The sequence below is a fragment of the Heloderma suspectum genome, chromosome 17, assembly GCF_057233095.1.
Source record: "Heloderma suspectum isolate Gila_16-S chromosome 17, 16-S_ref, whole genome shotgun sequence".
NCBI lineage: Eukaryota > Metazoa > Chordata > Lepidosauria > Squamata > Helodermatidae > Heloderma > Heloderma suspectum.
The window spans coordinates 19,940,019-20,084,197 of NC_139474.1; positions in this window are offsets into that span (position 1 = coordinate 19,940,019).

The following is a 144,179-nucleotide window of genomic DNA, read 5'->3' on the forward strand; positions in this document are numbered from 1 at the left end:
TTGAGAAGAGATCCTGGCCTTCCTCTCTGGGACAACCTTTTAAGTACTTGAAGAGTGCTATCAGATCTCCTCTCAGTCTTCTCTTTTCAAGGCTAAATATACCCAGTTCTTTCAGTCAAATGCAGCTTTTTATCTGAGTGTTGAAATCACAAATCAAACTGTACACTGAGCTGATCACAAACAAACACATAATCTACAACAACGGGAGTTTAAGGCTATGACAAGCCTCACAGTACTTTTTACGGCAAGTCTTTAACTGGCCAAAGTTCCAGTCCATGTGCAGAGTGCCTCTAACAAAGAAGGCTTTGGGCCATAAAGAAGGGATGCGTTTTAACAAAAGCTCTGTGTCTCTTCATCAGTTCGAATGGGGAAGCTGTAACCTTACACCTCTTCTAGATTCCTCCACAGATAAGAACAGAGCAGTGCTGCTCAGCTTTCCAGCTGTGATGCTTTTTTTTTTTTTTTTTGCAAATCTCACTCTTTTGTCAGGTCCTCACAGACACCTTCCAGCCTCTCTGCTTGCTAAGGCTAAACCAGCCGCGGCGAAGGGGGGTTAGGCAAGTCCCCCTTGGCTCTGCTCTGAGCAGGCTGACAGAGATAAGCTTACACAGACCCTGATATTTTAAGAACTTGCTCTGTCTTTGTTTCTTGATTTTGCCACAGTCTTTAAGTCGTCAAACAAATCTCTTTCTTCAGAAGTTGCAACTTTTTCAACTGCTTTTGTTTCTTCTAACAAACTTGGATACGGTGGCAGACAAACTGTCTCTGGAGGGCCCCCTCCCTCCCCCCAACAACCTCTCCTCCCAACCTAACAGGCCGAATCAGACCGGGGGGAGCTCAGGGCACCTTGGGCAGGGTCTCCCAGTCTTCAAGCTCCTTCCGTGGGGCTTGAATCGGGGGGAACAGGGGCTTTGGGCTTCACCTCGGAGCATACCATCATGACTTTACAATATTGAACTTTATATTCAACCTTTTCTCACCTTCAGTGGATTTTGGTTGGCACTCATCCAAATGCTGATAACCTCACCTTCCCTGAGGCAAATTTATCTCTTACTACTTGATTCAGACACCACCCGGGGTCTCTTGCCCCTGTGGTCCTTTGCCAGTAACACATTTACACATTTACACTTCTGTAACTAAGGGGGATTCTTTCCGCACCAATTCAACCACCCATCAATACAGGCGAATTGATCCCATTGCCCATTATTCACCACATTTTTATATACAGCATTTACAAGATTTACACCAAAGGATCCTATGTCTGGCCAACTAATTCCAAATGCTGGCCAGTCCAATTGACAGTGTAACCAGCTTGCCTTTCGACATCTTAGTACACGGAGTCTGACAAACCTCAGACGCTTGACTTTGCTAAAGTTCTTTAGCATGCATCCCAAGGGAATGGCAGAGCTTTCTAAACGGGAGCTACCCGCCTCCATTGTGCCTACCTCTATTTGAAACCATACACGGAGCCTGACAAACCTCCGACACTGACACGGAGTCTGACAAACCTCAGACGTTTACACAGAGTCTGACAAACCTCAGACGTTTACACAGAGTCTGACAAACCTCAGACGCTCCGAAGGCAACTCAAACAGAAAGACAGAAGGGAAATCAAGTACTTACTCTGCCCAACACCCTAGTGCCGTCTCTTCAGACCCATTCAGCCTGGTTGACTCAATCAATGGAGTCCATGCCTTTAACCTCCTGGGTGTCCCGACCCCCGTTCTCTGGTGCCGTGGCAGACCTCAAAGGCGGTCCGGCGCGCCCCACAGGCACCTTCGCCGGTTCTGTCGTTTGACCCCAGGGTGGTCCAAGGGACTCCTGCCTGGCTCGCCAGTTTGTTGCACAAAATGCTAGTTTCGCCCCCTGGAGGCTAGTCCAATTTGCCCCAAAGAGGAGAGTCAACTTCAGGCTGGGTCCAACTCGATTTTATTGTTTGCAAACAGTTCGACAAAGGAGCTCACGCTCAAAGCAGAGTCGACCCTGGGCAACCTCCGCGCTACAGTTTTATCACTTAGCTTGCATTCCTCAGCCAGCGTGTTACTTTTGATTGGTTGCCAGCGGTTTGCTTAGCAACCTTATCTTAGGGTTACTGTCTGCTCATTCCAGGCATGCGCAGCTCTTACAGTACTATGTGCTGCTTAAGACACATACAATGGCTTTTAGGTTACATTTTTACTACACGGGAGGAGAGCCATTGAGTGATTTCCGCAGCACTGTGGCCCATGCCCCTGGAGGGACGAGGCACCCGGCGATTTTAGAAGCACGGCTCCCCACCGCTGGGAAGCGGGGGACTTGGACTGCCCCAGCCTGCGGCCTCTTGTGCAGTCCAGAGAGAGGCAGTGACATCCCCACTCTGATGAGCCAGACACTGCTCAGGGGCGCCGGAAATGGGGCTACTTGCTCTGGGGGAAGGATGGAGTTGGCCTTCCTTCCCGTCTAACAGAAGAGGGTGCCTGGGGACAAAAGAGGGGGCTTGGGGGCGATGGCTGCACTTGCCGGAAACAAAAGTCCGACTTGCTATCTCTGATTCGCTTAACAAAAGATGAGCTTGCATCTCAACGACTGTCTTAAAGACAGGTGTCAAGGTGTCAAGGGTGGAGTTGAGGAACGGGAGGATATTGCGGGTGGTCGGCTGGGTACCTCGCCAGGTAGCACTCCTGCTATCCAGCGCATTCAGGTTCTGCTAAATTTGACCCCCACCTTTGCCTTTGGGGAATGCGTTGGAAGACGACCGTCACCAACTGAATCGCTTGATCTCGCCCTGCAGGTTGCTCTCAGCCCCGTTCCTGTGCCTTTCTCCCGCCTTTGCGGAGGCCGGGGAGGAAGACGCTGGGCTTTGTGGCTGTCTCAAAATGGAGGCAGGACCATTCACTCGAAAGAGAGCTACTTCGTAACCATCCCATGCATCCTTTCAGACAGCTCCATCGTGTCTGCCTTTCTCCTCCCTTCTAAACGCCTGAAATGCCTCTCCTAAGGCTGAGTTATGGACAGGAAGAGCTTTAAACCAGAATATGCTGTTGGGGGGGGGGGGGCTTACCCACCTTTTTCCAAGCTAAACCATCTCAGATGTTGTAACCTTCTCTCATAGGGGAGATGCTCCAGCCCCTCGATGGTTTTAGTTGCCCTTTTCTGGCCTTTTCCAGCTCTACTGTATGTTTTTTACGTGCGGTGACCAGAAGAAATGTCACAGTGGCCCGTAAGAAGTCCAGATTCACAAATTGAGGGACTGACATACCCAGCACTGAACTGAATGCTGATTTAGATGTCAGTCTTTGCCATGTAAACTGGTTTGCTGCTAAAGGTGAGTCGAACTGCTGGGGTGTTCCTGTCATTGTATTTTTCACTGAGTTGCTTATGATCTTAAACTGAGATTTGGTTATTAATCTGTGTTTTATTACGGTGAGCTGTCTTGAGGGCCATTTGCAGTGGAAAGGCAAGAGACACATGAAATAAAGGAATACGTTTAATACATTACAAGATGATAAAATACACAGGCATTAAAACCATGCTCCAGCACTTGGGGGCTAATGACATCACAGGTGGCCGCCAATAATCCCCCTCCAGAAGCAGATCTTCCAGATTCATGCTCCATTGTGTTTGGGGTGGTTTGTTTGTTTTTTAAGCTCACTCTGGCTTTATTTTATTTTATGAGCTCGACGTGGAGCGCAGGAAGGAGTCCATTTCACAAACCCTTACCTGCTCCAAATGCCTTGGCGTAGCAGTATCGTCTTGGTCTTCTGGTCTACTTTCCTGGGGGTGGGATGTTGGGGCGTTGTGATTCAACAGAAGCATGCTGGATTTAGCTTAAGGCAGCGATCAGCAAGAACCTTCCACATAAAGCTACCACAGTAAGAATGAATCAACACCGTTAGGGGGCGGGGGGAGGCTTAGTGGCAGTCCCTGGATTGTAAACGGGTGTTAAGAGCATCCGAAGAGCCCGGCTGGATCAGAACAAGGCTCCACCTAGGCCAGCATTCTGTTCACACAGTGGCTGACCAGCTGTCAACTGGGAACCCACACGCAGGGCATGAGCACAACAGCCCTATGGATGGACAAAGTCGTCGATGTCGCTTTCTGCCACGCTCAGACTTTTTTTAAGATTTCAAGTTCGTTCCAATGAACATGACGACGGAACATGCTCAGTGAGCACAGAATGGTGCCTGATTCTGGTGTTGGGGCAGGTCCTGTAGCGGACCAGCTTTTTCGGAGTTCTGTGGATTCCATGGACTTGCAGAGCATATTCTGTTCCTTGGAGGTCGCACAAATGTGCACTTGTGCAAATCTGCCTTCGTGCAAGTGCGTACATGCACCTGTGTGCATTGGCACAAACGTGCATTTGTGGCAATGCGCAACAGCACGGATGCGCACTCGCACGAATGCACACTGGTGCAAGTGGAACAAAACTCTTCTTCTTCTTCATCCTTAAAAGTATCAGATTCCGTCAATGAGCGGACAAGAGAACCAAAGACGCCTAACAATCCACAAACCGCAGGCGGAACCGATTTAACTACCTCTGTGCATCCCTTCCATCCCTAGTTGCAGGCCCTGCTGGTTACCCTCGATTCCAGCCTTCCGTGACTCCGGCAGCTGTGATGCGTCTCCTGTGATCCATTCTCCATGCTTCTGCACGCGACCCAGTTCAACTGGGGGGAGACATGGCCTGGGGAGAACCCTCTGTCTGTGGATGGTTGCAATGCCAAGAAGCCATCCAACCTCCTTACCTCTTTGTTTGAATAGAAAGCACACTCTGCACATGCTGAGAGAATGGACGAAATGAGGACACAGCTGTTCCCTGGAAAGCCCCCCCCCCCATTCACCCAAGGGTCTTCTGAGATAACTAACAGGAGGTTTGATAATGAGCTGGATGTGGAAATACAAAGCTGAGCAGAGAGGAGAACCAACTCTGTGCATGTCTACTCAGAAGTAAGTCTTACTGAGTTCAATGCAACTTACTCCTACACTTGTCAGCACCCCACTTGCCCCCAGCTCAGCTTTGTATTTCCACATCCAGCTCATTATCAAACCTCCTGTTCGTTATCTCAGAAGACCCTTGGGTGAATGGAGGGGGGGGTCCGGAGAACAGCTGGATTGAGGGAGATTACACACACACACACACACACACACACACACACTGGAAGAATATAGTTCTTCATATTCCCTGGTAGGTTTATTCCTCATTTTGTCCATTCCTGAGCATGTGCAGAGTGTGCTTTTCATTCAAACAAAGAGAAGGTTGCTGATCTTTCTCTTCATGCTGCATTTGTACAAGTGAAGTGTGACTGCTTCAGACAGAACTTTCCGTTATACTGTCTCCTTTTCTTCATGTGTTTCGCATAACAGAAGTATGGTGTAGTGGTTAGAGTCCAGCCCAAAGTCACCCAGTGAGATAACTAACAGTAGGTTTGATAATGAGCTGGATGTGGAAATACAAAGCTGATTGTGAGCTGGGGGCAATTGGGGTGCTGACATGTGTAGGAGTACGTTGCATTGAACTCAGTAAGACTTACTTCTGAGTAGTCATGCACAGAGTTGGTTCTCCTCTCCATTTTGGCCTCACAACGTCAACAACAACAACGCTGGATGTGGAAGTAGAAAGCCTAGCAGGGGGAATGATACCTCGCGCAGGGCTCAAGACCGGCGGGGTCATTGTAAAAGGTTCTTTCTTTCTTTCTTTCTTTCTTTCTTTCTTTCAGACAGCGCTGCTCGAAACGCAGAGTGCATCGCTCAGGCACCCCTGGGGCAGCCTTGTTTTGGGAAGCCCCGAGGAGGAGGCCGAAAGTAATTACTGCACGTCTCAGGCAGGGGGAAAAATACATAAATATCTACGAAAAATAGCCTTTCTTACGGAAGCTAGGCAGACTCACGGAGATGGCTGGGCACCGGAGTTCTGGCTGTCGGTACGGATTTACCTCCGTAATTCTTGGAGTGGAAAAAAAGAGGAGAATTGCGGGGGCTTGCGAACGACGGGACCGAGCGCTGGCCGCAAACTGCGGAAGTCAAGCGGCGCGGAAGGTGCACAATTCGCACATCCCCATGCCAAGCACTGCTAAGAGCCCACTGTCTCCTTTCGTCCCCTGACGTCCGACACAGTTACAACGAAATTCCAACATCCCTGAGCAATCTTGGAAGGACTTGTTTTGTTTTCTTTAGCTTGCTTCTTCCGGAAAGGCACAGGCACAGACTAGTCGAGAGCCGTCAGAAAGCCGGACACAACAAGGGGAAGGCGGCCATGGCAGGACAAGGCTCTCCAGTGGTGGGGACCTGCAAGGCGTGTGCCGCGCTTGTTGTCTTGCCTGAGGACAACATGGCCCACACCTGCCACAAGCGCCAGTGGATCACGCTGCTGGAAGGAAAAGAAAGAGGACTGGAGCGGCGACTGCCGACCCTCCGGGGAATAAGAGAACACGAAGAGTCCTTGGACAGAACCGGGGAACCACAGCAGCAAAGGGAAGAGCAGAAGCTTGCAGAGCAAGAGCAAACTGAGGCAGAAGGGGGAAATGGTGAGGGAGAAAGAATGCCACAGAGGATAGTCCTGGGGAAAGGGTGACAGTTAGGAGGAGAAGAACGAGATGCCACTCTGCACCAGTGGAAGCAGTGGAGCTCTGGATCCGCTTCCGGGTACTTGAGGATGGGAGTGGAGGACAGGCTGCAGGGGAAGAACCACAGGGGACCCTGCATGAGAGCGAGCAAGCGGCTGAAGGTCAGCCAAGCAGAGGCCATGAAACCCAGGCCTACAACAAGAAGAAGAGAAGAGGAGGAGGAGTGGGAGACTCCTTGCTGCGTGGGATCGAGACCCAAGTATGTCGCGAAGACCCGTGGACTCGCCAGGTATCCCCGGGAGGACGGACCAGAGACGTGACTGAAGGGTTGCCTGCACTCTAAAGCCCACTGACAGGTATCCCTTCCTTCTCATCCACGTGGGAACAAATGATCGTGCCAAGCAGAGCTACGGAGAAGTCAAGTCAGACTTCGAAGCTTTGGGAAGGAAACTCATGGGGCAATTGTCATACATTGGAATGCCTTTAATTATCCTTTAAATTAATGATAATTAAAAAACCCACACTTGCTACTGAGAGGGGCATGCATGCATCTGCCACAATCATCTCAGGGGCAGAGTAGAAACGGGGTAAAAGCCCACTGTTGATATGGGGCCTGGGACAACAGGCAGGGGTGGGATTACAGGTCTTTCCGAAGAAGACTCGTAAGAGTCTTCTCCAGCGCCACAGCACCCTCCACTTGAATTCCTCCTAAATAGCTGTAGGACTCCAATAATCCCAAAGGGAATGTTAGGACTATGTGGCGTCACGATCGAGAAACTGCTGGGGCTTTGAATAGAAGTATACAATAGTTAAAAATAGAATTAAATCAATAATATTAAAATTGTATCAAATATCACAACGTGAAAAGACAACAAGACATACAGTATCCATCCGTCCTGTTCTCACAGGTCCGGACTAGCGATCCCCACAGGAGGACCGGAACAAAAAGGGTTTTACATGCCTGCGAAAACAGATCAAGGAGGGTGCCCCTCTGGCCTCCCTGGGAAGGGAGGCCCAGAGCCCTGGCGTAGCCACCGAGAAGGCCCTCTCCCGCGTTCCCCCCAGACGTGCCTGTGATGGTGGCGTGATGGTGAGAAGGGCCTTGGGGGGGTGCATGAATGCTAGCTTCAGTGGAGAGGGAAGGGCACTTCGTACATGCTCAGAGTTTCTCCGTAATTTAGCCCTAGTTTTGAAAACAGACTCATTGGCTGAAGCCTGGTGAAATGAAGTTATGGGGAGGAAGCTGCAATGAGAGCTGGTGCATAACAAGGAGGAGGGAGAGGAGAGTTGCACAAGCCAAGACATCTCTTTTGATGAAGAGTTGCCGGAGGACGGTAGGATGAGGCGGGATGGTTGCATGGAGGGCAATAGAATTGGTCGGGGGAGAATGCAAGAGCTCAGTGGTGAAAGAAAAGCATTCTGCATACGCTCAGAGGCACTCTCCATTGAAGAACATACCAAGAGCTGTGCTGCATCAGACCGAGGTCCATCTAGTCCAGCATTCTGCTCACACAGTGGCCAACCAGATGCCACGGGAAACCCACAAGCAGGACGTGAGCGCAACAGTACCTCCCCATCCAGGTTCCCCTGCTGCTAATATTGGTGACATGTGAATAAGTTCCAGTCATTCTAACTTTGCATGCATGTCTAACCTTCAGAACCTTTGCAGATTTCTTGGCTGGAGGACACCGCCAATGACCTGTGCGTTTCCATACAAATTTACCCAAAAACTATTGGGGAAGGGGGGGCGGGATCTGTGTGGGTCAGGCCAGCTCGTCGACTCCCACTTTAATTTTCTTCTGTAAAAATGGCAAGATATGCCGATTGTCACCGCGATTTGCATTACTTGGGCAAATTACAGCCATAATTACCACAATTTCCACAACTTGCGGCCATGAAATGCTTAGTTCCGTGCAAATTATGCCTAGACCTCTCACATCTAAGTGGCTGTTCCGGGGACGGTGGCAGGCTGGCCGTGCATTCAAACTCCGGTCCATGACCAGCAAATCAATCCTGACCAGCGTCGGAATGAGCAACGCCCTGAACATTCTCCTCGGAGAAGACTTGGTTCCAGCGTGGTGTGCGGCCGGGGTCAGTGCAGCACCGGGGCTGAAGGCCGTTCAAGAAGACACCCCCCGTTGCCCCTTCCCCCAGGGACTTTTCCTTCTCACCGCCATTGCCCCAGGCAGGCACGTTCCTCACCCGTTTCCTCTTCATATCCCCCACTGGAAAGGGGGATATCCATATCCTGATTTCTTCCCCCCGGAAATCGTCTGCAAGGGAGTAGGGGAGTCAACGATCGCACCCCCATGTGGAAACAAGGTTCACACAAGCCACGCCGCTGCCGCCACCCGCTACGAACCATCCCCATTATTCTTATCCTTCGCTCAGTCCCTGCCGGTCGGAGCGGCTGGTGTGTGGATGGTTCCTGCACGGGAGGGGACAGGGACAGGAGGACAGGAATGCGCCATGACGCAGATGCACATTCTGCGCGGGGTGGAGGCAAGGGCTGCAATGCAGGCTCTGCTCCAGCCTCGGCCTGTTTCGTCTCCGAGCGCCAGCAAGGGCTGCCGCTGGAACTCCAAGAGGCGGTTTGGAGCACGTGTGCGCAGGGAAGGCCTGGGCTGCTTTGGGCAGCTCGAAAGGATGTTGCAGAGCTGGGAAGACTGCAGAAAAGGGCAACTGAAACGATGAAGGGGCTGGAGCATCCTGCCTCCCATCACGGAGGCGGCACGCAGCGGCCACTGGTAGCCTCGTCCTCCACGAACTTGTCCAATCCCCTTTTACACCCCTCCAGCAGTGGCAACCTGAGTTTGCTATTTTATTGGGCTGGGAGAGAAAAATAAGCAAATTGCTGCACATTCAGGCTCGCTCAGAGTGCTTCAGCAATCCAGATGCAGGTTGGCTGGCTTTTCATGCCAAACTTTTTTGAGATCCACTTCCTTTCTTGTATTGGAACGCCCCGCGCTCCTAGTCCTTCCAAAGAGCTTGAAGTGGCATTTCCATTATGGCTCCACTTGAGACGCCAGACTGTTCCGCAGGACGAAGATGATTAAAGGTCTGTGCATCGCTTGCACGCCGGCCTGCCGCCCTGGTCTCGCCTCCTCTGCAGTCAGGACTGGTGCGTTCGGCGCCAAAGGCCTGTGTAGCTGGGAGGGTGGTGAGAACGTGGTTTCAGAAGGGAGGGAAGGAAAACAACATCCCAGACCAAAGGGCAGGGAGAGGGGGACTTTCTTAATAATCTAAAATGAAAGGGTGAGACCCGGAATATAGAGCATGGGAGTTCACAGCGCTCGACATTAAAAACAGCTTAATGAGCACACAGGGCACCTTCAGCCTTGGCTCCCCTAATCGCTTTCAGCCCACAGGGCTCCTGACTCAAGACGGGATGCTGCAAAGGAGACGGATCAAAGGGACTCAGCATTGGCATCTCTGCCAGCAACTTCTTGGAACAGGCCTTGCCTTACGTTCCGTCTCTGTCCTTGGCAACACGGCATTTCCCAAAGAGACATGCCCAGAAGGGATTCAGGGAACCAGAGCCGCGTCTTGGGCACTGGAGAGCCTGCTTTCACAGCTACGTTGTGACTTGTGACACTTCGTTGGCTCGCATGTTACAGACACGCGCGTGAGACCGGCAGCAAAACATCCTCTTCCCGTGTGGTCAATTCAGGGGTGCAGTTTAGAGTTGCAACTTTGCAACCCAGGGGGTCAGGGGGGAAATGGTGACCAGGGTAAATGACCACAGACTCAAGATTTTGATTGAATCACATCACATGCTTTACGAATATATACAGTGCCTGAAAATGCTATGACCATCGGTTGGGAATGACTCTGTTAAATGTTGCTCTCTAGTAGCCCTTTGGCCATCACAGCATGAGAAGATAAAACTTGCCATTTGTCGTTGTTGTGGTTGTTGTTGGTAATGGTGATGGTGCTGAATGGCAAAAGAAAGCGATCAGTAAAATCGCCAAACAGCACCACAGGGTTAAGAACGGCGTCAGACATTCATTGACAAAGCACTCAGAGCAATTTGAGTAAGAATCCTAGGCCTGGCTGTCCTTCCGAAGAGTGCCTCCAGCTCATGCCATCAGCTTCCTAGCTAATTGAGACAATTCCATTATGAAAAGCAACATTCCTACCTAAAAGTCCAACTCAGTCGATCACGGATCCGTCCATTTCCATCAGCGTCTGTCACTGCCGCAACATCATAATTTCAGTGATCTCCGGTCAAGTCATTCCCAGGGCTGAGGCAGCAGGGGGAGGAAGAGGAATATCTCCAAAACATCCCCATGAAGAAGGGAGAAGATGAAGCCATGGATGAAGACATTTCAGGTGCCCATCTTGATATGTTGACCAGAGTCCGGATCAACATGACCCGGTTTTCCAGCTCTTGTGCAGTTTTCCCCCTTCTACAAGGTGGTCCCACCTCCCCGAAGGCACGGAGGGTTTTAAGCCCTGCCCACCACTGCAATATGGCCCCTGAGAGCATCTCAAAATGGAATTCAGCCCTTCAGCTGAACGAATGAATGAATGAATGAATGAATGAATGTTAAACATGTTTAGTTTATAAATAAAGGTTGTTCCCAACCATGTAATGGTGTGATCCCGTCACATTGTTCATGATTATCCCTCATTTTTCCCTTGAGATGTCAGCTGATGAATCATGGTTTCTCGACCTGATCGGATCCTGTTCATTGATCTTGAATCCTCTGTAGTCATTCAGGAAGTTCATGCTGGCGGCATCCAGATTCCACTTTTGATAGAAAGCAAGCTTTGGTCAAGTTACTATGCCGAAGAAAGTGCTGATCTTTTAGATCAGTCTAAAATCTGCCAGGTGAAGACAGATGCTTTGCTTGTTTAGGGGAAGAACATAAGAACATAAGAAGAGCCCTGCTGGATCAGACCAGCGTCCATCTAGTCCAGCATTCTGTTCACACAGTGACCAGCCAGCTGTCGACCAGGAACGCACAAGCAGGTTATGAGTGCAACAGCACCCTTCCGCCCACATTCCCCAGCAACTGGTGTGCATGGGCTCACTGCCTCTGGGACTGCTGGTAGCACGGAGCCATCAGAACTAGCGGCCATTGACAGCCTTCTCCTCCAGCAATTTGTCTAGCCCCCCTTTGAAGCCACCCAGGTTGGTGGCCATCACTTCCTCCTGTGGTAACGAATTCCACAGTTTAACTCTGCGCTGCCAGAAGACCTCCTTCCTTTGATCTCCCCTGAATCTCCCACCCAGCTTCATGGGATGACCCCATTGGGTTCTAGTCTTTTGAGAGAGGGAGGAAAAGGCCTCCCTATCCACATTCTCCACACTATTAGGTGACGTGCTCTAGCTAGACCCGTGTACAGCCTTGCACACGTTCTAAGGAGACACACACACCCGCTGAGAAGGACTCTTTCGACACTGGCAATAGAGCGTCTGTGGTGAAGAAGGCGATTCCCACCCCAAGAGATGGCCACCCAGGCACTGTTGCAGAGGATCACGCCACAGTGGCACATTTATTGGGGTTTACAAAGACTCGAAGGCACAAGCTATTTGGGGGGAATTAGCTGAGCAAAGGGATTTAACACTTCAGCACGTTACGCTTTGCTGGGGAAATTAGCTGCATTCCTGGTGAAGCTGAGCTCCCTTTTTTCTCAGCTCCAAGAGCCACCCAGGGGATTAGCGAGCCAAAGCAGAAGCTGTTTAGGGGACCATTAGGAGGTCGCTATCCCTCATCTGTGGTGTAGCCTTTTCTGAGGCACCAAAACCTCTCTCCCCCCCCCCTTTTCTGCTCTTCCAGGTGCACTGTTGGGAGCTTGCCTGCAATGATATTTTGCAGAGGGAGCAGGAAGGGAAGAAAGAGCTCCATGGGAAAACCTGGTATTTCACACAGCGTCTGATTTTACTGGCCCAACCGGAGCCTTTGGCTTCTGCAGAAGTTGAGTAGCTCCACTTCAGCAAAGGATGCAATCCGCCTCCACAAGCGTCTTTCTCCCCCTCCGCTTTAATTTCTCCGAAGTAGCTGTCGGACATTTCGAAGACATTTCAGGTGCCCATCTTGATATGTTGACCAGAGTCCGGATCAACATGACCCGGTTTTCCAGCTCTTGTGCAGTTTTCCCCCTTCTACAAGGTGGTCCTACCTCCCCGAAGGTACGGAGAGTTTTAAGCCCTGCCCACCACTGCTATGTGGCCCCTGAGAGCTTCTCAAAATGGAATTCAGCCCTTCAGCTGAAAGAATGAATGAGTGAATGAACGAACGAACGAACAAACGAATGAATGTGAAACATGTTTAGTTTATAAATAAAGGTGGTTCGTTCGTTCGTTCGTTCATTCATTCATTCAGCCTATCACGGGTGTGTGTTGTTCTTGTTTTTTTTATATTCAGTTTGTAATGGCGGCGGCGGCAGCCGGTCAGAAGACCTGCCGCTGCCCCCGTCCCCGCCGAAACGCCGCCGAAACGCCGCCGGGATCCGCCGCTGAGAGGGATATTCGAGGGAGGTAAGTCCCATCCCGGGGGGGGCGGAGAATTTCACCAACAATTTCGGGGGGCCAAATGCGTTGGCATTCGGCCTCCCCGAGATTCGTGGAGAAATTCACCGCCATCCCTATCCCCAGCAACTGGTGTGCACAGGGCTAGTGGCCACTGACAGGCTTCTCCTCCAGGAATTTGTATAGCCTCCCTCTAAAGCCATCCAAATTGGTGGCCATCACTACCTCCTGTGGTATCAGCACGGATGTCTCAACTGGGCTATGGAGATGGGCAGGCCGCAGTGCTCCATGGTGGCCACAAGAGGGCGGCCCAGTATCAGCGCTGAAGTCTCAACTGGCCGTAGGGATGTACGAAAGTCACTTACCTTTCCACGGATTATGTTGTTGGTGGGGGGGAGGCGTTCCATTCCTCCCCCCGGAATCCTCGACGGGGGGGGGGATCCGTTCCTCCCCCCCGGAATCCTCCATGGCTGGCTGTGCTCCGCAGCAGCTCTGTGGAGCAGCCGGCCAGGCCCAGCCCAGCCCAGAGCCGTGCGCAGTGGATTTCCAGCCACGGAGCGCTCGGGGGGGGGGGAGCGTGTACGCAAATGGCGGCAGCTATGGCCGCCGCCATTTGCGTTCCTTATTTTTGGCCGTCTTAATCTACGTACATTTTTACGTAGACTATGACGGCGAAAATAAAGGGGAACGCAAATAGCGTAGCGGGCGCTATTTGTGTTCCTTTCTGATTCACCGTTTTAGCCTATGTAAAGATTTGCATCTCCTGTTGTCTGCTTGCATCACCTTTGTGCAAGCTTCTGCTCCCTTTTGTTTTCCTCACTTGGGCAAGACTTCCATTTTCTGGAGGAAGCTCTCTGTTCTCGAATAGCCCCCTTAACACTGCTCATTAACCATGCCGGAGACCTCTTGGACTTGGTGCTACCTTTCCTAACCTGTGGTACACATTTTAGCTGGGCTTCTATTAATGTGGTTTTGATAATCCCCAAGCAGTTTGAAGGGATTTCATCCCCTTGACTCCCCCTTTTAACTTCCTTTTCACCAGTTCCCTCATTTGAGAGACGTTTCCTCTTTTGAAGTCAAATGCGACTGTGTTGGACTTCCTGGGCAATTTTCCACTTAAATCCATATTAAATCTGATAGCACTGTGATCACTCTTTCCAAGCGTTTCAAGAACATTTACATCTCATACTAGGTCCTGGGCGACACCACTTAGCATTAAATCCAAGCTTGCCTCCCCTCTGGTCAGTTCCATGACCAACTGTTCTAGGGCACAATCATTTAGGGCATCGAGAAATTTACCCTCTTTCTCGTGGTTGGAACATGCATTTATCCAATCAATGTGGGGTAATTGAAGTCGCCCATTATTGCAACACGTCCTTGTTTGGAGGGCTGCCTGATTTCATTTTCCATCTCATGGTCACTCTGAGCATTCTGGTCTGGGGGACAATAGCATGTTCCTAGCACTACCTTAGGTTTGGAGCCTGGTATTGTCATCCACAGAGCTTCTCTGGAAGAGCCTACACCTTTTAGGTGTTCTGGTCTGCTGGACACTGTCCTCTTTGATGTACAGGACAACACCTCCCCCAGTACACCCTTCCCTGTCCTTCCTCTAGAGTTCATATCCAGAGATGACCATCTCCCACTGGTTCTTTGCGCTCCACCAGGTTTCTGTAATGCCCAGTGTATCCAGGTTTTCCTTTAAAACCAAGCACTCCAACTCTCCCATTTTGGTGAGGAGGCTTCTAGCGTTTGCATAGGAACACCTGTACACAGTATCCTTCCCAGTTGCCTCTGGCGTGTGCATCTTTTGCTATGGGACGTTGACCCCTTGGATTGGCTATGATGTTGTACCAGGTGCTCCTGGCCTATTTCCTCCCCTTCTACATTTGCACAATCAAAAACATTCTCATCTTCATCCCTTTGGGATGATTGAACCCGAACTGGATGCTACCCAGCTCCTGTCAGCTTCCCCCCAGGGTTTAGTTTAGAAGCTGCTCTGCCAGCCTTTGTATGTTTCGCGCCAGTGTAAATTTGGTCCGGTTTAACCTCAGAACCTGCACCAAATGGGTCCGAAGCACCCCAGTGGGTAACCAGGCTAATCCCAACAGATAAACATCACCACCGAACATCACTGCAGACGAGACTGTAACTTGAAACCATATTGTTGTTTATTCGCTCAGTCGCTTCCGACCCTTCGTGACTTCCTGGACCAGCCCGCGCCAGAGCTTCCTGTTGGCCGTCGCCACCCCCAGCTCCCCCAAGGTCGAGTCCGTCACCTGCAGAATAGCATCCATCCACCTTGCCCTTGGTCGGCCCCTCGTCCTTTGGCCTTCCGCTTTCCCGAGCATCAGCATCTTCTCCGGGGTGTCCTGTCTTCTCATGATGTGGCCAAAGTACTTCAGTTTTGCCTTTCATATCATCCCTCAAGTGAGCAGTCTGGCTTGATTTCCTGGAGTATGGACTGGTTTGATCTTCTTGCAGTCCAAGGCACTCTCAGAATTTTCCTCCAGCACCACAGTTCAAAAGCATCTATATTCCTTCGCCCAGCCTTCCTTATGGTCCAGCTCTCGCAGCCGTAGGTTACCACAGGGAATACCATCGCTTTAAGTTTGTGGACCTTTGTCCGCATAGTTAAAGCAATGACACCATATTTATGAAACCATATTTATGGCTTTATTGCTGAACATTCAGGAGAAATACAAAACAAAGAAAATAGCATGGCGGTGAGATGAGCGTTAGACATTCTCTCTCCAATTACAGGGAAAGCGAATGCAACAAAAACAGAAGATAAATCAAAAGAATTGCAGTTGCCAAAGCTGGGACTATGAACTTGGCCAATAAGATAACGGCTTGAGCGTCTAACCTTGTCATGACTCCTCTTTCCATCTTACTCTGTTACTACTTGCAGTTCAAAGCTAAATGAAAACCATTCAGCCTGAATGTTAACCCTCCCGTGGCCTCCTCCTGCTTCTTCCTTGAATTCCAAACTTATGCTGAAGCATTACGAAGTTCCTCTAGGCACACAAAGAGTAGGGGAAGGAGCTGGAGTGAACAGGAAACTCAAGACGTGGGAATAATTCCAGTTGTCACTTCGGAAGGTGGGATTCCAAATTCCCTCCTCAGATATAACCTCCAAGTCCCAAGTTTAGGAAACACTCCCAGTCCCAAAGCCAGAAATCACTCCAAGTCCCAAAGCCAGAAATCACATGGTCTTGTACGCCCCTTCCAACCCTAGGACTCTATGATTCTGTGACTCTTAACAGTAGTGAATGGGAGACGTATTGAGGGGAGATCCTCTGTTGAATGGGTCATTGGAGGTGCAGCAACCGAAGGGTAGGTGATTTAGGAAGGCTGCGGCTTGCAAGGTCCGGATCCTTTTTCTGTGTGTTTTTTACAACTTGCATGATACGCTGAGCCCTTCAATTTGCTATATTTAGTGAGCTGCTCTGTGAGGCCTAAAGCCTGAGCCTCAACTGAGCCCAGTCTGAAGCTATTTCCCGGTTCTGAACACAAGGGAAGGGACTCAGGGTTCCTGGCATACCTAACCCAGGCCATCCATACGTGGTGTTCCAACCCCAGCCCTGTCCTCCGTGCTCACAAGAGGAGTGCAGAGCCGCCGGAAAGGGGCGTGGCTGGGGGCGTTCCGGGGCGGGGAGGGCAGAAATGCTAGTACAACCCATCCTATGCGTCGTACAGCAGCCTCCTCCCCCTCTCCATCCTCTAGCTGAAAATGCAGGGCAGGAGAAGCACGGAGGGAGTGATCCCCTCCGTGTGCCTCCTGCCCTGCTTTGGATAGGCAAAGCGGCCGCCTATCTGGATAGGATTGCACCCTAAGGGTGCTGTTTCTTCAGTCGTTCACAATTGTGTGGCATCATTGGTGGCATATATGTCACACCACCCATAAATGCAGGTGTTGGTTACAAGATGTCGACCAGAAGCCTAGATGCGTGCAATGTATTGATTGACTGATTACATTTATATCCTGCCTTTTCTCTGAAGAGTCCAAGGTGGCGTTCATGTGCCTTCTCCTCTCTATGTCGTCCTCACGACGTCCCTGTGAGGTGGGTTAGGCTGAGAGGCAGTGACTGGCCAAAAGACCCCCAGTGAGCTTCATGGCAAAATGGAACTAGAACCTGAGACTAGAGAACTAAAAATGGGGACTAGAACCTGAGACTCCCCAGTCCAGCATCCAGTGCCGGTGTTAGCACTGGGAAGAGGCAGCACCAGTCAGAAAACTGATTAAAATAGGAATTGAATGGATTTCTTCCCCATCCCTCCCTCCCAGTGGGCGTTTGCATCTGGTCCTGCTGATGGGGATGTGGAAGGTGAGCACGTATTCTCCACGCATGATGCTTCGGAAGCAGGACGATGAAGAGAAGCACCGCAGCTCAAGACCAGGAACATGAACAAACAGCCAAAGCGAGGCACAGTCACAATGCAGCGAAACACTCGACCAAGGTCTGTAACAGTCTAACACCAAAAGGACATCTTGGAACTAATTACTAGAGAATATTAACACCTGCCTGGCTGAACCATTACCTTGAATCGCCAGAAGAAATCACGTCAAACCTCTCTTCATCTCTATATAGAAATAATTGCTAGAATTCATTAGGGATGGCGGAGAATTTCTCCCCGAAACATCGGGGGGCCGAGCGCCAACGTGTTCGGCCCCCCAAACAAGTTTCGGGGAGAAATCCTCCGCACCCCCCCCCCGCACCTCACACCCCCCCCCCAGGACGGGACTTACCTTCACCGAATGTCCCTCCCGGTGGCTGGTCCGGCCGGCGGTTCGGCGGCTGTTCGAGCGAGGCGGGAGCGGCAGCCGGTCTTTTGACCGGCTGCCGCCGCCACCATTGCAATGAAAGAAAAAAAAAACGCCCCCTGATAGGCTACGTGACGATTCACGTAGACTATCACGGTGCGTTGCCCTTATTTTCGCCGTAGTCTACGTAAATCTTTACATAGACTACAGCGACTAAATAAGGAACGCGGATGGCGGCTCCCTATGGGGGCCGCCATTATCCGTACACACTTTTTTTTTTTTTAAAGTCACCCGTGATAGGCTACGTGACGATTGACGTAGCCTATCACGGCTGACTTTGCAAATCTAGCCGTGATAGGCTACGTGAATCGTCACGTAGCCTATCAGGGGGCGTTTTTTTGGTTTTTTTTAACTTTTGCGTTTGCGGCCGGGCGAGGCGGGAAGCCTCCCCCCCCCGGCCTGAACTTCACGGGGGGACCAGCGAAGCGCCTCCCCCCCACCGCGAACGTCCTTCGAGGACAGGTAAGTGACTTTCGTCCACCCCTAGAATTCATGTAAATGCCACACACACTGAAGATATTAATTCCCTTCCCAAATCTGCCTGAGTAAAATACGCCTCAATTTCTTTGCATTCCACTCCGTAGAAGGAGTGGCTGCTTCTGTTTTCTAACCAATCTCCCTTGATATAGTTGGTTTGAGGAGTCATTAGACTGTGTCAGTTTGGGGCATGTGAAAGCCGTAAGTGGTGATTGATTAAGGAAAGGAAAAAGAAAGGAAAGGAATACCACGAAAAGGAAAGGAGGAGACCGGCCCAGAGCACACTGGATATACCAGTCTGACAGGTAAGAAAGGAGACATCTGGCCAGGCTGCTCTGATATTGAGGGCTCCATCTCCCAGTATTGCCCAGCCTTACTGGGTAGGAAATGCTGGGAGTAGTGGGATTTTTTTCTGTCTAAACCTGTATAGGATTGTACCCTAATTTTCTTGGTTAAAAAAAGAATAAAGATTGGATCATGTGTGCCATTGAATGAAATGCTTCACCAGAAATGCTTGGAAACAAAGGTTTTGTTTGTTTTTCTAAGTTTCTATATGGAGGGAGCAATCTTATGGCCACTAGTCAGCAGCTAGACGGCCATAAGATATGTGGTTTTCCAGGAACCAACCTCTGGTTTCCCAGAGAACCGACCTTCCCCCCATCCTGTGCTGCCTGACAGGCAGCGTGGAAGGCTCACATTCTGCGCTTGGAAGAGGAGCGTGGAGTGGCCAAAACAGGTATTCCGGGGGGCATTCTGGGGCGGGGAAGGCGGAAATGCTGGCACAACACATCCTACGTGTCATCCAGCAGCCTCCTCCCCCGCTCCACCTTCCTGCGGCTAGACAGCTGAAATCAGCTGTATAGCCACAAATGCAGGGCAGGAGAAGCTCTGGGGGAACAATCCCCTCTGTGCTTCTCCTGCCCTGCATCGGATAGGTGGTCGCCTCCGAGTTTGGAGGCGGCCGCCTATCCCCATAGGATTGCACCCTTAATCACACAAGCCAAATGAGTTTCAAATGTTAAAATACAAAAATAGGATAGATAATTACATTCCTTAAAACCATACCAGTTTACCAAAAATGTCCATCCCCAAGATCATCTCAACTGCCCCCGCCCATCCAGCACAGGAATGAAATACAAGCCCTTGCTGAGAACTCGCCAAGACCAGCCCCTTACACTATCCAAATATACGTGAGAGAAGAGAAAAATCTTTGTCAGCCGCTGAAAGGAAGACAAAGTTAGTGCCAGGTGAGTTTCCCTGTGGAGATGTCTTTTCTGGTTCACAGTTCCTACAGGGCCATGTTTCCACGACAACGGAAGGAGAAGCTAAGGGGTGAGTACCGGGTTTTCTTTACAAGGAATCGGCTTTGCTGTGTGCAGGGCTCCATGAGCAGATTCTCTGCAGCGGTAAAAGTCGCTTCACAGAACATACTTCCTGGGGGGGGGGGGTTGGAGTGAACGTCATCTGACTGGCGGGGGCTGCTCAACCAGTCAGAGAGGCTTCCCCCCTCTCCCCACCTTTCTCCTTTCCCCTGAAAGTCCAGATGCACCTGCATTTTAGGAGCAAGCCTCATTGAGCACAATGGGAGTTACTTCTGAGTAGACACACATGCGCTTGTACTGGGAAAGAGGGGGGAGAACACAAGGAGGGAAACCAGCCCCCATTTTAACCCAGAGGACCTCATTGACCACAGTGGCAGTTACTTCTGAGGAGACAGTAATGGGTTTGTTCTGGGAAAGAGAGCAGTAAACACAAAGACAGAAACCAGCCCCCATTATTCGACTATCTATAAACAAGCTGTGAAGTAGTTACTTCCTAAGGCAATGACTTGGAGCCTCGAGATCCCGCTTAATCACTGAATCGCACTTCAGGAATTGGACTCTAAAGTGTGCCATTTAAATTGAGGGGGAATCTCTGTACGTTCTGATGTGGGCGTTCCAAGCAAGCCTCATCGACCGCAATGGGAGTTCCTTCTGAAGAGACACTGATGGGTTTGTTGTGGGAAAGCGACCAAAACCAGCCCCCATTTTAACGCACAGGATCTCTATAAGGAAGCTGTGAAGTAGTTCCTTCCTTAAGGCACTGAATCAGAGCCTCGAGATCGCGCTTAAGGAATTGGGCTTCACAGTGTGCCCTGTCAGTTGAGGGGCTTCTCTGTAATTTCTGTGGGCATTCAGAGGGCAAGCCTCATTCAGCACAATGGGAGGAAACACCCCTTGCGCAGGATCAGGGTGAAATGCACACCCCTGGGCAGGGCCAGCATCCCCGGGGTCAATGAGGGGGTTGGGGCACGCAGCAACTATACTTGGGAGAACCCGACATAAGGAAAAGAATCGGACTTTAAGCAGTCTCAAGAAATCCATTCTTCCCCTGATAAGCTCCGGCGTGGCTGCCGGATGGCCAGGACGTCATGTATCCCTAATAACCTCAACACGCAGCCAGCTCAGGGAAAATCGCTGGTGGAAACACCCCCCCCCCAAAGTTCGTTACTTTTTTGCTTATTTCATTTACACCCCACCCTCCTGCAAGAAAATGATGTTTAAGGTGACTAACTACAGTAACAACAAAGCTGAATTTGGACAGAAATTTATACTGTTCCTGATACAGTGAATGCGATACATGAAGCAGCTAAAAAACATTCTAGGGAAATGACTTCAAGCAGTGGGGCCAGTCACAGCCCTCTGAGTATGGGACCCAGGAATACACTTCACTCAGTGGGAATCCTAGGGGGTTGTTTGACCAAGAAGCGATGGCAAGATTTTGCCCATTTTCAGCAACATATATCGATCCAAAGGCAGAGATGGCAGGTCACGGCGTAAGCAGCAGGGCCCTTTACTCGACTGCTGGTTGACAAATAGGAAAGATGCTTCTAGATCCGTTCCCTTCCATTGCTGAGGGCAAAACAGGGAGAAAGCAGGATGACAATAAAGGAAACCAGGAGAACGGAGTCGACAGCAAAGACTGACATGTCTAGGCCTTCCGGTATGGCTCACTTTCGCATTTTCCCAACCTTACACTTGTTTTGCCCCGTTTGTGGAGGTTTCGGGGGGCATAAGTCTGCAGGAAATATCTCATGGGTGTCAAGCGCATGTCTCCTAATCTACACAGGTCTCACTCCCCTTTTCCTGATCTATGCGCTTCCTTTTAACAAGTGCTGTGTCCTGAGAGAAGGCTTGTTTGATGTCATCTTTCCCTCTGCATTGTTCACGGCAGATTGGTTTGGAGAATGCAGGTCAGGTATGTTCACATTAAAATGTGAACCAAATGAATTTCTACCGCAACCCTGAACATCAGGGGGGAAACCAATTTCTAATATGGTATTTTCTTTCTTTCTTTCTTTCTTTCTTTCTTTCTTTCTTTCTTTCTTCCTTCCTTCCTTCCTTCCTTCCTTCTCTTCTTTATTCCACCCAGAGCATATCTTGGGCAATTCTTGAAGAGAATTCTCTTCGGTGGGTAAGAGGAGCTCTGAACCGTAGTTGACTTTGGACAAGCAGACAGGCGGGCCGGTCTTCCCCCTCCTCTGCACTCGAGTCTTTGCAAAGAGGGGGTTCACGTGGCTGCCGAGAAGCGGGTCTGGGGCTGCCTTGTTTGCCAGTTGCCATCATCCAGCAACAGGAATAGCTGCAGCTCAGTGGCGGAGCACATGCTTGGCCTGCAGAAGTCCCGGGCTCGATCCCCAGCATCTCCAGGCAGGGCTAGGCAAGAATCCCGCCTGAAACTCCGGAGAGCCGCTGCTGCCATGGGATGACCCTGTTGTCCCTGAGCAAAGGGACGTAACACTTCAGCACGTTATGCTTTGCTGGGGAAATTAGCTGCATTCCTGGTGAAGCTGAGCTCCAGGCCTAAAGGTAGTTTTCAAGACTGTGGGAAGGAGAGGGAAAGAGACCGGGGGGGGGGGGAGAGGGAAAGAGGGATTGGAGGCTACAATCCCTACCAAGAACTTCTAAAATTAATATGCCTTTCGTCGGGCCGAAGCCTTTTCTTGCAGACAGGCCCTGGCACACGTCCAATTCCTGGCCTCATGTGAAGAGGAAGGAGAGCAGAGAGCTTTGGCAGGGGAGGCTAAGCGCCCACTGCGGGCACCTTGCTCTGCCAAGCGAGGAGCGCCGTGATTTCAGCGTGGAGCCTTTCCTCCGGGAGGAGAGACTCTGAGTGATTCCCACAGCAGTGTGGCACCATGCCCCTGGAGGGACGAGGCACCCGGCGATTTTAGAAGCACGGCTCCCCACCGCTGGGAAGCGGGGGACTTGGACTGCCCCAGCCTGCGGCCTCTTGTGCAGTCCAGAGAGAGGCAGTGACATCCCCACTCTGATGAGCCAGACACTGCTCAGGGGCGCCGGAAATGGGGCTACTTGCTCTGGGGGAAGGATGGAGTTGGCCTTCCTTCCCGTCTAACAGAAGAGGGTGCCTGGGGACAAAAGAGGGGGCTTGGGGGCGATGGCTGCACTTGCCGGAAACAAAAGTCCGACTTGCTATCTCTGATTCGCTTAACAAAAGATGAGCTTGCATCTCAACGACTGTCTTAAAGACAGGTGTCAAGGTGTCAAGGGTGGAGTTGAGGAACGGGAGGATATTGCGGGTGGTCGGCTGGGTACCTCGCCAGGTAGCACTCCTGCTATCCAGCGCATTCAGGTTCTGCTAAATTTGACCCCCACCTTTGCCTTTGGGGAATGCGTTGGAAGACGTCCGTCACCAACTGAATCGCTTGATCTCGCCCTGCAGGTTGCTCTCAGCCCCGTTCCTGTGCCTTTCTCCCGCCTTTGCGGAGGCCGGGGAGGAAGACGCTGGGCTTTGTGGCTGTCTCAAAATGGAGGCAGGACCATTCACTCGAAAGAGAGCTACTTCGTAACCATCCCATGCATCCTTTCAGACAGCTCCATCGTGTCTGCCTTTCTCCTCCCTTCTAAACGCCTGAAATGCCTCTCCTAAGGCTGAGTTATGGACAGGAAGAGCTTTAAACCAGAATATGCTGTTGGGGGGGGGGGGGCTTACCCACCTTTTTCCAATCTAAACCATCTCAGATGTTGTAACCTTCTCTCATAGGGGAGATGCTCCAGCCCCTCGATGGTTTTAGTTGCCCTTTTCTGGCCTTTTCCAGCTCTACTGTATGTTTTTTACGTGCGGTGACCAGAAGAAATGTCACAGTGGCCCGTAAGAAGTCCAGATTCACAAATTGAGGGACTGACATACCCAGCACTGAACTGAATGCTGATTTAGTCTTTACAGTCTTTGCCATGTAAACTGGTTTGCTGCTAAAGGTGAGTCGAACTGCTGGGGTGTTCCTGTCATTGTATTTTTCACTGAGTTGCTTATGATCTTAAACTGAGATTTGGTTATTAATCTGTGTTCTATTATGGTTAGCTGTCTTGAGGGCCATTTGCAGTGGAAAGGCAAGAGACACATGAAATAAAGGAATACGTTTAATACATTACAAGATGATAAAATACACAGGCATTAAAACCATGCTCCAGCACTTGGGGGCTAATGACATCACAGGTGGCCGCCAATAATCCCCCTCCAGAAGCAGATCTTCCAGATTCATGCTCCATTGTGTTTGGGGTGGTTTGTTTGTTTTTTAATCTCACTCTGGCTTTATTTTAGTTTATGAGCTCGACGTGGAGCGCAGGAAGGAGTCCATTTCACAAACCCTTACCTGCTCCAAATGCCTTGGCGTAGCAGTATCGTCTTGGTCTTCTGGTCTACTTTCCGGGGGGTGGCATGTTGGGGCGTTGTGATTCAACAGAAGCATGCTGGATTTAGCTTAAGGCAGCGATCAGCAAGAACCTTCCACATAAAGCCACCACAGTAAGAATGAATCAACACCGTTAGGGGGCGGGGGGAGGCTTAGTGGCAGTCCCTGGATTGTAAACGGGTGTTAAGAGCATCCGAAGAGCCCGGCTGGATCAGAACAAGGCTCCACCTAGGCCAGCATTCTGTTCACACAGTGGCTGACCAGCTGTCAACTGGGAACCCACACGCAGGGCATGAGCACAACAGCCCTATGGATGGACAAAGTCGTCGATGTCGCTTTCTGCCACGCTCAGACTTTTTTTAAGATTTCAAGTTCGTTCCAATGAACATGACGACGGAACATGCTCAGTGAGCACAGAATGGTGCCTGATTCTGGTGTTGGGGCAGGTCCTGTAGCGGACCAGCTTTTTCGGAGTTCTGTGGATTCCATGGACTTGCAGAGCATATTCTGTTCCTTGGAGGTCGCACAAATGTGCACTTGTGCAAATCTGCCTTCGTGCAAGTGCGTACATGCACCTGTGTGCATTGGCACAAACGTGCATTTGTGGCAATGCGCAACAGCACGGATGCGCACTCGCACGAATGCACACTGGTGCTAGTGGAACAAAACTCTTCTTCTTCTTCATCCTTAAAAGTATCAGATTCCGTCAATGAGCGGACAAGAGAACCAAAGACGCCTAACAATCCACAAACCGCAGGCGGAACCGATTTAACTACCTCTGTGCATCCCTTCCATCCCTAGTTGCAGGCCCTGCTGGTTACCCTCGATTCCAGCCTTCCGTGACTCCGGCAGCTGTGATGCGTCTCCTGTGATCCATTCTCCATGCTTCTGCATGCGACCCAGTTCAACTGGGGGGAGACATGGCCTGGGGAGAACCCTCTGTCTGTGGATGGTTGCAATGCCAAGAAGCCATCCAACCTCCTTACCTCTTTGTTTGAATAGAAAGCACACTCTGCACATGCTGAGAGAATGGACGAAATGAGGACACAGCTGTTCCCTGGAAAGCCCCCCCCCCATTCACCCAAGGGTCTTCTGAGATAACTAACAGGAGGTTTGATAATGAGCTGGATGTGGAAATACAAAGCTGAGCAGAGAGGAGAACCAACTCTGTGCATGTCTACTCAGAAGTAAGTCTTACTGAGTTCAATGCAACTTACTCCTACACTTGTCAGCACCCCACTTGCCCCCAGCTCAGCTTTGTATTTCCACATCCAGCTCATTATCAAACCTCCTGTTCGTTATCTCAGAAGACCCTTGGGTGAATGGAGGGGGGGGTCCGGAGAACAGCTGGATTGAGGGAGATTACACACACACACACACACACACACACACACACTGGAAGAATATAGTTCTTCATATTCCCTGGTAGGTTTATTCCTCATTTTGTCCATTCCTGAGCATGTGCAGAGTGTGCTTTTCATTCAAACAAAGAGAAGGTTGCTGATCTTTCTCTTCATGCTGCATTTGTACAAGTGAAGTGTGACTGCTTCAGACAGAACTTTCCGTTATACTGTCTCCTTTTCTTCATGTGTTTCGCATAACAGAAGTATGGTGTAGTGGTTAGAGTCCAGCCCAAAGTCACCCAGTGAGATAACTAACAGTAGGTTTGATAATGAGCTGGATGTGGAAATACAAAGCTGATTGTGAGCTGGGGGCAATTGGGGTGCTGACATGTGTAGGAGTACGTTGCATTGAACTCAGTAAGACTTACTTCTGAGTAGTCATGCACAGAGTTGGTTCTCCTCTCCATTTTGGCCTCACAACGTCAACAACAACAACGCTGGATGTGGAAGTAGAAAGCCTAGCAGGGGGAATGATACCTCGCGCAGGGCTCAAGACCGGCGGGGTCATTGTAAAAGGTTCTTTCTTTCTTTCTTTCTTTCTTTCTTTCTTTCTTTCAGACAGCGCTGCTCGAAACGCAGAGTGCATCGCTCAGGCACCCCTGGGGCAGCCTTGTTTTGGGAAGCCCCGAGGAGGAGGCCGAAAGTAATTACTGCACGTCTCAGGCAGGGGGAAAAATACATAAATATCTACGAAAAATAGCCTTTGTTACGGAAGCTAGGCAGACTCACGGAGATGGCTGGGCACCGGAGTTCTGGCTGTCGGTACGGATTTACCTCCGTAATTCTTGGAGTGGAAAAAAAGAGGAGAATTGCGGGGGCTTGCGAACGACGGGACCGAGCGCTGGCCGCAAACTGCGGAAGTCAAGCGGCGCGGAAGGTGCACAATTCGCACATCCCCATGCCAAGCACCGCTAAGAGCCCACTGTCTCCTTTCGTCCCCTGACGTCCGACACAGTTACAACGAAATTCCAACATCCCTGAGCAATCTTGGAAGGACTTGTTTTGTTTTCTTTAGCTTGCTTCTTCCGGAAAGGCACAGGCACAGACTAGTCGAGAGCCGTCAGAAAGCCGGACACAACAAGGGGAAGGCGGCCATGGCAGGACAAGGCTCTCCAGTGGTGGGGACCTGCAAGGCGTGTGCTGCGCTTGTTGTCTTGCCTGAGGACAACATGGCCCACACCTGCCACAAGCGCCAGTGGATCACGCTGCTGGAAGGAAAAGAAAGAGGACTGGAGCGGCGACTGCCGACCCTCCGGGGAATAAGAGAACACGAAGAGTCCTTGGACAGAACCGGGGAACCACAGCAGCAAAGGGAAGAGCAGAAGCTTGCAGAGCAAGAGCAAACTGAGGCAGAAGGGGGAAATGGTGAGGGAGAAAGAATGCCACAGAGGATAGTCCTGGGGAAAGGGTGACAGTTAGGAGGAGAAGAACGAGATGCCACTCTGCACCAGTGGAAGCAGTGGAGCTCTGGATCCGCTTCCGGGTACTTGAGGATGGGAGTGGAGGACAGGCTGCAGGGGAAGAACCACAGGGGACCCTGCATGAGAGCGAGCAAGCGGCTGAAGGTCAGCCAAGCAGAGGCCATGAAACCCAGGCCTACAACAAGAAGAAGAGAAGAGGAGGAGGAGTGGGAGACTCCTTGCTGCGTGGGATCGAGACCCAAGTATGTCGCGAAGACCCGTGGACTCGCCAGGTATCCCCGGGAGGACGGACCAGAGACGTGACTGAAGGGTTGCCTGCACTCTAAAGCCCACTGACAGGTATCCCTTCCTTCTCATCCACGTGGGAACAAATGATCGTGCCAAGCAGAGCTACGGAGAAGTCAAGTCAGACTTCGAAGCTTTGGGAAGGAAACTCATGGGGCAATTGTCATACATTGGAATGCCTTTAATTATCCTTTAAATTAATGATAATTAAAGAACCCACACTTGCTACTGAGAGGGGCATGCATGCATCTGCCACAATCATCTCAGGGGCAGAGTAGAAAGGGGGTAAAAGCCCACTGTTGATATGGGGCCTGGGACAACAGGCAGGGGTGGGATTACAGGTCTTTCCGAAGAAGACTCGTAAGAGTCTTCTCCAGCGCCACAGCACCCTCCACTTGAATTCCTCCTAAATAGCTGTAGGACTCCAATAATCCCAAAGGGAATGTTAGGACTATGTGGCGTCACGATCGAGAAACTGCTGGGGCTTTGAATAGAAGTATACAATAGTTAAAAATAGAATTAAATCAATAATATTAAAATTGTATCAAATATCACAACGTGAAAAGACAACAAGACATACAGTATCCATCCGTCCTGTTCTCACAGGTCCGGACTAGCGATCCCCACAGGAGGACCGGAACAAAAAGGGTTTTACATGCCTGCGAAAACAGATCAAGGAGGGTGCCCCTCTGGCCTCCCTGGGAAGGGAGGCCCAGAGCCCTGGCGTAGCCACCGAGAAGGCCCTCTCCCGCGTTCCCCCCAGACGTGCCTGTGATGGTGGCGTGATGGTGAGAAGGGCCTTGGGGGGGTGCATGAATGCTAGCTTCAGTGGAGAGGGAAGGGCACTTGGTACATGCTCAGAGTTTCTCCGTAACTTAGCCCTAGTTTTGAAAACAGACTCATTGGCTGAAGCCTGGTGAAGCCTTGGCACAAATGAAGTTATGGGGAGGAAGCTGCAATGAGAGCTGGTGCATAACAAGGAGGAGGGAGAGGAGAGTTGCACAAGCCAAGACATCTCTTTTGATGAAGAGTTGCCGGAGGACGGTAGGATGAGGCGGGATGGTTGCATGGAGGGCAATAGAATTGGTCGGGGGAGAATGCAAGAGCTCAGTGGTGAAAGAAAAGCATTCTGCATATGCTCAGAGGCACTCTCCATTGAAGAACATACCAAGAGCCGTGCTGCATCAGACCGAGGTCCATCTAGTCCAGCATTCTGCTCACACAGTGGCCAACCAGATGCCACGGGAAACCCACAAGCAGGACGTGAGCGCAACAGCACCTCCCCATCCAGGTTCCCCTGCTGCTAATATTGGTGACATGTGAATAAGTTCCAGTCATTCTAACTTTGCATGCATGTCTAACCTTCAGAACCTTTGCAGATTTCTTGGCTGGAGGACACCGCCAATGACCTGTGCGTTTCCATACAAATTTACCCAAAAACTATTGGGGAAGGGGGGGCGGGATCTGTGTGGGTCAGGCCAGGTCGTCGACTCCCACTTTAATTTTCTTCTGTAAAAATGGCAAGATATGCCGATTGTCACCGCGATTTGCATTACTTGGGCAAATTACAGCCATAATTACCACAATTTCCACAACTTGAGGCCATGAAATGCTTAGTTCCGTGCAAATTACGCCTAGACCTCTCACATCTAAGTGGCTGTTCCGGGGACGGTGGCAGGCTGGCCGTGCATTCAAACTCCGGTCCATGCCCAGCAAATCAATCCTGACCAGCGTCGGAATGAGCAACGCCCTGAACATTCTCCTCGGAGAAGACTTGGTTCCAGCGTGGTGTGCTGCCGGGGTCAGTGCAGCACCGGGGCTGAAGGCCGTTCAAGAAGACGCCCCCCGTTGCCCCTTCCCCCAGGGACTTTTCCTTCTCACCGCCATTGCCCCAGGCAGGCACGTTCCTCACCTGTTTCCTCTTCATATCCCCCACTGGAAAGGGGGATATCCATATCCTGATTTCTTCCCCCCAGAAATCGTCTGCAAGGGAGTAGGGGAGTCAACGATCGCACCCCCACGTGGAAACAAGGTTCACACAAGCCACACCGCCGCCGCCACCTGCTACGAACCATCCCCATTATTCTTATCCTTCGCTCAGTCCCTGCCGGTCGGAGCGGCTGGTGTGTGGATGGTTCCTGCGCGGGAGGGGACGGGGACAGGAGGACGGGAATGCGCCATGACGCAGATGCACAGCCTGCGCGGGGTGGAGGCAAGGGCTGCAATGCAGGCTCTGCTCCAGCCTCGGCCTGTTTCGTCTCCGAGTGCCAGCAAGGGCTGCCGCTGGAACTCCGAGAGGCGGTTTGGAGCACGTGTGCGCAGGGAAGGCCTGGGCTGCTTTGGGCAGCTCAAGAGGATGTTGCAGAGCTGGGAAGACTGCAGAAAAGGGCAACTGAAACGATGAAGGGGCTGGAGCATCCTGCCTCCCATCACGGAGGCGGCACGCAGCGGCCACTGGTAGCCTCGTCCTCCACGAACTTGTCCAATCCCCTTTTATACCCCTCCAGCAGTGGCAACCTGAGTTTGCTATTTTATTGGGCTGGGAGAGAAAAATAAGCAAATTGCTGCACATTTAGGCTCGCTCAGAGTGCTTCAGCAATCCAGATGCAGGTTGGCTGGCTTTTCATGCCAAACTTTTTTGAGATCCACTTCCTTTCTTGCATTGGAACGCCCCGCGCTCCTAGTCCTTCCAAAGAGCTTGAAGTGGCGTTTCCATTATGGCTCCACTTGAGAGGCCAGACTGTTCCGCAGGACGAAGATAATTAAAGGTCTGTGCATCGCTTGCGCGCCGGCCTGCCGCCCCGGTCTCGCCTCCTCTGCAGTCAGGACTGGTGCGTTCGGCGCCAAAGGCCTGTGGAGCTGGGAGGGTGGTGAGAACGTTGTTTCAGAAGGGAGGGAAGGAAAACAACATCCCAGACCAAAGGGCAGGGAGAGGGGGATTTTCTTAATTATCTAAAATGAAGGGGTGAGACTTGGAATATAGAGCATGGGAGTTCACAGCGCTCGACATCAAAAACAGCATAATGGGCACACAGGGCACCTTCAGCCTTGGCTCCCCTAATCGCTTTCAGCCCACAGGGCTCCTGACTCAAGACGGGATGCTGCAGAGGAGACGGATCAAAGGGACTCAGCATTGGCATCTCTGCCAGCAACGTCTTGGAACAGGCCTTGCCGTACGTTCCGTGTCTGTCCTTGGCAACACGGCACTTCCCAAACAGACGTGCCCAGGAGGGATTCAGGGAACCAGAGCTGCGTCTTGGGTACTGGAGAGCCTTCTTTACAGCTACGTTGTGACTTCTGACACTTCGTTGGCTCGCATGTTACAGACAAACTGTGAGACCGGCAGCAAAACATCCCCTTCCCATGTGGTCAATTCAGGGGTGCAGTTTAAAGTTGCAACTTTGCAACCCAGGGGGTCAGGGGGAAAATGGGGACCAGGGTAAATGACCACAGACTCAAGATTTTGACTGAATCACATCACATGCTTTACGAATATATACAGTGCCTGAAAATGCTATGTCCATCGGTTGGGAATGACTCTGTTAAATGTTGCTCTCTAGTAGCCCTTTGGCCATCACAGCATGAGAAGATAAAACTTGCCATTTGTCGTCGTTGTGGTTGTTGTTGGTAATGGTGCTGAATGGCAAAGGAAGCGATCAGTAAAATCGCCAAACAACACCAAAGCGTTAAGAATGGCGTCAGACATTCATTGACAAAGCACTCAGAGCAATTTGAGTAAGAATCCTAGGCCTGGCTGTCCTTCCGAAGAGTGCCTCCAGCTCATGCCATCAGCTTTCTAGCTATTTTAGACAATTCCATTATGAAAAGCAACATTCCTACCTAAAAGTCCAACTCAGTCGATCACGGATCCGTCCATTTCCATTAGCGTCTGTCACTGCCGCAACATCACAATTTCAGTGATCTCCGGTCAAGTCATACCCAGGGCTGAGGCAGCCGGGGGAGGAAAGGGAATATCTCCGAAACATCCCAATGAAGAAGGGAGAAGATGAAGCCATGGAAGAAGACATTTCAGGTGCCCATCTTGATATGTTGACCAGAGTCCGGATCAACATGACCTGGTTTTTCAGCTCTTGTGCAGTTTTCCCCCTTCTACAAGGTGGTCCTACCTCCCCGAAGGCACGGAGGGTTTTAAGCCCTGCCCACCACCGCAGTGTGGCCCCTGAGAGCTTCTCAAAATGGAATTCAGCCCTTCAGCTGAAAGAATGAATGAATGAATGAATGAATGTTAAACATGTTTAGTTTATAAATAAAGGTGGTTCCCAACCATGTAATGGTGTGATCCCGTCACATTGTTCATGATTCTCCCTCATTTTTCCCTTGAGATGTCAGCTGATGAATCGTGGTTTCTCGACCTGATCGGATCCTGTTCATTGATCTTGAATCCTCTGTACTCATTCAGGAAGTTCATGCTGGCGGCATCCAGATTCCACTTTTGATAGAAAGCAAGCTTTGGTCAAGTTACTATGCCGAAGAAAGTGCTGATCTTTTAGATCAGTCTAAAATCTGCCAGGTGAAGACAGATGCTTTGCTTGTTTAGGGGAAGAACATAAGAAGAACCCTGCTGGATCAGACCAGGGTCCATCTAGTCCAGCATTCTGTTCACACAGTGACCAGCCAGCTGTCGACCAGGAACGCACAAGCAGGTTATGAGTGTGACAGCACCCTCCCGCCCACATTCCCCAGCAACTGGTGTGCACGGGCTCACTGCCTCTGGGACTGCTGGTAGCACGGAGCCATCAGAACTAGCGGCCATTGACAGCCTTCTCCTCCAGCAATTTGTCTAGCCCCCCTTTGAAGCCACCCAGGTTGGTGGCCATCACTTCCTCCTGTGGTAACGAATTCCACAGTTTAACTCTGCGCTGCCAGAAGATGTCCTTCCTTTGATCTCCCCTGAATCTCCCACCCAGCTTCATGGGATGACCCCGTTGGGTTCTAGTCTTTTGAGAGAGGGAGGAAAAGGCCTCCCTATCCACATTCTCCACACTATTATGTGACGTGCTCTAGCTAGACCCATGTACAGCCTTGCACACATTCTAAGGAGACACACACACCTGCTGAGAAGGACTCTTTCGACACTGGCAATAGAGCGTCTGTGGTGAAGAAGGCGATTCCCACCCCAAGAGATGGCCACCCAGGCACTGTTGCAGAGGATCACGCCACAGTGGCACATTTATTGGGGTTTACAAAGACTCGAAGGCACAAGCTATTTGGGGGGAATAAGCTGAGCAAAGGGATTTAACACTTCAGCACGTTACGCTTTGCTGGGGAAATTAGCTGCATTCCTGGTGAAGCTGAGCTCCCTTTTTTCTCAGCTCCAAGAGCCACCCAGGGGATTAGCGAGCCTAAGCAGAAGCTGTTTAGGGGACCATTAGGAGGTCGCTATCCCTCATCTGTGGTGTAGCCTTTTCTGAGGTGCCAAAACCTCTCCCCCCCCCTTTTCTGCTCTTCCAGGCCCACTGTTGGGAGCTTGCCTGCAATGATATTTTGCAGAGGGAGCAGGAAGGGAAGAAAGAGCTCCATGGGAAAACCTGGTATTTCACACAGCGTCTGATTTTACTGGCCCAACCGGAGCCTTTGGCTTCTGCAGAAGTTGAGTAGCTCCACTTCAGCAAAGGATGCAACCCGCCTCCACAAGCGTCTTTCTCCCCCTCCGCTTTAATTTCTCCGAAGTAGCTGTCGGACTCCAATTGTTGCAAAAGGAGGGCTAGGACTATGTGGCGTCACGATCAGGGAACTGGGGAGGCATTGAAATGGGATCTACAGTGTACAAAAGGTAGAAAAAGCCCTCAGCCACCTCACCGCATGAATCTCATTTAAGTACGTGCAATCTTACAAACGCTCCACAGTCTCCTACATTCCTCTGAGGTACCACCTCTCTGAAAGGAGCCACTTGGCTTAGGGAATTCTCTCCACCCGCCCAACCCCACGCACATTTCCAGGCACCATTCTACCTTTCTTCTTCCCTGTCCTTCCTTCCTTCCTTCCTTCCTTCCTTCCTTCCTTCCTTCCGTCCTTGCTTCCTTCCTTCCTTCCTTCCGTCCTTCCTTCCTTGCTTCCTTGCTTCCGTCCTTCCCTCCTTCCTTCCTTCCGTCCTTCCTTCCTCAGATTCCCTCAGATTTAGATTTAGACCCGGTTTTCCAGCTCTTGTGCAGTTTTCCCCCTTCTACAAGGTGGTCCTACCTCCCCGAAGGCACGGAGAGTTTTAAGCCCTGCCCACCACTGCTATGTGGCCCCTGAGAGCTTCTCAAATTGGAATTCAGCCCTTCAGCTGAAAGAATGAATGAATGAACAAACGAACGAACGAACGAACAAATGTGAAACATGTTTAGTTTATAAATAAAGGTGGTTCCCAACCATTTAATGGTGTGATCCTGCAACATTTTTCATGATTCTCCCTCATTTTTCCCTTGAGCTGTCGGCTGATGAATCGTGGTCTCTCGACCTGATCGGATCCTATTAATTGATCTTGAGTCCTCTGTGGTCATTCAGGAAGTTCATGCTGGCGGCATCCAGATTCCACTTTATGAGTGCGACATCACCCTCCTGCCCACATTCCCCAGCTAGTGATGTACGAAAGTCACTTACCGGGTCCCGCAGCTTGCTTCGCGGTGGGGGGGAGGTGCTTCGGTTCTCCCCCTGAAGTTCAGGCCGGGGGGGGAGGCGCCCCGCCTCGCCCGGCCGAAATTCAGGCCGGGGAGAAGCACCCCGTCTCCCCGGCCGCGAAATACTTAATGTAAAACAACAAAAAACTTAATGTAAAACAACAACAACACACACCCATGATAGTCTACGTAACGATTAACGTAGCCTATCACGGCTAGATTTCCAAAGTCAGCCGTGATAGGCTACGTAAATCGTTACGTAGCCTATCACAGGTGACTTTGGAAAGAAAAAAAAAGCGTGTACGCAAATGGCGGCGCCCATGGGCGCCGCCATTTGCATTCCTTTTTTGGCCCCGGGTAGTCTACGTAAAGATTTACGCAGACTACGGCGAAAATAAGGGCAACGCAAATAGCTGGGCCCAAACTACCTGGGCCCAAATAAGGAATGCAAATGGCGGCGCCCATGGGCGCCGCCATTTGCGTACGGGTTTGTTTGTTTTTTTCAAAGTCACCCGTGATAGGCTACGTAACGATTTACGTAGCCTATCATGGCTGACTTTGGAAATCTAGCCATGATAGGCTCCGTTAATCGTTACGTAGCCTATCACGGGTGTGTGTTGTTGTTGTTTTTACATTCAGTTTGTAATGGCGGCGGCGGCAGCCGGTCGGAAGACCGGCCGCCGCCCCTGTCCCCGCCGAAACGCTGCCAAAACGCCGCCGGGACCCGCCGCTGAGAGGGATGTTCGAGGGAGGTAAGTCCCATCCCGGTGGGGGGGGCGGAGAATTTCACCAACAATTTCGGGGGGCTGAATGCGTTGACATTCGGCCTCCCTGAGATTCGTGGAGAAATTCACCGCTATCCCTATCCCCAGCAACTGGTGTGCACAGGGCTAGTGGCCACTGACAGGCTTCTCCTCCAGGAATTTGTATAGCCTCCCTCTAAAGCCATCCAAATTGGTGGCCATCACTACCTCCTGTGGTATCAGCACGGATGTCTCAACTGGGCTATGGAGATGGGCAGGCCGCAGTGCTCAGTGGTGGCCACAAGAGGGCGGCCCAGTATCAGCGCTGAAGTCTCAACTGGGCTGTAGAGAAGGGCAGGCTGCAGTGCTCAGTGGTGGCCACAAGAGGGCGGCCCAGTATCAGCGCTGAAGTCTCAACTGGGCTGTAGAGAAGGGCAGGCCGCAGTGCTCTGTGTTGGCCACAAGAGGGCAGCCCAGTATCAGCACGGAAGTCTCAACTGGCCGTAGGGATGTACGAAAGTCACTTACCTTTCCACGGATTATGTTGATGGTGCGGGGGAGGCGTTCCATTCCTCCCCCCGGAATCCTCGACAGGGGGGGAGGCAATCCGTTCCTCCCCCCCGGAATCCTCCACGGCTGGCTGTGCTCCGCGGCAGCTCCGCGGAGCAGCTGGCCAGGCCCAGCCCAGCCCAGAGCCGTCCGCAGCAGATTTCCGGCCGCGGAGGGCTCTGGGGGGGTGGAGCGTGTACACAAATGGCGGCAGCTACGGCCGCCGCCATTTGCGTTCCTTATTTTTGGCCGTCTTAATCTACGTAAATTTTTACATAGAAAATAAAGGGGAACGCAAATAGCGCAGCGGGCGCTATTTGCGTCCCTTTCTGATTCACCGTTTTAGCCTACGTAAAGATTTGCATCTCCTGTTGTCTGCTTGCATCACCTTTGTGCAAGCTTCTGCTCCCTTTTGTTTTCCTCACTTGGGCAAGACTTCCATTTTCTGGAGGAAGCTCTCTGTTCTCTAATAGCCCCCTTTACACTGCTCATTAACCATGCCGGAGACCTCTTGGACTTGGTGCTACCTTTCCTAACCTGTGGTACACATTTTAACTGGGCTTCTATTAATGTGATTTTGAGTAATCCCCAAGCAGTTTGAAGGGATTTAATCCCCTTGACTCCCCCTTTTAACTTCCTTTTCACCAGTTCCCTCATTTGAGAGACGTTTCCTCTTTTGAAGTCAAATGCGACTGTGTTGGACTTCCTGGGCAATTTTCCACTTAAATCCATATTAAATCTGATAGCACTGTGATCACTCTTTCCAAGCGGCTCAAGAACATTTACATCTCATACTAGGTCCTGGACGACACCACTTAGCATTAAATCCAAGCTTGCCTCCCCTCTGGTCGGTTCCATGACCAACTGTTCTAGGGCACAACCATTTAGGGCATCGAGAAATTTACCCTCTTTCTCGTGGTTGGAACATGCATTTATCCAGTCAATGTGGGGTAATTGAAGTCACCCATTATTGCAACACGTCCTTGTTTGGAGGGCTGCCTGATTTCATTTTCCATCTCATGGTCACTCTGAGCATTCTGGTCTGGGGGACAATAGCATGTTCCTAGCACTACCTTAGGTTTGGAGCCTGCTATTGTCATCCACAGAGCTTCTCTGGAAGAGCCTACACCTTTTAGGTGTTCTGGTCTGCTGGACACTGTCCTCTTTGACGTACAGGACAACACCTCCCCCAGTACACCCTTCCCTGTCCTTCCTCTAGAGTTCATATCCAGAGATGACCATCTCCCACTGGTTCTTTCCACTCCACCAGGTTTCTGTAATGCCCACTGTATCCAGGTTTTCCTTTAAAACCAAGCACTCCAACTCTCCCATTTTGGTGAGGAGGCTTCTAGCGTTTGCATAGGAACACCTGTACACAGTATCCTTCCCAGATGCCTCTGGCGTGTGCATCTTTTGCTATGGGACGTTGGCCCCTTGGATTGGCTATGATGTTCTACCAGGTGCTCCTGGCCTATTTCTTCCCCTTCTACATTTGCACAATCAAAAACATTCTCATCTTCATCCCTTTGGCATGATTGAACCCGAACTGGATGCTACCCAGCTCCTGTCAGTTTCCCCCCAGGGTTTAGTTTAGAAGCTGCTCTGCCAGCCTTTGTATGTTTCGCGCCAGTGTAAATTCGGTCCGGTTTAACCTCAGAACCTGCACCAAATGGGTCCGAAGCACCCCAGTGGGTAACCAGGCTAATCCCAACAGATAAATATCACCCCCGAACATCACCGCAGACGAGACTGTAACTTGAAACCATATTGTTGTTTATTCGCTCAGTCGCTTCCGACCCTTCGTGACTTCCTGGACCAGCCCGCGCCAGAGCTTCCTGTTGGCCGTCGCCACCCCCAGCTCCCTCAAGGTCGAGTCCGTCACCTGCAGAATATCATCCATCCACCTTGCCCTTGGTCGGCCCCTCGTCCTTTGGTCTTCCGCTTTCCCGAGCATCAGCATCTTCTCCGGGGTGTCCTGTCTTCTCATGATGTGGCCAAAGTACTTCAGTTTTGCCTTTCATATCATTCCCTGAAGTGAGCAGTCTGGCTTGATTTCCTGGCGTATGGACTGGTTTGATCTTCTTGCAGTCCAAGGCACTCTCAGAATTTTCCTCCAGCACCACAGTTCAAAAGCATCTATATTCCTTCGCCCAGCCTTCCTTATGGTCCAGCTCTCGCAGCCATAGGTTACCACAGGGAATACCGTCGCTTTAAGTTTGTGGACCTTTGTCCGCATAGTTAAAGCAATGAAACCATATTTATGAAACCATATTTATGGCTTTATTGCTGAACATTCAGGAGAAATACAAAACAAAGAAAATAGCATGGCGGTGAGATGAGCGTTAGACATTCTCTCTCCAATTACAGGGAAAGCGAATGCAACAAAAACAGAAGATAAATCAAAAGAATTGCGGTTGCCAAAGCTGGGACTATGACCTTGGCCAATAAGATAACGGCTTGAGCGTCTAACCTTGTCATGACTCCTCTTTCCACCTTACTCCTGTTACTACTTGCAGTTCAAAGCTAAATGAAAACCATTCAGCCTGTGTGTTAACCCTCCCGTGGCCTCCTCCTGCTTCTTCCTTGAATACCAAAACTTATGCTGAAGCATTACGAAGTTCCTCTAGGCACACGAAGAGTAGGGGAAGGAGCTGGAGTGAACAGGAAACTCAAGACGTGGGAATAATTCCAGTTGTCACTTCGGAAGGTGGAATTCTAAATCCCCTCCTCAGATATAACCTCCAAGTCCCAAGCTTAGGAAACACTCCCAGTCCCAAAGCCAGAAATCACTCCAAGTCCCAAAGCCAGAAATCACATGGTCTTGTACGCCCCTTCCAACCCTAGGACTCTATGATTCTGTGACTCTTAACAGTAGTGAATGGGAGACGTATTGAGGGGAGATCCTCTTTTGAATGGGTCATTGGAGGTGGCAGCAACCGAAGGGTAGGTGATTTAGGAAGGCTGTGGCTTGCAAGGTCCGGATCCTTTTTCTGTGTGTTTTTTACAACTTGCATGATACGCTGAGCCCTTCAATTTGCTATATTTAGTGAGCTGCTCTGTGAGGCCTAAAGCCTGAGCCTCAACTGAGCCCAGTCTGAAGCTATCTGCACGGTTCTGAACACAAGGGAAGGGACTCAGGGTTCCTGGCATACCTAACCCAGGCCTTCCATACGTGGTGTTCCAACCCCGGACAAGGAATGGGAATGATTCCTGGAATGACGCCGTCAGCCAATCAAGGGATAAATTCTTGAAAGGACTAAACAAAACCACACCCATAGAAAGTCCAACTTTGAATCTTTGTTGATAACTCCAGGCTACATGGTCGAGGCCTATCAAGGTCAAGGGAAGGGCAAACCCAGACACGCCACCGCTTTTGCATTGGTAACTCCACACAGCCTGCGTCCAGGCAGGAGACAGCCCAAAAGTCATAGATGAAACCCAGCCTGCCTGTACGCTGAGCTGACGACAAACAAAGACACACAATCCACCACAAATGAGAGCTGAAAAGCCCCACAGTACTTCTCATGGCAAGTCTTTAGCAATCCAACATTCCAATTAAGGGAGAGTCCGTGTGCCGAGTGCCTCCAGAAGCCCAGGCGATGGTGGACCCGAACAGAGGAGGCTTCGGGCAATGCAGACGAGATGTTCCTAGCAAAGGCTCTTCGCCTTTGCCTTCGCTTAAAAGGGGAGGCGTTGACTGTAGGACACCCCTCCGGATCCCTTGGCAGACACGGGCCTTGAGCCTTTCAGCGAGGCCCCTGTCTGAACAGGGTGCCACTGCTCGACCCTCCAGCATTGATGCTTCGACGTGGGCGACCCTCCTGCAAACCCCACCCCTCCTCCGTCAGGTTCTCGCGGGCAGCTTCCAGCCTGCCTGCCAAGGCCAGTCCAGCAGGCGGACAGGGAGTTGGGTGACTCCCCAGCTCTGCTCTGGGAGCACTGACAGAGAGAAGCTCGCAGCGATTCCGACATTCCAGAGGCTGGACAGGCCCCGGCCCTTCCTGGCTACTTCTAATCAAATCCTGGCTATGACCTACAAGGCCCACTGCGGTGCTCAAGCCGGGCCCTGAAGGTGTGGAGAAAGCGGGTAGGGAGACATTTTCTCCCTCCCTTGTCACACTTGAACCCAAGGGGGTCCTCTCATGAAGCTGCCTGTTGGGAGATTCAGGACAGATCGAAGGATGACACGCAGCTCTGCCTCTCGTTCAAATCTTCAGCAAGGCTGGCCGTAGAATCCCTGTCCAACTGTCTGGAGACGGTGAGTGGCTGGATGGGGAGGAACTAGGGATGGCCGAGAAGTCCGCCATGGATTTCAGTGAGGCCAGATTCTATAGAATTCCCCTGGAATCCGTGGCAGAACGGCCTCCTGCCCCTCGCCCCCCTGCGGAATCCCCCGGGATGGGGGGAGATGTGCCTGGATGTGGTTACCTGGGCCAGATGTGGCGGATGCGGCGGCAGCGGCTCTGGCAGCAGCTCTGGCAGCGGCTCTGGCAGCTCCGGCGGCTGGTCTTCTGGCCAGCCGCGGCCGGGCTCCTGCTGCCGCCATTTGCATCCTTGCAGCTGTGATAAGCTACGTAAGTATTTACCTAGCCTATCATGGCTAACCCCCCCAAAAAACAGTGTACGCAATTGGCGGTGGCTACAGCGGCCACCATTTGCGTTCCCGATTTTTCACCGTTCTAGCCTACGTAAATATTTACATAGGCTATTACAGCGGGGGGGAAAGGAACGCAAATCGCGCCCACTACGCTATTTGCATTCCCCTTTTTCCCCCGCTGTAATAGCCTACGTAAATATTTGATATTTATATATCAAATATAAATGAAGGACTTCCTCACACAGCGCAGTGTCAGACTATGGAACTCACTTCCACAAGATGTAGCGATGGACACCAACTTGGATGGCTTTAAAAGGGGACTAGAGAAATGCATGGCAGAGAAGGCTCTGAATGGCTACTAGTCCTGATGGCTAAATGCCACCTCCAGTACCAGAGACAGCAGCAATTGTCGTAAATATACCCCATGACAATTGCTCTAGAATACCTGCCCATTATATCTCCAACCTTTAATGCGATCTGTCTGCAGGATGACTTTCCCTTTTATGCTAGACAAATATAGGCCTAGATTCGGTGTTTTGCGTCATTAGCGATGCTCTTAGTTTCCTGTTAATTGACGGAGGGAGCAATCCTATGGTCACTAGACAGCGGCTAGATGGCCACAGGATATCGTGTTCTCCGGGAACCGACCTCGGAGCCCGCGCTCCAAGGTTGGTTCCCGGAGAACCGACTTCCCCCACTTCCATGCTGCCTCAGAGGCGGTGTGGAACAGCCCTGTCCTCCGTGCTCACAAGAGGAGTGCAGAGCCGCCGGAAAGGGGCGTGGCTGAGGGCGTTCCGGGGCGGGGAGGGCAGAAATGCTTGTACAACCCATCCTATGCGTCGTACAGCAGCCTCCTCCCCCTCTCCATCCTCTAGCTGAAAATGCAGGGCAGGAGAAGCACGGAGGGAGTGATCCCCTCCGTGTGCCTCCTGCCCTGCTTTGGATAGGCAAAGCGGCCGCCTATCTGGATAGGATTGCACCCTAAGGGTGCTGTTTCTTCAGTCGTTCACAATTGTGTGGCATCATTGGTGGCATAGATGTCACACCCCCCATAAATGCAGGTGTTGGTTACAAGATGTCGACCAGAAGCCTAGATGCGTGCAATGTATTGATTGACTGATTACATTTATATCCTGCCTTTTCTCTGAAGAGTCCAAGGTGGCGTTCATGTGCCTTCTCCTCTCCATGTCGTCCTCACGACGCCCCTGTGAGGTGGGTTAGGCTGAGAGGCAGTGACTGGCCAAAAGACCCCCAGTGAGCTTCATGGCAAAATGGAACTAGAACCTGAGACTAGAGAACTAAAAATGGGGACTAGAACCTGAGACTCCCCAGTCCAGCATCCAGTGCCGGTGTTAGCACTGGGAAGAGGCAGCACCAGTCAGAAAACTGATTAAAATAGGAATTGAATGGATTTCTTCCCCATCCCTCCCTCCCAGTGGGCGTTTGCATCTGGTCCTGCTGATGGGGATGTGGAAGGTGAGCACGTATTCTCCACGCATGATGCTTCGGAAGCAGGACGATGAAGAGAAGCACCGCAGCTCAAGACCAGGAACATGAACAAACAGCCAAAGCGAGGCACAGTCACAATGCAGCGAAACACTCGACCAAGGTCTGTAACAGTCTAACACCAAAAGGACATCTTGGAACTAATTACTAGAGAATATTAACACCTGCCTGGCTGAACCATTACCTTGAATCGCCAGAAGAAATCACGTCAAACCTCTCTTCATCTCTGTATAGAAATAATTGCTAGAATTCATGTAAATGCCACACACACTGAAGATATTAATTCCCTTCCCAAATCTGCCTGAGTAAAATACGCCTCAGTTTCTTTGCATTCCACTCCGTAGAAGGAGTGGCCGCTTCTGTTTTCTATCCAATCTCCCTTGATATAGTTGGTTTGAGGAGTCATTAGACTGTGTCAGTTTGGGGCATGTGAAAGCCGTAAGTGGTGATCGATTAAGGAAAGGAAAAAGAAAGGAAAGGAATACCACGAAAAGGAAAGGAGGAGACCGGCCCAGAGCACACTGGATATACCAGTCTGACAGGTAAGAAAGGAGACATCTGGCCAGGCTGCTCTGATATTGAGGGCTCCATCTCCCAGTATTGCCCAGCCTTACTGGGTAGGAAATGCTGGGAGTAGTGGGATTTTTTTCTGTCTAAACCTGTATAGGATTGTACCCTAATTTTCTTGGTTAAAAAAAGAATAAAGATTGGATCATGTGTGCCATTGAATGAAATGCTTCACCAGAAATGCTTGGAAACAAAGGTTTTGTTTGTTTTTCTAAGTTTCTATACGGAGGGAGCAATCCTATGGCCACTAGTCAGCAGCTAGACGGCCATAAGATATGTGGTTTTCCAGGAACCAACCTCTGGTTTCCCAGAGAACCGACCTTCCCCCCATCCTGTGCTGCCTCACAGGCAGCGTGGAAGGCCTCACATCCGCGCTCGGAAGAGGAGCGTGGAGTGGCCAAAACAGGGTATTCCGGTGTAGCAGCCATATCGGGGGTCAGACTAAGTAGCCTCATGCAGTCTCATGCTTCATGTTCTTGCTGAGCTCTTTCTTCCTTGAATATATTGTTGTAAGCTGACGGGACACAGGAATTCCTTATCTTGTCAAAGGTCATACAGTTGTATATCTTGTTCTCTGCTGTTCTCTTCTGTTCTCTCCTTATCATGGCTACCCTATAACCCAGTTCTTGTATTATAAACAATAGTGCTAGGAGAAGAAATGTTGAGGACTGCAACCCCACGCGGGAGGGGGAGGAGGAGCCGTTTCATATGTGTCACAATGTCTATAAAACCAATGTGCTAATGTATTTCGGAGCTTCTGGCTCTTTGGAAATGATTCCAGCCTTAAGCCCGCGCGTTAAATAAAGAATCTCTTTTTCCTTCACTCCGTGGTCTCTCTGACTCTGGGTTCTGCAACATAAATGGTGCCATGACTCGGATGTGGCAGGCTCTGAGGCAGACAGGTGGCAGTTGCCTGCTCTTGATCGCCGCACCAGGAGGACGAGCTCGGCGCATGCCTCCCTTTCTTGGCGCCACCGACCTTTTTGTCGAGTGAATGGGAGAAAGCCTGCACCGGGATCGCCCAAACGGCAGCGGGCGGCAAGAGAACCTTGGGAAGCGGAGGAAGGAACTTGAGCCCTGCCTGTATCGCAGCTGCAATTGAGTGGAAACCCACATTGGAAGCCTTCAGGAGAAAGGCAAGTATATGGGAAAAAGAGGGCCCCGCCTTTAGGGAGAAAGGCCACTGGGCAGAAAAAAAGAGGGCCCCGCCTCGTGAAGAAGGTCAGTGTTGGTGGTATACGTATACAAAAGAACCTACTCCTTGCGGGTAGAAGGGGGGCCTGATCACACCCCCGAGTGGGCGCCAGTACCCAGCACGCCAGTACTCAGTAGGAAGCTGGGGAAGCCGTTTTCCGCTCTGGTAAAAAGTGGGGAAAGTGGGTGGCAGGGACATATGGATGCAGTGGAGAGATTGATGATTGTGTGAGTGGCTACTGCGGTTTCTGACGCATACCGTTGACCGTCCGGGTGCCCAGGCCAGTAGCAAAGTGCGTGGTGTGAAAAATCCTCTTGTGTCGGCCAGTGAGACCCCTTACTCACTGACCAATCCCCATTCCCTAATTGTGTCTGTCTTCAATTTAGGAGGGAGGCTATGGGTGGTGGGGGAAGCAAACCTTGCACCCCCTTGAGATGTATGTCGAACAAAGAAGGAAAAAGGTTTTTTTTTTTTTTTTAAAGATTCAGAATAGAGAGAGAAAACAGCAAAAAGCTCAAGGTCGAGCTGAGAGGAAAAAAAGAACAAGATCTGAGGCTGTTTATTAGAGAAATGTTGCAGGACAGTCTGGCTTTTAACAAAGCGTGGGAGCGTGGGAGTGTGAGGCCGAAGAAGTAGCTGTTAGCCTAGCGCGCCGAGGGGGGGGGGCAGGAAAATTGCCCACAACGTTCTGAGTTGCGCAACATCATCGCCTCGCCTAATTGAGATGAAATCCCTAAGAAATGGAAACTGAAAATGAAGACCCAGAAGATGAAGGCAAAATAAAAAATAAAGGTGAAGAATCAGCCCCCAGAGCACAGGCCAGACCCCTCTTCGAGTGAAAAGTGTGCCATAAGACTGTCCCAAAGCAGAGTGAAGCGGAGAGACCACGTTGAAGATCTCTGTCAAGGTAACCGTGTTTAGCTTTGAGCTGTGTTAGAATTGCATAGAGCCTGTAGCTACTGACCATCAGCTATATGATTTCTGAAGAGCGTAACCATTAAGCTTTTGCCGTGGGATTCCCTGCAATGAAGAAACCTCACTGATTCGAGTGTCCAGTGTTACGCTGCCTAAGTGTGTGTGCTAAAGAGACCGAGAAACCAGACAGCATGTTCCTGGCCAAGCCAAAATCACGCTACTGCCATGCTCCTGGAAGCTGCAATAAACTGTGTAAGCTGGGAGACCCAACCTGATTGAGAAGAAAAGAAGATATTGGAGCAACTGTCTTAAAAAACAAGGAGATCTGTGTAGCTGGCTGGCTGACGCTGTCAGTGATGTTACAACTTTAAATTAAGGCTGTTTTCCTGTTTGAGACCCCAGCGAAGAAAGCTGACCCGAGTTATTTGTTGCCCGTGCCAAAGCAAGAATTTGGCTGCCCTGTACCTCATCGTGTCCTGTTTTAAGCTTGGGATTTACAAATACAAACAAACTGAGAAGCTTGCCTTTAAAGTCCTGCAAATCACCCCACCGCCTCCCCGAAGATTAATGGCTGCCTGAAAAAGGCAAGTATAAGGCGATGCCCATCACCCCCCAGCGTCCTGAGTTTCAGCACGCAGTGTTTCAGTGCTTTCGTGTACCAGGTTAGAAGAAAAAAAAAGACTAAGTTTTTAAAATGTCTGTGAGAGAACCTGACAGAAGTAAAATAAAATTTACAGAGGAGTTGCCCAAGTTAAAGTGTCACGGCTAGAGAGCTGAGCTGTGCCGCTCTGTTTAGACAGAGGCCTTGCTAAAAAGTTAAAGGCCCTTGTCTGTCAGAAGGGGTGTAGGGCCACACTTTCCCTTTTTAAACTGATGCAGACGTAGAGAGCCTTTACTGGAAACATCGCATCTTCATTGCCCAGAGCCGTCTCTGTTTGCTTCCATCAATGTCTGGGCTTTTTAGAGACACTCTGCACATGAACTAAAATTTTAAATTGTCAAAGACTTGCCATGGACAGTGCTGTGAAGCTTTTGATAAACTTGAACTCTCATCGCTGTGGACCGTGTGTCTATGTTTGTAGTCAGCTCAGTGTACAGCAGGCTGAGTTTGATCTATAACTTTTAAATTTCCTTCTGCCAGAACTCATGCAGCATAGAGTTGCCGATGCAAAAATGGTGACCTAGAACTCTGCGTGTGTGGGTATGCCCGTCCCTTGATTTTGATGAGCCCTGAGCTTCCAGCCAGAAGAGCAGTATAATTGCTGGATCTGCTCCATCATGCCTTACCATGCAAAAAGTGCTTTCCATTCATTGTGTTAAATTGCAGAAAAAGTTTGTTGTGTATATTTTATGATTTCTTAAATATCATAAAATATATGTGATATTTGCAAATTAGTGTTAGTTGCAACTCCAAATAATACTAAGTGTGGTTCCCAATGGATGACAAGAAAAGAAAGACAAAGGCAAGTAGAAAAAAAAGGAATAGAGAAAGTAGCAGACAGATAGAAAAGAGAGAAAAAAAAGAAAGAAAGAAAAGGCAAGAGGCAAAGAAAAAACATTTATAAAAAAGAAGCGTGGCCATAGTTGCCCCCAGGGTAAATTAAAAGCAGCTGATTGTGCCTGGAGCTTATTACCTGGGGTAAAGTAGCCACAATAATGTAATAGTTCTTTAAGATAAAGAAAATGTAACTAGAAGGAGAAGAAGAGCCTATCCCAAATGTGTGTCATTGGGACTAGTGTAAGGCAGAAAGGTTTAAGTAAGTGAATTTAACTTGAAAAAGATAAATAAAGAGACAAGGCTGGTGCATGGATCAGAATGTTTTATATAAAAAGTTTGAAACATGATCTGCAATACAGGCAGATCAGCAAAGAAAAAGAAAGCAAAAGAAAGAGAAAAAAATTGTCTTCCCATACTAATGAATAAAAGTGTTATCAAGCACTTTGAGAAGCGAAGTTGTTTACAGGAAGCTGTGCCTGAGAACCAAACACTTCTAGCCTATGCTGAAAATGCTTGCTAGTGTTGTGCTGCCTCATGGGTAACATGTATGGTATAAAAACCCATTTAGCCCAATAGCTCGTAGTTCAAAGAAGCTGTCTGATCCAACCATTAAGTACGCCTGTGTGCTAGAGCGCCTCACCCAGTATCAAACCCTGCTGTTAGAAGCCATGAAAGCAGGTATGAAAAAGTCAGTTAATATGACCAAAGTGTTTAAAGTGCTGCAAGGTGCCACCGACGCCCCAGAGCGTCCTTGGAGAGTCTTTCAGATGCCTATCGCCAGTATACCTCCCTCAACCCAGAGGCCCAAGAAGACATGAATGAAAGAAGAAAAGAAGAAGACCCGGCAGAGGCAGAAAATTCTTAAAAAAGAACCAGTGTGCCCAGTGTGGACAAGATGGACATTAGTGGCATGAATGCCCAAATAAAATAAATCAAATACACAAAGGAAAAAACCAAACGGGCCAGAATGGGCGAAAAGGGAGACAGCTTGAGAAGGGCCGTGACATTGACTGTGAGGGGCCGTGACATTGACTTCATAATTGACACTGGAGCAGCATCAAAAGCAAGCAAACGTTAGCCTTAAACAAGAAGTTCAAACACTGAGCAAAGTTCTTCAAGCCCAGCGTCGCTTTGTCTTAAAAAAATAAGCCATTCCCATCACAGAAGCTCATCCTTTCCAACCAAGAGTTAAAGTATAAGTTAAAGAGGGAAAAATAACCCTTTGACTCCCAGATGGAGAGGACTGAAAACTGTCATACTTTCCACCCACGCAGCTATGAAAGCAGCTAGAATTAAACCCTGGATACATTGGACACGAGTCAAGAGAGCGAGAGGGGGAGAGTAGACTATAAACAGAAATCCTGAAAATCCTTTAAAAATCATTCTGAAAAAGCAGTAAGAAGACTCAGGCTACACCTTACTGTGGACACACCGGGAAACTATCCCCCTGCGTACGGTCAGACCTGCAACTGGGGAATTGAAGAAGGGGACTAGACCCTACTGCAGCTTGCCAGGTGAATAGCTGCCCAGCGTACGGTCAGATCCCAAAGAAGATCAAACATGCGTATTGTAGTGTTGTAGTCTTAGTAGTGTTGCATTGTGTTTCCTTAATAAGGTGCAAAAGGGGGGGTCTGCCCCTGGAAAAAGAAGTTTGTCCCAGTGATTTGCTGATAATTACTGGCTTCACCTGGCTAACATCACGAGAGTAAAACATTTTTGTTTGCCAAGAGGTATACCTGCAAACAGGCTTATTAGCTCTTGCCTAATACCTGTCTGTAGACATCCTGGGAAAATTCAAAAAGATACCATATTAAGAGTTTATGGTGTAAGTTTAACTTATTCCCAAAATGCTAATTGGGGCGTGGTTGCAAAGATCCTACCCCCTACAGAGTTCACTCTACGCACCCCCATCGTTGCTAAAACAAATGCTACGTGTGCACGAATGCTTAATTGTCAAAAATTTTCCAGAAAATATAAAGCTATCCCTGGCCCCCTTCCACTGTAATAAAATTCAAAACATATCTTTTAATAATGCCCACATACTTTTGCCTCATAGATGGTTTTAGACATGTAGTTCCCGCACTTGGTCATTCATTCCTGCCAACTTGTCTAATAACCACCCATGTTGCCTCAGCCGCCAATTAAATTGGTGCCAATTCTTCCCCTGTAGCCCAAGAAAATCCGTCGACGGCAGCCTCGAGCACTCCAACTAACTAAAAATTGTAATAGTCATGGGCAGTTATATTTTGACTCAGAAAAATTGGCCTTAGCAATGTCACTGGTTAAGGTTCCAGGTTTAGCCTTGGCTGATGGTCTGGAAATCAACCGGTTAGCTTGCAGCTTAGCCAAAAGCATAAATGCCACCTCACAAGCATTGTCATTATTAAATAAAGAGTTGCGTGATCTAAGAGGTGCAGTTCTAGAAAACAGAGCTGGTATAGATTACCTCTTCCTTCTTCATCATTTAAGTTGTGAGACACACCAAAAGCTCTGTTGTTTTAACTTAACTGATAATGGCAATGCTGTAGATAAACAAATCAACAAGCTGCACAATATAGTAGCTAACAAAACAATAAGACAAAACAATTAGCTAAATTAGTTAACCCCTTGGCTTCCAGATCTTAGCTAGCTTAAAAGCATTGTTCATCCTAATTCTACCAGTGTTGTTCATAAAAGTTCTGTTATGTCTCTGTGTTCCTTGTCTTATGCGCTGTTTAACCAATCTGTTTTATGTCTCAGCTAGTAAAACTGCTGCCCTCTATGCTCTAATAGCCCAACAAGAGGCTAAGTAATATGTATGTCACAAAAAGCTTTGTATAGTTATCAGAAATGCTATAATTGTAATGAAATTATGCATTTAAGGGGGGAATGTAGCAGCCATATCGGGGGTCAGACTAAGTAGCCTCATGCAGTCTCATGCTTCATGTTCTTGCTGAGCTCTTTCTCCCTTGAATATATTGTTGTAAGCTGACGGGACACAGGAATTCCTTATCTTGTCAAAGGTCATACAGTTGTATATCTTGTTCTCTGCTGTTCTCTTTTGTTCTCTCCTTATCATGGATACCCTATAACCCAGTTCTTGTATTATAAACAATAGTGCTAGGAGAAGAAATGTTGAGGACTGCAACCCCACGCGGGAGGGGGAGGAGGAGCCGTTTCATATGTGTCACAATGTCTATAAAACCAATGTGCTAATGTATTTCGGAGCTTCTGGCTCTTTGGAAATGATTCCAGCCTTAAGCCCGCGCGTTAAATAAAGAATCTCTTTTTCCTTCACTCCGTGGTCTCTCTGACTCTGGGTTCTGCAACACCGGGGGGCATTCTGGGGCGGGGAAGGCGGAAATGCTGGTACAACACATCCTATGTGTCATCCAGCAGCCTCCTCCCCCGCTCCACCTTCCCGCGGCTAGACAGCTGAAATCGGCTGTCTAGCCACAAATGCAGGGCAGGAGAAGCTCTGGGGGAACAATCCCCTCTGTGCTTCTCCTGCCCTGCATCGGATAGGTGGTCGCCTCCGAGTTTGGAGGCGGCCGCCTATCCCCATAGGATTGCACCCTTAATCACACAAGCCAAATGAGTTTCAAATGATAAAATACAAAAATACAATAGATAATTACATTCCTTAAAACCATACCAGTTTACCAAAAATGTCCATCTCCAAGATCATCTCAACTGCCCCCGCCCATCCAGCACAGGAATGAAATACAAGCCCTTGCTGAGAACTCGCCAAGACCAGCCCCTTACACTATCCAAATATACGTGAGAGAAGAGAAAAATCTTTGTCAGCCGCTGAAAGGAAGACAAAGTTAGTGCCAGGTGAGTTTCCCTGTGGAGATGTCTTTTCTGGTTCACAGTTCCTACAGGGCCGTGTTTCCACGACAACGGAAGGAGAAGCTAAGGGGTGAGTACCGGGTTTTCTTTAGAAGGAATCGGCTTTGCTGTGTGCAGGGCTCCATGAGCAGATTCTCTGCAGCGGTAAAAGTCGCTTCACAGAACATGCTTCCTGGTGGGGGGGGGGGTTGGAGTGAACGTCATCTGACTGGCGGGGGCTGCTCAACCAGTCAGAGAGGCTTCCCCCCTCTCCCCACCTTTCTCCTTTCCCCTGAAAGTCCAGATGCACCTGCATTTTAGGAGCAAGCCTCATTGAGCACAATGGGAGTTACTTCTGAGTAGACACACATGCACTTGTACTGGGAAAGAGGGGGGAGAACACAAGGAGGGAAACCAGCCCCCATTTTAACCCAGAGGACCTCATTGACCACAGTGGGAGTTACTTCTGAGGAGACAGTAGTGGGTTTGTTCTGGGAAAGAGAGCAGTAAACACAAAGACAGAAACCAGCCCCCATTATTCGACTATCTATAAACAAGCTGTGAAGTAGTTACTTCCTAAGGCAATGACTTGGAGCCTCGAGATCCCGCTTAATCACTGAATCGCACTTCAGGAATTGGGCTCTAAAGTGTGCCATTTAAATTGAGGGGGAATCTCTGTACGTTCTGATGTGGGCGTTCCAAGCAAGCCTCATCGACCGCAATGGGAGTTCCTTCTGAAGAGACACTGATGGGTTTGTTGTAGGAAAGCGACCAAAACCAGCCCCCATTTTAACGCACAGGATCTCTATAAGGAAGCTGTGAAGTAGTTCCTTCCTTAAGGCACTGAATCAGAGCCTCGAGATCGCGCTTGATCGCGCTTAAGGAATTGGGCTTCACAGTGTGCCCTGTCAGTTGAGGGGCTTCTCTGTAATTTCTGTGGGCATTCAGAGGGCAAGCCTCATTCAGCACAATGGGAGGAAACACCCCTTGCGCAGGATCAGGGTGAAATGCACACCCCTGGGCAGGGCCAGCATCCCCGGGGTCAATGAGGGGGTTGGGGCACGCAGCAACTATACTTGGGAGAACCCGACATAAGGAAAAGAATCGGACTTTAAGCACTCTCAAGAAATCCATTCTTCCCCTGATAAGCTCCGGCGTGGCTGCCGGATGGCCAGGACGTCATGTATCCCTAATGACCTCAACACGCAGCCAGCTCAGGGAAAATCGCTGGTGGAAACACCCCCCCCCAAAGTTCGTTACTTTTTTGCTTATTTCATTTACACCCCACCCTCCTGCAAGAAAATGATGTTTAAGGTGACTACCTACAGTAACAACAAAGCTGAATTTGGACAGAAATTTATACTGTTCCTGATACAGTGAATGCGATACATGAAGCAGCTAAAAAACATTCTAGGGAAATGACTTCAAGCAGTGGGGCCAGTCACAGCCCTCTGAGTATGGGACCCAGGAATACACTTCACTCAGTGGGAATCCTAGGGGGTTGTTTGACCAAGAAGCGATGGCAAGATTTTGCCCATTTTCAGCAACATATATCGATCCAAAGGCAGAGATGGCAGGTCACGGCGTAAGCAGCAGGGCCCTTTACTCGACTGCTGGTTGACAAATAGGAAAGATGCTTCTAGATCCGTTCCCTTCCATTGCTGAGGGCAAAACAGGGAGAAAGCAGGATGACAATAAAGGAAACCAGGAGAACGGAGTCGACAGCAAAGACTGACATGTCTAGGCCTTCCGGTATGGCTCACTTTCGCATTTTCCCAGCCTTACACTTGTTTTGCCCCGTTTGTGGAGGTTTCGGGGGGCATAAGTCTGCAGGAAATATCTCATGGGTGTCAAGCGCATGTCTCCTAATCTACACAGGTCTCACTCCCCTTTTCCTGATCTATGCGCTTGCTTTTAACAAGTGCTGTGTCCTGAGAGAAGGCTTGTTTGATGTCATCTTTCCCTCTGCATTGTTCACGGCAGATTGGGTTGGAGAGTGCAGGTCAGGTACGTTCACGTTAAAATGTGAACCAAATGAATTTCTGCTGCAACCCTGAACATCAGGGGGGAAACCAATTTCTAATATGGTATGCTTTCTTTCTTGCTTGCTTGCTTTCTTTCTTCCTTCCTTCCTTCCTTCCTTCCTTCCTTCCTTCCTTCCTTCCCTTTGTTTGTTTCTTATCTCTCTTGTTCACCGCTCTGGCAGCTGTTTAGATGTGGAGCAGGATATAAACGCTGTAAATAAATGAAATAAGAACATAAAAGAGCCCTGCTGGATCACAGCAAAAGCCTCTCTAGCCCATTCTTCTGTTAGGACGGTGACCACCCAGGTGCCCCCACGGAAAGCCCACCAGTGTTCTCCTTCCCATCTGTGTTCCCCAACACTTGGTATTGACTCCAATACTGGAGACAGGATTGAACCATGATGTCCCATAGCCATGGACAGAATTACTGTCCGTCACCCCTGGGAATATGGATGGTTTTATGGGTCAGGCAGTGGTGATTACTTCTTTTCTTTTGTGACTACTATGCTGGAACACTGATGATTTGAGGTGATCTTCTATGCTCTGAACAGACTAAGATCTTACTTTTGGCATGGTTTATAACCAAACGATGGATGTCACAAAAATGGGCAAAGGCCTTCAACATTCAAGAAGAGGGAGCTATTCTGTTTGGGCATTTTCTCTTTGCTCTGTTCTGTTTGCTCTTCATTTACACTTGCAGGCATTAGTTTGGGGAAGAGACGTGTGAGCCCTTCAAAGCAAGGTGCGCTGTAGATCTCGTTTCTGATTTGGGTGTGAAGCCTGAGGCAATGTTGAAGAAATCGTATTGTGTCTGTACAGAAGAATTGGCATTTCATGCCAAAATTCTCATAGGGAGTAATTAAAAGTTAATGGTTTGGTAGTTATAGAACACATGTCTGGTAATCACCACACTTTCGTTTCACAGAAAGCCATTTAGATGTGCTTAACCAACATCTTCTGGAGGAACAAAGAGGGTGAGATGTCGCCCCCGGTGGGCTACTGAAACCACGGCTGGTGGGTATCCCACGTTCCCAAGTGGTTGTCTAGACTGAAGGAACAAGAAAACACTGACGATGGGAGGCTCAGCAAGCACCGCTAGAAAAAGGGATAGGCACGCCCACCCCAAAAGAACAAACAACAATGCCGAGGTCCACAGAGCGTCTGCCATTAGCATGCACACGTGCAAACGTGGCAAGAATTGCCAGAAGCGGGGCAGATTTCACAGAACTCTAGTCAAGAAGTTTTCCATCCAAGTCTCCCCAAATAACATACATTTTCCAAGGAATTTGCACTCCAGACCATACAAAATCAGACATTCCTCTGTTTGCCACCTCCCAGCTCAGCAGAGCAGAGCAGAGGAAGCTGCTCCAGTGGGTCTAGGGACTACAGAAGCAAGCCAGCTCCCAGAGAGCGAGCGATCAGAGCGAGCGAACACGAGTTGGCCAGCGGACTTGCAGTGATAGAAGAGACAAAGGAGACAAAGGCAAAGAGTGGGACTCTGCTTTCCACCTCCAGTGAGTAGAGGACCAGGCACAGCCTGGTCGAGAACAATCAGAAAGCTAGACACAAAAAGGGAAAAGCGGCTACGGAAGGACAAGTCTCTCCAGTGGTGGTGACCTGCAAGGTGTGTGCAATGTTTGTTTTCTTGCCTGAGAACAACATGGCCCACACCTGCCACAAGTGCCAGTTGATCACGCTGCTGGAAGAAAAAGTAAGAGGACTGGAGCGGCGACTGTCGACCCTCCGGGGAATAAGAGAACACGAAGAGTTCTTGGACAGAACCGGGGAACCACAGCAGCAAAGGGAAGAGCAGAAGCTTGCAGAGCAAGAGCAAGCTGAGGCAGAAGGGGGAAATGGTGAGGGGAGAAAAAATGCTGCAAAGGATCCTCCTGGGGAAAGGGTGACAGTTAGGAGGAGAAGAACGAGATGCCACTCTGCACCAGTGGAAGCAGTGGAGCTCTGGATCCGCTTCCGGGTACTTGAGGATGGGAGTGGAGGACAGGCTGCAGTGGAAGAACCACAGGGGACCCTGCATGAGAGCGAGCCAGAGGCTGAAGGTCAGCCAAGCAGAGGCCATGAAACCCAGGCCTACAACAAGAAGAAGAGAAGAGGAGGAGGAGTGGGAGACTCCTTGCTGCGTGGGATCGAGACCCAAGTATGTCGCGAAGACCTGTGGACTCGCCAGGTATCCCCGGGAGGACGGACCAGAGACGTGACTGAAGGGTTGCCTGCACTCTAAAGCCCACTGACAGGTATCCCTTCCTTCTCATCCACGTGGGAACAAATGATAGTGCCAAGCAGAGCTATGGAGAAGTCGAGTCAGACTTTGAAGCTTTGGGAAGGAAACTCATGGGGCAATTGTCATACATTGGTATGCCTTTAATTATCATTTAAATTAATGATAATTAAAAAACCCACACTTGCTACTGAGAGGGGCATGCATCATCTGCCACAATCATCTCAGGGGCAGAGTAGAAAGGGGTAAAAGCCCACTGTTGATATGGGGCCTGGGACAACAGGCAGGGGTGGGATTACAGGTCTTTCCGAAGGTGATCTCTGAACCACGACCATGGGTTGAAAGCTGAGATCCCCTCTTAGACCATTGGTTGAGTACATCACATCAGTAAATAAATTTCTTTGGTTGGGAAATTTAAATTGGTTGAGTACATCACATCACATTGAGTACAACTTGGAATCTTGGAGGTTGTGGTTTAGCATAATTCACCTGGCATAAACCATCGATAACTGCCTGCTCAATGGAACACTCTCCGGGGATGGCCGCCGGCCAGGTAACAGGAGAAAGAGCTGTGTCCTGGCCCCACAAGACGGCTTCCTTCCTTGGAACGTTCAATGCGTGCCGCTCTAAGGAAGTCGAGGGGATTCCAGATGCGGTTGGGCTCGCTTGTGAAAATGTCCCGCTCTTCTTTCCGTTTGTTTAGCCCAGCCCTCCTGTGGCCACCGCCCAGCACTGCAGCCTGCCCATCTCCATAGACCAGTGGAGACTTCCATGCTGATACTGGGCCGCCCTCTTGTAGCCACCGGCCAGCTGTGCAGCCTGCTCATCTCCATAGCCCAGTGTAGACTTCAGCCCTGATACTGGGCCGCCCTCTTGTGGCCACCACCCAGCACTGCTGGACTGTGGAGATAGGCAGGTCACAGTGCTTGGGGGTGGCCACAGAGGGCGGCCCAGTATCAGCACAGGAGTCCCAACTGCTCTAAGGAGATGGGCAGGCTGCAGTGTTCAGTAGTTTCCACCAGAGGGCGGCCCAGTATCAGCAGGGAAGTCTCAACTGGGCTATGGAGATGGGCAGGCCGCAGTGCTCAGTGTTGGCCAGAAGAGGGCGGCCCAGTATCAGCAGGGAAGTCTCTACTGGGCTATGGAGATGGGCAGGCCGCAGTGCTCAGTGTTGGCCAGAAGAGGGCGGCCCATTATCAGCAGGGAAGTCTCTACTGGGCTATGGAGATGGGCAGGCCGCAGTGCTCAGTGTTGGCCAGAAGAGGGCGGCCCAGTATCAGCAGGGAAGTCTCTACTGGGCTATGGAGGTGGGCAGGCCGCAGTGCTCAGTGTTGGCCAGAGGGGGGGGGCCAGTATCAGCAGGGAAGTCTCAATCGGGCTATGGAGATGGGCAGGCCGCAGTGCTTAGTGTTGGCCAGAGGGGGGGGGGCAGTATCACCAGGGAAGTCTCTACTGCGCTATGGAGATGTGCAGGCGGCAGTGCTCAGTGTTGGCCAGAAGAGGGCGGCCCAGTATCAGCAGGGAAGTCTCTACTGGGCTATGGAGATGGGCAGGCCGCAGTGCTCAGTGTTGGCCAGAAGAGGGCGGCCCAGTATCAGCAGGGAAGTCTCAACTGGGCTATGGAGATGGGCAGGCCGCAGTGCTCAGTGTTGGCCAGAGGGGGGGGGCCAGTATCACCAGGGAAGTCTCTACTGGGCTAAGGAGATGGGCAGGCCGCAGTGCTCAGTGTTGGCCATCAGAGGGCGGCCCAGTATCAGCAGGGAAGTCTCAACTGGGCTATGGAGATGGGCAGGCCGCAGTGCTCAGTGTTGGCCAGAAGAGGGTGGCCCAGTATCAGCAGGGAAGTCTCAACTGGGCTATGGAGATGGGCAGGCCGCAGTGCTCAGTGTTGGCCAGGAGAGGGCGGCCCAGTATCAGCAGGGAAGTCTCAACTGGGCGATGGAGATGGGCAGGCCGCAGTGCTCAGTGTTGGCCAGAAGAGGCCGGCCCAGTATCAGCAGGGAAGTCTCAACTGGGCTATGGAGATGGGCAGGCCGCAGTGCTCAGTGTTGGCCAGAAGAGGGCGGCCCAGTATCAGCAGGGAAGTCTAAACTGGACTGTGGAGATGGGCAGGCCGCAGTGCTCAGTGTTGGCCAGAAGAGGGCGGCCCAGTATCAGCAGGGAAGTCTCTACTGGGCTATGGAGGTGGGCAGGCCGCAGTGCTCAGTGTTGGCCAGGATAGGGCAGCCCAGTATCAGCAGGGAAGTCTCAACTGGGCTATGGAGATGGGCAGGCCACAGTGTTCAGTAGTTTCCACCAGAGGGCGACCCAGTATCAGCAGGGAAGTCTCAACTGGGCTATGGAGATGGGCAGGCCGCAGTGCTCAGTGTTGGCCAGAAGGGGGCGGCCCAGTATCAGCAGGGAAGTCTCAACTGGGCTATGGAGATGGGCAGGCTGCAGTGCTCAGTGTTGGCCAGAAGAGGGCAGCCCAGTATCAGCAGGGAAGTCTCAACTGGGCTATGGAGATGGGCAGGCCGCAGTATTCAGTAGTTTCCACCAGAGGGTGACCCAATATCAGCAGGGAAGTCTCAACTGGGCTATGGAGATGGGCAGGCCGCAGTGCTCAGTGTTGGCCAGAAGGGGGCGGCCCAGTATCAGCAGGGAAGTCTCAACTGGACTGTGGAGATGGGCAGGCCGCAGTGCTCAGTGTTGGCCAGAAGAGGGCGGCCCAGTATCAGCAGGGAAGTCTCTACTGGGCTATGGAGGTGGGCAGGCCGCAGTGTTCAGTAGTTTCCACCAGAGGGCGACCCAGTATCAGCAGGGAAGTCTCAACTGGGCTATGGAGATGGGCAGGCCGCAGTGCTCAGTGTTGGCCAGAAGGGGGCGGCCCAGTATCAGCAGGGAAGTCTCAACTGGGCTATGGAGATGGGCAGGCCGCAGTGCTCAGTGTTGGCCAGAAGAGGACGGCCCAGTATCAGCAGGGAAGTCTCTACTGGGCTATGGAGGTGGGCAGGCCGCAGTGCTCAGTGTTGGCCAGAAGAGGGCGACCCAGTATCAGCAGGGAAGTCTCAACTGGGCTATGGAGATATGCAGGCCGCAGTGCTCAGTGTTGGCCAGAGGTGGGGGGCTGGGCAGTATCACCAGGGAAGTCTCAACTGGGCTATGGAGATGGGCAGGCCGCAGTGCTCAGTGTTGGCCAGAGGGGGGGGCCAGTATCAGCAGGGAAGTCTCAACTGGGCTATGGAGATGGGCAGCCCGCAGTGCTCAGTGTTGGCCAGAGGGGGGGGGCAGTATCAGCAGGGAAGTCTCAACTGGGCTATGGAGATGGGCAGGCCGCAGTGCTCAGTGTTGGCCAGAGGGGGGGGGGGCCAGTATCACCAGGGAAGTTTCTACTGGGCTATGGAGATGTGCAGGCCGCAGTGCTCAGTGTTGGCCAGAAGAGGGCGACCCAGTATCAGCAGGGAAGTCTCAACTGGGCTATGGAGATGGGCAGGCCGCAGTGCTCAGTGTTGGCCAGAAGAGGGCAGCCCAGTATCAGCAGGGAAGTCTCAACTGGTCTGTGGAGATGGGCAGGCCGCAGTGCTCAGTGTTGGCCAGAAGAGGGCGTCCCAGTATCAGCAGGGAAGTCTCTACTGGGCTATGGAGATGGGCAGGCCGCAGTGCTCAGTGTTGGCCAGAAGAGGGCGGCCCAGTATCAGCAGGGAAGTCTCTACTGGGCTATGGAGGTGGGCAGGCCGCAGTGCTCAGTGTTGGCCAGAGGGGGGGGGCCAGTATCACCAGGGAAGTCTCTACTGGGCTATGGAGATGGGCAGGCCGCAGTGCTCAGTGTTGGCCATCAGAGGGCGGCCCAGTATCAGCAGGGAAGTCTCAACTGTGCTATGGAGATGGGCAGGCCGCAGTGCTCAGTGTTGGCCAGAAGGGGGCGGCCCTGTATCAGCAGGGAAGTCTCAACTGGGCTATGGAGATGGGCAGGCCGCAGTGCTCAGTGTTGGCCAGAAGGGGGCGGCCCAGTATCAGCAGGGAAGTCTCAACTGGGCTATGGAGATGGGCAGGCCGCAGTGCTCAGTGTTGGCCAGAAGAGGCCGGCCCAGTATCAGCAGGGAAGTCTCAACTGGGCTATGGAGATGGGCAGGCCGCAGTGCTCAGTGTTGGCCAGAAGAGGGCGGCCCAGTATCAGCAGGGAAGTCTAAACTGGACTGTGGAGATGGGCAGGCCGCAGTGCTCAGTGTTGGCCAGAAGAGGGCGGCCCAGTATCAGCAGGGAAGTCTCTACTGGGCTATGGAGGTGGGCAGGCCGCAGTGTTCAGTAGTTTCCACCAGAGGGCGACCCAGTATCAGCAGGGAAGTCTCAACTGGGCTATGGAGATGGGCAGGCCGCAGTGCTCAGTGTTGGCCAGAAGGGGGCGGCCCAGTATCAGCAGGGAAGTCTCAACTGGGCTATGGAGATGGGCAGGCCGCAGTGCTCAGTGTTGGCCAGAAGAGGGCAGCCCAGTATCAGCAGGGAAGTCTCAACTGGGCTATGGAGATGGGCAGGCCGCAGTGTTCAGTAGTTTCCACCAGAGGGCGACCCAATATCAGCAGGGAAGTCTCAACTGGGCTATGGAGATGGGCAGGCCGCAGTGCTCAGTGTTGGCCAGAAGGGGGCGGCCCAGTATCAGCAGGGAAGTCTCAACTGGGCTATGGAGATGGGCAGGCCGCAGTGCTCACTGTTGGCCAGAAGAGGGCGGCCCAGTATCAGCAGGGAAGTCTCAACTGGGCTATGGAGATGGGCAGGCCGCAGTGCTCACTGTTGGCCAGAAGAGGGCGGCCCAGTATCAGGAGGGAAGTCTCAACCGGGCTATGGAGATGGGCAGGCCGCGGTGCCTCCGAGAGGCGGTTTGCAGCATGTGTGCGCAGGGAAGGCCTGGGCTGCTTTGGGCAGCTCGAGTGGATGTTGCAGAGCTGGGAAAACTGCAGACAAGGGCAACTGAAACGATGAGGGGGCTGGAGCAACTGTAACAGGCTGCAGAGGAAGAACCACAGGGGACCTGGCATGAGAGCGAGCCAGAGGCTGAAGGTCAGCCAAGCAGAGGCCATGAAACCCAGGCCTACAACAAGAAGAAGAGAAGAGGAGGAGGAGTGGGAGACTCCTTGCTGCGTGGGATCGAGACCCAAGTATGTCGCGAAGACCCGTGGACTCGCCAGGTATCCCCGGGAGGACGGACCAGAGACGTGACTGAAGTGTTGCCTGCACTCTAAAGCCCACTGACAGGTATCCCTTCCTTCTCATCCACGTGGGAACAAATGATACTGCCAAGCGGAGCGACGAAGAAATCACGTCAGACTTCGAAGCTTTGGGAAGGAAACTCATGGGGCAATTGACATACATTGGTGTGCCTTTAATTATCATTTGAATACCCACACTTGCTACTGAGAGGGGCATGCATCATCTGCCACGATCATCTCAGGGGCAGAGTAGAAATGTGGTAAAAGCCCCCTGTAGATATCGATCCTGGGAGTATCACCACAACAGTCCAGGGTTGGATTACAGGTCTTTCCGAAGGTGAGTTCTGCTCCACGACCATGGGTTGAAAGCTGAGATCCCCTCTTAGACCATTGGCTGAGTACATCACATCCCCTGGGCTCGACATTCTGGGAAGGAATCTGAAACAACAAATGTGGATAAACACTTAGAAAGTCTGAGGGACCTGAGGAGAAGCGTTGGGCTTTCAGACTGACCCGTCATGGCCGGGGAGCTCTGTCGCCAGGGAACATGGTGCAGAGAAGGCTAGGAAGGGCTACTAGGCATGGGGTCGACATATGACCTCCGGGATCAGAGCGTTTACCCCTCTGTATACCAGCTGTATGGCTCTAGCAAATGCTGTGGTATACCATGATTATATTCTACTTCTTTGTATTTGCGGGGTTTTTAAAGGAATATAGTCCTCAATCCTATGCACACTCACCAGGGACTAAATCCCATTGAACCCTGTGGCATTAATTCTGTTTAAACATGCATAGGATGGCACCAGTGAAATATTAAAGAGCCAGATTTAACGTTTTCTATTCTTTTCTTTTAAAACCTTTAAATTTCAGGCACTGAGTGAGATTTTCACAGATGTGAACATTTTCCAGGTGTATTCTCTGAACTCAGCACATTCTATATCAAGTCACATCTGGGCAGGCAAATTCAATCCGTTCGAAGGCGTCTAGGAAGGTCAGCCATTAAATGTAGAGGTGCGTCCGCCTACACACACACACACACACACACACACACTTTGAACTTTCAGTATTAGAGTGTTGTGCACTATAGAGAAGGAAGTACATCATAACTCTGCTCTGAGCGAGAGAGCTTATTTATTCATGTAACAATATTTATGCATCGCTTACATGCAATAAATTTAAATACGATCTACCAAAACAAGAGGGCAGGATTACTTTCCTGGGAATGCCTCTTGGAAGAAGTCTTTTTGTAGCAGGTGCCAAAAACCCAGAGGGCTAACATTGTTTAAAGCAGAGATTCAGCGATGGAGGAAACTTCTCCTGGCATTGATTCTGTCATCCCTTCGGTGCCAATGACATTTCTTTAAGAACATCAGGAGAGCGGGACCGTGCTATCCCCTTCCCGCCATTGGGAGACTGTACCATTTCTTTCTGCTCTCTGTTCTTTAACCAGTTCCTGATCCCTAAAAGAACCTCCCCTCTTCCCCAGACCAATGCCTGCCTGTGAATAAGCAACCTTCATTCGGGAACAAAGTCTTCAACACATCTGGTCCAAAGTCAAAGCAATTCCTTCCTTTCTTGGGCTAGGAAAAGGTTTCATCAGAGAACTTACCAATCGAGACGATCTCGAGCGTCAGAAGGCAAAGGCACAAGGCGCTGCTGGAAAAGTCAGGGGCAGTGCCTCTTTTTATCCGCTTTCTTTCCGATACTGAAGGAAATGCCTCACCCTACAATTGTAATGCCTTTGAAGTCTCTCACCACGGACCGCACCAGGTGAACCCCAACTGACTCCTATGTCATTTGGTACAAGGCGTTCCCCTTCAACTTGGAATCTTGCAGGTTGTGGTTTAGCATAATTTACCTGGCATAATCCACTGATAACTGCCTGCTCAATAGAACAGTCTCCGGGGATGGCCGCCGGCCAGGTAACAGGAGAAAGAGCTGCGTCCTGGCCCCACAAGACGGCTTCCTTCCTTGGAACTTTCAATGGGTGCCTTTGCATTAAATAAATAATTAAGCTGTCTCGCTCAGACCCGAGTTATGATGCACTTCCTTCCCCATAGTGAACAACACTCTAATCCTGAAACTTCAAAGTGTGTGTGCGCGCGCGCGCGTGCATGTAGGCGGACGCACCTCTACATTTAATGGCTGATCTCCCTAGATTGCCTGCACGTAGGCAATCTAGTCCCAATTGCCTTTTTTTGTTTTACATTTCCCCACTGACTTGCATTGAAAAACAGAAACGGACATAACGGTTTTAGTTTGTACAATAGATACATGAGATTTGGCGGCTGGGGAGCCCCCATGGAGCTGGTTGAACCTGCCCAATTTCAGGCAGGTAGGTCCCGTGGCCCTTGTGCTAGTCACAGGTAAAATCTGCTATTTTCCAGAAAATCTGTCAAAGCAAAGAGCTCTAATTTTTTTTGTGCTTCCACATCAGTGCATCGAGTTTGGCAACCAGGCAGCCCCTATAGAGCTGACTGAATCTGCCGAATTTCAGACAGTCAGGCCTAGTGGCTTTTGTGCTAGCCACAGGTAAAATTTGCTTTTTTGAAAGAGAGCTACTTTGTAACCACCCCATGCATCCTTTCAGACAGCTCCATCGTGTCTGCCTTTCTCCTCCCTTCTAAACGCCTGAAATGCCTCTCCTAAGGCTGAGTTATTGGCAGGAAGCGCTTTAAACCAGAATATGCTGTTGGGGGGGGGGGGGCTTACCCACCTTTTTCCAAGCTAAACCATCTCAGATGTTGTAACCTTCTCTCATAGGGGAGATGCTCCAGCCCCTCGATGGTTTTAGTTGCGCTTTTCTGGCCTTTTCCAGCTCTACTGTATGTTTTTTATGTGTGGTGACCAGAAGTAATGTCACAGTGGCCCGTAAGAAGTCCAGATTCACAAATTGCGGGACTGACATACCCAGCACTGAACTGATTGCTGATTTAGATGTCAGTCTTTGCCATGTAAACTGGTTTGCTGCTAAAGGTGAGTCGAACTGCTGGGGTGTTCCTGTCATTGTATTTTTCACTGAGTTGCTTATGATCTTAAACTGAGATTTGGTTATTAATCTGTGTTCTATTACGGTTAGCTGTCTTGAGGGCCATTTGCGGGGGAAAGGCAAGAGACACATGAAATAAAGGAATACGTTTAATATATTACAAGATGATAAAATACACAGGCGTTAAAACCATGCTCCAGCACTTGGGGGCTAATGACATCACAGGTGGCCGCCAATAATCCCCCTCCAGAAGCAGATCTTCCAGATTCATGCTCCATTGTGTTTGGGGTGGTTTGTTTGTTTTTTAAGCTCACTCTGGCTTTATTTTATTTTATGAGCTCGACGTGGAGCGCAGGAAGGAGTCCATTTCACAAACCCTTACCTGCTCCAAATGCCTTGGCGTAGCAGTATTGTCTTGGTCTTCTGGTCTACTTTCCTGGGGGTGGGATGTTGGGGCGTTGTGATTCAACAGAAGCATGCTGGATTTACCTTAAGGCAGTGATCAGCAAGAACCTTCCACATAAAGCCACCACAGTAAGAATGAATCAACACCTTTAGGGGGCGGGGGGAGGCTTAGTGGCAGTCCCTGGATTGTAAACGGGTGTTAAGAGCATCCGAAGAGCCCGGCTGGATCAGAACAAGGCTCCACCTAGGCCAGCATTCTGTTCACACAGTGGCTGACCAGCTGTCAACTGGGAACCCACACGCAGGGCATGAGCACAACAGCCCTATGGATGGACAAAGTCGTCGATGTCGCTTTCTCCCACGCTCAGAATTTTTTTAAGATTTCAAGTTCTTTCCAATGAACATGACGACGGAACATGCTCAGTGAGCACAGAATGGTGCCTGATTCTGGTGTTGGGGCAGGTCCTGTAGCGGACCAGCTTTTTCGGAGTTCTGTGGATTCCATGAACTTGCGGAGCATATTCTGTTCCTTGGAGGTCGCACAAATGTGCAGTTGTGCAAATCTGCCTTCGTGCAAGTGCGTACATGCACCTGTGTGCATTGGCGCAAACGTGCATTTGTGGCAATGCGCAACAGCACGGATGCGCACTCGCACGAATGCACACTGGTGCTAGTGGAACAAAACTCTTCTTCTTCATCATCCTTAAAAGTATCAGATTCCGTCAATGAGCGGACAAGAGAACCAAAGACGCCTAACAATCCACAAACCGCAGGCGGAACCGATTTAACTACCTCTGTGCATCCCTTTCATCGTTGTTGTGGTTGTTGTTGGTAATGGTGACGGTGCTGAATGGCAAAAGAAAGCGATCAGTGAAATAGCCAAACAACACCAAAGGGTTAAGAACGGCGTCAGAGATTCATTGACAAAGCACTCAGAGCAATTTGAGTAAGAATCCTAGGCTTGGTTGTCCTTCTGAAGAGTGCCTCCAGCTCATGCCATCAGCTTCCTAGCTAATTGAGACAATTCCGTTATGAAAAGCAACATTCCTACCTAAAAGTTGCAGGGGAAGAAGTACAGGGGACCCGGCATGAGAGCGAGCAAGCGGCTGAGGTCAGCCAAGCAGAGGCCATGAAACCCAGGCCTACAACAAGAAGAAGAGAAGAGGAGGAGGAGTGGGAGACTCCTTGCTGCGTGGGATCGAGACCCAAGTATGTCGTGAAGACCCGTGGACTCACCAGGTATCCCCGGGAGGACGGACCAGAGACGTGACTGAAGGGTTGCCTGCACTCTAAAGCCCACTGACAGGTATCCCTTCCTTCTCATCCACGTGGGAACAAATGATAGTGCCAAGCAGAGCTATGGAGAAGTCAAGTCAGACTTTGAAGCTTTGGGAAGGAAACTCATGGGGCAATTGTCATACATTGGTATGCCTTTAATTATTATTTGAAAACCCACACTTGCTAGTGAGAGGGGCATGCATCATCTGCCACGATCATCTCCAGGGCAGAGTAGAAACAGGTCAAAGGAATCTGTAAATATCGGTCCTGAGAGTATCACCACAACAGGCCAGGGTTGGATTAGACGTCTTTCCGAAGGTGAGTTCTGAACCACGACCATGGGTTGAAAGCTGAGATCCCCTCTTAGACCATTGGCTGAGTACATCACATCCCCTGGGCTCGACATTCTGGGAAGGAATCTGAAACAACAAATGTGGATCAACACTTAAAAAATCTGAGGGAACTGAGGAGAAGCGTTGGGCTTTCAGACTGACCCGTCATGGCCGGGGAGCTCTGTCGCCAGGGAACATGGTGGAGAGAAGGCTAGGAAGGGCTACTAGGCATGGGGGCGACATATGACCTCCGGGATCAGAGCGTTTACACCTCTGTACACCAGCTGTATGGCTCTAACAAATGCTGTGGTATACCATGATTATATGCCTCTTTTAATCAGCTTTCTTTCCGATACTGGCCGCCAGCCAGGTAACAGGAGAAAGAGCTGTGTCCTGGCCCCACAAGACGGCTCCTTCCGTGGAACTTTCAATGAGTGCCGCTCTAAGGAAGTCGAGGGGATTCCAGATGCGGTTGGGCTTGCTTGTGAAAATGTCCCGCTCTTCTTTCCGTTTTTTAGCCCATCCCTCTTGTGGCCACCGGCCAGCTCTGCTGCCAGCCCATCTCCATAGCCCAGTTGAGACTTCGGCGTGATACTGGGCCGCCCACTTGTGGCCACCGCCCAGCACTGCTGGACTGTGGAGATGGGCAGGCCTCAGTGCTCGGCGGTGGCCAGAAGAGGGCGGCCCAGTATCAGCAGGGAAGTCTGAAAGGAGTCACTGAGGTAAAAGGAGTTACAAACGCTCCACAGCCCCCTACATTCCTCTGAGGTACCACCTGTCTGAAAGGAGCCACTTGGCTTAGGGAATTCTCTCCACCCGCCCAACCCCATGCATATTTCCAGGCACCATTCTACATTTCTTCTTCCCTATCCTTCTGTCCTTCCTTCCTTCCTTCCTTCCTTCCTTCCTTCCTTCCTTCCTTCTCTTCTTTATTCCACCCAGAGCATATCTTGGGGAATTCTTGAAGAGAATTCTCTTCGGCGAGCAAGAGAAGCTCTGAACCGTAGTTGACTTTGGACAAACAGGCAGGCGGGTTGGTTTCCCCCCTCCTCCGCACTTGAGGCTTTGGGAAGAGGGGGTTCACGTGGCCGCCGAGAAGCAGGTCTGGGGCTTCTGTGTTTGCCAGTTGCCATCATCCAGCAACAGGAAGGGCTGCAGCTCAGTGGCGGAGCACATGCTTGGCCTGCAGAAGTCCCGGGTTCGATCCCCAGCATCTCCAGGCAGGGCGAGGCAAGAATCCCGCCTGACACTCCGGAGAGCCGCTGCTGCCAGGCAGTGTCAACAGTACTGGGCTAGATGGGCCCAGGGTCTGACTCGGTGCAAGGCTGGGCTTGGTTTTCTGAGTGGAGGGGAGAGAAATGCTTCTCATTCATGCCATCCCATGCATGCCTACTCAGAAGCCCGCTACGCTTAGTGAGGCTCGCCCTCAGGAACGTGTGCATAGGACTCCAGCAAGAGTGACTCTTGCAGGGCGGTTTGCACCCTGGTGTTCTGCGTGTTTACTCAGAAATAAGCCCTGAGTTGTGAGCATGGTCCTGCAGGCTTGAGACAGTGCCGACCCAGTTCCAGCTATTATTATTGTTGTTGTTGTTGTTATTATTATTATTGCTATTATTATTATTGCTATTATAATTATTATTATATCCCGCCTTTTTCCCAATACTGGGACACAAGGCGGCTGTACAACATTAATACTTGTACAATTAAAACCAGAAATAGAAGTATCAATAGAAGTATACAATAGTTAAAAATAGAATTAAATCAATAATATTAAAATTGTATCAAATATCACAACGTGAAAAGACAGCAAGACATACAGTATCCATCTGTCCTATTCTCACAGGTCCGGACTAGCGATCCCCACAGGTGTACCGGAACAAAAAGGGTTTTACACGCCTGCGAAAACAGATCAAGGAGGGTGCCCCTCTGGCCTCCCTGGGAAGGCAGTCCCAGAGCCCTGGGGTAGCCACCGAGAAGGCCCTCTCCCGCGTTCCCCCCAGACGTGCCTGTGATGGTAGTGGGATGGTGAGAAGGGCCTTGGGGGGGTGCATGAATACTAGCTTCAGTGGTGAGGGAAGGGCACTTCGTACATGCTCAGAGTTTCTCCGTAACTTAGCCCTAGTTTTAAAAACAGACTCATTGCCTGAAGCCTGGTGAAGCCTTGGCACAAATGAAGTTATGGGGAGGAAGCTGCAATGAGAGCTGGTGCGTAACAAGGAGGAGGGAGAGGAGAGTTGCACAAGCCAAGACATCTCTTTTGATGAAGAGTTGCCGGAGGACGGTAGGATGAGGCGGGATGGTGGCATGGAGGGCAATAGAATTGGTCGGGGGAGAATGCAAGTGCTCAGTGGTGAAAGAAAAGCATTCTGTATACACTCAGAGGCACTCTCCATTGAAGAACATACGAAGAGCCGTGCTGCATCAGACCGAGGTCCATCTAGTCCAGCATTCTGCTCACACAGTGGCCAACCAGATGCCACGGGAAACCCACAAGCAGGACATGCGTGCAACAGCCCCTCCCCATCCAGGTTCCCCTGCTGCTAATATTGGTGACATGTGGATAAATTCCAGTCCTTCCAACTTTGCATGCATGTCTAACCTTCAGAACCTTTGCAGATTTCATGGCTGGAGGACACCGCCAATGACCTGTGCCTTTTCATACAAATTTACCCAAAAACTATTGGGGAAGGGGGGGCGGGATCTGTGTGGGTCAGGCCTGCTCGTGGACTCCCACTTTAATTTTCTTCTGTAAAAATGGCAAGATATGCCGATTGTCACCACGATGTGCATTACTTGGGCAAATTACAGCCATAATTACCACAATTTCCACAACGTGCGGCCATGAAATGCTTAGTTCCGTGCAAATTACGCCTCGCCCTCTCACATCTAAGTGGCTGTTCCGGGGACGGTGGCAGGCTGGCCGTGCATTCAAACTCCGGTCCATGCCCAGCAAATCAATCCTGAGCAGCGTCGGAATGAGCAACGCCCTGAACATTCTCCTCGGAGAAGACTGCGTTCCAGCGTGGTGTGCGGCCGGAGTCGGTGCAGCGCCGGGGCTGAAGGCCGTTCAGGAAGACGCCCCCCGTTGCCCCAGGTAGGCACTCTCGTTCCTCACCCGTTTCCTCTTCATATCCCCCACTGGAAAGGGGGATATCCATATCCTGATTTCTTCCCCCTGGAAATCGTCTGCAAGGGAGTACGGGAGTCAACGATCGCACCCCCATGCGGAAACAAGGTTCACACAAGCCACACCGCCGCCGCCACCCGCTACGAACCATCCCCATTATTCTTATCCTTCGCTCAGTCCCTGCCGGTCGGAGCGGCTGGTGTGTGGATGGTTCCTGCGCGGGAGGGGACGGGGACAGGAGGACGGGAATGCGCCATGACGCAGATGCACAGCCTGCGCGGGGTGGAGGCAAGGGCTGCAATGCAGGCTCTGCTCCAGCCTCGGCCTGTTTCGTCTCCGAGCGCCAGCGAGGGCTGCCGCTGGAACTCCGAGAGGCGGTTTGGAGCACGTGTGCGCAGGGAAGGCCTGGGCTGCTTTGGGCAGCTCGAAAGGATGTTGCAGAGCTGGGAAGACTGCAGAAAAGGGCAACTGAAATGATGAAGGGGCTGGAGCATCCTGCCTCCCATCAAGCAGGCGGCACGCAGCGGCCACTGGTAGCCTCGTCCTCCACGAACTTGTCCAATCCCCTTTTACACCCCTCCAGCAGTGGCAACCTGAGTTTGCTATGTTATTGGGCTGGGAGAGAAAAATAAGCAAATTGCTGCACATTCAGGCTCGCTCAGAGTGCTTCAGCAATCCAGATGCAGGTTGGCTGGCTTTTCATGCCAAACTTTTTTGAGATCCACTTCCTTTCTTGCATTGGAACGCCCCGCGCTCCTCGTCCTTCCAAAGAGCTTGAAGTGGCGTTTCCATTATGGCTCCACTTGAGACGCTAGACTGTTCCGCAGGACGAAGATAATTAAAGGTCTGTGCATCGCGTGCTGTGCACGCCGCCCTGCCGCCCCGGTCTCGCCTCCTCAGCAGTCAGGACTGGTGCGTTTGGCGCCAAAGGCCTGTGTAGCTGGGAGGGTGGTGAGAACGTTGTTTCAGAAGGGAGGGAAGGAAAACAACATCCCAGACCAAAGGGCAGGGAGAGGGGGATTTTCTTAATAATCTAAAATGAAGGGGTAAGACTCGGAATATAGAGCATGGGAGTTCACAGTGCTGGACATCAAAAACAGCATAATGGGCACACAGGGCACCTTCAGCCTTGGCTCCCCTAATCGCTTTCAGCCCACAGGGCTCCTGACTCAAGACGGGATGCTGCAGAGGAGACGGATCAAAGGGACTCAGCATTGGCATCTCTGCCAGCAACTTCTTGGAACAGGCCTTGCTGTACGTTCCGTGTCTGTCCTTGGCAACACGGCATTTCCCAAACAGACATGCCCGGGAGGGATTCAGCGAACTAGAGCTGCGTCTTGGGCACTGGAGAGCCTGCTTTACAGCTATGTTGTGACTTCTGACACTTCGTTGGCTCGCATGTTACAGACAAACTGTGGGACCGGCAGCAAAACATCCCCTTCCCATGTGGTCAATTCAGGGGTGCAGTTTAAACTTGCAACTTTGCAACCCAGGGGGTCAGGGGGAAAATGGGGACCAGGGTAAATGACCACAGACTCAAGATTTTGACTGAATCACATCACATGCTTTACGAATATATACAGTGCCTGAAAGTGCTATGACCATCGGTTGGGAATGACTCTGTTAAATGTTGCTCTCTAGTAGCCCTTTGAAGGCTGGAGTTGGTTTTCTGAGTGGAAAACCAACCCCAGAGTTAAGTCCCTTGCCATTTGTCGTAGTTGTGGTTGTTGTTGGTAATGGTGATGGTGCTGAATGGCAAAAGAAAGCGATCAGTAAAATCGCCAAACAACACCAAAGGGTTAAGAACGGCGTCACACATTCATTGACAAAGCACTCAGAGCAATTTGAGTAAGAATCCTAGGCCTGGCTGTCCTTCTGAAGAGTGCCTCCAGCTCATGCCATCAGCTTCCTAGCTAATTGAGACGATTCCATTATGAAAAGCAACATTCCTACCTAAAAGTCCAACTCAGTCGATCACGGATCCGTCCATTTCCATCAGCGTCAGTCACTGCCGCAACATCATAATTTCAGTGATCTCCGGTCAAGTCATTCCCAGGGCTAAGGCGGCAGGGGGGGAAAGGGAATATCTCTGAAACATCCCAATGAAGAAGGGAGAAGATGAAGCCATGGAAGAAGACATTTCAGGTGCCCATCTTGATATGTTGACCAGAGTCCGGATCAACATGACCCGGTTTTCCAGCTCTTGTGCAGTTTTCCCCCTTCTACAAGGTGGTCCCACCTCCCCGAAGGCACGGAGAGTTTTACGCCCTGCCCACCACCGCAGTGTGGCCCCTGAGAGCTTCTCAAAATGGAATTCAGCCCTTCAGCTGAAAGAATGAATGAATGAATGAATGAATGTTAAACATGTTTAGTTTATAAATAAAGGTGGTTCCCAACCATGTAATGGTGTGATCCCGTCACATTGTTCATGATTCTCCCTCATTTTTCCCTTGAGATGTCAGCTGATGAATCGTGGTTTCTCGACCTGATCGGATCCTGTTCATTGATCTTGAGTCCTCTGTAGTCATACAGGAAGTTCATGCTGGCGGCATCCAGATTCCACTTTTGATAGAAAGCAAGCTTTGGTCAAGTTACTATGCCGAAGAAAGTGCTGATCTTTTAGATCAGTCTAAAATCTGCGAGGTGAAGACAGAATCTTTGCTTGTTTAGGGGAAGAACATAAGAACATAAGAAGAGCCCTGCTGGATCAGACAAGGGTCCATCTAGTCCAGCATTCTGTTCACACAGTGACCAGCCAGCTGTCGACCAGGAACGCACAAGCAGGTTATGAGTGCGACAGCACCCTCCCGCCCACATTCCCCAGCAACTGGTGTGCACGGGCTCACTGCCTCTGGGACTGCTGGTAGCACGGAGCCATCAGAACTAGCGGCCATTGACAGCCTTCTCCTCCAGCAATTTGTCTAGCCCCCCTTTGAAGCCACCCAGGTTGGTGGCCATCACTTCCTCCTGTGGTAGCGAATTCCACAGTTTAACTCTGCGCTGCCAGAAGAGCTCCTTCCTTTGATCTCCCCTGAATCTCCCACCCAGCTTCATGGGATGACCCTGATGTCCCTGAGCAAAGGGATGTAACACTTCACCACGTTACACTTTGCTGGGGAAATTAGCTGCATTCCTGGTGAAGCTGAGCTCCAGGCTTAAAGGTAGTTTTCAAGACCGTGGGAAGGAGAGAGAAGGAGATGGGGGGGGGAGAGAGGGAGAGAGAGAGAGAGAGAGAGAAGGGAAAGAGGGGGTGGAGGCTACAGTCCCTACCAAGAACATCAAAAAGCAATACGCCTTTCCTTGGGACAAGGCACTTTCTTGCAGACAGAAACTTGCACACGTCCAATTCCTGGCCTCACGTGAAGAGGAAGGAGAGCAGAGAGCCATGGCAGGGGGGGGCTAAGCACCCACTGCAGTCACCTTGCTCTGGTTTCAGCGTGGAGCCTTTCCTCCGGGTGATTCCCACAGCAGTGTGGCACCATGCCCCTGGAGGGGTGAGGCACCCAGCCATTTCAGAAGCACGGCCCCCCACTGCTGGGAAGCGGGGGACTTGGACTGCCCCAGCCTGCGGCCTCTTGTGCAGTCCAGAGAGAGGCAGTGACATCCCCACTCTGATGAGCCAGACACTGCTCAGGGGCGCCGGAAATGGGGCTGCTTGCTCTGGGAGAAGGATGGAGTTGGCCTTCCTTCCCGTCTAACAAAAGAGGGTGCCTGGGGACAAAAGAGGGGGCTTGGGGGCGATGGCTGCACTTGCCGGAAACAAAGGTCCGACTTGCTATCTCTGATTCGCTTAACAAAAGATGAGCTTGCATCTCAACAACTGTCTTAAAGACAGGTGTCAAGGTGTCAAGGGTGGAGTTGAGGAACGGGAGCAGAATGCGGGTGGTCGGCTGGGCACCTTGCCAGGTAGCACTCCTGCTATCCAGCGCATTCAGGTTCTGCTGAATTTGACCCCCACCTTTGCCTTTGGGGAATGCGTTGGAAGACATCCGTCACCAACTGAATCGCTTCATCTCGCCTTGCAGGTTGCTTTCAGCCCCGTTCCTGTGCCTTTCTCCCGCCTTTGCGGAGGCCGGGGAGGAAGACGCCGGGCTTTGTGGCTGTCTCAAAATGGAGGCAGGGCCGTTCACTCGAAAGAGAGCTACTTCGTAACCACCCCATGCATCCTTTCAGACAGCTCCATCGTGTCTGCCTTTCTCCTCCCTTCTAAACGCCTGAAATGCCTCTCCTAAGGCTGAGTTATTGGCAGGAAGCGCTTTAAACCAGAATATGCTGTTGGGGGGGGGGCTTACCCACCTTTTTCCAAGCTAAACCATCTCAGATGTTGTAACCTTCTCTCACAGGGGAGATGCTCCAGCCCCTCGATGTTTTTAGTTGCCCTTTTCTGGCCTTTTCCAGCTCTACTGTATGTTTTTTACATGTGGTGACCAGAAGAAATGTCAGTGGCCCGTAAGAAGTCCAGATTCACAAATTGCGAGACTGACATACCCAGCACTGAACTGATTGCTGATTTAGATGTCAGTCTTTGCCATGTAAACTGGTTTGCTGCTAAAGGTGAGTCGAACTGCTGGGGTGTTCCTGTCATTGTATTTTTCACTGAGTTGCTTATGATCTTAAACTGAGATTTGGTTATTAATCTGTGTTCTATTACGGTTAGCTGTCTTGAGGGCCATTTGCGGGGGAAAGGCAAGAGACACATGAAATAAAGGAATACGTTTAATATATTACAAGATGATAAAATACACAGGCGTTAAAACCATGCTCCAGCACTTGGGGGCTAATGACATCACAGGTGGCCGCCAATAATCCCCCTCCAGAAACAGATCTTCCAGATTCATGCTCCATTGTGTTTGGGGTGGTTTGTTTGTTTTTAAGCTCACTCTGGCTTTATTTTTTTTTATGAGCTCGACGTGGAGCGCAGGAAGGAGTCCATTTCACAAACCCTTACCTGCTCCAAATGCCTTGGCGTAGCAGTATTGTCTTGGTCTTCTGGTCTACTTCCCGGGGGGTGGCATGTTGGGGCGTTGTGATTCAACAGAAGCATGCTGGATTGAGCTTAAGGCAGTGATCAGCAAGAACCTTCCACATAAAGCTACCACAGTAAGAATGAATCAACACCGTTAGGGGGCAGGGGGAGGCTTAGTGGCAGTCCCTGGATTGTAAATGGGTGTTAAGAGCATCCGAAGAGCCCGGCTGGATCACAACAAGGCTCCACCTAGGCCAGCATTCTGTTCACACAGTGGCTGACCAGCTGTCAACTGGGAATCCACACGCAGGGCATGAGCACAACAGCCCTATGGATGGACAAAGTCGTCGATGTTGCTTTCTCCCATGCTCAGACTTTTTTAAGATTTCAAGTTCATTCCAATGAACATGACGACGGAACATGCTCAGTGAGCACAGAATGGTGCCTGATTCTGGTGTTGGGGCAGGTCCTGTAGCGGACCAGCTTTTTCGGAGTTCTGTGGATTCCATGGACTTGCAGAGCATATTCTGTTCCTTGGAGGTCGCACAAATGTGCAGTTGTGCAAATCTGCCTTCGTGCAAGTGCATACATGCACCTGTGTGCATTGGCGCAAACGTGCATTTGTGGCAATGCGCAACAGCACAGATGCGCACTCGCACGAATGCACACTGGTGCAAGTGGAACAAAACTCTTCTTCTTCTTCATCCTTAAAAGTATCCGATTCCGTCAATGAGCGGACAAGAGAACCAAAGACCCCTAACAATCCACAAACTGCAGGCGGAACCGATTTAACTACCTCTGTGCATCCCTAGTTGCAGGCCCTGCTGGTTACCCTCGATTCCAGCCTTCCGTGACTCCGGCAGCTGTGATGGGTCTCCTGTGATCCATTCTCCATGCTTCTGCACGCGACCCAGTTCAACTGGGAAGAGACATTGCTTGGGGAGAACCCTCTGTCTGTGGATGGTTGCAATGCCAAGAAGCCATCCAACCTCCTTATCTCTTTGTTTGAATAGAAAGCAAACTCTGCATATGCTCAGAGAATGGATGAAATGAGGACACAGCTGTTCCCTGGAAAGCCCCCTCCATTCACCCAAGGGTCTTCTGAGATAACTAACAGGAGGTTTGATAATGAACTGGATGTGGAAAAACAAAGCTGAGCAGAGAGGAGAACCAACTCTGTGCATGTCTACTCAGAAGTAAGTCTTACTGAGTTCAATGCAACTTACTCCTACACTTGTCAGCACCCCACTTGCCCCCAGCTCAGCTTTGTATTTCCACATCCAGCTCATTATCAAACCTCCTGTTCGTTATCTCAGAAGACCCTTAGGTGAATGGGGGGGGGGGTTTCCCAGGGAACAACTGGATTGAGGGTGATTACACACACACACACACACACACACACACACACTGGAAGAATATAGTTCTTCACATTCCCTGGTAGGTTTATTCCTCATTTTGTCCATTCCTGAGCATGTGCAGAGTGTGCTTTTCATTCAAACAAAGAGAAGATTGCTGATCTTTCCCTTCATGCTGCATTTGTACAAGTGAAGTGTGACTGCTTCAGACAGAACTTTCCATTATACTGTCTCTTTTTCTTCACGAGTTTCGCATAACAGAAGTATGGTGTAGTGGTTAGAGTCCAGCCCAAAGTCACCCAGTGAGATAACTAACAGTAGGTTTGATAATGAGCTGGATGTGGAAATACAAAGCTGAGCTGGGGGCAAGTGGGGTGCTGACATGTGTAGGAGTATGTCGCATTGAACTCAGTAAGACTTACTTCTGAGTAGACATGCACAGAGTTGGTTCTCCTCTCCATTTTGGCCTCACAACGTCAACAGCAACAACGCTGGATGTGGAAGTAGAAAGCCTAGCAGGGGGAATGATACCTCGTGCAGGGCTCCAGACCGGCGGGGTCGTTGTAAAAGGTTCTTTCTTTCTTTCTTTCTTTCTTTCTTTCTTTCTTTCTTTCTTTCAGACAGCGCTGCTCGAAACGCAGAGTGCATCGCTCAGGCACCCCTGGGGCAGCCTTGTTTCGGCTGAAAGTAATTACTGCACGTCTCAGGCAGGGGGAAAAATATGTAAATGTCTACGAAAAATAGCCTTTCTTACTGAAGCTAGGCAGACTCACGGAGATGGCTGGGCACCGGAATTCTGGCTGTCGGTACGGATTTACCTCCGTAATTCTTGGAGCGGAAAAAAAACGAGGAGAATTGCGGGGGCTTGCGAACGACGGGACCGAGCGCTGGCCGCAAACTGCGGAAGTCAAGCGGCGCGGAAGGTGCACAGTTCGCACATCCCCATCCCAAGCACCGCTAAGAGCCCACTGTCTCCTTTCGTCCCCTGACGTCCGACACAGTTACAACGAAATTCCAGCATCGCTGAGCAATCTTGGAAGGACTTGTTTTGTTTTCTTTTGCTTGCTTCTTCCGGAAAGGCACAGGCACAGACTAGTCGAGAGCGGTCAGAAAGCCAGACACAACAAGGGCAAGGAGGCCATGGCAGGACAAGGCTCTCCAGTGGTGGGGACCTGCAAGGCGTGTGCCGCGCTTGTTGTCTTGCCTGAGGACAACATGGCCCACACCTGCCACAAGCGCCAGTGGATCACGCTGCTGGAAGGAAAAGGAAGAGGACTGGAGCGGCGAGTGCCGACCCTCCGGGGAATAAGAGAACACGAAGAGTCCTTGGACAGAACCGGGGAACCACAGCAGCAAAGGGAAGAGCAGAAGCTTGCAGAGCAAGAGCTAGCTGAGGCAGAAGGGGGGAATGCTGAGGGGAGGAAAAATGCCGCAGAGGGTACTCCGTGGGAAAGGGTGACAGTTAGGAGGAGAAGAAGGAGACGCCACTCTGCACCAGTGGAAGCAGTGGAGCATTGGATCGGCTTCCAGGTACTTGAGGATGAGACTGGAGGACAGGTTGCAGAGGAAGAAGTAAAGGGACCCTGCATAAGAGCAAGCAAGAGGCTGAGGTCAGCCAAGCAGAGGCCATGAAACCCAGGCCTACAACAAGAAGAAGAGAAGAGGAGGAGGAGTGGGAGACTCCTTGCTGTGTGGGATCGAGACCCAAGTATGTCGCGAAGACCCGTGGACTCACCAGGTATCCCCGGGAGGACGGACCAGAGACGTGACTGAAGGGTTGCCTGCACTCTAAAGCCCACTGACAGGTATCCCTTCCTTCTCATCCACGTGGGAACAAATGATAGTGCCAAGCAGAGCTATGGAGAAGTCAAGTCAGACTTTGAAGCTTTGGGAAGGAAACTCATGGGGCAATTGTCATACATTGGTATGCCTTTAATTATCATTTAAATTAATGATAATTAAAAAACCCACACTTGCTAGTGAGAGGGGCATGCATCATCTGCCACAATCATCTCAGGGGCAGAGTAGAAAGGGGGTAAAAGCCCACTGTTGATATGGGGCCTGGGACAACAGGCAGGGGTGGGATTACAGGTCTTTCCGAAGGTGAGATCTGAACCACGACCATGGGTTGAAAGCTGAGATCCCCCCTTAGACCATTGGCTGAGTACATCACATCCCCTGGGCTCGACCTTCTGGGAAGGAATCTGAAACAACAAATGTGGATCAACACTTAGAAAGTCTGAGGGACCTGAGGAGAAGCGTTGGGCTTTCAGACTGACCCGTCATGGCCGGGGAGCTCTGTCGCCAGGGAACATGGAGGAGAGAAGGCTAGGAAGGGCTACTAGGCATGGGGGCGACATATGACCTCTGGGATCAGAGCTTTTACACCTCTGAACACTACCCGTATGGCTTTAACAAATGCTGAGGTATACCTTGATTATATGCCTCTTTGAATCAGCTTTCTTTCCGATACTGAAGGAAATGCCTCACCCTACAATTGTAATGCCTTTGAAGTCTCTCACCACGGACTGCGCCAGGTGAACCCCACGTGACTCCTATCTCATTTGGTACAAGGCGTTCTCCTTCCACTTGGAATCTTGCAGGCTGTGGTTTAGCATAATTCACCTGGCATAAGCCATCGATAACTGCCTGCTCAATGGAACACTCTCCGGGGATGGCCGCCGGCCAGGTAACAGGAGAAAGAGCTGCGTCCTGGCCCCACAAGACGGCTTCCTTCCTTGGAACTTTCAATGCACGCCGCTCTAAGGAAGTCGAGGGGATTCCAGATGCGGTTGGGCTCGCTTGTGAAAATGTCCCGCTCTTCTGTCCGTTTTTTTAGCCCAGCCCTCCTGTGGCCACCGCCCAGCACTGCAGCCTGCCAATCTCCATAGCCCAGTGGATACTTCAGCGCTGATACTGGGCCGCCCTCTTGTGGCCACCACCCAGCACTGCTGGTCTGTGGAGATGGGCAGGCTGCAGTGTTCAGTGGTTTCCACCAGAGGGCGGCCCAGTATCAGCAGGGAAGTCTCAACTGGGCTATGGAGGTGGGCAGGCCGCAGTGCTCAGTGTTGGCCAGAAGATGGCAGCCCAGTATCAGCAGGGAAGTCTCTACTGGGCTATGGAGGTGGGCAGGCCGCAGTGCTCAGTGTTGGCCAGAAGAGGGCAGCCCAGTATCAGCAGGGAAGTCTCAACTGGGCTATGGAGATGGGCAGGCCGCAGTGCTCAGTGTTGGCCAGAAGAGGGCAGCCCAGTATCAGCAGGGAAGTCTCAACTGGGCTATGGAGGTGGGCAGGCCGCAGTGCTCAGTGTTGGCCAGAGGAGGGCAGCCCAGTATCAGCAGGGAAGTCTCAACTGGGCTATGGAGGTGGGCAGGCCACAGTGCTCAGTGTTGGCCAGAAGAGGGCAGCCCAGTATCAGCACGGGAAGTCTCAACTGGGCTATGGAGATGGGCAGGCCGCAGTGCTCAGTGTTGGCCAGAAGAGGGCGGCCCAGTATCAGCACGGGAAGTCTCAACTGGGCTATGGAGATGGGCAGGCCGCAGTGCTCAGTGTTGGCCAGAAGAGGGCGGCCCAGTATCAGGAGGGAAGTCTCAACCGGGCTATGGAGATGGGCAGGCCGCGGTGCCTCCGAGAGGCGGTTTGCAGCACGTGTGCGCAGGGAAGGCCTGGGCTACTTTGGGCAGCTCGAGAGGATGTTGCAGAACTGGGAAAACTGCAGAAAATGGCAACTGAAACGATGAAGGGGCTGGAGCAACTGTAACAGGCTGCAGAGGAAGAACCACAGGGGACCCGGCATGAGAGCGAGCCAGAGGCTGAAGGTCAGCCAAGCAGAGGCCATGAAACCCAGGCCTACAAGAAGAAGAAGAGAAGAGGAGGAGGAGTGGGAGACTCCTTGCTGCGTGGCATTGAAACCCAAGTATGTCGCGAAGACCTGTGGACTCGCCAGGTATCCCCGGGAGGACGGACCAGAGACGTGACTGAAGGGTTTCCTGCACTCTAAAGCCCACTGACTTTATCCCTTCCTTCTCATCCACGTGGGAACAAATGATACTGCCAAGCGGAGCGACGAAGAAATCACGTCAGACTTTGAAGCTTTGGGAAGGAAACTCATGGGGCAATTGTCATACATTGGTGTGCCTTTAATTATCATTTGAATGAGAGAGGGGCATGCATCATCTGCCACGATCATCTCAGGGGCAGAGTAGAAAAAGGGTCAAAGAGCTATGTAAATATCGGTCCTGGGAGTATCACCACAACAGGCATTGGTTGGATTACAAGAGGCAGGGGTGGGATTACAGGTCTTTCCGAAGGTGATCTCTGAACCACGACCATGGGTTGAAAGCTGAGATCCCCTCTGAGACCATTGGCTGAGTACATCACATCCCCTGGGCTCGACATTCTGGGAAGGAATCTGAAACAACAAATGTGGATCAACACTTAAAAAGTCTGAGGGACCTGAGGAGAAGCGTTGCGCTTTCAGACTGACCCGTCATGGCCGGGGAGCTCTGTCGCCAGGGAACATGGTGGAGAGAAGGCTAGGAAGGGCTACTAGGCATGGGGGCGACATATGACCTCCGGGATCAGAGCGTTTACCCCTCTGTACACCAGCTGTATGGCTCTAGCAAATGCTGTGGTATACCATGATTATATTCTACTTCTTTGTATTCGCGGGGTTTTTAAAGGTATATAGTCCTCAATCCTATGCACACTCACCAGGGACTAAATCCCATTGAACCCTGTGGCATTAATTTTGTTTAAACATGCATAGGATGGCACCGGTGAAATATTAAAGAGCCAGATTTAACATTTTCTATTCTGTTCTTTTAAAACCTTTAAATTTCAGGCACTGAGTGAGATTTTCACAGATGTGAACATTTTCCAGGTGTATTCTCTGAACCCAGCACATTCTATATCAAGTCACATCTGGGCAGGCAAATTCAATCCGTTCGAAGGCATCTAGGAAGGTCAGCCATTAAATGTCGAGGTGCGTCCGCCTAGACACACACACACACACTTTGAACTTTCAGTATTAGAGTGTTGTGCACTATAGAGAAGGAAGTACATCATAACTCTGCTCTGAGCGAGAGAGCTTATTTATTTATGTAACAATATTTATGCATCGTTTACATGCAATAAATTTAAATACGATCTACCAAAACAAGAGGGCAGGATTACTTTCCTGGGAATGCCTCTTGGAAGAAGTCTTTTTCTAGCAGGTGCCAAAAACCCAGAGGGCTAACATTGTTTAAAGCAGAGATTCAGCGCTGGAGGAAACTTCTTCTGGCATTGATTCTGTCATCCCTTCGGTGCCAATGACATTTCTTTAAGAACATCAGGAGAGCGGGACCCCGCTATCTCCTTCCCGCCATTGGGAGACTGTACCATTTCTTTCTGCTCTCTGTTCTTTAACCAGTTCCTGATCCCTAAAAGAACCTCCCCTCTTCCCCAGACCAATGCCTGCCTGTGAATAAGCAACCTTCATTCGGGAACAAAGTCTTCAACACATCTAGTCCAAAGTCAAAGCAATTCCTTCCTTTCTTGGGCTAGGAAAAGGTTTCATCAGAGAACTTACCGATCGAGACGAGATCGAGCGTCAGAAGGCAAAGGCACAAGGCGCTGCTGGAAAAGTCAGGGGCAGTGCCTCTTTTTATCCGCTTTCTTTCCGATACTGAAGGAAATGCCTCACCCTACAATTGTAATGCCTTTGAAGTCTCTCACCACGGACTGCGCCAGGTGAACCCCACCTGGCGCATGTCGCCCCCATGCCTAGTAGCCTTCCCCCCAGACGTGCCTGTGATGGTGGCATGATGGTGAGAAGGGCCTTGGGGGGGTGCATGAATGCGAGCTTCAGTGGTGAGGGAAGGGCATTTAGTACATGCTCAGAGTTTCTCTGTAACTTAGCCCTAGTTTTGAAAACAGACTCATTGGCTGAAGCCTGGTGAAGCCTTGGCACAAATGAAGTTATGGGGAGGAAGCTGCAATGAGAGCTGGTGCATAACAAGGAGGAGGGAGAGGAGAGTTGCACAAGCCAAGACATCTCTTTTGATGAAGTGTTGCCGGAGGACGGTAGGATGAGGTGGGATGGTGACATGGAGGGCAATAGAATTGGTCGGGGGAGAATGCAAGAGCTCAGTGGTGAAAGAAAAGCATTCTGCATATGCTCAGAGGCACTCTCCATTGAAGAACATACCAAGAGCCGTGCTGCATCAGACCGAGGTCCATCTCGTCCAGCATTCTGCTCACACAGTGGCCAACCAGATGCCATGGGAAACCCACAAGCAGGACATGCGTGCAACAGCCCCTCCCCATCCAGGTTCCCCTGCTGCTAATATTGGTGACATGTGGATAAATTCCAGTCCTTCCAACTTTGCATGCATGTCTAACCTTCAGAACCTTAGCAGATTTCATGGCTGGAGGACACCGCCAATGACCTGTGCCTTTTCATACAAATTTACCCAAAAACTATTGGGGAAGGGGGGGCGGGATCTGTGTGGGTCAGGCCAGTTCGTGGACTCCCACTTTAATTTTCTTCTGTAAAAATGGCAAGATATGTCGATTGTCACCGCGATTTGCATTACTTGGGCAAATTACAGCCATAATTACCACAATTTCCACAACTTGCGGCCATGAAATGCTTAGTTCCGTGCAAATTACGCCTCGCCCTCTCACATCTAAGTGGCTGTTCCTGGGACGGTGGCAGGCTGGCCATGCACTCAAACTCCGGTCCATGCCCAGCAAATCAATCCTGAGCAGCGTCGGAATGAGCAACGCCCTGAACATTCTCCTCGGAGAAGACTTCGTTCCAGCGTGGTGTGTGGCCGGAGTCGGTGCAGCACCGGGGCTGAAGGCCGTTCAAGAAGACGCCCCCCGTTGCCCCTTCCCCCAGGGACTTTTCCTTCTCACCGCTGTTGCCCCAGGCAGGCACTCTCGTTCCTCACCCGTTTCCCCTTCATATCCCCCACTGGAAAGGGGGATATCCATATCCTGATTTCTTCCCCCTGGAAATCGTCTGCAAGGGAGTAGGGGAGTCAACGATCCCACCCCCATGCGGAAACAAGGTTCACACAAGCCACACCGCCGCCACCACCCGCTACGAACCATCCCCATTATTCTTATCCTTCACTCAGTCCCTGCCAGTCGGAGCGGCTGGTGTCTGGATGGTTCCTGCGCGGGAGGGGATGGGGACAGGAGGACGGGAATGCGCCATGACGCAGATGCACAGCCTGCGCGGGGTGGAGGCAAGGGCTGCAATGCAGGCTCTGCTCCAGTCTCGGCCTGTTTCGTCTCCGAGCGCCAGCGAGGGCTGCCGCTGGAACTCGAGAGGTGGTTTGGAGCACGTGTGCGCAGGGAAGGCCTGGGCTGCTTTGGGCAGTTCAAGAGGATGTTGCAGAGCTGGGAAGACTGCAGAAAAGGGCAACTGAAACGATGAAGGGGCTGGAGCATCCTGCCTCCCATCACGGAGGCGGCACACAGCGGCCACTGGTAGCCTCGTCCTCCACGAACTTGTCCAATCCCCTTTTACACCCCTCCAGCAGTGGCAAGCTGAGTTTGCTATGTTATTGGGGCGGGAGAGAAAAATAAGCAAATTGCTGCACATTCTGGCTCGCTCAGAGTGCTTCAGCGATCCAGATGCAGGTTGGCTGGGTTTTCATGCCAAACTTTTTTGAGATCCACTTCCTTTCTTGTATTGGAACGCCCCACGCTCCTCGTCCTTCCAAAGAGCTTGAAGAATGAAGTGGCGTTTCCATTATGGCTCCACTTGAGACGCCAGACTGTTCTGCAGGACGAAGATGCTTGCGCACCGCCCTGCCGCCCCGGTCTCGCCTCCTCTGCAGTCAGGACTGGTGCTTCCGGCGCCAAAGGCCTGTGTAGCTGGGAGGGTGGTGAGAATGTCGTTTCAAAAGGGAGGGAAGGAAAACAACATCCCAGACCAAAGGGCAGGGAGAGGGGGACTTTCTTAATAATCTAAAATGAAAGGGTGAGACTCGGAATATAGAGCATGGGAGTTCACAGCACTGGACATCAAAAACAACATAATGGGCACACAGGGCACCTTCAGCCTTGGCTCCCCTAATCGCTTTCAGCCCACAGGGCTCCTGACTCAAGACGGGATGCTGCAGAGGAGGCGGATCAAAGGGACTCGGCATTGGCATCTCTGCCAGCAACATCTTGGAACAGGCCTTGCTTTACATTCCGTGTCTGTCCTTGGCAACACGGCATTTCCCAAAGAGAGGTGTCCGGAAGGGATTCAGGGAACCAGAGCCGTGTCTTGGGCACTGGAGAGCCTGCTTTCACAGCTACGTTGTGACTTGTGACACTTTGTTGGCTCGCATGTTACAGACACGCGCGTGAGACCGGCAGCAAAACATCCCCTTCCCATGTGGTCAGTTCGGGGGTGCAGTTTAAAGTTGCAACTTTGCAACCCAGGGGGTCAGGGGGGAAATAGGGACCAGGGTAAATGACCACAGACTCAAGATTTTGATTGGATCACATCACATGCTTTACGAATATATACCATGCCTGAAAATGCTATGACCATCGGTTGGGAATGACTCTGTTAAATGTTGCTCGCTAGTAGCCCTTTGGCCATCACAGCATGAGAAGATAAAACTTGCCATTTGTCGTTGTTGTGGTTGTTGTTGGTAATGGTGATGGTGCTGAATGGCAAAAGAAAGCGATCAGTAAAATTGCCAAACAATACCAAAGGGTTAAGAACGGCGTCACACATTCATTGACAAAGCACTCAGAGCAATTTGAGTAAGAATCCTAGGCCTGGCTGTCCTTCCGAAGAGTGCCTCCAGCTCATGCCATCAGCTTCCTAGCTAATTGAGACGATTCCATTCTGAAAAGCAACATTCCTACCTAAAAGTCCAACTCAGTCGATCACGGATCCATCCATTTCCATCAGCGTCAGTCACTGCCGCAACATCATAATTTCAGTGATCTCCGGTCAAGTCATTCCCAAGGCTGAGGCGGCAGGGGGGGAAAGGGAATATCTCTGAAACATCCCAATGAAGAAGGGAGAAGATAAAGCCATGGAAGAAGACATTTCAGGTGCCCATCTTGATATGTTGACCAGAGTCCAGATCAACATGACCCGGGTTTCCAGCTCTTGTGCAGTTTTCCCCCTTCCACAAGGTGGTCCTACCTCCCCGAAGGCACGGAGAGTTTTAAGCCCTGCCCACCACCAATATGGCCCCTGAGAGCTTCTCAAAATGGAATTCAGCCCTTCCGCTGAAAGAATGAATGAATGAATGAATGTTAAACATGTTTAGTTTATAAATAAAGGTTTTTCCCAACCATGTAATGGTGTGATTCCGTGACATTGTTCATGATTCTCCCTCATTTTTCCCTTGAGATGTCAGCTGATGAATCGTGGTTTCTCGACCTGATCGGATCCTGTTCATTGATCTTGAGTCCTCTGTAGTCATACAGGAAGTTCATGCTGGCGGCATCCAGATTCCACTTTTGATGGGACAGGTAAAAGCAAGCGTTCATCAAGTTACTATGATAGCCTTCTCCTCCAGGAATTTGTCTAGCCCCCCTTTAAAGCCATCCAAGTTGGTGGCCATCACTGCCTCCTGTGGTAGCGAATTACACAGTTTAACTCTGCACTGCCAGAAGATGTCCTTCCTTTGATCTCCCCTGAATCTCCCACCCAGCTTCATGGGATGACCCCGTTGGGTTCTAGTCTTTTGAGAGAGGGAGAAAAAGGCCCCCCTATCCACATTCTCCACACTGTTGCGTGATGTGCTCTAGTTAGACCCGTGTACAGCCTTGCACACCTTCTAAGGAGACACACACACCTGCTGAGAAGGACTCCTTCGACACTGGCAATAGAGCGTCTGTGGCGAAGAAGGCGATTCCCACCCCAAGAGATGGCCACCCAGGCACTGTTGCAGAGGATCACGCCACAGTGGCACATTTATTGGGGTTTACAACGACTCAAAGGCACAAGCTATTTGGGGGAATTAGCTGAGCAAAGGGACTTAACACTTCACCACGTTACACTTTGCTGGGGAAATTAGCTGCATTCCTGGTGAAGCTGAGCTCCAGGCCTAAAGGTAGTTTTCAAGACTGTGGGAAGGAGAGAGAAGGAGATGGGGGGGGGGAGAGGGAGAGAGAGGGAGAGAGAGAGTGAGTGAGAGAGAGAGAGAGAGAGAGAGAGAGAAGGGAAAGAGGGGGTGGAGGCTACAGTCCCTACAGTTAGGAGGAGAAGAACGAGACGCCACTCTGCACCAGTGGAAGCAGTGGAGCTCTGGATCCGCTTCCGGGTATTTGAGGATGAGACTGGAGGACAGGCTGCAGGGGAAGAAGTACAGGGGACCCGGCATGAGAGCGAGCCAGAGGCTGAGGTCAGCGAAGCAGACGCCATGAAACCCAGGCCTACAACAAGAAGAAGAGAAGAGTAGGAGGAGTGGGAGACTCCTTGCTGCGTGGGATTGAAACCCAAGTATGTCGCGAAGACCCAAAGGGTTCCAAACATCTTGGAACAGGCCTTGCCGTACGTTCCGTGTCTGTCCTTGGCAACACGGCATTTCCCAAACAGACATGCCCGGAAGGGATTCAGGGAACCAGAGCCGCGACTTGGGCACTGGAGAGCCTGCTTTCACAGCTACGTTCTGACTTGTGACTTGTGCTATTTGCGTTGCCCTTATTTTCGCCGTAGTCTATGTAAATCTTTACGTAGACTACAGCGACTAAATAAGGAACGCGGATGGCGGCTCCCTATGGGGGCCGCCATTAGCGTACGTGCTTTTTTTTTAAAAAAAAAAAGTCACCCGTGATAGGCTACGTGATGATTGACGTAGCCTATCACGGCTGACTTTGCAGATCTAACCGTGATAGGCTACGTGAATCGTCACGTAGCCTATCAGGGGGCGTTTTTTGGTTTTTTTTCAACTTTCGCGTTCGCAGCCGGGCGAGGTGAGGCGCCTCCTCCCCGGCCTGAATTTCGGCCGGGGCGAGGCGGGAATCCTCCCCCCCCGGCCTGAACTTCGCGGGGGGACCAGCGAAGCGCCTCCCCCCCACCGCGAACGTCCTTCGAGGACAGGTAAGTGACTTTCGTCCACCCCTAGAATTCATGTAAATGCCACACACACTGAAGATATTAATTCCCTTCCCAAATCTGCCTGAGTAAAATACGCCTCAATTTCTTTGCATTCCACTCCGTAGAAGGAGTGGCTGCTTCTGTTTTCTAACCAATCTCCCTTGATATAGTTGGTTTGAGGAGTCATTAGACTGTGTCAGTTTGGGGCATGTGAAAGGAAAGGAATACCACGAAAAGGAAAGGAGGAGACCGGCCCAGAGCACACTGGATATACCAGTCTGACAGGTAAGAAAGGAGACATCTGGCCAGGCTGCTCTGATATTGAGGGCTCCATCTCCCAGTATTGCCCAGCCTTACTGGGTAGGAAATGCTGGGAGTAGTGGGATTTTTTTCTGTCTAAACCTGTATAGGATTGTACCCTAATTTTCTTGGTTAAAAAAAGAATAAAGATTGGATCATGTGTGCCATTGAATGAAACGCTTCACCAGAAATGCTTGGAAACAAAGGTTTTGTTTGTTTTTCTAAGTTTCTATATGGAGGGAGCAATCTTATGGCCACTAGTCAGCAGCTAGACGGCCATAAGATATGTGGTTTTCCAGGAACCAACCTCTGGTTTCCCAGAGAACCGACCTTCCCCCCATCCTGTGCTGCCTGACAGGCAGCGTGGAAGGCTCACATTCTGCGCTTGGAAGAGGAGCGTGGAGTGGCCAAAACAGGTATTCCGGGGGGCATTCTGGGGCGGGGAAGGCGGAAATGCTGGTACAACACATTCTATGTGTCATCCAGCAGCCTCCTCCCTCAGGGGAAGCTGTCAACCTTCCCACGGCTAGACAGCTGAAATCGGCTGTCTAGCCACAAATGCAGGGCAGGAGAAGCTCTGGGGGAACAATCCCCTCTGTGCTTCTCCTGCCCTGCATCGGATAGGTGGTCGCCTCCGAGTTTGGAGGCGGCCGCCTATCCCCATAGGATTGCACCCTTAATCACACAAGCCAAATGAGTTTCAAATGTTAAAATACAAAAATAGGATAGATAATTACATTCCTTAAAACCATACCAGTTTACCAAAAATGTCCATCCCCAAGATCATCTCAACTGCCCCCGCCCATCCAGCACAGGAATGAAATACAAGCCCTTGCTGAGAACTCGCCAAGACCAGCCCCTTACACTATCCAAATATACGTGAGAGAAGAGAAAAATCTTTGTCAGCCGCTGAAAGGAAGACAAAGTTAGTGCCAGGTGAGTTTCCCTGTGGAGATGTCTTTTCTGGTTCACAGTTCCTACAGGGCCGTGTTTCCACGACAACGGAAGGAGAAGCTAAGGGGTGAGTACCGGGTTTTCTTTACAAGGAATCGGCTTTGCTGTGTGCAGGGCTCCATGAGCAGATTCTCTGCAGCGGTAAAAATCGCTTCACAGAACATACTTCCTGGGGGGGGGGGTTGGAGTGAACGTCATCTGACTGGCGGGGGCTGCTCAACCAGTCAGAGAGGCTTCCCCCCTCTCCCCACCTTTCTCCTTTCCCCTGAAAGTCCAGATGCACCTGCATTTTAGGAGCAAGCCTCATTGAGCACAATGGGAGTTACTTCTGAGTAGACACACATGCGCTTGTACTGGGAAAGAGGGGGGAGAACACAAGGAGGGAAACCAGCCCCCATTTTAACCCAGAGGACCTCATTGACCACAGTGGGAGTTACTTCTGAGGAGACAGTAATGGGTTTGTTCTGGGAAAGAGAGCAGTAAACACAAAGACAGAAAACAGCCCCCATTATTCGACTATCTATAAACAAGCTGTGAAGTAGTTACTTCCTAAGGCAATGACTTGGAGCCTCGCGATCCCGCTTAATCACTGAATCGCACTTCAGGAATTGGGCTCTAAAGTGTGCCATTTAAATTGAGGGGGAATCTCTGTACGTTCTGATGTGGGCGTTCCAAGCAAGCCTCATCGACCGCAATGGGAGTTCCTTCTGAAGAGACACTGATGGGTTTGTTGTAGGAAAGTGACCAAAACCAGCCCCCATTTTAATGCACAGGATCTCTATAAGGAAGCTGTGAAGTAGTTCCTTCCTTAAGGCACTGAATCAGAGCCTCGAGATCGCGCTTGATCGCGCTTAAGGAATTGGGTTTCACAGTGTGCCCTGTCAGTTGAGGGGCTTCTCTGCAATTTCTGTGGGCATTCAGAGGGCAATCCTCATTCAGCACAGTGGGAGGAAACACCCCTTGCACAGGATCAGGGTGAAATGCACACCCCTGGGCAGGGCCAGCATCCCCGGGGTCAATGAGGGGGTTGGGGCACGCAGCAACTATACTTGGGAGAACCCGACATAAGGAAAAGAATCGGACTTTAAGCAGTCTCAAGAAATCCATTCTTCCCCTGATAAGCTCCGGCGTGGCTGCCGGATGGCCAGGACGTCATGTATCCCTAATAACCTCAACACGCAGCCAGCTCAGGGAAAATCGCTGGTGGAAACACCCCCCCCCAAAGTTCGTTACTTTTTTGCTTATTTCATTTACACCCCACCCTCCTGCAAGAAAATGATGTTTAAGGTGACTAACTACAGTAACAACAAAGCTGAATTTGGACAGAAATTTATACTGTTCCTGATACAGTGAATGCGATACATGAAGCAGCTAAAAAACATTCTAGGGAAATGACTTCAAGCAGTGGGGCCAGTCACAGCCCTCTGAGTATGGGACCCAGGAATACACTTCACTCAGTGGGAATCCTAGGGGGTTGTTTGACCAAGAAGCGATGGCAAGATTTTGCCCATTTTCAGCAACATATATCGATCCAAAGGCAGAGATGGCAGGTCACGGCGTAAGCAGCAGGGCCCTTTACTCGACTGCTGGTTGACAAATAGGAAAGATGCTTCTAGATCCGTTCCCTTCCATTGCTGAGGGCAAAACAGGGAGAAAGCAGGATGACAATAAAGGAAACCAGGAGAACGGAGTCGACAGCAAAGACTGACATGTCTAGGCCTTCCGGTATGGCTCACGTTCGCATTTTCCCAGCCTTACACTTGTTTTGCCCCGTTTGTGGAGGTTTCGGGGGGCATAAGTCTGCAGGAAATATCTCATGGGTGTCAAGCGCATGTCTCCTAATCTACACAGGTCTCACTCCCCTTTTCCTGATCTATGCGCTTCCTTTTAACAAGTGCTGTGTCCTGAGAGAAGGCTTGTTTGATGTCATCTTTCCCTCTGCATTGTTCACGGCAGATTGGTTTGGAGAATGCAGGTCAGGTATGTTCACATTAAAATGTGAACCAAATGAATTTCTGCCGCAACCCTGAACATCAGGGGGGAAACCAATTTCTAATATGGTATTCTTTCTTTCTTTCTTTCTTTCTTTCTTTCTTCCTTCCTTCCTTCCTTCCTTCCTTCCTTCCCTTTGTTTGTTTCTTATCTCTCTTGTTCACCGCTCTGGCAGCTGTTTAGATGTGGAGCAGGATATAAACACTGTAAATAAATGAAATAAGAACATAAAAGAGCCCTGCTGGATCACAGCAAAAGCCTCTCTAGCCCATTCTTCTGTTAGGACGGTGACCACCCAGGTGCCCCCACGGAAAGCCCACCAGTGTTCTCCTTCCCATCTGTGTTCCCCAACACTTGGTATTGACTCCAATACTGGAGACAGGATTGAACCATGATGTCCCATAGCCATGGACAGAATTACTGTCCGTCACCCCTGGGAATGTGGATGGTTTTATGGGTCAGGCAGTGATGATTACTTCTTTTCTTTTGTGACTACTATGCTGGAACACTGATGATTTGAGGTGATCTTCTGTGCTCTGAACAGACTAAGATCTTACTTTTGGCATGGTTTATAACCAAACGATGGATGTCACAAAAATGGGCAAAGGCCTTCAACATTCAAGAAGAGGGAGCTATTCTGTTTGGGCATTTTCTGTTTCCTCTGTTCTGTTTGCTCTTCATTTACACTTGCAGGCATTAGTTTGGGGAAGAGACGTGTGAGCCCTTCAAAGCAAGGTGAGCTGTAGATCTCGTTTCTGATTTGGGTGTGAAGCCTGAGGCAATGTTGAAGAAATCGTATTGTGTCTGTACAGAAGAATTGGCATTTCATGCCAAAATTCTCATAGGGAGTAATTAAAAGTTAATGGTTTGGTAGTTATAGAACACATGTCTAGTAATCACCACACTTTCGTTTCACAGAAAGCCATTTAGATGTGCTTAACCAACATCTTCTGGAGGAACAAAGGGGGTGAGTTGTCGCCCCCGGTGGGCTACTGAAACCACAGCTGGTGGGTATCCCACGTTCCCAAGTGGTCGTCTAGACTGAAGGAACAAGAAAACACTGACGATGGGAGGCTCAGCAAGCACCACTAGAAAAAGGGATAGGTACGCCCACCCCAAAAGAACAAACAACAATGCCGAGGTCCACAGAGCGTCTGCCATTAGCATGCACACGTGCAAACGTGGCAAGAATTGCCAGAAGCGGGGCAGATTTCACAGAACTCTAATCAAGAAGTTTTCCATCCAAGTCTCCCCAAATAACATACATTTTCCAAGGAATTTGCACTCCAGACCATACAAAATCAGACATTCCTCTGTTTGCCGCCTCCCAGCTCAGCAGAGCAGAGCAGAGGAAGCTGCTCCAGTGGGTCTAGGGACTACAGAAGCAAGCAAGCTCCCAGAGAGCAAGCGATCAGAGCGAGCGAACACGAGTTGGCCAGCGGAGTTGCAGTGATAGAAGAGACAAAGGAGACAAGGCAAAGAGTGGGACTCTGCTTTCCACCTCCAGTGAGTAGAGGACCAGGCACTGCCTGGTCGAGAGCCGTCAGAAAGCCGGTCACAACAAGGGGAAGGAGGCCATGGCAGGACAAGGCTCTCCAGTGGTGGGGACCTGCAAGGTGTGTGCCGTACTTGTTGTCTTGCCTGAGGACAACATGGCCCACACCTGCCACAAGCGCCAGAGGATCACGCTGCTGGAAGGAAAAGTAAGAGGACTGGAGCGGCGAGTGCAGACCCTCCGGGGAATAAGAGAACACGAAGAGTCCTTGGACAGAACCGGGGAACCACAGCAGCAAAGGGAAGAGCAGAAGCTTGCAGAGCAAGAGCAAGCTGAGGCAGAAGGGGGGAATGCTGAGGGAAGGAAAAATGCCGCAGAGGATCCTCCTGGGGAAAGGGTGACAGTTAGGAGGAGAAGACCGAGACGCCACTCTGGACCAGTGGAAGCAGTGGAGCTCTGGATCCGCTTCCGGGTATTTGAGGATGAGACTGGAGGACAGGTTGCAGAGGAAGAAGTGCAGGGGACCCTGCATGAGAGTGAGCAAGAGGCTGAGGTCAGCCAAGCAGAGGCCATGAAACCCAGGCCTACAACAAGAAGAAGAGAAGAGTAGGAGGAGTGGGAGACTCCTTGCTGTGTGGGATCGAGACCCAAGTATGCCGCGAAGACCCGTGGACTCGCTAGGTATCCCCGGGAGGACGGACCAGAGACGTGACTGAAGGGTTGCCTGCACTCTAAAGCCCACTGGCAGGTATCCCTTCCTTCTCATCCACGTGGGAACAAATGATCGTGCCAAGCAGAGCTACGGAGAAGTCAAGTCAGACTTTGAAGCTTTGGGAAGGAAACTCATGGGGCAATTGTCATACATTGGTATGCCTTTAATTGAAACTTCAAAGTGTGTGTGTGTGTGAGTGTGCACGCGCGTGCATGTAGGCGGACGCACCTCTACATTTAATGGCTGATCTCCCTAGATTGCCTGTACATAGGCAATGTAGTCCCAATTGCCTTTTTTTGTTTTACATTTCCCCACTGACTTGCACTGAAAAACAGAAACGGACATAATGGTTTTAGTTTGTACGATAGATACATGAGATTTGGCGGCCAGGGAGCCGCCATGTGGAATTCTGGTATTTCACACAGCATGTGACTTTACTGCCCCAGACTGGATGCAATCAGCCTCCACAAATGTATTTCTCCCCCTCCAGTTTTGTTGTTGTTGTTCAGTCGTTCAGTCGTGTCCGACTCTTCGTGACCCCATGGACCATAGCACGCCAGGCCCTCATGTCCTGTGCTCTCTCCTGGAGTGTGCTCAGGTTCATATTCATTGCATCGGTGATGCTATCTAGCCATCTCATCCTCTGCCGTCCCCTTCTCCTTTTGCCTTCAATCTTTCCCAGCATCAGGGTCTTTTCCAGGGAGTTTTGTCTTCGCATTAGGTGGCCAAAATATTTCAGCTTCAGCTTCAGTATCTGTCCTTCCAATGAGCAGTCACGGTTGATTTCCTTTAGGATGGACTGATTGGACCTCCTTGCAGTCCAGGCGACTCGTAAGAGTCTTCTCCAGTGCCACAGCACCCTCCACTTGAATTCCTCCTAAATAGCTGTAGGACTCCAATAATCCCAAAGGGAATGTTAGGACTATGTGGCATCATGATCGAGAAACTGCTGGGGCTTTGAAATAGGTTCTACAGTTTGCAAAAAGCTAGAAAAAGCCCTCAGCCACCTCACCGCATGAATCTCATTTAAGTACGTGCAATCTTACAAATGCTCCACAGCCTCCTACATTCCTCTGAGGTACCACCTCTCTGAAAGGAGCCACTTGGCTTAGGGAATTCTCTCCACCCGCCCAACCCCATGCACATTTCCAGGCACCATTCTACTTTTCTTCTTCCCTGTCCTTCCTTCCTTCCTTCCTTCCTTCCTTCCTTCCTTCCTCCCTCCCTCCCTCCCTCCCTCCCTCCCTTTCCTTCTTTCTCTTCTTTATTCCACCCAGAGCATATCTTGGGGAATTCTTGAAGAGAATTCTCTTCGGTGGGTAAGAGAAGCTCTGAACCGTAGTTGACTTTGGACAAACAGACAGGCGGGTTGGTTTTCCCCCCTTTCCGCACTCGAGTCTTTGGGAAGAGGGGGATCACGTGGCTGCAGAGAAGCAGGTCTGGGCCTGCTTGGTTTGCCGGTTGCCATCATCCAGCAACAGGAAGGGCTGCAGCTCAGTGGCGGAGCACATGCTTGGCCTGCAGAAGTCCCGGGTTCGATCCCCAGCATCTCCAGGCAGGGCGAGGCAAGAATCCCGCCTGACACTCCGGAGAGCCGCTGCTGCCAGGCAGTGTCAACAGTACTGGGCTAGATGGGCCCAGGGTCTGACTCGGTGCAAGGCTGGGCTTGGTTTTCTGAGTGGAGGGGAGAGAAATGCTTCTCATTCATGCCATCCCATGCATGCCTACTCAGAAGCCCGCTACACTTAGTGAGGGAGAGGAGAGTTGCACAAGCCAAGACATCTCTTTTGATGAAGAGTTGCCGGAGGACGGTAGGATGAGGCGGGATGGTTGCATGGAGGGCAATAGAATTGGTCGGGGGAGAATGCAAGAGCTCAGTGGTGAAAGAAAAGCATTCTGCATATGCTCAGAGGCACTCTCCATTGAAGAACATACCAAGAGCCGTGCTGCATCAGACCGAGGTCCATCTAGTCCAGCATTCTGCTCACACAGTGGCCAACCAGATGCCACGGGAAACCCACAAGCAGGACATGAGTGCAACAGCCCCTCCCCATCCAGGTTCCCCTGCTGCTAATATTGGTGACATGTGGATAAATTCCAGTCATTCCAACTTTGCATGCATGTCTAACCTTCAGAACCTTTGCAGATTTCTTGGCTGGAGGACACCGCCAATGACCTGTGCGTTTCCATACAAATTTACCCAACAACTATTGGGGAAGGGGGGGCGGGATCTGTGTGGGTCAGGCCAGCTCGTGGACTCCCACTTTAATTTTCTTCTGTAAAGATGGCAAGATATGCCGATTGTCACCGCGATGTGCATTACTTGGGCAAATTACAGCCATAATTACCACAATTTCCACAACGTGCGGCCATGAAATGCTTAGTTACGTGCAAATTACGCCTCGCCCTCTCACATCTAAGTGGCTGTTCGGGGGACGGTGGCAGGCTGGCAGCGCACTCAAACTCCGGTCCATGACCAGCAAATCAATCCTGAGCAGCGTCGGAATGAGCAACGCCCTGAACATTCTCCTCGGAGAAGACTTCGTTTCAGCGTGGTGTGCGGCCGGAGTCGGTGCAGCGCCGGGGCTGAAGGCTGTTCAAGAAGACGCCCCCCGTTGCCCCTTCCCCCAGGGACTTTTCCTTCTCACCGCCGTTGCCCCAGCCTGGCACTATCGTTCCTCACCCGTTTCCTCTTCATATCCCCCATTGGAAAGGGGGATATTCATATCCTGATTTCTTCCCCCTGGAAATCGTCTACAAGGGAGTAGGGGAGTCAACGATCGCACCCCCACGCGGAAACAAGGTTCACACAAGCCACACCGCCGCTGCCACCTGCTACGAACCATCCCCATTATTCTTATCCTTCGCTCAGTCCCTGCCGGTCGGAGCGGCTGGTGTGTGGATGGTTCCTGCGCGGGAGGGGACGGGGACAGGAGGACGGGAATGCGCCATGACGCAGATGCACATTCTGCGCGGGGTGGAGGCAAGGGCTGCAATGCAGGCTCTGCTCCAGCCTCGGCCTGTTTCGTCTCCGAGCGCCAGCGAGGGCTGCCGCTGGATCTCCGAGAGGTGGTTTGGAGCACGTGTGCGCAGGGAAGGCCTGGGCTGCTTTGGGCAGCTCAAGAGGATGTTGCAGAGCTGGGAAGTCTGCAGAAAAGGGCAACTGAAACGATGAAGGGGCTGGAGCATCCTGCCTCCCATCAAGGAGGCCGCACGCAGTGGCCACTGGTAGCCTCGTGCTCCACGAACTTGTCCAATCCCCTTTTAAACCCCTCCAGCAGTGGCAACCTGAGTTTGCAATGTTATTGGGGCGGGAGAGAAAAATAAGCAAATTGCTGCACATTCTGGCTCACTCAGAGTGCTTCAGCAATCCAGATGCAGGTTGGCTGGGTTTTCATGCCAAACTTTTCTGAGATCCACTTCCTTTCTTGCATTGGAACACCCCGCGCTCCTCGTCCTTCCAAAGAGCTTGAAGTGGCGTTTCCATTATGGCTCCACTTGAGAGGCCAGACTGTTCTGCAGGACGAAGATGATTAAAGGTCTGTGCATCGCTTGTGCGCCGCCCTGCCGCCCCGGTCTCACCTCCTCTGCAGTCAGGACTGGTGCGTTCGGCGCCAAAGGCCTGTGTAGCTGAGAGGGCGGTGAGAACGTCGTTTCAGAAGGGAGGGAAGGAAAACAACATCCCAGACCAAAGGGCAGGGAGAGGGGGACTTTCTTAATAATCTAAAACGAAAGGGTGAGACTCGGAATATAGAGAATGGGGAGTTAACAGCGCTCGACATCAAAAACAGCATAATGGGCACACAGGGCACCTTCAGCCTTGGCTCCCCTGATCGCTTTCAGCCCACAGGGCTCCTGACTCAAGTCGGGATGCTGCAGAGGAGACGGATCAAAGGGACTCAGCATTGGCATCTCTGCCAGCAACTTCTTGGAACAGGCCTTGCCGTACTTTCCGTGTCTGTCCTTGGCAACACGGCATTTCCCAAACAGACATGCCCGGGAGGGATTCAGCGAACCAGAGCCGCGACTTGGGCACTGGAGAGCCTTCTTTACAGCTACGTTGTGACTTCTGACACTTCATTGGCTCGTATGTTACAGACAAACTGTGAGACCGCCAGCAAAACATCCCCTTCCCATGTGGTCAATTCAGGGGTGCAGTTTAAAGTTGCAACTTTGCAACCCAGGGGGTCAGGGGGGAAATGGGGACCAGGGTAAATGACCACAGACTCAAGATTTTGACTGAATCACATCACATGCTTTACGAATATATACCGTGCCTGAAAATGCTATGACCATCTGTTGGGAATGACTCTGTTAAATGTTGCTCTCTAGTAGCCCTTTGGCCATCACAGCATGAGAAGATAAAACTTGCCATTTGTGGTTGTTGTGGTTGTTGTTGGTAATGGTGATGGTGCTGAATGGCAAAAGAAAGCGATCAGTAAAATCGCCAAACAACACCAAAGGGTTAAGAACGGCGTCAGACATTCATTGACAAAGCACTCAGAGCAATTTGAGTAAGAATCCTAGGCCTGGCTGTCCTTCGGAAGAGTGCTTCCAGCTCATGCCATCAGCTTCCTAGCTAACTGAGACGATTCCATTATGAAAAGCAACATTCCTACCTAAAAGTCCAACTCAGTCGATCACGGATCCGTCCATTTCCATCAGCGTCTGTCACTGCCGCAACATCATAATTTCAGTGATCTCCGGTCAAGTCATTCCCAGGGCTGAGGTGGCAGGGGGAGGAAGAGGAATATCTCCAAAACATCCCCATGAAGAAGGGAGAAGATGAAGCCATGGAAGAAGACATTTCAGGTGCCCATCTTGATATGTTGACCAGAGTCCGGATCGACATGACCCGGTTTTCCAGCTCTTGTGCAGTTTCCCCCCTTCCACTAGGTGGTCCCACCTCCCCGAAGGCACGGAGGGTTTTAAGCCCTGCCCACCACCCCAGTGTGGCCCCTGAGAGCTTCTCAAAATGGAATTCAGCCCTTCCGCTGAAAGAATGAATGAATGAATGTTAAACATGTTTAGTTTATAAATAAAGGTTGTTCCCAACCATGTAATGGTGTGATCCCGTCACATTGTTCATGATTCTCCCTCATTTTTCCCTTGAGATGTCAGCTGATGAATCGTGGTTTCTTGACCTGATCGGATCCTGTTCATTGATCTTGAATCCTCTGTACTCATTCAGGAAGTTCATGCTGGCGGCATCCAGATTCCACTTTTGATAGAAAGCAAGCTTTGGTCAAGTTACTATGCCAAAGAAAGTGCTGATCTTTTAGATCAGTCTAAAATCTGCCAGGTGAAGACAGAATCTTTGCTTGTTTAGGGGAAGAACATAAGAACATAAGAAGAGCCCTGCTGGATCAGACCAGGGTCCATCTAGTCCAGCATTCTGTTCACACAGTGACCAGCCAGCTCTCGACCAGGAACGCACAAGCAGGTTATGAGTGCGACAGCACCCTCCCGCCCACATTCCCCAGCAACTGGTGTGCACGGGCTCACTGCCTCTGGGACTGCTGGTAGCACAGAGCCATCAGAACTAGCGGCCATTGACAGCCTTCTCCTCCAGCAATTTGTCTAGCCCCCCTTTGAAGCCACCCAGGTTGGTGACCATCACTTCCTCCTGTGGTAGTGAATTCCACAGTTTAACTCTGCGCTGCCAGAAGACCTCCTTCCTTTGATCTCCCCTGAATCTCCCACCCAGCTTCATGGGATGACCCCATTGGGTTCTAGTCTTTTGAGAGAGGGAGGAAAACGCCTCCCTATCCACATTCTCCACACTATTACATGACGTGCTCTAGCTAGACCCATGTACAGCCTTGCACACGTTCTAAGGAGACACACACACCTGCTGAGAAGGACTCTTTCGACACTGGCAATAGAGCGTCTGTGGCGAAGAAGGCGATTCCCACCCCAAGAGATGGCCACCCAGGCACTGTTGCAGAGGATCACGCCACAATGGCACATTTATTGGGGTTTACAAAGACTCGAAGGCACAAGCTATTTGGGGGGAATAAGCTGAGCAAAGGGATTTAACACATCAGCACGTTACGCTTTGCTGGGGAAATTAGCTGCATTCCTGGTGAAGCTGAGCTCCCTTTTTTCTCAGCTCCAAGAGCCACCCAGGGGATTAGCGAGCCTAAGCAGAAGCTGTTTAGGGGACCATTAGGAGGTCGCTATCCCTCATCTGTGGTGTAGCCTTTTCTGAGGCACCAAAACCTCACTCCCCCCCCCCTTTTCTGCTCTTCCAGGCCCACTGTTGGGAGCTTGCCTGCAATGATATTTTGCAGAGGGAGCAGGAAGGGAAGAAAGAGCTCCATGGGAAAACCTGGCATTTCACACAGCGTCTGATTTTACTGGCCCAACCAGAGCCTTTGGCTTCTGCAGAAGTTGAGTAGCTCCACTTCAGCAAAGGATGCAATCTCCGGTCAAGTCATTCCCAGGGCTGAGGTGGCAGGGGGAGGAAGAGGAATATCTCCAAAACATCCCCATGAAGAAGGGAGAAGATGAAGCCATGGAAGAAGACATTTCAGGTGCCCATCTTGATATGTTGACCAGAGTCCGGATCGACATGACCCGGTTTTCCAGCTCTTGTGCAGTTTCCCCCCTTCCACAAGGTGGTCCTACCTCCCCGAAGGCACGGAGAGTTTTAAGCCCTGCCCACCACCAATATGGCCCCTGAGAGCTTCTCACAATGGAATTCAGCCCTTCCGCTGAAAGAATGAATGAATGAATGAATGAATGAATGAATGAATGTTAAACATGCTTAGTCAGTGTAGTGTAGTGGTGAGAGTGACGGACTGGGAGCCGGGAGATCCGGGTTCTAGTCCCCACTTGGCCATGGAAGCTCACTGGGTGACTTTGGGCCAGTCACAGACTCTCAGCCCAACCTACCTCACAGGGTTGTTGTTGTGAGGATACAACGGTGAGGAGGAGGATAATGGAAGCCGCCTTGAGTTCCTTGCGAGAGGGAGAAAAGCGGGGTATAAATTCAATAAATAAATAAATAGTTTATAAATAAAGGTTGTTCCCAACCATGTAATGGTGTGATTCCGTGACATTGTTCATGATTCTCCCTCATTTTTCCCTTGAGATGTCAGCTGATGAATCGTGGTTTCTCGACCTGATTGGATCCTGTTCATTGATCTTGAGTCCTCTGTAGTCATACAGGAAGTTCATGCTGGCGGCATCCAGATTCCACTTTTGATGGGACAGGTAAAAGCAAGCGTTCGTCAAGTTACTATGATAGCCTTCTCCTCCAGGAATTTTTCAACCCCCCTTTAAAGCCATCCAAGTTGGTGGCCATCACTGCCTCCTGTGGTAGCGAATTACACAGTTTAACTCTGCACTGCCAGAAGATGTCCTTCCTTTGATCTCCCCTGAATCTCCCACCCAGCTTCTTGGGATGACCCCGTTGGGTTCTAGTCTTTTGAAAGAGGGAGAAAAAGGCCCCCCTACCCACATTCTCCACACTGTTGCATGATGTGCTCTAGCTAGACCCGTGTACAGCCTTGCACACCTTCTAAGGAGAAACACACACATGCTGAGAAGGACTCCTTCGACACTGGCAATAGAGGGTCTGTGGCGAAGAAGGCGATTCCCACCCCAAGAGATGGCCACCCAGGCACTGTTGCAGAGGATCACACCACAGTGGTACATTTATTGGGGTTTACAACGACTCAAAGGCACAAGCTATTTGGGGGAATTAGCTGAGCAAAGGGACTTAACGCTTCACCACGTTACACTTTGCTGGGGAAATTAGCTGCATTCCTGGTGAAGCTGAGCTCCAGGCTTAAAGGTAGTTTTCAAGACTGTGGGAAGGAGAGAGAAGGAGATGGGGGGGGGGAGAGAGTGAGAGAGAGAGAGAGAGAGAGAAGGGAAAGAGGGGGTGGAGGCTACAATCCCTACCAAGAACATCTAAAAGCAATACGCCTTTCCTTGGGACAAGGCACTTTCTTGCAGACAGAAACTTGCACATGTCCAATTCCTGGCCTCACGTGAAGAGGAAGGAGATCAGAGAGCCATGGCAGGGGGGGGCTAAGCACCCACTGCAGGCACCTTGCTCTGGTTTCAGCGTGGAGCCTTTCCTCCGGGTGATTCCCACAGCAGTGTGGCACCATGCCCCTGGAGGGGCGAGGCACCCAGCGATTTCAGAAGCATGGCCCCCCGCCTCTGGGAAGCGGGGGACTTGGACTGCCCCAGCCTGCGGCCTCTTGTGCAGTCCAGAGAGAGGCAGTGACATCCCTACTCTGATGAGCCAGACACTGCTCAGGGGCACCGGAAATGGGGCTGCTTGCTCTGGGAGAAGGATGGAGTTGGCCTTCCTTCCCGTCTAACAAAAGAGGGTGCCTGGGGACAAAAGAGGGGGCTTGGGGGCGATGGCTGCACTTGCCGGAAACAAAAGTCCGACTTGCTATCTCTGATTCGCTTAACAAAAGATGAGCTTGCATCTCAACGACTGTCTTAAAGACAGGTGTCAAGGTGTCATGGGTGGAGTTGAGGAACGGGAGCAGAATGCGGGTGGTCGGCTGGGCACCTTGCCAGGTAGCACTCCTGCTATCCAGCGCATTCAGGTTCTGCAGAATTTGACCCCCACCTTTGCCTTTGGGGAATGCGTTGGAAGACGTCCGTCACCAACTGAATCACTTGATCTCGCCCTGCAGGTTGCTCTCAGCCCCGTTCCTGTGCCTTTCTCCCGCCTTTGCGGAGGCCGGGGAGGAAGACGCCGGGCTTTGTGGCTGTCTCAAAATGGAGGCAGGGCCGTTCACTCGAAAGAGAGCTACTTCGTAACCACCCCATGCATCCTTTCAGACAGCTCCATGGTGTCTGCCTTTCTCCTCCCTTCTAAACGCCTGAAATGCCTCTCCTAAGGCTGAGTTATGGACAGGAAGAGCTTTAAACCAGAATATGCTGTTGGGGGGGGGGGGCTTACCCACCTTTTTCCAAGCTAAACCATCTCAGATGTTGTAACCTTCTCTCACAGGGGAGATGCTCCAGCCCCTCGATGTTTTTAGTTGCCCTTTTCTGGCCTTTTCCAGCTCTACTGTATGTTTTTTACGTGTGGTGACCAGAAGAAATGTCACAGTGGCCCGTAAGAAGTCCAGATTCACAAATTGCGGGACTGACATACCCAGCACTGAACTGAATGCTGATTTAGATGTCAGTCTTTGCTGCTAAAGGTGAGTCGAACTGGTGGGGTGTTCCTGTCATTGTATTTTTCACTGAGTTGCTTATGATCTTAAACTGAGATTTGGTTATTAATCTGTGTTTTATTACGGTGAGCTGTCTTGAGGGCCATTTGCGGTGGAAAGGCAAGAGACACATGAAATAAAGGAATACGTTTAATATATTACAAGATGATAAAATACACAGGCATTAAAACCATGCTCCAGCACTTGGGGGCTAATGACATCACAGGTGGCCGCCAATAATCCCCCTCCAGAAGCAGATCTTCCAGATTCATGCTCCATTGTGTTTGGAGTGGTTTGTTTGTTTTTTAAGCTCACTCTGGCTTTATTTTATTTTATGAGCTCGACGTGGAGCGCAGGACGGAGTCCATTTCACAAACCCTTACCTGCTCCAAATGCCTTGGCGTAGCAGTATCGTCTTGGTCTTCTGGTCTACTTCCCGGGGGGTGGCATGTTGGGGCGTTGTGATTCAACAGAAGCATGCTGGATTTCGCTTAAGGCAGCGATCAGCAAGAACCTTCCACATAAAGCCACCACAGTAAGAATGAATCAACACCGTTAGGGGGCGGGGGGAGGCTTAGTGGCAGTCCCTGGATTGTAAATGGGTGTTAAGAGCATCCGAAGATCCTGGCTGGATCACAACAAGGCTCCACCTAGGCCAGCATTCTGTTCACACAGTGGCTGACCAGCTGTCAACTGGGAACCCACACGCAGGGCATGAGCACAACAGCCCTATGGATGGACAAAGTCGTCGATGTTGCTTTCTCCCACGCTCAGACTTTTTTAAGATTTCAAGTTCGTTCCAATGAACATGACGACGGAACATGCTTAGTGAGCACAGAACGGTGCCTGATTCTGGTGTTGGGGCAGGTCCTGTAGCGGACCAGCTTTTTCGGAGTTCTGTGGATTCCATGGACTTGCGGAGCATATTCTGTTCCTTGGAGGTCGCACAAATGTGCACTTGTGCAAATCTGCCTTCGTGCAAGTGCATACATGCACCTGTGTGCATTGGCGCAAACGTGCATTTGTGGCAATGCGCAACAGCACAGATGCGCACTCGCACGAATGCACACTGGTGCAAGTGGAACAAAACTCTTCTTCTTCATCATCCTTAAAAGTATCCGATTCCGTCAATGAGCGGACAAGAGAACCAAAGACCCCTAACAATCCACAAACCGCAGGCGGAACCGATTTAACTACCTCTGTGCATCCCTAGTTGCAGGCCCTGCTGGTTACCCTCGATTCCAGCCTTCCGTGACTCCGGCAGCTGTGATGCGTCTCCTGTGATCCATTCTCCATGCTTCTGCACGCGACCCAGTTCAACTGGGAAGAGACATTGCTTGGGGAGAACCCTCTGTCTGTGGATGGTTGCAATGCCAAGAAGCCATCCAACCTCCTTATCTCTTTGTTTGAATAGAAAGCAAACTCTGCATATGCTCAGAGAATGGATGAAATGAGGACACAGCTGTTCCCTGGAAAGCCCCCTCCATTCACCCAAGGGTCTTCTGAGATAACTAACAGGAGGTTTGATAATGAACTGGATGTGGAAAAACAAAGCTGAGCAGAGAGGAGAACCAACTCTGTGCATGTCTACTCAGAAGTAAGTCTTACTGAGTTCAATGCAACTTACTCCTACACTTGTCAGCACCCCACTTGCCCCCAGCTCAGCTTTGTATTTCCACATCCAGCTCATTATCAAACCTCCTGTTCGTTATCTCAGAAGACCCTTGGGTGAATGGGGGGGGGGGGTTCCCAGGGAACAACTGGATTGAGGGTGATTACACACACACACACACACACACACACACACTGGAAGAATATATTTCTTCATATTCCCTGGTAGGTTTATTCCTCATTTTGTCCATTCCTGAGCATGTGCAGAGTGTGCTTCTCATTCAAACAAAGAGAAGGTTGCTGATCTTTCTCTTCATGCTGCATTTGTACAAGTGAAGTGTGACTGCTTCAGACAGAACTTTCCGTTATACTGTCTCCTTTTCTTCACGGGTTTCGCATAACAGAAGTATGGTGTAGTGGTTAGAGTCCAGCCCAAAGTCACCCAGTGAGATAACTAACAGTAGGTTTGATAATGAGCTGGATGTGGAAATACAAAGCTGATTGTGAGCTGGGGGCAATTGGGGTGCTGACATGTGTAGGAGTACGTCGCATTGAACTCAGTAAGACTTACTTCTGAGTAGACATGCACAGAGTTGGTTCTCCTCTCCATTTTGGCCTCACAACGCCAACAGCAACAACGCTGGATGTGGAAGTAGAAAGCCTAGCAGGGGGAATGATACCTCGTGCAGGGCTCCAGACCGGCGGGGTCATTGTAAAAGGTTCTTTCTTCCTTTCTTTCTTTCTTTCTTTCTTTCTTTCTTTCTTTCTTTCTTTGACAGCCCTTCTTGAAACGCAGAGTGCATTGCTCAGGCACCCCTGGGGCAGCCTTGTTTCGGCCGAAAGTAATTACTGCACGTCTCAGGCAGGAGGGAATATACATAAATATCTACGAAAAATAGCCTTTCTTACGGAAGCTAGGCAGACTCACGGAGATGGCTGGGCACCGGAATTCTGGCTGTCGGTACGGATTTACCTCCGTAATTCTTGGAGCGGAAAAAAAACGAGGAGAATTGCAGGGGCTTGTGAATGACGGTACCGAGCACTGGCCGCAAACTGCGGAAGTCAAGCGGCACGGAAGGTGCACAATTCGCACATCCCCATGCCAAGCACCGCTAAGAGCCCACTGTCTCCTTTCGTCCCCTGACGTCCGACACAGTTACAACGAAATTCCAACATCCCTGAGCAATCTTGGAAGGACTTGTTTTGTTTTCTTTAGCTTGCTTCTTCTGGAAAGGCACAGGCACAGACTAGTCGAGAGCCGTCAGAAAGCCGGACACAACAAGGGGAAGGAGGCCATGGCAGGACAAAGCTTTCCAGTGGTGGGGACCTGCAAGGCGTGTGCCGCGCTTGTTGTCTTGCCTGAGGACAACATGGCCCACACCTGCCACAAGCGCCAGTGGATCACGCTGCTGGAAGGAAAAGGAAGAGGACTGGAGTGGCGACTGCCGACCCTCCGGGGAATAAGAGAACACGAAGAGTCCTTGGACAGAACCGGGGAACCACAGCAGCAAAGGGAAGAGCAGAAGCTTGCAGAGCAAGACCAAGCTGAGGCAGAAGAGGGGAATGGTGAAGGGAGAAAGAATGCTGCAGAGGATCCTCCTGGGCAAAGGGTGACAGTTAGGAGGAGAAGAACGAGACGCCACTCTGCACCAGTGGAAGCAGTGGAGCTCTGGATCCGCTTCCGGGTACTTGAGGATGGGAGTGGAGGACAGGCTGCAGGGGAAGAACCACAGGGGACCCTGCATGAGAGCGAGCAAGCGGCTGAGGTCAGCCAAGCAGAGGCCATGAAACCCAGGCCTACAAGAAGAAGAAGAGAAGAGGAGGAGGAGTGGGAGACTCCTTGCTGCGTGGGATCGAGACCCAAGTATGTTGCAAAGACCCGTGGACTCGCCAGGTATCCCCGGGAGGACGGACCAGAGACGTGACTGAAGGGTTGCCTGCCCTCTAAAGCCCACTGACAGGTATCCCTTCCTTCTCATCCACGTGGGAACAAATGATCGTGCCAAGCAGAGCTACGGATAAGTCAAGTCAGACTTTGAAGCTTTGGGAAGGAAACTCATGGGGCAATTGTCATACATTGGTATGCCTTTAATTACTATTTGAAAACCCACACTTGCTAGTGAGAGGGGCATGCATCATCTGCCACAATCATCTCAGGGGCAGAGTAGAAACAGGGTCAAAGGACTCTGTAAATATCAGTCCTGGGAGTATCACCACAACAGGCCAGGGTTGGATTAGACATCTTTCCAAAGGTGAGTTCTGAACCACGACCATGGGTTGAAAGCTGAGATCCCCTCTTAGACCATTGGCTGAGTACATCACATCCCCTGGGCTCGACATTCTGGGAAGGAATCTGAAACAACAAATGTGGATCAACACTTAGAAAGTCTGAGGGACCTGAGGAGAAGCGTTGGGCTTTCAGACTGACCCGTCATGGCCGGGGAGCTCTGTCGCCAGGGAACATGGTGGAGAGAAGGCTAGGAAGGGCTACTAGGCATGGGGGCGACATATGACCTCCGGGATCAGAGCGTTTACACCTCTGTACACCAGCTGTATGGCTCTAACAAATGCTGAGGTATACCATGATTATATGCCTCTTTTAATCAGCTTTCTTTCCGATACTGGCCGCCAGCCAGGTAGGAGAAAGAGCTGCATCCTGGCCCCACAAGACGGCTTCCTTCCTTGGAACTTTCAATGCGTGCCGCTCTAAGGAAGTCGAGGGGATTCCAGATGCGGTTGGGCTTGCTTGTGAAAATGTCCTGCTCTTCTGTCCGTTTTTTTAGCCCTGCCCTCTTGTGGCCACCGGCCAGCTCTGCAGCCAGCCCATCTCCATAGCCCAGTTGAGACTTCGGCGTGATACTGGGCCACCCACTTGTGGCCAGAAGAGGGCGGCCCAGTATCAGCAGGGAAGTCTGAAAGGAGTCACTGAGGTAAAAGGAGTTACAAACGCTCCGCAGCCTCCTACATTCCTCTGAGGTACCACCTCTCTGAAAGGAGCCACTTGGCTTAGGGAATTCTCTCCACCCGCCCAACCCCATGCACATTTCCAGGCACCATTCTACCTTTCTTCTTCCCTGTCCTTCCTTCCTTCCTTCCTTCCTTCCTTCCTTCCTTCCTTCCTTCCTTCCTTCCGTCCTTCCTTCCTTCCTTCCTTCCGTCCTTCCTTCCTTCCTTCCGTCCTTCCTTCCTTCCTTCCTTCCTTCCCTTCCTTGTCTTCTTTATTCCACCCAGAGCATACTTTTCTTCTTCCCTGTCCTTCCTTCCTTCCTTCCTTCCTTCCTTCCTTCCTTCCTTCTCTTCTTTATTCCACCCAGAGCATAGCTTGGGGAATTCTTGAAGAGAATTCTCTTCGGCGGGCAAGAGAAGCTCTGAACCATAGTTGACTTTGGACAAACAGGCAGGCGGGCCGGTCTTCCCCCTCCTCCGCACTCGAGTCTTTGGGAAGAGGGGGTTCACGTGGCCACCGAGAAGCAGGTCTGGGGCTGCCTTGTTTGCCAGTTGCCATCATCCAGCAGCAGGAAGGGCTGCAGCTCAGTGGCGGAGCACATGCTTGGCCTGCAGAAGTCCCGGGTTCGATCCCCAGCATCTCCAGGCAGGGCGAGGCAAGAATCCCGCCTGACACTCCGGAGAGCCGCTGCTGCCAGGCAGTGTCAACAGTACTGGGCTAGGTGGGCCCAGGGTCTGACTCGGTGCAAGGCTGGGCTTGGTTCTCTGAGTGGAGGGGAGAGAAATACTTCTCATTCATGCCATCCCATGCATGCCTACTCAGAAGCCCGCTACGCTTAGTGAGGCTCGCCCTCAGGAACGTGTGCATAGGATTCCAGCAAGAGTGACTCTTGCAGGGCGGTTTGCACCCTGATGTTCTGCGTGTTTACTCAGAAATAGGCCCTGAGTTGTGAGCATGGTCCTGCAGGCTTGAGACAGTGTCTACCCAGTTCCAGCTATTATTATTATTATTATTATTATTATTATTATTATTATTATTATTATTGCTATTATAATTATTATTATATCCGGCCTTTTTCCCAATACTAGGACACAAGGCGGCTTTACAACATTAATGCTTGTACAATTAAAACTAGAAATAGAAGTATCAATAGAAGTATACAATAGTTAAAAATATAATTAAATCAATAATATTAAAATTGCATCAAATATCACAACGTTAAAAGACAACATGATATACAGTATCCATCCGCCCTATTCTCACCGGTCTGGACTAGCGATCCCCAAAGGTGTACCAGAACAAAAAGGTTTTTACATGCCTGCGAAAACAGATCAAGAAGGGTGCCCCTCTGGCCTCCCTGGGAAGGGAGTCCCAGAGCCCTGGGGTAGCCACCAAGAAGGCCCTCTCCCGCGTTCCCCCAGACGTGCCTGTGATGGTGGTGGGATGACGAGAAGGGCCTTGGGGGGGGGGGGTGCAGGAATGCTAGCTTCAGTGATGAGGGAAGGGCACTTAGTAACATGCTCAGAGTTTCTCCGTAACTTAGCCCTAGTTTTGAAAACAGACTCATTGGCTGGATCCAGGTGAAGCCTTGGCACAAATGAAGTTATGGGGAGGAAGCTGCAATGAGAGCTGGTGCTTAACAAGGAGGAGGGAGGGGAGAGTTGCACAAGCCAAGACATCTGTTTTGATGAAGAGTTGCTGGAGGACGGTAGGATGAGGCGGGATGGTTGCATGGAGGGCAATAGAATTGGTCGGGGGAGAATGCAAGTGCTCAGTGGTGAAAGAAAAGCATTCTGCATATGCTCAGAGGCACTCTCCATTGAAGAACATACCATGAGCCGTGCTGCATCAGACCGAGGTCCATCTAGTCCAGCATTCTGCTCACACAGTGGCCAACCAGATGCCACGGGAAACCCACAAGCAGGACATGCGTGCAACAGCCCCTCCCCATCCAGGTTCCCCTGCTGCTAATATTGGTGACATGTGGATAAATTCCAGTCATTCCAACTTTGCATGCATGTCTAACCTTCAGAACCTTTGCAGATTTCTTGGCTGGAGGACACCGCCAATGACCTGTGCCTTTTCATACAAATTCACCCAAAAACTATTGGGGAAGGGGGGGCGGGATCTGTGTGGGTCAGGCCAGCTCGTGGACTCCCACTTAAATTTTCTTCTGTAAAAATGGCAAGATATGCCGATTGTCACCACGATTTGTACTACTTGGGCAAATTACAGCCATAATTACCACAATTTCCACAACTTGAGGCCATGAAATGCTTAGTTCCGTGCAAATTACGCCTCGCCCTCTCACATCTAAGTGGCTGTTCCGGGGACGGTGGCAGGCCGGCCGTGCATTCAAACTCCGGTCCATGCCCAGCAAATCAATCCTGAGCAGCGTCGGAATGAGCAACGCCCTGAACATTCTCCTCGGAGAAGACTGCGTTCCAGCGTGGTGTGCGGCCGGAGTCGGTGCAGCGCCGGGGCTGAAGGCCGTTCAGGAAGACGCCCTCCGTTGCCCCAGGCAGGCACTCTCGTTCCTCACCCGTTTCCTCTTCATATCCCCCACTGGAAAGGGGGATATCCATATCCTGATTTCTTCCCCCCGCAAATCATCTGCAAGGGAGTAGGGGAGTCAACGATCGCACCCCCATGCGGAAACAAGGTTCACACAAGCCACACCGCCGCCACCACCCGCTACGAACCATCCCCATTATTATCCTTCGCTCAGTCCCTGCCGGTTGGAGCGGCTGGTGTGTGGATGGTTCCTGCACGGGAGGGGACAGGGACAGGAGGACAGGAATGCGCCATGACGCAGATGCACAGCCTGCGCGGGGTGGAGGCAAGGGCTGCAATGCAGGCTCTGCTCCAGCCTCGGCCTGTTTCGTCTCCGAGCGCCAGCGAGGGCTGCCGCTGGAACTCCAAGAGGCGGTTTGGAGCATGTGTGCGCAGGGAAGGCCTGGGCTGCTTTGGGCAGCTCGAGAGGATATTGCAGAGCTGGGAAGACTGCAGAAAAGGGCAACTGAAACGATGAAGGGGCTGGAGCATCCTGCCTCCCATCACGGAGGCGGCACGCAGCGGCCACTGGTAGCCTCGTCCTCCACGAACTTGTCCAATCCCCTTTTACACCCCTCCAGCAGTGGCAACCTGAGTTTGCTATTTTATTGGGCTGGGAGAGAAAAATAAGCAAATTGCTGCACATTCAGGCTCGCTCAGAGTGCTTCAGCAATCCAGATGCAGGTTGGCTGGGTTTTCATGCCAAACTTTTCTGAGATCCACTTCCTTTCTTGTATTGGAACACCCCACGCTCCTAGTCCTTCCAAAGAGCTTGAAGTGGCGTTTCCATTATGGCTCCACTTGAGACGCCAGACTGTTCCGCAGGACGAAGATGATTAAAGGTCTGTGCATCGCTTGCACGCCGCCCTGCCGCCCCGGTCTCGCCTCCTCTGCAGTCAGGACTGGTGCGTTCGGCGCCAAAGGCCTGTGTAGCTGGGAGGGTGGTGAGAACGTGGTTTCAGAAGGGAGGGAAGGAAAACAACATCCCAGACCAAAGGGCAGGGAGAGGGGGACTTTCTTAATAATCTAAAATGAAAGGGTGAGACCCGGAATATAGAGCATGGGAGTTCACAGCGCTCGACATTAAAAACAGCTTAATGAGCACACAGGGCACCTTCAGCCTTGGCTCCCCTAATCGCTTTCAGCCCACAGGGCTCCTGACTCAAGACGGGATGCTGCAAAGGAGACGGATCAAAGGGACTCAGCATTGGCATCTCTGCCAGCAACTTCTTGTAATAGGCCTTGCCTTACGTTCCGTGTCTGTCCTTGGCAACACGGCATTTCCCAAAGAGACGTGCCCGGAAGGGATTCAGGGAACCAGAGCCGCGTCTTGGGCACTGGAGAGCCTGCTTTCACAGCTACGTTGTGACTTGTGACACTTCGTTGGCTCGCATGTTACAGACACGCGCATGAGACCGGCAGCAAAACATCCTCTTCCCGTGTGGTCAATTCAGGGGTGCAGTTTAGAGTTGCAACTTTGCAACCCAGGGGGTCAGGGGGGAAATGGTGACCAGGGTAAATGACCACAGACTCAAGATTTTGATTGAATCACTTCACATGCTTTACGAATATATACAGTGCCTGAAAATGCTATGACCATCGGTTGGGAATGACTCTGTTAAATGTTGCTCTCTAGTAGCCCTTTGGCCATCACAGCATGAGAAGATAAAACTTGCCATTTGTCGTTGTTGTGGTTGTTGTTGGTAATGGTGATGGTGCTGAATGGCAAAAGAAAGCGATCAGTAAAATCGCCAAACAGCACCACAGGGTTAAGAACGGCGTCAGACATTCATTGACAAAGCACTCAGAGCAATTTGAGTAAGAATCCTAGGCCTGGCTGTCCTTCCGAAGACTGCCTCCAGCTCATGCCATCAGCTTCCTAGCTAATTGAGACAATTCCATTATGAAAAGCAACATTCCTACCTAAAAGTCCAACTCAGTCGATCACGGATCCATCCATTTCCATCAGCGTCTGTCACTGCCGCAACATCATAATTTCAGTGATCTCCGGTCAAGTCATTCCCAGGGCTGAGGCACCAGAGGGAGGAAGAGGAATATCTCCAAAACATCCCCATGAAGAAGGGAGAAGATGAAGCCATGGATGAAGACATTTCAGGTGCCCATCTTGATATGTTGACCAGAGTCCGGATCAACATGACCCGGTTTTCCAGCTCTTGTGCAGTTTTCCCCCTTCTACAAGGTGGTCCCACCTCCCCGAAGGCACGGAGGGTTTTAAGCCCTGCCCACCACCGCAGTGTGGCCCCTGAGAGCTTCTCAAAATGGAATTCAGCCCTTCAGCTGAACGAATGAATGAATGAATGAATGTTAAACATGTTTAGTTTATAAATAAAGGTTGTTCCCAACCATGTGATGGTGTGATCCCGTGACATTGTTCATGATTCTCCCTCATTTTTCCCTTGAGATTTCAGCTGATGAATCGTGGTTTCTCGACCTGATCGGATCCTGTTTATTGATCTTGAATCCTCTGTAGTCATTCAGGAAGTTCATGCTGGCGGCATCCAGATTCCACTTTTGATAGAAAGCAAGCTTTGGTCAAGTTACTATGCCGAAGAAAGTGCTGATCTTTTAGATCAGTCTAAAATCTGCCAGGTGAAGACAGATGCTTTGCTTGTTTAGGGGAAGAACATAAGAACATAAGAAGAGCCCTGCTGGATCAGACCAGGGTCCATCTAGTCCAGCATTCTGTTCACACAGTGACCAGCCAGCTGTCGACCAGGAACGCACAAGCAGGTTATGAGTGCGACAGCACCCTCCCGCCCACATTCCCCAGCAACTGGTGTGCACGGGCTCACTGCCTCTGGGACTGCTGGTAGCACGGAGCCATCAGAACTAGCGGCCATTGACAGCCTTCTCCTCCAGCAATTTGTCTAGCCCCCCTTTGAAGCCACCCAGGTTGGTGGCCATCACTTCCTCCTGTGGTAACGAATTCCACAGTTTAACTCTGCGCTGCCAGAAGATGTCCTTCCTTTGATCTCCCCTGAATCTCCCACCCAGCTTCATGGGATGACCCCGTTGGGTTCTAGTCTTTTGAGAGAGGGAGGAAAAGGCCTCCCTATCCACATTCTCCACACTATTACGTGACGTGCTCTAGCTAGACCCTTGCACACGTTCTAAGGAGACACACACACCTGCTGAGAAGGACTCTTTCGACACTGGCAATAGAGCGTCTGTGGCGAAGAAGGCGATTCCCACCCCAAGAGATGGCCACCCAGGCACTGTTGCAGAGGATCACGCCACAGTGGCACATTTATTGGGATTTACAAAGACTCGAAGGCACAAGCTATTTGGGGGGAATTAGCTGAGCAAAGGGATTTAACACTTCAGCACGTTACACTTTGCTGGGGAAATTAGCTGCATTCTGGTGAAGCTGAGCTCCCTTTTTTCTCAGCTCCAAGAGCCACCCAGGGGATTAGCGAGCCTAAGCAGAAGCTGTTTAGGGGACCATTAGGAGGTCGCTATCCCTCATCTGTGGTGTAGCCTTTTCTGAGGCACCAAAACCTCTCTCCCCCCCCCCTTTTCTGCTCTTCCAGGTGCACTGTTGGGAGCTTGCCTGCAATGATATTTTGCAGAGGGAGCAGGAAGGGAAGAAAGAGCTCCATGGGAAAACCTGGTATTTCACACAGCGTCTGATTTTACTGGCCCAACCGGAGCCTTTGGCTTCTGCAGAAGTTGAGTAGCTCCACTTCAGCAAAGGATGCAATCCGCCTCCACAAGCGTCTTTCTCCCCCTCCGCTTTAATTTCTCTGAAGTAGCTGTCGGACTCCAATTGTTGCAAAAGGAGGGCTAGGACTATGTGGCGTCACGATCAGGGAACTGGGGAGGCATTGAAATGGGATCTACAGTGTACAAAAAGCTAGAAAAAGCCCTCAGCCACCTCACCGCATGAATCTCATTGAAGTATGTGCAATCTTACAAACGCTCCACAGCCCCCTACATTCCTCTGAGGTACCACCTCTCTGAAAGGAGCCACTTGGCTTAGGGAATTCTCTCCACCCGCCCAACCCCATGCACATTTCCAGGCACCATTCTACCTTTCTTCTTCCCTGTCCTTCCTTCCTTCCTTCCGTCCTTCCTTCCTTGCTTCCTTGCTTCCGTCCTTCCCTCCTTCCTTCCTTCCTTCCGTCCTTCCTTCCTCAGATTCCCTCAGATTTAGATTTAGACCCGGTTTTCCAGCTCTTGTGCAGTTTCCCCCCTTCTACAAGGTGGTCCTACCTCCCCGAAGGCACGGAGAGTTTTAAGCCCTGCCCACCACTGCTATGTGGCCCCAGAGAGCTTCTCAAATTGGAATTCAGCCCTTCAGCTGAAAGAATGAATGAATGAATGAATGAACGAACGAATGAACGAACGAACAAATGTGAAACATGGTTAGTTTATAAATAAAGGTGGTTCCAACCATTTAATGGTGTTATTCTGCGACATTTTTCATGATTCTCCCTCATTTTTCCCTTGAGCTGTCAGCTGATGAATCGTGGTCTCTTGACCTGATCGGATCCTATTAATTGATCTTGAGTCCTCTGTGGTCATTCAGGAAGTTCATGCTGGCGGCATCCAGATTCCACTTTATGAGTGCGACATCACCCTCCTGCCCACATTCCCCAGCTAGTGATGTACGAAAGTCACTTACCGGGTCCCGCAGCTTGCTTCGCGGTGGGGGGGAGGTGCTTCGGTTCTCCCCCTGAAGTTCAGGCCGGGGGGGGAGGCGCCCCGCCTCGCCCGGCCGAAATTCAAGCCGGGGAGAAGCGCCCCGTCTCCCCGGCCGCGAAATACTTAATGTAAAACAACAAAAAACTTAATGTAAAACAACAACAACACACACCCATGATAGTCTACGTAACGATTAACGTAGCCTATCACGGCTAGATTTCCAAAGTCAGCCGTGATAGGCTACGTAAATCGTTACGTAGCCTATCACAGGTGACTTTGGAAAGAAAAAAAAAGCGTGTACGCAAATGGCGGCGCCCATGGGCGCCGCCATTTGCGTACGGGTTTGTTTGTTTTTTTCAAAGTCACCCGTGATAGGCTACGTAACGATTTACGTAGCCTATCATGGCTGACTTTGGAAATCTAGCCATGATAGGCTCCGTTAATCGTTACGTAGCCTATCACGGGTGTGTGTTGTTGTTTTTTTTACATTCAGTTTGTAATGGCGGCGGCGGCAGCCGGTCAGAAGACCGGCCGCCGCCCCCGTCCCCGCCGAAACGCTGCCAAAACGCCGCCGGGACCCACCGCTGAGAGGGATGTTCGAGAGAGGTAAGTCCCATCCCGGTGGGGGGGGCGGAGAATTTCACCAACAATTTCGGGGGGCCGAATGCGTTGGCATTCGGCCTCCCCGAGATTCATGGAGAAATTCACCGCCATCCCTATCCCCAGCAACTGGTGTGCACAGGGCTAGTGGCCACTGACAGGCTTCTCCTCCAGGAATTTGTATAGCCTCCCTCTAAAGCCATCCAAATTGGTGGCCATCACTACCTCCTGTGGTATCAGCACGGATGTCTCAACTGGGCTATGGAGATGGGCAGGCCGCAGTGCTCAGTGGTGGCCACAAGAGGGCGGCCCAGTATCAGCGCTGAAGTCTCAACTGGGATGTAGAGAAGGGCAGGCTGCAGTGCTCAGTGGTGGCCACAAGAGGGCGGCCCAGTATCAGCACTGAAGTCTCAACTGGGCTATGGAGATGGGCAGGCCGCAGTGCTCCATGGTGGCCACAAGAGGGCGGCCCAGTATCAGCACGGAAGTCTCAACTGGCCGTAGGGATGTACGAAAGTCACTTACCTTTCCACGGATTATGTTGATGGTGGGGGGGAGGCGTTCCATTCCTCCCCCCGGAATCCTCGACGGGGGGGAGGCAATCCGTTCCTCCCCCCCGGAATCCTCCACGGCTGGCTGTGCTCCGCGGCAGCTCCGCGGAGCAGCTGGCCAGGCCCAGCCCAGCCCAGAGCCGTCCGCAGCAGATTTCCGGCCGCGGAGGGCTCGGGGGGGGAGGAGCGTGTACGCAAATGGAGGCAGCTACGGCCGCCGCCATTTGCATTCCTTATTTTTGGCCGTCTTAATCTACGTACATTTTTACGTAGACTATGACGGCGAAAATAAAGGGGAACGCAAACAGCGCAGCGGGCGCTATTTGCGTCCCTTTCTGATTCACCGTTTTAGCCTACGTAAAGATTTGCATCTCCTGTTGTCTGCTGGCATCACCTTTGTGCAAGCTTCTGCTCCCTTTTGTTTTCCTCACTTGGGCAAGACTTCCATTTTCTGGAGGAAGCTCTCTGTTCTCTAATAGCCCCCTTAACACTGCTCATTAACCATGCCGGAGACCTCTTGGACTTGGTGCTACCTTTCCTAACCTGTGGTACACATTTTAGCTGGGCTTCTATTAATGTGATTTTGAGTAATCCCCAAGCAGTTTGAAGGGATTTAATCCCCTTAACTCCCCCTTTTAACTTCCTTTTCACCAGTTCCCTCATTTGAGAGACGTTTCCTCTTTTGAAGTCAAATGCGACTGTGTTGGACTTCCTGGGCAATTTCCCACTTAAATCCATATTAAATCTGATAGCACTGTGATCACTCTTTCCAAGCGGTTCAAGAACATTTACATCTCATACTAGGTCCTGGGCGACACCATTTAGCATTAAATCCAAGGTCGCCTCCCCTCTGGTCGGTTCCATGACCAACTGTTCTAGGGCACAATCATTTAGGGTATCGAGAAATTTACCCTCTTTCTCGTGGTTGGAACATGCATTTATCCAATCAATGTGGGGTAATTGAAGTCGCCCATTATTGCAACACGTCCTTGTTTGGAGGGCTGCCTGATTTCATTTTCCATCTCATGGTCACTCTGAGCATTCTGGTCTGGGGGACAATAGCATGTTCCTAGCACTACCTTAGGTTTGGAGCCTGCTATTGTCATCCACAGAGCTTCTCTGGAAGAGCCTACACCTTTTAGGTGTTCTGGTCTGCTGGACACTGTCCTCTTTGACGTACAGGACAACACCTCCCCCAGTACACCCTTCCCTGTCCTTCCTCTAGAGTTCATATCCAGAGATGACCATCTCCCACTGGTTCTTTCCGCTCCACCAGGTTTCTGTAATGCCCACTGTATCCAGGTTTTCCTTTAAAACCAAGCACTCCAACTCTCCCATTTTGGTGAGGAGGCTTCTAGCGTTTGCATAGGAACACCTGTACACAGTATCCTTCCCAGATGCCTCTGGCGTGTGCATCTTTTGCTATGGGACGTTGGCCCCTTGGATTGGCTATGATGTTGTACCAGGTGCTGCTGGCCTATTTCCTCCCCTTCTACATTTGCACAATCAAAAACATTCTCATCTTCATCCCTTTCGGATGATTGAACCCGAACTGGATGCTACCCAGCTCCTGTCAGCTTCCCCCCAGGGTTTAGTTTAGAAGTTGCTCTGCCAGCCTTTGTATGTTTCGCGCCAGTGTAAATTCGGTCCGGTTTAACCTCAGAACATGCACCAAATGGGTCCGAAGCACCCCAGTGGGTAACCAGGCTAATCCCAACAGATAAACATCACCACCGAACATCACTGCAGACGAGACTGTAACTTGAAACCATATTGTTGTTTATTCGCTCAGTCGCTTCCGACCCTTCGTGACTTCCTGGACCAGCCCGCGCCAGAGCTTCCTGTCGGCCGTCACCACCCCCAGCTCCCCCAAGGTCGAGTCCGTCACCTCCAGAATATCATCCATCCACCTTGCCCTTGGTCGGCCCCTCGTCCTTTGGCCTTCCGCTTTCCCGAGCATCAGCATCTTCTCCGGGGTGTCCTGTCTTCTCATGATGTGGCCAAAGTACTTCAGTTTTGCCTTTCATATCATTCCCTGAAGTGAGCAGTCTGGCTTGATTTCCTGGCGTATGGACTGGTTTGATCTTCTTGCAGTCCAAGGCACTCTCAGAATTTTCCTCCAGCACCACAGTTCAAAAGCATCTATATTCCTTCGCCCAGCCTTCCTTATGGTCCAGCTCTCGCAGCCATAGGTTACCACAGGGAATACCGTCGCTTTAAGTTTGTGGACCTTTGTCCGCATAGTTAAAGCAATGAAACCATATTTATGAAACCATATTTATGGCTTTATTGCTGAACATTCAGGAGAAATACAAAACAAAGAAAATAGCATGGCGGTGAGATGAGCGTTAGAAATTCTCTCTCCAATTACAGGGAAAGCGAATGCAACAAAAACAGAAGATAAATCAAAAGAATTGCAGTTGCCAAAGCTGGGACTATGAACTTGGCCAATAAGATAACAGCTTGAGTGTCTAACCTTGTCATGACTCCTCTTTCCACCTTACTCCTGTTACTACTTGCAGTTCAAAGCTAAATGAAAACCATTCAGCCTGTATGTTAACCCTCCCGTGGCCTCCTCCTGCTTCTTCCTTGAATTCCAAACTTATGCTGAAGCATTACGAAGTTCCTCTAGGCACACGAAGAGTAGGGGAAGGAGCTGGAGTGAACAGGAAACTCAAGACGTGGGAATAATTCCAGTTGTCACTTCGGAAGGTGGGATTCCAAATTCCCTCCTCAGATATAACCTCCAAGTCCCAAGCTTAGGAAACACTCCCAGTCCCAAAGCCAGAAATCACATGGTCTTGTACGCCCCTTCCAACCCTAGGACTCTATAATTCTGTGACTCTTAACAGTAGTGAATGGGAGACGTATTGCGGGGAGATCCTCTGTTGAATGGGTCATTGGAGGTGGCAGCAACCGAAGGGTAGGTGATTTAGGAAGGCTGTGGCTTGCAAGGTCCGGATCCTTTTTCTGTGTGTTTTTTACAACTTGCATGATACGCTGAGCCCTTCAATTTGCTATATTTAGTGAGCTGCTCTTTGAGGCCTAAAGCCTGAGCCTCAACTGAGCCCAGTCTGAAGCTATCTCCACGGTTCTGAACACAAGGGAAGGGACTCAGGGTTCCTGGCATACCTAACCCAGGCCATCCATACTTGCTGTTCCAACCCCGGACAAGGAATGGGAATGATTCCTGGAATGACGCCGTCAGCCAATCAAGGGATAAATTCTTGAAAGGACTAAACAAAACCACACCCATAGAAAGTCCAACTTTGAATCTTTGTTGATAACTCCAGGCTACATGGTCGAGGCCTATCAAGGTCAAGGGAAGGGTAAACCCAGACACTCCACCACTTTTGCATTGGTAACTCCACACAGCCTGCGTCCAGGCAGGAGACAGCCCAAAAGTCGTAGATGAAACCCAGCCTGCCTGTACGCTGAGCTGACGACAAACAAAGACACACAATCCACCACAAATGAGAGCTGAAAAGCCCCACAGTACTTCTCATGGCAAGTCTTCAGCAATCCAACATTCCAATTAAGGGAGAGTCCGTGTGCCGAGTGCCTCCAGAAGCCCAGGTGATGGTGGACCCGAACAGGGGAGGCTTCGGGCAATGCAGACGAGATGTTCCTAGCAAAGGCTCTTCGCCTTTGCCTCCGCTTAAAAGGGGAGGCGTTGACTGTAGGACACCCCTCTGGATCCCTTGGCAGACACGGGCCTTGAGCCTTTCAGCGAGGCCCCTGTCTGAACAGGGTGCCACTGCTCAACCCTCCAGCATTGATGCTTCGACGTGGGCGACCCTCCTGCAAACCCCACCCCTCCTCCGTCAGGTTCTCGCGGGCAGCTTCCAGCCTGCCTGCCAAGGCCAGTCCAGCAGGCGGACAGGGAGTTGGGTGACTCCCCAGCTCTGCTCTGGGAGCACTGACAGAGAGAAGCTCGCAGCGATTCCGACATTCCAGAGGCTGGACAGGCCCCGGCCCTTCCTGGCTACTTCTAATCAAATCCTGGCTATGACCTACAAGGCCCACTGCGGTGCTCAAGCCGGGCCCTGAAGGTGTGGAGAAAGCGGGTAGGGAGACATTTTCTCCCTCCCTCATCACACTTGAACCCAAGGGGGTCCTCCCATGAAGCTGCCTGTTGGGAGATTCAGGACAGATCGAAGGATGACATGCAGCTCTGCCTCTCGTTCAAATCTTCAGCAAGGCTGGCCGTAGAATCCCTGTCCAACTGTCTGGAGACGGTGAGTGGCTGGATGGGGAGGAACTAGGGATGGCCGAGAAGTCCGCCACGGATTTCAGTGAGGCCAGATTCTATAGAATTCCCCCGGAATCCGTGGCAGAACGGCCTCCTGCCCCCCGCCCCCCTGCGGAATCCCCCAGGATGGGGGGAGATGTGCCTGGATGCGGTTACCTGGGCCAGATGTGGCGGATGTGGCAGATGTGGCGGCAGCGGTTCTGGCAGCGGCTCTGGCAGCGGCTCTGGCAGCGGCTCTGGCAGCGGCTCTGGCAGCGGCTCTGGCAGCTCCGGCGGCTGGTCTCCTGGCCAGCCATGGCCGGGCTCCTGCTGCCGCCATTTGCATCCTTGCAGCTGTGATTAGCTACGTAAGTATTTACCTAGCCTATCATGGCTAACCCCCCCAAAAAAGTGTACGCAATTGGCGGTGGCTACAGCGGCCACCATTTGCATTCCCTATTTTTCACCGTTCTAGCCTACGTAAATATTTACATAGGCTATTACAGTGCGGGGGAAAGGAACGCAAATAGCGCCCACTACGCTATTTGCATTCCCCTTTCCCCCCCGCTGTAATAGCCTACGTAAATATTTGATATTTATATATCAAATATAAATGAAGGACTTCCTCACACAGCGCAGTGTCAGACTATGGAACTCACTTCCACAAGATGTAGCGATGGACACCAACTTGGATGGCTTTAAAAGGGGACTGGAGAAATGCATGGCAGAGAAGGCTCTGAATGGCTACTAGTCCTGATGGCTAAATGCCACCTCCAGTACCAGAGACAGCAGCTATTGTCGTAAATATACCCCATGACAGTTGCTCTAGAATACCTGCCCATTATATCTCCAACCATTAATGCGATCTGTCTGCAGGATGACTTTCCCTTTTATGCTAAACAAATATAGGCCTAGATTCGGTGTTTTGCGTCATTAGCGATGCTCTTAGTTTCCTGTTAATTGACGGAGGGAGCAATCCTATGGTCACTAGACAGCGGCTAGATGGCCACAGGATATCGTGTTCTCCGGGAACCGACCTCGGAGCCCGCGCTCCAACGTTGGTTCCCGGAGAACCGACTTCCCCCACTTCCATGCTGCCTCAGAGGCGGTGTGGAACAGCCCTGTCCTCCGTGCTCACAAGAGGAGTGCAGAGCAGCCGGAAAGGGGCGTGGCTGGGGGCGTTCCGGGGCGGGGAGGGCCGAAATGCTTGTACAACCCATCCTATGTGTCATCCAGCAGCCTCCTCCCTCAGGGGAAGCTGTCAACCTTCCCACGGCTAGACAGCTGAAATCGGCTGTCTAGCCACAAATGCAGGGCAGGAGAAGCTCTGGGGGAACAATCCCCTCTGTGCTTCTCCTGCCCTGCATCGGATAGGTGGTCGCCTCCGAGTTTGGAGGCGGCTGCCTATCCCCATAGGATTGCACCCTTAATCACACAAGCCAAATGAGTTTCAAATGATAAAATACAAAAATAGGATAGATAATTACATTCCTTAAAACCATACCAGTTTACCAAAAATGTCCATCCCCAAGATCATCTCAACTGCCCCCGCCCATCCAGCACAGGAATGAAATACAAGCCCTTGCTGAGAACTCGACAAGACCAGCCCCTTACACTATCCAAATATACGTGAGAGAAGAGAAAAATCTTTGTCAGCCGCTGAAAGGAAGACAAAGTTAGTGCCAGGTGAGTTTCCCTGTGGAGATGTCTTTTCTGGTTCACAGTTCCTACAGGGCCGTGTTTCCACGACAACGGAAGGAGAAGCTAAGGGGTGAGTACCGGGTTTTCTTTACAAGGAATCGGCTTTGCTGTGTGCAGGGCTCCATGAGCAGATTCTCTGCAGCGGTAAAAATCGCTTCACAGAACATGCTTCCTGGTGGGGGGGGGGTTGGAGTGAACGTCATCTGACTGGCGGGGGCTGCTCAACCAGTCAGAGAGGCTTCCCCCCTCTCCCCACCTTTCTCCTTTCCCCTGAAAGTCCAGATGCACCTGCATTTTAGGAGCAAGCCTCATTGAGCACAATGGGAGTTACTTCTGAGTAGACACACATGCGCCTGTACTGCCCCCGCCCACAGGTACTTAAGGCGGGGCTGCCAGAGGCAGCGCCTCGGCGTCGCGCCAAGTGCGACGCTAAGTGCGCACTTAGCGTCGCACTTGGAGTCGCAAGATCTACCCACCTGCCTCTCCAGAGACACCAGCAGCCACAACACCAGCAGCAAATAGCAGCAGCAGCAGAAGGCAGCAGCTTTAAAGACCAGGGGAAGGGGCAAACGTGGACTATCTGCTCCTTCTTAGCTGCTGTTCTCTTTTATCTCTTTTATATTCTTTTAAACTGTTGTATATTTCATATCTTAATATTTTAATATGTGCCTGGGAGGACTATTGGACAACTCAGGGGGTGGGGGAGGTGCCACCATAACTGTGGTCACGGGCAGGGGGAGGTATGGCGTTGGGGGATTAACAGGCCAGCTGAGGAGAAGAGGGGCTAGACACCTTACAGCTGTCCCCTCTTCTGGTTCTTCCCTCAACCTGATGGTTCCTGGCAGCCTTACCAGTCTGCCCTCGGGTCTGGTGGTGCTGCTGCTGAATGCCAGGTCGGCCCAAAATAAGACCTCCCTCATCCATGATTTGATTGTGGATGAGGGGGCTGACCTGGCATGTATTACTGAGACCTGGGTGGGGGAACTGGGAGGGGTCACTCTCTCCCAGCTGTGCCCTCCTGGGTACTCAGTGCAGCACCAACACCGACTTGAGGGTCGGGGAGGGGGGGTTGCCGTGGTCTATAGGAATTCAATCTCCCTCTCCAGGCTTCCTGCTCATTCGAGTGCAGATCTTGAGTGTCTGTACCTTGTGTTGGGTACCCGGGACAGATTGGGGATTCTGTTGGTGTACCGCCCACCCCGCTGCCCATCAGACTCCCTGCCTGAGCTGACGGAGGTGGTCTCGGACTTGGTGTTGAGGACCCCCAGGATGATGGTCCTGGGGGATCTCAACTTCCATGCCGAGGCCGCTGTATCCGGGGCGGCTCAGGACTTCATGGCCGCCATGACAACCATGGGGCTGTCCCAACATGTCATCGGCCCAACGCATATAAAAGGACACACGCTTGATCTGGTTTTCTCGAGTGGGCAGGAGGATGGTGATCTGAAAGTAGAGGAATTAACATCTGTCCCTTTGTCATGGTCAGATCACTTCCTGCTGAGGTTTAGACTCCTGGCGGCCTTTCCCCTCTGCAAGGATGTTGCACAAAATGCTAGTTTTGCCCCCTGGAGGCTAGTCCAATTTGCCCCAAAGAGGAGAGTCAACTTCAGGCTGGGTCCAACTCGATTTTATTGTTTGCAAACAGTTCGACAAAGGAGCTCACGCTCAAAAGCAGAGTCGACCCTGGGCGACCCCCGCGCTACAGTTTTATCACCTCAGCTTGCATTCCTCAGCCAGCGTGTCACTTTGATTGGTTGCCAGAGGTTTGCTTGGCAACCTTATCTGACGGTTACTGTCTGCTCCTTCCAGGCATGCGCAGCTCTTACAGTACTATGTGCTGCTTAAGACACATACAATGGCTTTTAGGTTACATTTTTACTACAATTCCCCCCTCAAAAGGCTTTTCTCAAATTTATACTCTCTTTGGTCCAGCGGTGGACTACGCACTTAAAGGCGCAAACTATTATTGCTGTGGCATTGACGGTTTTCTCTAAACAGCAAGTGAGGCCTGGGACGCCTTTGTTCTAGCTACTAGAATGCTGACAACAAAAACACTTTTTTTTTTGAACTTTTGGAACTCAGTATTGTTCCGTTCATCAGGAACCTTTGAGATGAGAGCACCCTCTTTCTGTAGAGCTACTTGAGTCTTTTCAGGGGTTCATTATTCCAACGGTGACCTTCAGGTGGGTCAGCTTCCGGTGTGACCCTCTCTGGTGCAGGTGATGCCTTTATTCAGTGTGATGAATCCACTTCTTTTCTTTGGCGACTTTCATAGCAATGGGAGTGGTAAGTAGGATCTGAAACAGACCCTTCTGCTTCTTGGTAGGTGGTTCATCTTTCTAGGACTGGATTAGCACCCAATCGCTGGGATTGAGATTATGCACTGGAGCATCTAAAGGCCAGGATTGGTGCGGTGTCGCAAACCTGTGAAAACAAAACAGACTGCAAAGCAGTAGCATAACCTTGAATCTTAAAACTTTTATTTTTAAATTCACATTTAAGCTATCAGCCATAGGTAATATTCGAGGTGGGCACTTATGGAACGTTTAAAAGGTGTCAATTTAATACTTCCCTTGGGGGCACACCATACTCGAGTCAAGGTGACTGGCAAGGCCTGTGGCCTTTCAACTTAATCTTTAAACAAATTTTAATGAGCATTGTCTTTAAGGTGCGGTTCATCTTCTCAACTTGACTTGTAGATTGAGGTTTCCAAGGGGGGTGTAGCTTCTAGTTAGTTTGTTATGCCCGGGCCACTGCTTGCGTCACTTGTCCAACAAAATGGGGCCCCTGATTTGATTCACTCTCTTTAGGTAACAAGAGCTTAGGGATTACTTTTTAACAGGATCTTGGCTACTGTCTGAGCGGTGCAGTCAATTGCTTTTATCATTACTAGCGGGTACCGATAGCCATGAGTCTGGGGCAACTCTGAAAAGTTAATTTGAAATCTCTGAAAAGGATAGTAAGCGCATGGGCGACTTCTCATTTGAGCTGGGGGCTTAAACATCTTTGAATCGTTTTTGAGGCACAAAGGGCAGTCAGCCACTGTTCTCAGGTCTTGGTCTAACCTGAAGGAGGTGCTATTTGCCTCGGGCGCACCTAAAATTGGGGTGTTAAAGGGGACGATCCCTTTATTAGCTAACCATAATTTTTGAACTTTTCAATGAGCGGCTTCAAGCCTGCACAGGTGGCTTTTTTCAGAGGATACTGCCTCACGCACACAGGGCTCTCCCTTTTTAAAGAAGATTTTAACTGGTGTCATGCATTTGCTTGGGCAGGGGTTTTGTCTGCCCACACACATGGATCAACATTCTCTAAAATCTCAGTCTCTTTGGCCTCTGACACAATCTTGATTGCTTGAAAGGCCATTTGATAATTTGAGCCCTGCATTGCTGGCAGCTGTACTACAATCTGATTATCACGGAAGAAGATTTTAGCTTGCAGTTTTGTTAACAAGTCCCGCCCCAAGAGGGCAACCAGGTATGCAGATGAAACTACAAAGGCATGTTTCAGTATGTTATTTTCAGTCTTCGTGAGGAGGGGCTTACACAGGGATCATAGAAAATGTGGCTCCAGTATCTACTAGGGCTTTACAGTCCTCGCCACCAACCCTTACTTTTACCTTGGGATTCTCCCGAGCGTTTGTTCGTAGGGTGGTGGCCCTTCAGCTAGACTCCCCCCCACTGGAGGACCCTGCCAGCATTTGGCAGCCTTCAGGGTGAGTCTCTTTTCTTTTTTCTTTCAGCTCTGGACAATCTTTCTTTTAATGTCTCTTCTCTCGGCAATACGCACATTTATTGAGCCTCGGTCGGCCCTTTCCTTTTCTGCCCCCCCCCCCCTCTGGTCGCTTCTGTGCTCTCAAGCTGCTGTTTATATCTCCGCCCATGGTGGCTGCCAGCATTGCCTTTTCCTTTTTCCAGTAATGGCACTTTTTTATGTGCTCTCATGTGCACCATAGCTCTAAAAACTTCATGATCTGGGGTCTGATAAGGCTAAAGCAGGCAGTGATATTAAGGCTTGCTTTAATTTAAGAAAAGCCTTTTTTTATTTTAATTGTCCACTTCTAGTGGGTAATATTTTTGTTAAAGCTTCATACGGGGGCTTCACCCCTTTTTATGGCTACTATAGTCTCCCTCTTGTAACAGGCACACTTATCTTTTGGCTTGCCTGTTCTGCAAATTATGTTTCAAATTCTCTGTGCCATGCACCAGTTTTACCTCTTTGTTTTCTCTGCAAGTTAGGCTGTTTGCCATTGCTTCGACAGAGACTTGCTTGCTTAGATCTTACTAATTTCAACAACACAAATTTGGAATAAGCTTTCTTTCTTTTTTTTTTAAGCCTTTTTGTCTGCTACCTTCTTCTGCCTTTTTTTATACCTTTTTCATATCATTAAAATCTAACACCATGACTGGAAAACATTTGTTTTGTATAGTAGGGCATGGTGGAGCAGATCTAACCATTATACTGCTCCTCTGACTGCATGGTCAGGGCCCATCAAAATCAAGGGAAGGGCGTTCTCATATGTGGAAAGAGTTCCAAGCCACCATTTTTGCATCGGCAACTCCACACTGCATGAGTTTTGGCAGAGTGTCAGGTTTGCCTTTGAGCAAATGGAACGTCAGAACAGTTTAGATTTTGAGAAAGAGCTGGAACACGTGGGGCAGGAACTTTCTTAGGCTTCAGAAACACAGCTGGGCTTAGAAGTATCACGGGAGAGTGGGGGACTCTCTCTCTCTTACCTCTTAAGTTAAGAGAATTTGCTGCCCCCTTTTTAAAGGGAAACTAACTTTCGTAGTTTCTCTTTGAACTTTTTGAAGGCTGTTTCCTTTGTAGTCTATGAATCTCTAGAAATTTGTGTCTGTATGCTTCATTAGGGTAAATGAAATCAAAGCCTTGGAAATCATAGAATCATAGAATAGTAGGGTTGGAAGGGGCTTACAAGGCCATCGAGTCCAACCCCTTGCTTACTGCAGGAATCCAAATCAGAGCATCCCTGACAGATGGCTGTCTAGCCTCGTCTTGAATGCCTCCAGGGTGGGAGAGCCCACCACCTCCCCAGGTAATTGGTTCCATTGTCGTATTGCTCTAACAGTTAGGACGTTTCTCCTGATGTTCAGCCGGAATCCAGCTTCCTGTCACTTGAGCCCATTATTCCGTGTCCTGCACTCTGGGATGATTGAGAAGAGATCCTGGCCTTCCTCTCTGGGACAACCTTTTAAGTACTTGAAGAGTGCTATCAGATCTCCTCACAGTCTTCTCTTTTCAAGGCTAAATATACCCAGTTCTTTCAGTCAAATGCAGCTTTTTATCTGAGTGTTGAAATCACAAATCAAACTGTACACTGAGCTGATCACAAACAAACACACAATCTACAACAACGGGAGTTTAAGGCTATGACAAGCCTCACAGTACTTTTTACGGCAAGTCTTTAACTGTCCAAAGTTCCAGTCCATGTGCAGAGTGCCTCTAACAAAGAAGGCTTTGGGCCATAAAGAAGGGATGTTCTTAACAAAAGCTCTGTGTCTCTTCATCAGTTCGAATGGGGAAGGTGTAACCTTACACCTCTTCTAGATTCCTCCACAGATAAGAACAGAGCAGTGCTGCTCAGCTTTCCAGCTGTGATGCTTTTTTTTTTTTTTTTTGCAAATCTCACTCTTTTGTCAGGTCCTCACAGACACCTTCCAGCCTCTCTGCTTGCTAAGGCTAAACCAGCCGCGGCGAAGGGGGGTTAGGCAAGTCCCCCCTTGGCTCTGCTCTGAGCAGGCTGACAGAGATAAGCTTACACAGACCCTGATATTTTAAGAACTTGCTCTGTCTTTGTTTCTTGATTTTGCCACAGTCTTTAAGTCGTCAAACAAATCTCTTTCTTCAGAAGTTGCAACTTTTTCAACTGCTTTTGTTTCTTCTAACAAACTTGGATACGGTGGCAGACAAACTGTCTCTGGAGGGCCCCCTCCCTCCCCCCAACAACCTCTCCTCCCAACCTAACAGGCCGAATCAGACCGGGGGGAGCTCAGGGCACCTTGGGCAGGGTCTCCCAGTCTTCAAGCTCCTTCCGTGGGGCTTGAATCGGGGGGAACAGGGGCTTTGGGCTTCACCTCGGAGCGTACCATCATGACTTTACAATATTGAACTTTATATTCAACCTTTTCTCGCCTTCAGTGGATTTTGGTTGGCACTCATCCAAATGCTGATAACCTCACCTTCCCTGAGGCAAATTTATCTCTTACTACTTGATTCAGACACCACCCGGGGTCTCTTGCCCCTGTGGTCCTTTGCCAGTAACACATTTACACATTTACACTTCTGTAACTAAGGGGGATTCTTTCCGCACCAATTCAACCACCCATCAATATAGGCGAATTGATCCCATTGCCCATTATTCACCACATTTTTATATACAGCATTTACAAGATTTACACCAAAGGATCCTATGTCTGGCCAACTAATTCCAAATGCTGGCCAGTCCAACTGACAGAGTGTAACCAGCTTGCCTGTCGACATCTTAGTACACGGAGTCTGACAAACCTCAGACGCTTGACTTTGCTAAAGTTCTTTAGCATGCATCCCAAGGGAGTGGCAGAGCTTTCTAAACGGGAGCTACCCGCCTCCATTGTGCCTACCTCTATTTGAAACCATACACGGAGCCTGACAAACCTCCGACGCTGACACGGAGTCTGACAAACCTCAGACGTTTACACAGAGTCTGACAAACCTCAGACGCTCCGAAGGCAACTCAAACAGAAAGACAGAAGGGAAATCAAGTACTTACTCTGCCCAACACCCTAGTGCCGTCTCTTCAGACCCATTCAGCCTGGTTGACTCAATCAATGGAGTCCACGCCTTTAACCTCCTGGGTGTCCCGACCCCCGTTCTCTGGTGCCGTGGCAGACCTCAAAGGCGGTCCGGCGCGCCCCACAGGCACCTTCGCCGGTTCTGTCGTTTGACCCCAGGGTGGTCCAAGGGACTCCTGCCAGCTCGCCAGTTTGTTGCACAAAATGCTAGTTTCGCCCCCTGGAGGCTAGTCCAATTTGCCCCAAAGAGGAGAGTCAACTTCAGGCTGGGTCCAACTCGATTTTATTGTTTGCAAACAGTTCGACAAAGGAGCTCACGCTCAAAGCAGAGTCGACCCTGGGCAACCTCCGCGCTACAGTTTTATCACTTAGCTTGCATTCCTCAGCCAGCGTGTTACTTTTGATTGGTTGCCAGCGGTTTGCTTAGCAACCTTATCTTAGGGTTACTGTCTGCTCATTCCAGGCATGCGCAGCTCTTACAGTACTATGTGCTGCTTAAGACACATACAATGGCTTTTAGGTTACATTTTTACTACAAGGATGGGGGACCTATTAAAATGGTCCGCCCCCGGAGATTAATGGATTCCGATGGATTCCAGAGGGCTCTGGGGGATTTTCCTGCTGGTGTGGCTGGTGCTCCTGTCGAAGCCCAGGTCGCTCTGTGGAATGCAGAGATGACTCGGGCGGTTGACACGGTCGCGCCCAAGCGCCCTCTCCCGCTGAGCAGAGCCCGGCCAGCTCCTTGGTATACACCTGAGCTGAGGGCAATGAAGCAAGAGGGGAGACGGCTAGAACGCAGGTGGAGGAAAACTCGTGCTGAGTCTGACCGAACACAGGTAAGAGCCCACTATCGAGCCTACTCTGTGGCGGTGAGGGTGGCAAAGAGGCAGTTATTTTCCACCAGCATTGCATCTTCTCAGTGTCGCCCGGCGGAGCTTTTCCGAGTGGTTCGCGGCCTGTTACATTCTGGGCCAGGGAGAGAGACGGTGGAACCCTCGGTAGCACGCTGTGACGGGTTTGCGCGGCACTTTGAGGATAAAGTCGCTCAGATTCGTCATGAATTGGACACCATGATTAATGCAGTTCCATTGGTAGAGGCGTTCAGAGCACCGTCTGGTCCAGTTTTATTGGATGAGTTTCAGTTACTGAGGCCTGAGGATGCGGACAAGGTGCTTGGCCAAGTCCGATCGACCACTTGTGTGCTTGACCCTTGCCCTTCATGGCTTATTAAATCAAACAAGGAGGGGTTGTCCGGCTGGGTCCAGGAGGTTGTAAATTCCTCCTTGAGAGAGGGAGTGGTGCCTGCCGCTTTAAAAGAGGCAGTAATTAGACCACTCCTGAAAAAGCCTAACCTGGACCCAGAGGATGTTAACAATTATAGGCCAGTGGCCAACATCCCCTTCCTGGGCAAGGTGCTTGAGCGGGTGGTTGTAGGACAGCTCCAGGCACTCTTGAATGAAACGGATTACCTAGATCCATTTCAATCGGGCTTCAGGCCTGGTTTTGGAACGGAAACTGCCTTGGTCGCCCTGTGGGATGACCTCTGCCGGGAGAGGGACAGGGGGAGTGCGACCCTGTTGATTCTCCTGGACCTCTCAGCGGCTTTCGATACCATCGACCATGGTATCCTTCTGGATAGGTTGTCTGGGTTGGGAGTTGGAGGCACTGCACTACAGTGGTTCCGCTCCTACTTGGATGGCCGATTCCAGAAGGTGGTGCTGGGGGATTATTGCTCTGTGCCATGGCAATTGTGCCATGGGGTTCCACAGGGCTCTATTCTATCCCCCATGCTGTTTAACATCTACATGAAACCGCTGGGGGAGGTTATCTGGAGGTGTGGGCTGAGGTGCCATCAATATGCGGATGACACCCAACTCTACCTCTCTTTCTCATCAAAACCAGGTGAGGCAGTGGCTGTTCTGAACCAGTGCCTGGGCATGGTAATGGACTGGATGAGGGCCAATAAACTGAAACTCAATCCAGACAAGACGGAGGTACTGTTAGTGGGTGGTTCGTCTGCCCAGCTAGGTGATAATCAACCTGTTCTGGAGGGGGTTGCACTCCCCCTAAAGGATCAGGTTCGTAGTTTGGGGGTGCTCTTGGATCCAGAACTGTCACTTGAGGCACAGGTGAACTCAGTGGCACGGAGCACTTTTGATCAGCTTAGGCTGGTATACCAACTACGCCCTTATCTGGACAGAGATAGCCTAGCTACAGTTCTCCATGCTCTGATAACTTCTCGTCTGGATTACTGCAATGCGTCATACGTGGGGCTGCCTTTGAAAACGGTCCAGAAACTTCAGCTGGTCCAAAATAGGGCAGCAAGATTGTTAACAGGGACTGGCCTGCGAGCTCATATTACGCCAGTACTTTTCCAGCTGCACTGGCTGCCAGGCCATTTCCGGGCCCGATTCAAAGTGCTGGTGTTAACATTCAAAGCCCTTAACGGCTTGGGGCCAGGTTACCTGAAGGATCGCCTCCTCCCATATGTGCCTGCCCGGACCTTAAGATCATCCTCAGCGGCCCTTCTCCGTGAGCCCCTGCCAAAGGAAGTGAGGCGGGTGGCTACTAGGAGGAGGGCTTTTTCTGTTGTGGCACCCCGGCTCTGGAATGAGCTCCCTAGTGAGGTTCGCCTGGCGCCTACATTGTACTCCTTTCGGCGCCAGGTGAAGACCTTTTTATTTTCCCAGGCATTTTAGCTTTCTAAATTTTAATCTTTGCTGTTTTAAATCTGTATTTTAAACTCCTGTACTGCTGCTAGGTTTTATTGTGGTTGTATTGTTATATTGTGGTTTTAATGTTCTATATATTTTAAGTTGTTTTATTGTGTGTTGTTTGGTTTTAGTTTTTGTGAACCGCCCAGAGAGCTTCGGCTATTGGGCGGTATAGAAATGAAATAAATAAATAAATAAATAAATAAATAAATAAAATTACACTTGTTTTGCCCCGTTTGTGGAGGTTTCGGGGGGCATAAGTCTGCAGGAAATATCTCATGGGTGTCAAGCGCATGTCTCCTAATCTACACAGGTCTCACTCCCCTTTTCCTGATCTATGCGCTTCCTTTTAACAAGTGCTGTGTCCTGAGAGAAGGCTTGTTTGATGTCATCTTTCCCTCTGCATTGTTCACGGCAGATTGGTTTGGAGAGTGCAGGTCAGGTATGTTCACATTAAAATGTGAACCAAATGAATTTCTGCCACAACCCTGAACATCAGGGGGGAAACCAATTTCTAATATGGTATTCTTTCTTTCTTTCTTTCTTTCTTTCTTTCTTTCTTTCTTTCTTTCTTCCTTCCTTCCTTCCTTCCTTCCTTCCCTTTGTTTGTTTCTTATCTCTCTTGTTCACCGCTCTGGTAGCTGTTTAGATGTGGAGCAGGATATAAACGCTGTAAATAAATGAAATAAGAACATAAAAGAGCCCTGCTGGATCACAGCAAAAGCCTCTCTAGCCCATTCTTCTGTTAGGACGGTGACCACCCACGTGCCCCCACGGAAAGCCCACCAGTGTTCCCCTTCCCATCTGTGTTCCCCAACACTTGGTATTGACTCCAATACTGGAGACAGGATTGAACCATGATGTCCCATAGCCATGGACAGAATTACTGTCCGTCACCCCTGGGAATATGGATGGTTTTATGGGTCAGGCAGTGGTGATTACTTCTTTTCTTTTGTGACTACTATGCTGGAACACTGATGATTTGAGGTGATCTTCTGTTCTCTGAACAGACTAAGATCTTACTTTTGGCATGGTTTATAACCAAACGATGGATGTCACAAAAATGGGCAAAGGCCTTCAACATTCAAGAAGAGGGAGCTATTCTGTTTGGGCATTTTCTGTTTCCTCTGTTCTGTTTGCTCTTCATTTACACTTGCAGGCATTAGTTTGGGGAAGAGATGTGTGAGCCCTTCAAAGCAAGGTAAGCTGTAGATCTCGTTTCTGATTTGGGTATGAAGCCTGAGGCAATGTTGAAGAAATCGTATTGTGTCTGTACAGCAGAATTGGCATTTCATGCCAAAATTCTCATAGGGAGTAATTAAAAGTTAATGGTTTGGTAGTTATAGAACACATGTCTGGTAATCACCACACTTTCGTTTCACAGAAAGCCATTTAGATGTGCTTAACCAACATCTTCTGGAGGAACAAAGTGGGTGAGATGTCGCCCCCGGTGGGCTACTGAAACCACGGCTGGTGGGTATCCCACGTTCCCAAGTGGTCGTCTAGACTGAAGGAACAAGAAAACACTGACGATGGGAGGCTCAGCAAGCACCGCTAGAAAAAGGGATAGGCACGCCCACCGCAAAAGAACAAACAACAATGCCGAGGTCCACAGAGCGTCTGCCATTAGCATGCACACGTGCAAACGTGGCAAGAATTGCCAGAAGCGGGGCAGATTTCACAGAACTCTAGTCAAGAAGTTTTCCATCCAAGTCTCCCCAAATAACATACATTTTCCAAGGAATTTGCACTCCAGACCATACAAAATCAGACGTTCCTCTGTTTGCCGCCTCCCAGCTCAGCAGAGCAGAGCAGAGGAAGCTGCTCCAGTGGGTCTAGGGACTACAGAAGCAAGCAAGCTCCCAGAGAGCGAGCGATCAGAGCGAGCGAACACGAGTTGGCCAGCGGACTTGCAGTGATAGAAGAGACAAAGGAGACAAAGGCAAAGAGTGGGACAAAGAGTGGGCTTTCCACTTCCAGTGAGTAGAGGACCAGGCACAGCCTGGTCGAGAACAATCAGAAAGCTAGACACAAAAAGGGAAAAGAGGCTACAGAAGGACAAGTCTCTCCAGTGGTGGTGACCTGCAAGGTGTGTGCAATGTTTGTTTTCTTGCCGGAGAACAACATGGCCCACACCTGCCACAAGTGCCAGTTGATCACGCTGCTGGAAGAAAAAGTAAGAGGACTGGAGCGGTGACTGTCGACCCTCCGGGGAATAAGAGAACACGAAGAGTTCTCGGACAGAACCGGGGAACCACAGCAGCAAAGGGAAGACCAGAAGCTTGCAGAGCAAGAGCAAGCTGAGGCAGAAGGGGGAAATGGTGAGGTGAGGAAAAATACCACAGAGGATACTCCGTGGGAAAGGGTGACAGTTAGGAGGAGAAGAACGAGACGCCACTCTGCACCAGTGGAAGCAGTGGAGCTCTGGATCCGCTTCCGGGTACTTGAGGATAAGACTGGAGGACAGGCTGCAGAGGAAGAACCACAGGGGACCCTGCATGAGAGCGAGCCAGAGGCTGAAGGTCAGCCAAGCAGAGGCCATGAAACCCAGGCCTACAAAAAGAAGAAGAGAAGAGGAGGAGGAGTGGGAGACTCCTTGCTGCGTGGGATTGAAACCCAAGTATGTCGCGAAGACCCGTGGACTCGCCAGGTATCCCCGGGAGGACGGACCAGAGACGTGACTGAAGGGTTGCCTGCACTCTAAAGCCCACTGACAGGTATCCCTTCCTTCTCATCCACGTGGGAACAAATGATAGTGCCAAGCAGAGCTACGGAGAAGTCAAGTCAGACTTTGAAGCTTTGGGAAGGAAACTCATGGGGCAATTGTCATACATTGGTATGCCTTTAATTATCATTTAAATTAATGATAATTAAAGAACCAACACTTGCTACTGAGAGGGGCATCCATCATCTGCCACAATCATCTCAGGGGCAGAGTAGAAACGGGGTAAAAGCCCACTGTTGATATGGGGCCTGGGACAACAGGCAGGGGTGGGATTACAGGTCTTTCCAAAGGTGAGTTCTGAACCACGACCATGGGTTGAAAGCTGAGATCCCCTCTTAGACCATTGGCTGAGTACATCACATCCCCTGGGCTCGACATTCTGGGAAGGAATCTGAAACAACAAATGTGGATCAACACTTAAAAAGTCTGAGGGACCTGAGGAGAAGCGTTGGGCTTTCAGACTGACCCGTCATGGCCGGGGAGCTCTGTCGCCAGGGAACATGGAGGAGAGAAGGCTAGGAAGGGCTACTAGGCATGGGGGCGACATATGACCTCCGGGATCAGAGCTTTTACACCTCTGAACACCACCTGTATGGCTTTAACAAATGCTGAGGTATACCTTGATTATATGCCTCTTTTAATCAGCTTTCTTTCCGATACTGAAGGAAATGCCTCACCCTACAATTGTAATGCCTTTGAAGTCTCTCACCACGGACTGCGCCAGGTGAACCCCACGTGACTCCTATCTCATTTGGTACAAGGCGTTCTCCTTCCACTTGGAATTTTGCAGGTTGTGGTTTAGCATAATTCACCTGGCATAAGCCATCGATAACTGCCTGCTCAATGGAACACTCTCCGGGGATGGCCGCCGGCCAGGTAACAGGAGAAAGAGCTGCGTCCTGGCCCCACAAGACGGCTTCCTTCCTTGGAACTTTCAATGGGTGCCTTTGCATTAAATAAATAATTAAGCTGTCTTGCTCAGACCAGAGTTATGATGCACTTCCTTCCCCATAGTGGACAACACTCTAATACTGAAACTTCAAAGTGTGTGTGTGCGCGCGCGCGCGCGCGTGCATGTCGGCGGATGCACCTCTACATTTAATGGCTGATCTCCCTAGATTGCCTGCACGTAGGCAATCTAGTCCCAATTGCCTTTTTTTGTTTTACATTTCCCCACTGACTTGCACTGAAAAACAGAAACGGACATAACGGTTTTAGTTTGTACGATAGATACATGAGATTTGGCGGCCGGGGAGCCCCCATGGAGCTGGTTGAACCTGCCCAATTTCAGGCAGGTAGGTCCCGTGGCCCTTGTGCTAGTCACAGGTAAAATCTGCTATTTTCCGGAAATTATGTCAAAGCAAAGAGCTCTAATTTTTTTTGTGCTTCCACATAAGTGCATCGAGTTTGGCAACCAGGCAGCCCCTATAGAGCTGACTGAATCTGCCGAATTTCAGACAGTCAGGCCTAGTGGCTTTTGTGCTAGCCACAGGTAAAATTTGCTTTTTTCAAGACTATGTGTCAAAGCAAAGAGCTATAATGTTTCTGTTCTTCCAGAAGTGTATGCAATTTGGGGACCTGGCAGCCCCTACGGAGCTCTCTGAACCTGCCAACTTTCAGACAGTGAGGTCCAGCGGCTTTTGTGCTAGCCATGTGTAAATTTTCATTTTCTCAAAGACTAAAACAAAACGTGAAAACTGTGAAGCCAGCCAGGGGATTAGAGAGCCTAAGCAGAAGGTTTTTAAGGTGACCATTAGGAGGTCACTATCCCTAATCCCTGGTGTAGGGTTTTTTTGAGGTGCAAACACCTCTCTCCCCCTCCTTTTCTGCTCTTACATGCCCACTGTTGGGAGCTTGCCTGCAATCCAAATTTGAAGAGGGAGCTGGAAGGGAAGAAAAAGCTCCATGTGGAATTCTGGTATTTCACACAGCATCTGACTTTACCGCCCCAGACTGGAACCTTTGGCTTCTGCCGAAGTTGAGTAGCTTCAGTTCAGCAAAGGATGCAATCAGCCTCCACAAACGTCTTTCTCCCCCTCCACTTTTGTTGTTGTTGTTCAGTCGTTCAGTCGTGTCCGACTCTTCGTGACCCCATGGACCATAGCACGCCAGGCCCTCCTGTCCCGCGCTCTCTCCCGGAGTGTGCTCAGGTTCATATTCATTGCATCGGTGATGCTATCTAGCCATCTCATCCTCTGCCGTCCCCTTCTCCTTTGGCCTTCAATCTTTCCCAGCATCGGTGTCATTTCCAGTGAGTTTTCTCTTTGCATTAGGTGGCCAGAATATTTCAGCTTCAACTTCAGTATCTGTCCTTCCAATCAGCAGTCACGGTTGATTTCCTTTAGGATGGACTGATTGGACCTCCTTGCAGTCCAGGCGACTCGTAAGAGTCTTCTCCAGCGCCACATCACCCTCCACTTGAATTCCTCCTAAATAGCTGTAGGACTCCAATAATCCCAAAGGGAATGTTAGGACTATGTGGCGTCATGATCGAGAAACTGCTGGGGCTTTGAATAGAAGTATACAATAGTTAAAAATAGAATTAAATCAATAATATTAAAATTGTATCAAATATCACAACGTGAAAAGACAACAAGACATACAGTATCCATCCGTCCTGTTCTCACAGGTCCGGACTAGCGATCCCCACAGGAGTACCGGAACAAAAAGGGTTTTACATGCCTGCGAAAACAGATCAAGGAGGGTGCCCCTCTGGCCTCCCTGGGAAGGGAGTCCCAGAGCCCTGGCGTAGCCACCGAGAAGGCCCTCTCCCGCCTTCCCCCCAGACGTGCCTGTGATGGTGGCGTGATGGTGAGAAGGGCCTTGGGGGGGTGCATGAATGCGAGCTTCAGTGGTGAGGGAAGGGCACTTAGTACATGCTCAGAGTTTCTCTGTAACTTAGCCCTAGTTTTGAAAACAGACTCATTGGCTGAAGCCTGGTGAAGCCTTGGCACAAATGAAGTTATGGGGAGGAAGCTGCAATGAGAGCTGGTGCATAACAAGGAGGAGGGAGAGGAGAGTTGCACAAGCCAAGACATCTGTTTTGATGAAGTGTTGCCGGAGGACGGTAGGATGAGGTGGGATGGTGACATGGAGGGCAATAGAATTGGTCGGGGGAGAATGCAAGAGCTCAGTGGTGAAAGAAAAGCATTCTGCATATGCTCAGAGGCACTCTGCATTGAAGAACATACCAAGAGCCGTGCTGCATCAGACCGAGGTCCATCTCGTCCAGCATTCTGCTCACACAGTGGCCAACCAGATGCCACGGGAAACCCACAAGCAGGACATGCGTGCAACAGCCCCTCCCCATCCAGGTTCCCCTGCTGCTAATATTGGTGACATGTGGATAAATTCCAGTCCTTCCAACTTTGCATGCATGTCTAACCTTCAGAACCTTAGCAGATTTCATGGCTGGAGGACACCGCCAATGACCTGTGCCTTTTCATACAAATTTACCCAAAAACTATTGGGGAAGGGGGGGCGGGATCTGTGTGGGTCAGGCCAGCTCGTGGACTCCCACTTTAATTTTCTTCTATAAAAATGGCAAGATATGCCGATTGTCACCGCGATGTGCATTACTTGGGCAAATTACAGCCATAATTATCACATTTCCACAATTGCGGCCATGAAATGCTTAGTTACGTGCAAATTACGCCTCGCCCTCTCACATCTACGTGGCTGTTCCGGGGACGGTGGCAGGCTGGCAGCGCACTCAAACTCCGGTCCATGCCCAGCAATTCAATCCTGAGCAGCGTCGGAATGAGCAACGCCCTGAACATTCTCCCCGGAGAAGACTTCGTTCCAGCGTGGTGTGCGGCCGGAGTCGGTGCAGCACCGGGGCTGAAGGCCGTTCAAGAAGACGCCCTCCGTTGCCCCAGGCAGGCACTCTCATTCCTCACCCGTTTCCTCTTCATATCCCCCACTGGAAAGGGGGATATCCATATCCTGATTTCTTCCCCCTGGAAATCGTCTGTAAGGGAGCAGGGGAGTCAACGATCGCACCACCACGTGGAAACAAGGTGGAAACAACATTCTCCTCGGAGAAGACTTGGTTCCAGCGTGGTGTGCGGCCGGGGTCAGTGCAGCACCGGGGCTGAAGGCCGTTCAAGAAGACGCCCCCCGTTGCCCCTTCCCCCAGGGACTTTTCCTTCTCACCGCCATTGCCCCAGGCAGGCACGTTCCTCACCCGTTTCCTCTTCATATCCCCCACTGGAAAGGGGGATATCCATATCCTGATTTCTTCCCCCCGGAAATCGTCTGCAAGGGAGTAGGGGAGTCAACGATCGCAACCCCACGTGGAAACAAGGTTCACACAAGCCACACCGCCGCCGCCACCCGCTACGAACCATCCCCATTATTCTTATCCTTCGCTCAGTCCCTGCCCGTCGGAGCGGCTGGTGTGTGGATGGTTCCTGCGTGGGAGGGGACGGGGACAGGAGGACGGGAATGCGCCATGACGCAGATGCACAGCCTGCGCAGGGTGGAGGCAAGGGCTGCAATGCAGGCTCTGCTCCAGCCTCAGCCTGTTTCGTCTCCGAGCGCCAGCAAGGGCTGCTGCTGGAACTCCGAGAGGCGGTTTGGAGCACGTGTGCACAGGGAAGGCCTGGGCTGCTTTGGGCAGCTCGAGAGGATGTTGCAGAGCTAGGAAGACTGCAGAAAAGGGCAACTGAAACGATGAAGGGGCTGGAGCATCCTGCCTCCCATCACGGAGGCGGCACGCAGCGGCCACTGGTAGCCTCGTCCTCCACGAACTTGTCCAATCCCCTTTTACACCCCTCCAGCAGTGGCAACCTGAGTTTGCTATTTTATTGGGCTGGGAGAGAAAAATAAGCAAATTGCTGCACATTCAGGCTCGCTCAGAGTGCTTCAGCAATCCAGATGCAGGTTGGCTGGCTTTTCATGCCAAACTTTTTTGAGATCCACTTCCTTTCTTGTATTGGAACGCCCCGCGCTCCTAGTCCTTCCAAAGAGCTTGAAGTGGCGTTTCCATTATGGCTCCACTTGAGAGGCCAGACTGTTCCACAGGAAGAAGATAATTAAAGGTCTGTGCATTGCGTGCTGTGCACGCCGGCCTGCCGCCCCGGTCTCGCCTCCTCTGCAGTCAGGACTGGTGCGTTTGGCGCCAAAGGCCTGTGTAGCTGGGAGGGTGGTGAGAACGTTGTTTCAGAAGGGAGGGAAGGAAAACAACATCCCAGACCAAAGGGCAGGGAGAGGGGGATTTTCTTAATTATCTAAAATGAAGGGGTGAGAGTCGGAATATAGAGCATGGGAGTTCACAGCGCTGGACATCAAAAACAGCATAATGGGCACACAGGGCACTTTCAGCCTTGGCTCCCCTAATCGCTTTCAGCCCACAGGGCTCCTGACTCAAGACGGGATGCTGCAGAGGAGACGGATCAAAGGACTCAGCATTGGCATCTCTGCCAGCAACGTCTTGGAACAGGCCTTGCCATACGTTCCGTGTCTGTCCTTGGCAACACGGCATTTCCCAAACAGACATGCCCAGGAGGGATTCAGCGAACCAGAGCCGTGACTTGGGCACTGGAGAGCCTGCTTTACAGCTACGTTGTGACTTCTGACACTTCGTTGGCTCGCATGTTACAGACAAACTGTGAGACCGCCAGCAAAACATCCCCTTCCCATGTGGTCAATTCAGGGGAGCAGTTTAAAGTTGCAACTTTGCAACCCAGGGGGTCAGGGGGAAAATGGGGACCAGGGTAAATGACCACAGACTCAAGATTTTGACTGAATCATATCACATGCTTTACGAATATATACAGTGCCTGAAAATGCTATGACCATCGGTTGGGAATGACTCTGTTAAATGTTGCTCTCTAGTAGCCCTTTGGCCATCACAGCATGAGAAGATAAAACTGGCCATTTGTCGTTGTTGTGGTTGTTGTTGGTAATGGTGCTGAATGGCAAAAGAAAGCGATCAGTAAAATCGCCAAACAACACCAAAGCGTTAAGAACGGCGTCAGACATTCATTGACAAAGCACTCAGAGCAATTTGAGTAAGAATCCTAGGCCTGGCTGTCCTTCCAAAGAGTGCCTCCAGCTCATGCCATCAGCTTCCTAGCTAATTGAGACGATTCCATTATGAAAAGCAACATTCCTACCTAAAAGTCCAACTCAGTCGATCATGGATCCGTCCATTTCCATCAGCGTCAGTCACTGCCGCAACATCATAATTTCAGTGATCTCCAGTCAAGTCATTCCCAGGGCTGAGGCGGCAGGGGGGGAAAGGGAATATCTCTGAAACATCCCAATGAAGAAGGGAGAAGATGAAGCCATGGAAGAAGACATTTCAGGTGCCCATCTTGATATGTTGACCAGAGTCCGGATCAACATGACCCGGTTTTCCAGCTCTTGTGCAGTTTTCCCCCTTCTACAAGGTGGTCCCACCTCCCCGAAGGCACGGAGAGTTTTACGCCCTGCCCACCACCGCAGTGTGGCCCCTGAGAGCTTCTCAAAATGGAATTCAGCCCTTCAGCTGAAAGAATGAATGAATGAATGAATGAATGTTAAACATGTTTAGTTTATAAATAAAGGTGGTTCCCAACCATGTAATGGTGTGATCCCGTCACATTGTTCATGATTCTCCCTCATTTTTCCTTTGAGATGTCAGCTGATGAATCGTGGTTTCTCGACCTGATCGGATCCTGTTCATTGATCTTGAGTCCTCTGTAGTCATTCAGGAAGTTCATGCTGGCGGCATCCAGATTCCACTTTTGATAGAAAGCAAGCTTTGGTCAAGTTACTATGCCGAAGAAAGTGCTGATCTTTTAGATCAGTCTAAAATCTGCGAGGTGAAGACAGAATCTTTGCTTGTTTAGGGGAAGAACATAAGAACATAAGAAGAGCCCTGCTGGATCAGACAAGGGTCCATCTAGTCCAGCATTCTGTTCACACAGTGACCAGCCAGCTGTCGACCAGGAACGCACAAGCAGGTTATGAGTGCGACAGCACCCTCCCGCCCACATTCCCCAGCAACTGGTGTGCACGGGCTCACTGCCTCTGGGACTGCTGGTAGCACGGAGCCATCAGAACTAGCGGCCATTGACAGCCTTCTCCTCCAGCAATTTGTCTAGCCCCCCTTTGAAGCCACCCAGGTTGGTGGCCATCACTTCCTCCTGTGGTAGCGAATTCCACAGTTTAACTCTGCGCTGCCAGAAGAGCTCCTTCCTTTGATCTCCCCTGAATCTCCCACCCAGCTTCATGGGATGACCCTGATGTCCCTGAGCAAAGGGATGTAACACTTCAGCACGTTATGCTTTGCTGGGGAAATTAGCTGCATTCCTGGTGAAGCTGAGCTCCAGGCCTAAAGGTAGTTTTCAAGACTGTGGGAAGGAGAGGGAAAGAGACCGGGGGGGGGGGGGAGAGGGAAAGAGGGATTGGAGGCTACAATCCCTACCCAGAACTTCTAAAATTAATATGCCTTTCGTCGGGCCGAAGCCTTTTCTTGCAGACAGGCCCTGGCACACGTCCAATTCCTGGCCTCATGTGAAGAGGAAGGAGAGCAGAGAGCTTTGGCAGGGGAGGCTAAGCGCCCACTGCGGGCACCTTGCTCTGCCAAGCGAGGAGCGCCGTGATTTCAGCATGGAGCCTTTCCTCCGGGAGGAGAGCCATTGAGTGAGTTCCGCAGCACTGTGGCCCATGCCCCTGGAGGGACGAGGCACCCGGCGATTTTAGAAGCACGGCCCCCCACCGCTGGGAAGCGGGGGACTTGGACTGCCCCAGCCTGCGGCCTCTTGTGCAGTCCAGAGAGAGGCAGTGACATCCCCACTCTGATGAGCCAGACACTGCTCAGGGGCGCCGGAAATGGGGCTGCTTGCTCTGGGGGAAGGATGGAGTTGGCCTTCCTTCCCGTCTAACAAAAGAGGGTGCCTGGGGACAAAAGAGGGGGCTTGGGGGCGATGGCTGCACTTGCCGGAAACAAAAGTCCGACTTGCTATCTCTGATTCGCTTAACAAAAGATGAGCTTGCATCTCAACGACTGTCTTAAAGACAGGTGTCAAGGTGTCAAGGGTGGAGTTGAGGAACGGGAGGATATTGCGGGTGGTCGGCTGGGTACCTCGCCAGGTAGCACTCCTGCAATCTAACACATTCAGGTTCTGCTGAATTTGACCCCCACCTTTGCCTTTGGGGAATGCGTTGGAAGACGTCCGTCACCAACTGAATCGCTTGATCTCGCCCTGCAGGTTGCTCTCAGCCCCGTTCCTGTGCCTTTCTCCCGCCTTTGCGGAGGCCGGGGAGGAAGACGCTAGGCTTTGTGGCTGTCTCAAAATGGAGGCAGGACCATTCACTCGAAAGAGAGCTACTTCGTAACCATCCCATGCATCCTTTCAGACAGCTCCATCGTGTCTGCCTTTCTCCTCCCTTCTAAACGCCTGAAATGCCTCTCCTAAGGCTGAGTTATGGACAGGAAGAGCTTTAAACCAGAATATGCTGTTGGGGGGGGGGGCTTACCCACCTTTTTCCAAGCTAAACCATCTCAGATGTTGTAACCTTCTCTCATAGGGGAGATGCTCCAGCCCCTCGATGGTTTTAGTTGCCCTTTTCTGGCCTTTTCCAGCTCTACTGTATGTTTTTTACGTGCGGTGACCAGAAGAAATGTCACAGTGGCCCGTAAGAAGTCCAGATTCACAAATTGAGGGACTGACATACCCAGCACTGAACTGAATGCTGATTTAGATGTCAGTCTTTGCCATGTAAACTGGTTTGCTGCTAAAGGTGAGTCGAACTGGTGGGGTGTTCCTGTCATTGTATTTTTCACTGAGTTGCTTATGATCTTAAACTGAGATTTGGTTATTAATCTGTGTTTTATTACGGTGAGCTGTCTTGAGGGCCATTTGCGGGGGAAAGGCAAGAGACACATGAAATAAAGGAATACGTTTAATATATTACAAGATGATAAAACAAACAGACATTAAAACCATGCTCCAGCACTTGAGGGCTAATGACATCACAGGTGGCCGCCAATAATCCCCCTCCAGAAGCAGATCTTCCAGATTCATGCTCCATTGTGTTTGGGGTGGTTTGTTTGTTTTTTAAGCTCACTCTGGCTTTATTTCATTTTATGAGCTCGACGTGGAGCGCAGGAAGGAGTCCATTTCACAAACCCTTACCTGCTCCAAATGCCTTGGCGTAGCAGTATCGTCTTGGTCTTCTGGTCTACTTTCCTGGGGGTGGGATGTTGGGGCGTTGTGATTCAACAGAAGCATGCTGGATTTAGCTTAAGGCAGCGATCAGCAAGAACCTTCCACATAAAGCTACCACAGTAAGAATGAATCAACACCGTTAGGGGGCGGGGGGAGGCTTAGTGGCAGTCCCTGGATTGTAAACGGGTGTTAAGAGCATCCAAAGAGCCCGGCTGGATCAGAACAAGGCTCCACCTAGGCCAGCATTCTGTTCACACAGTGGCTGACCAGCTGTCAACTGGGAACCCACACGCAGGGCATGAGCACAACAGCCCTATGGATGGACAAAGTCGTCGATGTCGCTTTCTCCCACGCTCAGAATTTTTTTAAGATTTCAAGTTCGTTCCAATGAACATGACGACGGAACATGCTCAGTGAGCACAGAATGGTGCCTGATTCTGGTGTTGGGGCAGGTCCTGTAGCGGACCAGCTTTTTCGGAGTTCTGTGGATTCCATGGACTTGCAGAGCATATTCTGTTCCTTGGAGGTCGCACAAATGTGCACTTGTGCAAATCTGCCTTCGTGCAAGTGCGTACATGCACCTGTGTGCATTGGCACAAACGTGCATTTGTGGCAATGCGCAACAGCACGGATGCGCACTCGCACGAATGCACACTGGTGCAAGTGGAACAAAACTCTTCTTCTTCTTCATCCGTAAAAGTATCAGATTCCGTCAATGAGCGGACAAGAGAACCAAAGACGCCTAACAATCCACAAACCGCAGGCGGAACCGATTTAACTACCTCTGTGCATCCCTTCCATCCCTAGTTGCAGGCCCTGCTGGTTACCCTCGATTCCAGCCTTCCGTGACTCCGGCAGCTGTGATGCGTCTCCTGTGATCCATTCTCCATGCTTCTGCACGCGACCCAGTTCAACTGGGGGGAGACATGGCCTGGGGAGAACCCTCTGTCTGTGGATGGTTGCAATGCCAAGAAGCCATCCAACCTCCTTACCTCTTTGTTTGAATAGAAAGCACACTCTGCACATGCTGAGAGAATGGACGAAATGAGGACACAGCTGTTCCCTGGAAAGCCCCCCCCCCATTCACCCAAGGGTCTTCTGAGATAACTAACAGGAGGTTTGATAATGAGCTGGATGTGGAAATACAAAGCTGAGCAGAGAGGAGAACCAACTCTGTGCATGTCTACTCAGAAGTAAGTCTTACTGAGTTCAATGCAACTTACTCCTACACTTGTCAGCACCCCACTTGCCCCCAGCTCAGCTTTGTATTTCCACATCCAGCTCATTATCAAACCTCCTGTTCGTTATCTCAGAAGACCCTTAGGTGAATGGGGGGGGGGGTCCGGAGAACAGCTGGATTGAGGGTGATTACACTCACACACACACACTGGAAGAATATAGTTCTTCATATTCCCTGGTAGGTTTATTCCTCATTTTGTCCATTCCTGAGCATGTGCAGAGTGTGCTTCTCATTCAAACAAAGAGAAGGTTGCTGATCTTTCTCTTCATGCTGCATTTGTACAAGTGAAGTGTGACTGCTTCAGGCAGAACTTTCCGTTATACTGTCTCCTTTTCTTCATGTGTTTCGCATAACAGAAGTATGGTGTAGTGGTTAGAGTCCAGCCCAAACTCACCCAGTGAGATAACTAACAGTAGGTTTGATAATGAGCTGGATGTGGAAATACAAAGCTGATTGTGAGCTGGGGGCAATTGGGGTGCTGACATGTGTAGGAGTACGTCGCATTGAACTCAGTAAGACTTACTTCTGAGTAGTCATGCACAGAGTTGGTTCTCCTCTCCATTTTGGCCTCACAACGTCAACAACAACAACGCTGGATGTGGAAGTAGAAAGCCTAGCAGGGGGAATGATACCTCGCGCAGGGCTCCAGACCGGCGGGGTCATTGTAAAAGGTTCTTTCTTTCTTTCTTTCTTTCTTTCTTTCTTTCTTTCTTTCTTTCTTTCTGTCTTTCAGACAGCGCTGCTCGAAACGCAGAGTGCATCGCTCAGGCACCCCTGGGGCAGCCTTGTTTTGGGAAGCCCCGAGGAGGAGGCCGAAAGTAATTACTGCACGTCTCAGGCAGGGGGAAAAATACATAAATATCTACGAAAAATAGCCTTTCTTACGGAAGCTAGGCAGACTCACGGAGATGGCTGGGCACCGGAGTTCTGGCTGTCGGTACGGATTTACCTCCGTAATTCTTGGAGTGGAAAAAAAGAGGAGAATTGCGGGGGCTTGCGAACGACGGGACCGAGCACTGGCCGCAAACTGCGGAAGTCAAGCGGCGCGGAAGGTGCACAATTCGCACATCCCCATGCCAAGCACCGCTAAGAGCCCACTGTCTCCTTTCGTCCCCTGACGTCCGACACAGTTACAACGAAATTCCAACATCCCTGAGCAATCTTGGAAGGACTTGTTTTGTTTTCTTTAGCTTGCTTCTTCCGGAAAGGCACAGGCACAGACTAGTCGAGAGCCGTCAGAAAGCCGGTCACAACAAGGGGAAGGAGGCCATGGCAAGACAAGGCTCTCCAGTGGTGGGGACCTGCAAGGCGTGTGCCGCGCTTGTTGTCTTGCCTGAGGACAACATGGCCCACACCTGCCACAAGCGCCAGTGGATCACGCTGCTGGAAGGAAAAGAAAGAGGACTGGAGCGGCGACTGCCGACCCTCTGAGGAATAAGAGAACACGAAGAGTCCTTGGACAGAACCGGGGAACCACAGCAGCAAAGGGAAGAGCAGAAGCTTGCAGAGCAAGAGCAAGCTGAGGCAGAAGGGGGGAATGGTGAAGGGAGAAAGAATGCCACAGAGGATAGTCCTGGGGAAAGGGTGACAGTTAGGAGGAGAAGAACGAGACGCCACTCTGCACCAGTGGAAGCAGTGGAGCTCTGGATCCGCTTCCGGGTACTTGAGGATGGGAGTGGAGGACAGGCTGCAGGGGAAGAACCACAGGGGACCCTGCATGAGAGCGAGCAAGCGGCTGAAGGTCAGCCAAGCAGAGGCCATGAAACCCAGGCCTACAAGAAGAAGAAGAGAAGAGGAGGAGGAGTGGGAGACTCCTTGCTGCGTGGGATCGAGACCCAAGTATGTCGCGAAGACCCGTGGACTCGCCAGGTATCCCCGGGAGGACGGACCAGAGACGTGACTGAAGGGTTGCCTGCACTCTAAAGCCCACTGACAGGTATCCCTTCCTTCTCATCCACGTGGGAACAAATGATCGTGCCAAGCAGAGCTACAGAGAAGTCAAGTCAGACTTCGAAGCTTTGGGAAGGAAACTCATGGGGCAATTGTCATACATTGGAATGCCTTTAATTATCCTTTAAATTAATGATAATTAAAAAACCCACACTTGCTACTGAGAGGGGCATGCATGCATCTGCCACAATCATCTCAGGGGCAGAGTAGAAACGGGGTAAAAGCCCACTGTTGATATGGGGCCTGGGACAACAGGCAGGGGTGGGATTACAGGTCTTTCCGAAGAAGACTCGTAAGAGTCTTCTCCAGCGCCACAGCACCCTCCACTTGAATTCCTCCTAAATAGCTGTAGGACTCCAATAATCCCAAAGGGAATGTTAGGACTATGTGGCGTCACGATCGAGAAACTGCTGGGGCTTTGAATAGAAGTATACAATAGTTAAAAATAGAATTAAATCAATAATATTAAAATTGTATCAAATATCACAACGTGAAAAGACAACAAGACATACAGTATCCATCCGTCCTGTTCTCACAGGTCCGGACTAGCGATCCCCACAGGTGTACCACCTGTGATGGTGGCGTGATGGTGAGAAGGGCCTTGGGGGGGTGTATGAACGCTAGCTTCAGTGGAGAGGGAAGGGCACTTCGTACATGCTCAGAGTTTCTCCGTAATTTAGCCCTAGTTTTGAAAACAGACTCATTGGCTGAAGCCTGGTGAAGCCTTGGCACAAATGAAGTTATGGGGAGGAAGCTGCAATGAGAGCTGGTGCATAACAAGGAGGAGGGAGAGGAGAGTTGCGCAAGCCAAGACATCTCTTTTGATGAAGAGTTGCCGGAGGACGGTAGGATGAGGCGGGATGGTTGCATGGAGGGCAATAGAATTGGTCGGGGGAGAATGCAAGAGCTCAGTGGTGAAAGAAAAGCATTCTGCATATGCTCAGAGGCACTCTCCATTGAAGAACATACCAAGAGCCGTGCTGCATCAGACCGAGGTCCATCTAGTCCAGCATTCTGCTCACACAGTGGCCAACCAGATGCCACGGGAAACCCACAAGCAGGACGTGAGCGCAACAGCACCTCCCCATCCAGGTTCCCCTGCTGCTAATATTGGTGACATGTGAATAAGTTCCAGTCATTCTAACTTTGCATGCATGTCTAACCTTCAGAACCTTTGCAGATTTCTTGGCTGGAGGACACCGCCAATGACCTGTGCGTTTCCATACAAATTTACCCAAAAACTATTGGGGAAGGGGGGCGGGATCTGTGTGGGTCAGGCCAGCTCGTCGACTCCCATTTAATTTTCTTCTGTAAAAATGGCAAGATATGCCGATTGTCACCGCGATTTGCATTACTTGGGCAAATTACAGCCATAATTACCACAATTTCCACAACTTGCGGCCATGAAATGCTTAGTTCCGTGCAAATTACGCCTAGACCTCTCACATCTAAGTGGCTGTTCCGGGGACGGTGGCAGGCTGGCCGTGCATTCAAACTCCGGTCCATGCCCAGCAAATCAATCCTGACCAGCGTCGGAATGAGCAACGCCCTGAACATTCTCCTCGGAGAAGACTTGGTTCCAGCGTGGTGTGCGGCCGGGGTCAGTGCAGCACCGGGGCTGAAGGCCGTTCAAGAAGACGCCCCCCGTTGCCCCTTCCCCCAGGGACTTTTCCTTCTCACCGCCATTGCCCCAGGCAGGCACGTTCCTCACCCGTTTCCTCTTCATATCCCCCACTGGAAAGGGGGATATCCATATCCTGATTTCTTCCCCCCGGAAATCGTCTGCAAGGGAGTAGGGGAGTCAACGATCGCACCCCCACGTGGAAACAAGGTTCACACAAGCCACACCGCCGCCGCCACCCGCTACGAACCATCCCCATTATTCTTATCCTTCGCTCAGTCCCTGCCGGTCGGAGCGGCTGGTGTGTGGATGGTTCCTGCGCGGGAGGGGACGGGGACAGGAGGACGGGAATGCGCCATGACGCAGATGCACAGCCTGCGCGGGGTGGAGGCAAGGGCTGCAAT